Source organism: Ranitomeya variabilis, chromosome 4 (genome assembly GCF_051348905.1).
Source record: "Ranitomeya variabilis isolate aRanVar5 chromosome 4, aRanVar5.hap1, whole genome shotgun sequence".
Classification (NCBI taxonomy): domain Eukaryota; kingdom Metazoa; phylum Chordata; class Amphibia; order Anura; family Dendrobatidae; genus Ranitomeya; species Ranitomeya variabilis.
This window is the reverse complement of record NC_135235.1, coordinates 259,283,365-259,427,543: the sequence shown is the minus strand read 5'-3', so window position 1 is coordinate 259,427,543 and position 144,179 is coordinate 259,283,365. Positions and strand designations below refer to the sequence as shown.

At 44.9% G+C, this 144,179-nt stretch overlaps 3 protein-coding genes and 2 long non-coding RNA genes across 6 annotated transcripts; 3 read left to right on the top strand and 2 right to left on the bottom strand.

The window, feature by feature from the left end:
* Positions 1–49,000: 49,000 nt before the first annotated feature.
* KIAA2013 (KIAA2013 ortholog) lies at positions 49,001–56,236 on the bottom strand. Its single transcript, XM_077249674.1, has 4 exons — positions 55,925–56,236; positions 53,438–54,585; positions 51,304–52,157; positions 49,001–49,566 (listed from the first exon to the last, which is right to left on the bottom strand). Exons 2-4 carry the CDS (start codon positions 54,390–54,392, stop codon positions 49,549–49,551), a joined length of 1,827 nt encoding a protein of 608 aa, XP_077105789.1. The 5' UTR covers positions 54,393–54,585; positions 55,925–56,236; the 3' UTR covers positions 49,001–49,548.
* A 3,039-nt stretch (positions 56,237–59,275) lies between these two features.
* On the bottom strand, positions 59,276–118,175 carry LOC143764256 (uncharacterized). 2 transcript variants are annotated; one of them, XR_013213136.1, is made up of 4 exons: positions 118,104–118,175; positions 117,829–117,957; positions 64,395–64,456; positions 59,276–59,680 (listed from the first exon to the last, which is right to left on the bottom strand). It is a non-coding gene; the product is annotated as an uncharacterized LOC143764256 (long non-coding RNA). The 2 variants fall into 2 exon arrangements; XR_013213137.1 differs by lacking the exon at positions 64,395–64,456.
* Positions 63,381–105,822, top strand: PLOD1 (procollagen-lysine,2-oxoglutarate 5-dioxygenase 1). The gene is made up of 19 exons (XM_077249672.1): positions 63,381–63,517; positions 66,763–66,854; positions 67,867–67,979; positions 68,102–68,265; positions 68,492–68,604; positions 77,544–77,607; positions 78,293–78,390; positions 92,247–92,348; positions 92,623–92,757; positions 94,900–95,021; positions 96,157–96,261; positions 96,345–96,470; positions 96,760–96,901; positions 99,329–99,442; positions 99,532–99,597; positions 99,845–99,949; positions 100,112–100,258; positions 103,921–104,046; positions 104,558–105,822. Exons 1-19 carry the CDS (start codon positions 63,454–63,456, stop codon positions 104,711–104,713), a joined length of 2,154 nt encoding a protein of 717 aa, XP_077105787.1. The 5' UTR covers positions 63,381–63,453; the 3' UTR covers positions 104,714–105,822.
* A 63-nt stretch (positions 118,176–118,238) lies between the features above and the next one.
* LOC143764257 (uncharacterized) lies at positions 118,239–119,202 on the top strand. The gene is made up of 3 exons (XR_013213138.1): positions 118,239–118,353; positions 118,724–118,867; positions 118,952–119,202. It is a non-coding gene; the product is annotated as an uncharacterized LOC143764257 (long non-coding RNA).
* A 4,197-nt stretch (positions 119,203–123,399) lies between these two features.
* Positions 123,400–131,614, top strand: CIROZ (ciliated left-right organizer protein containing ZP-N domains). The gene is made up of 5 exons (XM_077257427.1): positions 123,400–123,532; positions 125,081–125,165; positions 127,473–127,669; positions 128,300–128,423; positions 129,764–131,614. Exons 1-5 carry the CDS (start codon positions 123,473–123,475, stop codon positions 130,828–130,830), a joined length of 1,533 nt encoding a protein of 510 aa, XP_077113542.1. The 5' UTR covers positions 123,400–123,472; the 3' UTR covers positions 130,831–131,614.
* The last annotated feature ends 12,565 nt before the right edge of the window (positions 131,615–144,179 follow it).

Below are 144,179 nucleotides of genomic sequence, written 5' to 3'. Positions count from 1 at the left end.
GTGCACAATTTTCACAATGTGCGTCGGTACGTCGGGCCGACGCATTGCGACCGCCCCGTACCGATGCACGTGTGATAGAAGCCTAAGGCTACTTTCACACTAGCGTCGTACTCGGCCCATCGCAGTGTGCCGGGCCGACGTACCGACGCTAGCGTTGTAAGCGCCGCACAACGGGTGCAGCGGATGCTGTTTTTTCAACGCATCCGCTGCCCCATTGTGAGGGGAGGCGGGGGCGGAGTTCCGGCCGCGCATGCGCGGTCGGAAATGGCGGACACGTCGCACAAAAAAGTTACATGTAGCTTTTTTTGTGCCGACGGTCCGCCAAAGCACGACGCATCCGTCGCACGACGGATGCGACATGTGGCAATCCGTCGCAATGCGTCGCTAATGCAAGCCAATGGAGAAAAAACGCATCCTGCAAGCACTTTTGCAGGATGCGTTTTTTCTCCGACGCATTGCGACGGAAGCCAAAAAACGCTAGTGTGAAAGTAGCCTAACCCTAACCCTAGCCCTAACCCTAACCCTAAATTTAGCCCCAACCTTAACCCTAGCCCTAACCCTAACCCTAACTCTAGCCCTAACCCTAGCCCTAACCCTAACTCTAACCCTAACCCTAACCCTAACTCTAACCCTAACTCTAACCCTAACCCTAACCCTAACCCTAACTCTAACCCTAACTCTAACCCTAACCCTAACCCTAACTCTAACCCTAACCCTAACTCTAACCCTAACCCTAACCCTAACCCTAACCCTAATTTTAGCCCCAACTTGTCTTCTCCTGCCGGCCGGCAGATGGCAGCAGATGGCGGGCGCACTGCGCATGCGCCCGCCATAAGGAAAAAGCCGGCTGGCAGGAGAAGACAGAAGAGGACCCAGGGACACCGGGTGAGTATGTTAGGGTCCCCGAATCCCCCTATTTCTCTGTCCTCTGATGTGATCACACATCAGAGGACAGAGAAATACAGATCGCTTTTTTTTTTTTTTTTGCGGTCGCCGGTAAACTGTTAATTACCGGCGATCGCAAAACAGGGGTCGGTGCAAACCGACCCCGATCATGTTCTTTGGGGTCTCGGCTACCCCCGGCAGCCGAGACCCCAAAGATCTTCCGGGTGCTGGGCGGCGGGCGTACTGCGCGTGCGCCCGCCATTTTTTCCCGGAAAAAAGATGGCGGCGCCCATGGGGACCCACGAGGAGCACCGGGGGAGGTAGGTAAGTATCGGGGGGCTATTGGGGGCCATCGGGGACCCTATTTCTCTGTCCTCCGATGTGCGATCACATCGGAGGACAGAGAAATTAAACGGCACATCACGTTTTTTTTTTTTGTTGCGACCGCCGGTAAACGGTTAATTACCGGCGATCGCAACTCGGGGGTCGGTAAAAAAAACCCCGAATCATGTTCTCTGGGGTCTCGGCTACCCTCGGCAACCGAGACCCCAGAGAAAATCCGACTCTGGGGGGCGCTATTCACTTTTTCCACAGCGCCGTTAATTAACGGCGCTGTGGTTTAAGTACCCTTAGCGGCCGCCGTTAAAAGGCGTATCGGCGGTCGTTAAGGGGTTAAATAACTCTTCCTCCTTGTCCTCCTCCTCCTTGTCCTCCTCCTTCTCCTTGACCTCCTCCTCCTTCTTGCCCTCGTCCTTCTCATCCTCCTCCTTGTCCTCCCCCTGCTCCTCCTCACCCTTGTCCTTCTCCTCGCCCTCCTTCTCCTCCTCTTCCTTGCTCTCTTCTTTCTCCTTGTCCTCCTCCTCCTCCTTCTCCTCCTTGCCCTCATCATCTTCCTTCTCCTTGTCGACCTTCTACTCTTCCTTGTTTTTATCAGTCTACCATCAAAATGTTCATCCTCTTAATACATTGCATTCCTCATATTATATAGCATTGTGCACTTACTATTGCTCATTTTGCCTTTCTACCCACATAATTCTTCTCTTTACATTTAGGTCTATATCACATAATTAAAACCAAACAAGCTGAATCCTGAAACAGGAGATCAATTTACCCTGCATGAGTCACAAGTCACTGCAAAGGTCCCTGTCACAGGGGAGCAGCTAAGCAGCTGAGTCTGGAGTTGAAGAAGGGAAGGATAAACGCAGGGACAAGAGACTTCCTGTTTCTACATAGTGCAGAGAAAAGAGCAGAATTAGCTGGGTAGAAAATGAGCAATTGTAAGTGCACAGTGCTGTATAATATGATGATTGCAATATAATAAGAGGATAAAACTTTGATAAGAGGAGGAGGAGGAGGGCTTCTATAATATGGCAGACACTGGAGGGGGCTCTCACTGTCACCATTTCAGTCACCTCCATATTAATTTCAAATCCCCCAACTATTAGATGTAGTTTCATTTCCAAAATTTTCTTAGTGTACAGCGCCACCTGTTTATTATTTCCCGCAAAGGCAAATTAAAGGGAATGTGTCTTCAGAAAAAGACCAGTGTTTTTACATTAAATAGATTCATTTCTTTTGTCGCTATTTTTCATATCATGATCAAAAATTTAAAAAAAATATATATATAGTCACACTGGCCACTGGGGTTTTTCTAGACTTGTATTTCCTGATCTTTCAGTAATTTCCCATATACCATAGCAGCAACAGACTAACTCAGACCCTAACTTTTGTATTGAACTATGTAATTAGCATTTGCAAAAGTCATTGTGCAGGGAGAGGGAGGAGGTGAGCTGTGACATCGCCTATTGTGAATGGTGGATCCTGTGTTATCTACTGTATATAGAGGTGTTATCAGTCATTGTACAGGAGGAGGAGGTGAGCTGTGACATCACCTATTGTGAATGGTGGATCCTGTGTTATCTACTGTGTATAGAGGTGTTATCAGTCATTGTACAGGAGGAGGGGTGAGCTGTGACATCACCTATTGTGAATAGTGAATCCTGTGTTATCTACTGTGTATAGAGGTGTTATCAATCATTGTACAGGAGGAGGAGGTGAGCTGTGACATCACCTACTGTGAATGGTGGGACCTGTGTTATCTACTGTATATAGAGCTGTTATCAGTCATTGTACAGGAGGAGGTGAGCTGTGACATCCTCTATTGTGAATGGTGGATCCTGTGTTATCTACTGTATATAAAGGTGTTATCAGTCATTGTGTAGGAGGAGGTGAGCTGTGACATCCTCTATTGTGAATGGTGGATCCTGTGTTATCTACTGTATATAGAGGTGTTATCAGTCATTGTACAGGAGGAGGAGGTGATCTGTGATATCACCTATTGTGAATGGTGGATCCTGTGTTATCTACTGTATATAGAGGTGTTATCAGTCATTGTACAGGAGGAGGAGGTGAGCTGTGACATCCTCTATTGTGAATGGTGGATCTTGTGGGATCTACTGTATATAGAGGTGTTACCAGTCATTGTACAGGAGGAGGTGAGCTGTGACATCACCTATTGTGAATGGTGGATCCTGTGTTATCTACTGTATATAGAGGTATTATCAGTCATTGTACAGGAGGAGGAGGTGAGCTGTGACATTATTGTGAATGGTGGATCCTGTGTGATCTATTGTATATAGAGGTGTTATCAGTCATTGTACAGGAGGAGAAGGTGAGCTGTGACATCCTCTATTGTGAATGGTGGATCCTGTGTGATCTACTGTATATAGAGGTGTTATCAGTCATTGTACAGAAGGAGGAGGTGAGCTGTGACATCACCTATTGTGAATGGTGGATCCTGTGTTATCTACTGTATATAGAGGTGTTATCAGTCATTGTACAGGAGGCTGAGGAGGTGAGCTGTGACATCTATTGTGAATGGTGGATCCTGTGTTATCTACAATATATAGAGGTGTTATCAGTCATTGTACAGGAGGAGGAGGTGAGCTGTGACATCACCTATTGTGAATGGTGGATCCTGTATTATCTACTGTATATAGAGGTGTCATCAGTCATTGTACAGGAGGAGGAGGTGAGCTGTGACATCATCTATTGTGAATGGTGGATCCTGTGTTATCTACAGTATATAGAGGTGTTATCAGTCATTGTACAGGAGGAGGAGGTGAGCTGTGACATTATTGTGAATGGTGGATTCTGTGTGATCTATTGTATATAGAGGTGTTATCAGTCATTGTACAGGAGGAGAAGGTGAGCTGTGACATCCTCTATTGTGAATGGTGGATCCTGTGTGATCTACTGTATATAGAGGTGTTATCAGTCATTGTACAGAAGGAGGAGGTGAGCTGTGACATCACCTATTGTGAATGGTGGATCCTGTGTTATCTACTGTATATAGAGGTGTTATCAGTCATTGTACAGGAGGCTGAGGAGGTGAGCTGTGACATCTATTGTGAATGGTGGATCCTGTGTTATCTACAATATATAGAGGTGGTATCAGTCATTGTACAGGAGGCTGAGGAGGTGAGCTGTGACATCTATTGTGAATGGTGGATCCTGTGTTATCTACAATATATAGAGGTGTTATCAGTCATTGTACAGGAGGAGGAGGTGAGCTGTGACATCACCTATTGTGAATGGTGGATCCTGTGTTATCTACTGTATATAGAGGTGTTATCAGTCATTGTACAGGAGGAGGAGGTGAGCTGTGACATCCTCTATTGTGAATGGTGGATCTTGTGTGATCTACTGTATATAGAGGTGTTATCAGTCATTGTACAGGAGGAGGTGAGCTGTGACATCACCTATTGTGAATGGTGGATCCTGTGTTATCTACTGTATATAGAGGTGTTATCAGTCATTGTACAGGAGGAGGAGGTGAGCTGTGACATTATTGTGAATGGTGGATCCTGTGTTATCTACAATATATAGAGGTGTTATCAGTCATTGTACAGGAGGAGGAGGTGAGCTGTGACATCACCTATTGTGAATGGTGGATCCTGTGTTATCTACAGTATATAGAGGTGTTATCAGTCATTGTACAGGAGGAGGAGGTGAGCTGTGACATTATTGTGAATGGTGGATTCTGTGTGATCTATTGTATATAGAGGTGTTATCAGTCATTGTACAGGAGGAGAAGGTGAGCTGTGACATCCTCTATTGTGAATGGTGGATCCTGTGTGATCTACTGTATATAGAGGTGTTATCAGTCATTGTACAGAAGGAGGAGGTGAGCTGTGACATCACCTATTGTGAATGGTGGATCCTGTGTTATCTACTGTATATAGAGGTGTTATCAGTCATTGTACAGGAGGCTGAGGAGGTGAGCTGTGACATCTATTGTGAATGGTGGATCCTGTGTTATCTACAATATATAGAGGTGTTATCAGTCATTGTACAGGAGGAGGAGGTGAGCTGTGACATCACCTATTGTGAATGGTGGATCCTGTGTTATCTACAGTATATAGAGGTGTTATCAGTCATTGTACAGGAGGAGGAGGTGAGCTGTGACATCACCTATTGTGAATGGTGGATCCTGTGTTATCTACTGTATGTAGAGGTGTTATCAGTCATTGTATAGGAGGAGGAGGTGAGCTGTGATATCACCTTTTGTGAATGGTGGATCCTGTGTTTTCTACTGTATATAGAGGTGTTATCAGTAATTGTACAGGACGAGGAGGTGAGCTGTGACATCACCTATTGTGAATGGTGGATCCTGTGTTATCTACTGTATATAGAGGTGTTATCAGTCATTGTACAGGAGGAGGAGGTGAGCTGTGACATTATTGTGAATGGTAGATCCTGTGTGATCTACTGTATATAAAGGTGTTATCAGTCATTGTACAGGAGGAGGAGGTGAGCTGTGACATCCTCTATTGTGAATGGTGGATCCTGTGTGATCTACTGTATATAGAGGTGTTATCAGTCATTGTACAGAAGGAGGAGGTGAGCTGTGACATCACCTATTGTGAATGGTGGATCCTGTGTTATCTACTGTATATAGAGGTGTTATCAGTCATTGTACAGGAGGCTGAGGAGGTGAGCTGTGACATCACCTATTGTGAATGGTGGATCCTGTGTTATCTACTGTATGTAGAGGTGTTATCAGTCATTGTATAGGAGGAGAAGGTGAGCTGTGATATCACCTATTGTGAATGGCGGATCCTGTGTTATCTACAGTATATAGGGGTGCTATCAGTCATTGTACAGGAGGAGGAGGTGAGCTGTGACATCCTCTATTGTGAATGGTGGATCCTGTGTGATCTACTGTATATAGAGGTGTTATCAGTCATTGTACAGGAGGAGGAGGTGAGCTGTGACATTATTGTGAATGGTGGATCCTGTGTTATCTACAATATATAGAGGTGTTATCAGTCATTGTACAGGAGGAGGAGGTGAGCTGTGACATCACCTATTGTGAATGGTGGATCCTGTGTTATCTACAGTATATAGAGGTGTTATCAGTCATTGTACAGGAGGAGGAGGTGAGCTGTGACATTATTGTGAATGGTGGATTCTGTGTGATCTATTGTATATAGAGGTGTTATCAGTCATTGTACAGGAGGAGAAGGTGAGCTGTGACATCCTCTATTGTGAATGGTGGATCCTGTGTGATCTACTGTATATAGAGGTGTTATCAGTCATTGTACAGAAGGAGGAGGTGAGCTGTGACATCACCTATTGTGAATGGTGGATCCTGTGTTATCTACTGTATATAGAGGTGTTATCAGTCATTGTACAGGAGGCTGAGGAGGTGAGCTGTGACATCTATTGTGAATGGTGGATCCTGTGTTATCTACAATATATAGAGGTGTTATCAGTCATTGTACAGGAGGAGGAGGTGAGCTGTGACATCACCTATTGTGAATGGTGGATCCTGTGTTATCTACAGTATATAGAGGTGTTATCAGTCATTGTACAGGAGGAGGAGGTGAGCTGTGACATCACCTATTGTGAATGGTGGATCCTGTGTTATCTACTGTATGTAGAGGTGTTATCAGTCATTGTATAGGAGGAGGAGGTGAGCTGTGATATCACCTTTTGTGAATGGTGGATCCTGTGTTTTCTACTGTATATAGAGGTGTTATCAGTAATTGTACAGGACGAGGAGGTGAGCTGTGACATCACCTATTGTGAATGGTGGATCCTGTGTTATCTACTGTATATAGAGGTGTTATCAGTCATTGTACAGGAGGAGGAGGTGAGCTGTGACATTATTGTGAATGGTAGATCCTGTGTGATCTACTGTATATAAAGGTGTTATCAGTCATTGTACAGGAGGAGGAGGTGAGCTGTGACATCCTCTATTGTGAATGGTGGATCCTGTGTGATCTACTGTATATAGAGGTGTTATCAGTCATTGTACAGAAGGAGGAGGTGAGCTGTGACATCACCTATTGTGAATGGTGGATCCTGTGTTATCTACTGTATATAGAGGTGTTATCAGTCATTGTACAGGAGGCTGAGGAGGTGAGCTGTGACATCACCTATTGTGAATGGTGGATCCTGTGTTATCTACTGTATGTAGAGGTGTTATCAGTCATTGTATAGGAGGAGAAGGTGAGCTGTGATATCACCTATTGTGAATGGCGGATCCTGTGTTATCTACAGTATATAGGGGTGCTATCAGTCATTGTACAGGAGGAGGAGGTGAGCTGTGACATCCTCTATTGTGAATGGTGGATCCTGTGTGATCTACTGTATATAGAGGTGTTATCAGTCATTGTACAGGAGGAGGAGGTGAGCTGTGACATCCTCTATTGTGAATGGTGGATCCTGTGTTATCTACTGTATATAGATGTGTTATCAGTCATTCACTGTAATCCTGCCTGTGATGATAATGAGACTTCTGTAAAAGGTTTCTATAATGCACATGAAGTGTGAGTCTAAAATAGCCCAGAGACCAGTGTGAAAATTGCAAGATTTCTATTTATTAATTTTTTCTTGATTGTGCAATGGAAAACAATATTGAAATGAAAATTTCAATGAGATGAAATTGCATCTGGAAGTGTGTTGGGGAGTGACGGTGCACTTACAGCTTCTTAACTTCACACTTTATTTCCTGCACAGCAACGCCCTCTGCTGGCTGACAGCTCAGTGGCCATGTATAAGAGTAAATGATCTGTCAATCAGGCAGCACAGGGCGCTGCTGTGCAGGAAATATAGCATGAGGCTGAGAAGCTGTAAGTGCACCGTCACTCCCCAACACACTTCCAGACGCAATTTCAGAACCCGATTTCTCACTGCTGGAGCGATGCTTCACGGTCATAAAAGCATCGACTGGCTTATCTTTTAAAATTCTACACAATCATATAAACTCAAGTTATAGAAGAGAGAACTTAAAATGGTTTTCTCATCTTATTTCTTCAGGAGTGAAGCCACTTCTCTGTCTCCCAGCTTACTGCTTCTTGGGAGGGATTTGTGATCCTGAAAATTGACAAGATTGGACTGGCGGCATGGCAGCATCGGCGGAGCAGCACACGGGGACTGTGCTTGTCTGATCCAGAGATCTGGCAGCTTCAGAGCAGCGCTTTAAGCTTTATAAATAAAAAAGAGCTTGCAAGTGCTCGCTCGTTGCCTAAGAAACTGGCCACCTTTTCTAAACTACAGAGGTGGCCAGTAATCTATGCAATTAGCACTAAGAAATAGAATTAAAACATCCATCTGATCTTCAGAAAGGAGAGGCGGCTTTGTAAGAAGTAAATTACAATATTGTTTGGTTTTTTTTACAAGATCTTCGCAGTTTTAACCATTTATGAAAATGAGAAAACCCCTTTAGTACAAGCTCAGCTTCAGATCTACATGTCTTATACTGCCATCTGGTGGCAGTCTGAGCAAATTGCAGCCTCTTATATGATCACATGAAGATCTGATGGAGCCCCGGATGTTTAGAGCATTTTACAGTATTTGTAGCTGGGTCCGCGCTCCCACACAGCATCTCTGCTCATTTCATGATCTTTATTTAGGTATACGACAAATAATATTACTTTTTTCCTTTTTTATTTCTGTTCTATACCAAACATAATCTATTCATAAACTAAATTAAATAACATTTATTCTCTTTAACCCCCACCATACCATCTCAAAACCTTGTTAATGAGATTGGCAAAATTCATAATTTTTTATTACTGCTCTGAAGCAATGGAAATAAAAAGAAATGAATCCACTTTGCCAATAGTCATGAATTTATGTCCGCAGCTTCATTGCAATCCTATGTGTCTTCATGGCTACAGGCCTTCATGGCTACAGGCCACTAACAAACCCTGCATGTGATCCAGTCATACGATAATGTGATCCTTTCTTTCTTCTGCCCTGTCAGTGAATAGAAACGCTCTGATCATGTAATCCTTAGCGGAAAGTAAACCTCTGCCGTCGTGTCAGCGTCACGTAGGAAAAGCTTTAGCCTCCTTCTATTCACTGACAGCAATCAGAGATGGTGAAAATAGCAGCGGAAAGGAGTGAAGAATTAGAGGCAAATGCAGAAAGCTGGAGAAAATATCTGGTTAATCGACGAAACGTTCTGAGTGCAGCTTGCAGAAAACCGTTATGCGAGGGGCCGCCGGGACCCCCTTGTCCTGTAATTACAGCCGCTTTCTTCTATTGTCTCGCTGTCCGCGCAGTGGATTCGTGGCGCTCGCTGTTGGGTAGCAGAGCTGGTTTAGCGCAGGCCGCATTGTCTTATCCGGGTAATTACCGTGCTCATGGTAACAAAGCAATTTTCTCTAATTTGTTAAATTAAAATTCTATTGAACATAATCCTCGTATGAACCGGCCGCGATCACACGGTAATGACGGTAACAAGGTTATTGGGACTGAGCGCCGGATTAGCCGCCAGCTGGGAGGTGTCTGCCCCCATTATTACTAAGAACAGGAGATCTGAGGGTCCCCATAGACAACAGGTTATCGTCAGAGTATGGGGGTCTCCCAACTGATGAAGCCTTCTATTCTCCGGGAGCTAGGGGGCGCCAGAGGAGTCTGGGTGAGGACACAGGCATCTTGTAGCTACGACTCCCCTCTCCCCATAAAGAACTCAGGATACTCGGCTGAGCACATGTGTATGTGTTTTGGCTGCAGTGGTGATAAGCACAACATTACCGCTGCAAGCAATCACTGAGCTCAGTGGTCTACATCAGAAGAGGTACTGAGATCAGTGATTGTCTGCAGCGGTCATGTGTGGTGGGGTCGTGATGTCACCGCCGCAACCAAAACACAGAGACAGAAGTAGTGATGGAGAGCCGGCACCGGGGAGGGCGAGTACTATCTGGTTTTATTGTTTTACAGCTGTTCAATCATTTGGGCAACATTTTTGGGAAAAGTGGATTTTGTAGTCGAAAAGTTGTTGCTCCCAAATGTCATTGTTTGCATCTATAGATACAGGAGTGTGAAGTGATTGTCAGGGATTGTAGCATTGTCCGAAACTTTTATAATGATGGACTATCCTTAGCATAGCTCATCAATATGTGATCAGGGTGCGACACCCCAAACGCTCAACCGCTGGGAATGCTCAGGGGCCGAGCTGCACAGCGCCATCAACTGTATAGTGGCCGCTGGCGGGTACTGCACCTCCACCCACATCACTTCGAAAAGAGAACCTCCCCGGGTCCTGCACCAGACATAATCCCTGTGTCGTGTTCCTCCTCCCTGGGTCCTGCACCAGACATAATCCCTGTGTCGTGTTCCTCCTCCCTGGGTCCTGCACCAGACATAATCCCTGTGTCGTGTTCCTCCTCCCTGGGTCCTGCACCAGACATAATCCCTGTTCCTCCTCCCTGGGTCCTGCACCAGACATACTCCCTGTGTCATGTTCCTCCTCCTCCCCGGGTCCTGCACCAGACATAATCCCTGTGTCATGTTCCTCCTCCCTGGGTCCTGCACCAGACATAATCCCTGTGTCATGTTCCTCCTCCTCCCCGGGTCCAGCACCAGACATAATCCCTGTGTCATGTTCCTCCTCCACAGGTCCTGCACCAGACATAATCCCTGGTCGTGTTCCTCCTCCCCGGGTCCTGCACCAGACATAACCCCCGTGTCTTGCTTTTCCCCTTCGAGTCCTGCACCAGACATAATCCCTGGGTCGTGTTCCTCCTCCCCGGGTCCTGCACCAGACATAATCCCTGGGTCGTGTTCCTCCTCCCCGTGTGCTGCACCAGACATAATCCCTGCGTTGTGTTCCTCCTCCCCAGGTCCTGCACCAGACATAATCCCTGTGTTGTCTTCCTCCTCCCCGGGTCCTGCACCAGACACAATCCCTGGATGTGTTCCTCCTCCCCAGGTCCTGCACCAGACATAATCCCTGGGTTGTGTTCCTCCTCCCCAGGTCCTGCACCAGACATAATCCCTGGTTGTTCCTCCTCCCCGGGTCCTGCACCAGACACAATTCCTGTGTTATGTTCCTCCTCCCCGGGTCCTGCACCAGACATAATCCCTGAGTTATGTTCCTCCTCCCCGGGTCCAGCACCAGACAAAATCCCTGCGTCTTGTTCCTTCTCCCCGGGTCCTGCACCAGACATAATCCCTTTGTCAAGTTCCTCTTCTCCGGGTCCTGCACCAGACATAATCCCTTTGTCAAGTTCCTCTTCCCCGGGTCCTGCACCAGACATAATCCCTTTGTCAGGTTCCTCCTCCCCGGGTCCTGCTCCAGACATAATCCTTGTGTTGTGTTCCTCCTCCCCGGGTCCTGCACCAGACATAATCCCTGGGTTGTGTTCCTCCTCCTCAGGTCCTGCACCAGACATAACCCCCGTGTCTTGGTTTTCCCCTTCGAGTCCTGCACCAGACATAATCCCTGTGTCGTGTTCCTCTTCCCCGGGTCCTGCACCAGACATAATCCCTGGGTCGTGCTCCTCTTCCCCGAGTTCTGCACCAGACATAATTCATGCGTTGTGTTCCTCCTCCCCGGGTCCTGCACCAGACATAATCCATGAGTCGTGTTCCTCCTCCCCGGGTCCTGCACTAGACATAATCCCTGTGTCGTTTTCCTCCTCCCCGGGTCCTGCACCAGATATAATCCCTGCGTCCTGTTCCTCCTCCCCAGGTCCTGCACCAGACATAATCCCTGTGTCGTGTTCCTCTTCCCCGGTTTCTGCATCAGACATAATCCCTGGGTCGTGCTCCTCTTCCCCGAGTCCTGCACCAGACATAATTCCTGTGTCATGTTCCTCCTCCCCAGGTCCTGCACCAGATATAATCCCTAGTTGTGTTCCTCCTCCCCGGGTCCTGAACCAGACATAATCCCTGTCGTGTTCCTCCTCCCCGGGTCCTGCACCAGACATAATCCCTGTTTCATGCTCCTCCTCCCCGGGTCCTGCACCAGACATAATCCCTGGGTCGTGTTCCTCCTCCTCGGGTCCTGCACCAGACATAATCCCTGAGTAGTGTTCCTCCTCCTCGGGTCCTGCACCAGACATAATCCCTGAGTCGTGTTCCTCCTCCCCGGGTCCTGCACCAGACATAACCCCTGTGACGTGTTCCTCCTCCCCGGGTCCTGCACTAGACATAATCCCTGTGTCATGTTCCTCCTCCTCAGGTCCTGCACCAGACATTATCCCTGGGTCATGTTCCTCCTCCTCAGGTCCTGCACCAGACATAATCCCTGGGTTGTGTTCCTTCTCCTCAGGTCCTGCACCAGACATAATCCCTGCGTCGTGCTCCTCCTCCCCGGGTCCTGCACCAGACATAATCCCTGTGTCGTGTTCCTCATCCTCGGGTCCTGCACCAGACATAATCCCTGTGTCGTTTTCCTCCTCCCCGGGTCCTGCACCAGATATAATCCCTGTGTCCTGTTCCTCCTCCCCAGGTCCTGCACCAGACATAATCCCTGTGTCGTGTTCCTCTTCCCCGAGTTCTGCACCAGACATATTTCCTGCGTCGTGTTCCTCCTCCCCGGGTCCTGCACCAGACATAATCCCTGCGTCATGTTCCTCCTCCCCGGGTCCTGCACCAGACATAACCCCCGTGTCTTGCTTTTCCCCTTCGAGTCCTGCACCAGACATAATCCCTGGGTCGTGTTCCTCCTCCCCAGGTCCTGCACCAGACATAATCCCTGTGTTGTCTTCCTCCTCCCCGGGTCCTGCACCAGACACAATCCCTGGTTGTGTTCCTCCTCCCCAGGTCCTGCACCAGACATAATCCCTGGGTTGTGTTCCTCCTCCCCAGGTCCTGCACCAGACATAATCCCTGGTTGTGTTCCTCCTCCCCGGGTCCTGCACCAGACACAATTCCTGGGTTATGTTCCTCCTCGCCGGGTCCTGCACCAGACATAATCCCTGAGTTGTGTTCCTCCTCCCCGGGTCCTGCACCAGACATAATCCCTGCGTCTTGTCCCTTCTCCCCGGGTCCTGCACCAGACATAATCCCTTTGTCAAGTTCCTCTTCCCCGGGTCCTGCACCAGACATAATCCCTTTGTCAAGTTCCTCCTCCCCGGGTCCTGCTCCAGACATAATCCCTTTGTCAAGTTCCTCCTCCCCGGGTCCTGCTCCAGACATAATCCCTGGGTTGTGTTCCTCCTTCCCGGGTCCTGCACCAGACATAATCCCAGGTCCTGCACCAGACATAATCCCTGGGTCGTGCTCCTCTTCCCCGAGTTCTGCACCAGACATAATTCATGGGTTGTGTTCCTCCTCCCCGGGACCCGCACTAGACATAATCCCTGTGTCGTTTTCCTCCTCCCCGGGTCCTGCACCAGATATAATCCCTGTGTCCTGTTCCTCCTCCCCAGGTCCTGCACCAGACATAATCCCTGTGTCGTGTTCCTCTTCCCCGGTTTCTGCACCAGGCATAATCCCTGGGTCGTGCTCCTCTTCCCCGAGTCCTGCACCAGACATAATTCCTGTGTCGTGTTCCTTCTCCTCGGGTCCTGCACTAGACATAATCCCCGAGTCGTGTTCCTCCTCCCCGGGTCCTGTACCAGACATAATCCCTGTGTCATGCTCCTCCTCCCCGGGTCCTGCACCAGACATAATCCCTGGGTTGTGTTCCTCCTTCCCGGGTCCTGCACCAGACATAATCCCAGGTCCTGCACCAGACATAATCCCTGGGTCGTGCTCCTCTTCCCCGAGTTCTGCACCAGACATAATTCATGGGTTGTGTTCCTCCTCCCCGGGTCCTGCACTAGACATAATCCCTGTGTCGTTTTCCTCCTCCCCGGGTCCTGCACCAGATATAATCCCTGGGCCTGTTCCTCCTCCCCAGGTCCTGCACCAGACATAATCCCTGTGTCGTGTTCCTCTTCCCCGGTTTCTGCACCAGACATAATCCCTGGGTCGTGCTCCTCTTCCCCGAGTCCTGCACCAGACATAATCCCTGTGTCGTGTTCCTTCTCCTCGGGTCCTGCACTACACATAATCCCTGAGTCGTGTTCCTCCTCCTCGGGTCCTGTACCAGACATAATCCCTGTGTCATGCTCCTCCTCCCCGGGTCCTGCACCAGACATAATCCCTGTGTCGTGTTCCTCCTCCTCGGGTCCTGCACCAGACATAATCCCTGAGTCGTGTTCCTCCTCCCCGGGTCCTGCACCAGACATAATCCCTGAGACGTGTTCCTCCTCCCCGGGTCCTGCACTAGACATAATCCCTGGGTCATGTTCCTCCTCCTCAGGTCCTGCACCAGACATAATCCCTGGGTCATGTTCCTCCTCCTCAGGTCCTGCACCAGACATAATCCCTGGGTCATGTTCCTCCTCCTCAGGTCCTGCACCAGACATAATCCCTGGGTTGTGTTCCTTCTCGTCAGGTCCTGCACCAGACATAATCCCTGTGTCATGTTCCTCCTCCCCAGGTCCTGCACCAGACATAATCCCTGTGTTGTGTTCCTCCTCCCCGGGTCCTACACCAAATATAAAAACATGCACTCTCTGATCATCACCATGTCCTGGAGGTCCTGGTCTGGCGTCTGTTCTACTACTGAGGTGTTAAGTATGGCACTCCCCCAATATTATATGGATTCCTCCACAAATCCAGGAAGGACAATCGTCTTCTCTGAGGAGACGCATCTCTTGGCCTCCAGCTCGGTCCTTGCAGGAACTGCTAGTTCTAGAGTTGGGACTCTGCTCTGTTCCTCGGTTTCAGTCATTTTCTCAGTGTTTGGTGAAGCAGCTCGGGGTCCATCTTGCATCGATAGCTCCTCCATAATCCGAGGTGTGTTCACCCGGCTCGTATCTGATGGGATGTTACTGGATAAGGACTTTGGAGGGGAAAAAAAACAAGTTGTGCTTAACGAATTAATGGCCAAAACCCCTAATTTTACATTCTTTAGCAGACAGAGCAGAGAGATCCATCACAGAACGCTTATACATTTGTGTCAGAACTTGCAGGAAGAGGAAAAAAACTATAACAAAAACATTCAGTGCAGAAAGAATACAGAAACGGAATCCATTGTCAGGAGCTGACACATTGGTAGTTCTCCATAAAGCAAGGACTAAACACTTTGTACAGGGGCTGAGCTGCAATACCGCTCACAATCTACAGACAGGAGGCCCTGATATTCCGAAGAAAGCAGCCATGTTTTCTAATCCTTAACAACCCCTTTAAGCTTTATTTACTTAAGAATGGACAACCCCTTTAAGTGACTATTTGACCCCTTTAAATGTGATCCGTTTCTCACCCGGTGGCCGGACCCCAGGCTGCTCTCCATCTTCTTCTTCCTGGAGATTTCGGGGTTCCAGTGACAGACCAGACTATCGTTCTGCACGCTGTAATTCTTGTTTCCAATGAGCCAGTATGTTTTCATCTTCCCTTTCCCCTGAAATGAAAAACCAACATTTTCCTATTTATAGACACTTTTTCAGTCCTGTTGCTGTTTTCAAGCTCTATATTTAGCCAAAAGGTATATTTGTGTCCATGAGTAGAATACAGGCTCTGCAGTGGAGACTGACACCATTATAAGGGGGGATATCATGCTGCCCGGCCGTGGATGTATGACATTAGGACAGCTGTATCCACCATATCCCAATTACCTTGACTTCAATCTCCCCACGGGGCTCAATCTCATAGGCGTTGTCAATGAGCAGGACCTGGAAGGTGGCAGAACTGATGTGGATCTTCTGAGCTGCGAGATAAAGACACCGACATTGTCTTCTATACAGACTGGGAATATGACGGGATGAGACACAGAAATGATCAATATAATACAACGGAATATCAAAAGAATCAGAAGATAAAATAAGTTCAGCATCTTAGGCCTTAATTTACATCCTGATTTTCACATATTCTTCTCCCTTCACATCCGAGGCACAAGGAGACATCTTGCTGGTTGTTACTTCTGTCCATCGTGTCCTGACAGCCGAGTTCTCAATGTAGCTGCCATTATGTAACGCCGTGGGGTCACCGGAAGCCAGCAGAATCATGAATGTAGCTTTGGATGGCAATGGAGAAGAAAACATCTCAAAACTCAAAAGCCACAAAAGAATAAGTAAAGTATATGAGGTGTTACCCAACATAGAAACATAGGTCTCATCTTACCCTCCGGGACCATCATAGCTCTGCAGCCCCTTTACAATCTGTACAGTGATGCTCCATTCAGCCCACTGCAACATAACTCCATACAACTGAATAGGGATGACTGCAGTACCCTGCACAACCAGGTAGTCAGGTGGCACTGTGCAGGGAAAAGCAGTACGAAGATCCAGTGTTGAAGCCTGTTCATTCTCAGAATCAATAGTGGTCCAAGTAGTCAGACGCTCATTGATCTTGGCGATATATTGTCACTTACTAAGATGGAAATATCTTTTGTAAGGCACTCTTATATACACTAATAATGCCTTCATATAGTACCCTAATAATGCCTTCATATAGTGCCCTAATAATGCCTTCATACAGTGTGTCACGGATCCCTACCTCGTGGTGTCACTTATTCGTCATGTGCCTGCTCTCACACGTGACTTGGGGTTGTGCCTGCAAGGGTTAATCTATCTCCCCACTCTCAGTCCAGCATTCAACCTCTGTCCTATGCTGTAATGGGAGCATAAATCACACCGACCCAGGCCACACACCCGCTCATACGCGCTGCTACCACTCATCGAATACACGGGCGATGAGTCCCAGAAATAATAATACTAATAAAAATATGTCTATCACTCATAAGGCTCACACTCCTTAGGGTATGGATTCTTTAGAACATTCAAGGTTCAACTTGTTAAAGTTTTATACTTTAATAACAAAAGGGTCAGTGCTTACAATAAGAAAAGGTATAAAAAATATATCTAACTGGTAGTTTCTTCTGCTCCCTGAGGGTAGGACGAATGTAGATTGGATCACAACAGCTTCTCAGGCTGCCCTCATCGTGTGAACACAATTCTCCGTCTGCAGCCTAAATTTATAACTTTGGTCTGAGGTCAGGTTTCTAGACCAGCCCCTCAGGCCAATATCATAACTGCTGCCTGTTTGATTGGGCCATGGCCGCTCTACTAATGAATATATTATTTTCTCTTGTGGAAAGGTTCTCAGGGATAGATTCCCTCAGGCCACAATTAGCGTCTTCCCTCCAAGACCTAGAAGGTGCCAAATGTTGCTTTTCTTCTCGGCCCTAGCTAGACCCCCTGGTGAGATATGGAGACTGAATTTCTACACTTCTATAGGAAGTACCTATTAACACCTAGGTGCAACTTGCCTTCAGGACAGATGTTACATTATCACTAGTCACACATATAACCCTAGACATATGCCACTACACACATATAGATATATATATACACATATGTCACCACACAGTGCCCTAATAATATCTCCATACATTGCCCTAATAATGCCTTCATATAGTGTTCTAATAATGCCTTCATATAGTGTCTTAATAATGCCTTCATATAGTGCCCTAATAATGCCTTCATATAGTGCCCTAATAATGCCTTCATGTACTGCCCTAATAATGCCTTCATATAGTGCCCTAATAATGCCTTCATATAGTGCCCTAATAATGCCTTCATATAGTACCCTAATAATGCCTTCATTTAGTGCTCTAATAATGCCTTCATATATTGCCCTAACAATGCCTTCATATAGTGCCCTAATAATGCCTTCATATAGTGTCTTAATAATGCCTTCATATAGTGCCCTAATAATGCCTTCATATAGTGTCCTAATAATGCCTTCATATAGTGTCCTAATAATGCCTTCATATAGTGCCCTAATAATGCCTTCATATACTGCCCTAATAATGCCTACATATAGTGCCCTAATAATGCCTTCATATAGTGTCCTAACAATGCCTTCATATACTACCCTAACAATACCTTCATATAGTGCCCTAATAATGCCTTCATATAGTACCCTAATAATGCCTTCATTTAGTGCCCTAAAATGCCTTCATATAGTGCCCTAACAATGCCTTCATATAGTGCCCTAATAATGCCTTCATATAGTGCCCTAACAATGCCTTCATATAGTGCGCTAATAATGCCTACATATACCGCCCTAACAATGCCTTCATATAGTGCGCTAATAATGCCTACATATAGTGCCCTAATAATGCCTTCATATAGTGTCCTAACAATGCCTTCATATACTACCCTAACAATACCTTCATATAGTGCCCTAATAATGCCTTCATATAGTGCCCTAATAATGCCTTCATATAGTGTCCTAATAATGCCTTCATATAGTGTCCTAATAATGCCTTCATATAGTGTCCTAATAATGCCTTCATATAGTGCCCTAATAATGCCTTCATATAGTGTCCTAATAATGCCTTCATATAGTGTCCTAATAATGCCTTCATATAGTGCCCTAATAATGCCTTCATATACTGCCCTAATAATGCCTACATATAGTGCCCTAATAATGCCTTCATATAGTGTCCTAACAATGCCTTCATATACTACCCTAACAATACCTTCATATAGTGTCCTAATAATGCCTACATATAGTGTCCTAATAATGCCTTCATATAGTGCCCTAATAATGCCTTCATATACTGCCCTAATAACAGCACAATTCAGTGTCCTAATACTATAATACCACTATACCATAACCCATAAATACCGCATACAGTGCTGTAGTAATACCATTATAAAGGCAATAACATTGCCACCATACAGAGCCTTAATAACTCCACTGTACCATGCCCTAATAATACCACCATACACCTCTCTAATTCCACATAGAGTGCCCTAATAATACTTCCATACAGTCCGCTAATACCACCTTGCATACCCTAATAGCATTGTAAAGTTTCCTAATAGTACCCCATGGAGAGCCCTAATAATACCGCCATACAGTGCCCTGAAAACATTCTATTCAGGGCCAGTAGCGCCCCCTTCAGCACTGACAGATGTACAGTGTGTGACCAGGGCGTCTGATTTACCCTTGGGGTCATACTACACATCATACATACGTAGGCTTGTAGACTCCATCCGGGACGCCGTGTTCACTGTGTCGCCAAACAGGCAATAACGAGGCATCTTGTATCCAACAACTCCGGCAACACAGGGACCTGCAACAACACAGCCGGACCCCATTACCTGACTGCGAGGTATGAGAGGGGGCTACGGGCGGGGACACGGTGGTCTGTACAGGGCAACATAGTCATTTTTTAATTATTTATTAATACAAGTATGAAAGGCACTAATATCTCAGAAATATATATTCCGTATCTATCTCAGCTATCTAATTCCTGAATTCACTTGCGCCTGAACAAACATTGATCGTGTGCACTCACCCTAATGGCTGCAGACAATCTGCAGCACAGAAGACTCCCCAAACCATCATTGTGGGAGCGTAGCCTTATAGAGAGAAGATACGGAATATATTTGCTCAGTTAAAATAACACACGACATATGAGCAGCTATAACGACACGTCAGCAAATATTACAAGTAACGGAGGCTGGAAATATCATAAAGCCACAACCAGATCCGATGCAGCCGCCGCTGCCAAGTCGCCTGCCAGGAACATAATAGGTAAACCATGCACAGCTCAGACAGTACGGCCGGCCAGGAACCACTACAGTGACGGCTCCTGCAAGAACGGCATTCATTCCTGGAAAGATGCGATATTATCACTTTAAGGCCACGTTCACACCGTCAGTATTTGGTCAGGATTTCACATCAGTATTTGTAGCCAAAACCAGGAGAGGGTGATAAATGCAGAAGTGGTGACGAGTTTCTATTCTACTTTCCCTCGGATTGTTCCTCTCCTGTTTATAAACACTGATGTAAAATACTGACCAAACACTGACCAAATACTGACCAAATACTGACCGTGTGACCGTGGCCATTAGGAAGTTTAGGCTGGAACATAACATCGAGAGACAGTGCAAATACTTCATAAATACTGTGCTGAATATTAAGTATATGTCTTATACTCCATTCACATCCAAAGCTGCATTCAAAATTCTGCTGGCTGTCCTCGTAAATAGGACAGAGGTCCTAAGCTCCCACAATGCACTGCTCTCTAATAACTTGAACCTACAGCTCTGGATGTGACTAGAGAAGAAAGTATTTATATTTATATATTTAAAGGGGAATGCTCCCTACTGGTTACACAGACCATCGCAGTGACAGGGGAGGCTGGTGAGATACATGACGGTGACAGAGGAGGCTGGTGGGATACATCACAGTGACAGGGGAGGCTGGTGGGATACATCACAGTGACAGGGGAGGCTGGCAGGATACATGACGGTGACAGGGGAGGCTGGTGGGATACATGTCGAGGACAGGGGAGGATGGTGGGATACATCACAGTGACAGGGGAGGCTCGCAGGATACATGACGGTGACAGGGGATGCTGGTGGGATACATCACAGTGACATGGGAGGCTGGCGGGATACATGACGGTGACAGGGAGGATGGTGGGATACATGGCGGTGACAGGGAGGATGGTGGGATACATGGCGGTGACAGGGGAGGATTCTGGGATACATGACGGTAACAGGGGAGGATGGAGGGATACATGACGGTAACAGGGGAGGATGGAGGGATACATCACAGTGACAGGGGAGGCTGGCAGGATACATGACGGTGACAGGGGAGGCTGGTGGGATACATGACAGTGACATGGGAGGCTGGCGGGATACATGACGATGACAGGGAGGATGGTGGGATACATGGCGGTGACAGGGGAGGATTGTGGCATACATCACAGTGACAGGGGAGGCTGGCAGGATACATGACGGTGACGGGAGGCTGGTGGGATACATGACGGTGACAGGGGAGGATTGTGGGATACATGACGGTAACGGGAGGATGGAGGGATACATGAAGGAGACAGGGGAGACTGGTGGGATACATCACAGTGACAGGGGAGGCTGCTGGGATACATGACGGTGACAGGGGAGGCTGACGGTGACAGGGGAGGCTGGTGGGATACATGGCGGTGACAGGGGAGGCTGGTGGGATACATGACGGTGACGGGGAGGCTGACGGTGACAGGGGAGGCTGCTGGGATACATGACGGTGACAGGGGAGGCTGCTGGGATACATGACGGTGACAGGGGAGGCTGACGGTGACAGGGGAGGCTGGTGGGATACATGACGGTGACGGGGAGGCTGCTGGGATACATGACGGTGACGGGGAGGCTGCTGGGATACATGACGGTGACAGGGGAGGCTGACGGTGACAGGGGAGGCTGGTGAGATACATGACGGTGACGGGAGGCTGGCGGGACACTTGCAGAGTTCAGTATTAGTGACTTGGACAGCGTACATTGGACACGTTGCAGTGCGTTCACACCATAAAGCTGTTCTTGTCGTCAGACGTACCGCTGTGCACTCCCACCCTCAGCTGCAGCCTCTCGCTCGGCATGTGCGGAATGATCACTTGCCGGACGGCAGCCACCAAGTCCAGGGACATCTTAGCGATTTCATCAGCGTGTTTTTCGTTGCTCCTCTCCGGCAGCCCGCTGACCACCATGTAGGCGTCACCGATTGTTTCCACCTATAGCAGGTGATGAGGAATCGTTACAATGTATCTCTGCAGAAAAGATTATGCCACATATATACAGGAGTGACAGGCTGCAAATGTATCGATGAATGAATCTGTCACTGGGGCTCTCCCCTGTAAATAAGGACATATATGCAGGGGGAACTCGATATCTTACAGATAAAGGGGTCTTTTCTAGGCATTAACTCTTTTAAAGTGACACTCCAAGTAAAGGAGTAAAGGTTGCAAATTTCCTTTTTTTTCTGGTTCCAACAAAAAAATTTTTAATTTAAACATTACGAAATGTTCAACTGTGGAAACTTCAGCAGGAAAATTTTGCCTTTTTTTAGCCCCACCCTGAGCGTTACTTTCCTGTCCCAGGTCGGTCATCAGGACTTTTTTCGGTCCTGGGTTGCAGTTGTCTTGACTCGACCGAGAACCTGTGCAAGGGAAGAGCGGAGTGAAACTTTGGGGGTCGTCTGGAAACCTCCGGTCTGGGAAGAAAGTGGAATTTCAGTTCCTGATACTTCTGTCTATAAATGGGGGGTTCTAATATCCCTGATCATGTTGAGGGGTCCGGCATAGATTAGGAACCCCCACTAGGTGGCAGTAGCAAGGTGGTTTTCTGCCTTTCTGGGGGCTAACTAGCAATAAAACTCTTAGCACAGTTTGATAGTTTTCCTCCTGTGAAGAGCAGAACAAAAATGGTTACCTCAATGAACCACAAAAAAGAATTTGTGATAAATATTGACCTGTCCATTCAAGGACATTTTAGCTATAGTATGAAATCCTGTTTTTCTTGTCTGTGGAATTGCCTTTGTACTGTTTGTTGTGAAACTGCCGCCCACGAAACTGTTTTTTCTTTTTCCTGTTTTGTCTCTTTGTTTAAACATGCAAAACTTGTATAACCACTGAACCTACCGATACAACTATATAAAGTAGGGATAGCACCTTGAAGGCAGGCGTGCTTCAGAGACTTCCCAGTGATACACTATACAAGACGTGTCTTGTGTATTATTTCTGGTGATTCCCCACTTCCAAAGGCTGCTCCGACTGAGTGTGATCCTGACATTTCCTGGCGCCTGAACAGGGACCCGAGGTCTGTGTATTCCTTCAAGAACACCGGCAGAATACGAACGAAAAGAGAATCTGGGATAATGGACGGCAGATGAACAAAAACCTGGCCAGGTAAGAGACACTGTTAGATCTCTTATATCTGCCCTGCACTGTCCGTAAGATTTTCTGTGTCGTGTTCTTTAGCGGGTAGTTCTAGTAGAGGAGGATACCTATAGCTCGGGTTCTTGAACTATTTAGGAATTGATCACCTCACGGAGTACGGCATTGAATGAGAGTGAATGTGAATAAAAGGTGTGTGGAAGTTGGGAATAGCCCTATAAGCCGCCCAGGGTGTTGAAACAGAAGAAGTGACTGTCCCACTGGGCAACGTGGTTGCGTCCTTTCGGGGAGACCTCCGCGCCTATGGTTCAATCTCTGACCCTGTCTTTGACAAAAACCTGGTGACGGATAAGTGTATGATAGTATGAGCCCAGGACAGATAAATTAGCCTGGGACAAGAATACGTTGTGTATGATAGTATGAGCCCAGGACAGATAAATTAGCCTGGGACAAGATACGTTGTATGTTCTTTTTCTTTTTCTGTCTGGTTGCATTTGTGTTGTTTGCTATAGGTGTAGGAATCAGGATTTTCTTACATCAACACAGTTTAAACATCCTAGCTCCTTAGGAAGAAGGTAACGAGGTATTCTCATACCCAAACGCCACCTAGGGCAAGAAAAGACATCCTAGCTCCTTAGGAAGAAGGTAACGAGGTATTCTCATACCCAAACGCCACCTAGGGCAAGAAAGCTCAGGATAAGAAAATGGGGAATAAGCAAACAAAGTCGGAACCAGAAGAATTAGATATCTATACTATCATAAAGGAGAGAAGTGGTGAAGATGCCACTAAGGGGCTGAGAAAGATTTTTAGTAAGTTTGGAGTTACTAGGGCAGAAGCTTTTAGTAGAAAACTATGGGAAGGAATTCAGGAAAGAAAAAAAGGCATAATCAGAGACAAGAAATGGATAGATCAGATCCAAGCATTGATTGATGTATCTAGGGTAGCAGAAAATGAGGGATGGACATATAATCAACAGAGTAAAAAGTGGTGTATTAGACCCGCAGGCTGTGGAGAAAAACAAAATGTGGAATCTAAAAATACCCCACCCCCATACCTTAACCCACATGCCCCATCTTTTCTCCAAACACCACCTCAAAGTTTAGCCGGACCAGGAGGATGGGTATGTCCGCACTGTGGACAACAAAATCCAGACTGGAGAAATGATTGCCTAGCCTGTGGTACACCTAGACATGGCGCTGTACTTGCCCCTGTTAGGGTAGTACCAAGACCCTTTAGGGAACCTGGTGCTGACGGAGTAATGGGAACTAGATACCAAAAAACTCGACAATATTTCCCTTGGTCCCCCGCTGAAGGCATGTCTCTCTTGCATAACGCACCAGATCCCACCCAGTGTCCAGTTAGATTTGCACAATATATACAGCAAATTATGCAGACTCACGCAGGAGTTTGGGCAGATGGAGAAGAATTATGTAGAATGAAAATGACTCCTGGACTTTTCCAGGAGCTATTAGCAAATCTACAGGTACATAGGCCCCAAGCAGGAGATGGTGCCTTACAAACGATAGAATCAGGTACGCAATTTGTAGATCACTTAATGGTTTTCATGAGGGAGAGACAGAGGCAGAGAGGAACAACGGGAGTGGTGGCTCAGAAATCTGGACAATCAGTAGACGAATATTATCTAAGTGTAGAAAATAATTTCAGAGATGAAGGCATGGATCTAACCGCTCCAGGAATGATGAGGTTAGTTACAAAAACCTTTATAGATGGATTGTCTCCAAAAGTGAAGGAAAAGCTTAAGGCCGCAACCCCTGATTGGAGAACCTTGGAAGACCCACACCTGGCTAGACAGAAAGCTGTAGGGATAGAAATGGACTTAAGAGAAAATTCTAAGCCAGTAAGAATTGCACAGGCTAATACTGGCTCTGCTAATCAAAAGTTTACTTGTCATTACTGTAAGAAGCCAGGACATTTCCAAAGGGAATGTAGGAAGAGAAAAGCAGATATAGATTCAGGAACCTTTGTACCCAAAAATAGGATAAATAACCCAGCGCCTGATCAAACAGACAGCTCAGAATGACTGAAGGTTATGCAGGTCTCTCTTCCTTCTAGAAGACCAATAATACAAGTTGAGGTTGAGGGTAAAAATGTACCTTTTCTGATAGATACGGGAGCAACATCCTCCATTTTAAATCAGGACTTTTTACCATATCCTGACAATATATCCTCAAAGGTTACATATGCAGAAGGGTATGATGGTAAAATTCAGGCGTTGCCCTTTACAAAACCTTTAAATGTGAGCTTTGGCCCTAAAACTTTTGTATCCAAATTTTTATTTGCTAAAGGTGCACCTACCTGCTTGTTGGGTACTGATGTCTTAAGTAAAATGCATGCAAACATCCATTTTAGAGAAGATGGCACAGTTATGCTGACCATCCCTGAAGATGCAGAAACTCTGGAACCATATGTTAGAATACAGGCAATGGAGGATTTTCCCGAAATTTACACTCAACAAGCAAAAATTGACTTGTCTCGGGTTCCTGACAGCCTATGGGCAAAAGGAGACACTGATGTAGGATTCTTATCAGTAGCTCCTATACTGTTAGAAACTGCCCCGGGAACCATTTTACCTCAGCTCAGGCAATACCCCATCAGCGCCCAGCAAGAACTGGCGATTTCTCAACAAATTCAGGATTATGTGTTACAAGGTGTTTTGGTAGAAATCAGGTCACCCGCCAATACACCCTTATATCCTGTTAAAAAGAAAGTGTCCTCCAAAGAAACTATGGTGAAATATCGCATGGTGCACGACTTACGGGAAATCAATAAGGTTTTGGCACCGGTCACCCCTGTGGTACCGAATCCTCATACCTTACTGTCTCAAATTCCCAGCACTGCTGCATATTTTACGGTAATTGACTTATCAAACGCATTTTTTTCTGTGCCACTACATAAGAACTGTTGGCATTTGTTTGCCTTTACATTCAAGGGTAAACAATTAGCATGGACAAGATTGCCACAAGGTATGGTACACTCACCAACTTTGTACTCTGAAGCAATGCAGACCGTGCTGAAAAATTTCACCCCAGAACCAGGAGTAGTCATTCTACAGTATGTAGATGACTTACTTATTTGTTGCCCTGATGAGCAGACGGCAGTTACCTCAACTGTTAATTTCTTAATTTTCCTAGCGCAAGAAGGCTGTAAAGTAAATAGACAGAAACTCCAGGCTTGTCAACAAACAGTCGTGTTCTTAGGTCACTGCATATCACAGGGCATCAGACACCTCACACCTCAACGTACGGAAGCCATACGTAACATGCTTGAACCCAGGAATCACAAACAGCTGCGTGCTTTCCTGGGTATTGTTTCACACTGTAGACAGTGGATCATACATGCAAGTCAACTCATGCAGTCTTTATATGACTGTATTGCCAACACGCCATATTCACTCAGTGAAGAGGCTAAACAGTCATTTTCCTCTTTGAAAACAGCACTGGTATCAGCTCCGGCTTTGGGACTCCCAGACTACACTAAACCTTTTCAATTGATGGCAGCTGAGATATCCTCACATGCTACAGGGGTGCTCACACAAAAACATGGAAACAAACAGAGACCTGTGGCATACATATCAGCTCATCTGGACCCTGTAGCTAGAGCCGCACCTTCTTGTGTAAGGGTACCGTCACACATTGAAATTTCCATCGCTACGACGGTACGATTCGTGACGTTCTAGCGATATCGTTACGATATCGCAGTGTCTGACACGCAGCAGCGATCAGGGATCCTGCTGAGAATCGTACGTCGTAGCAGATCGTTTGGAACTTTTTTTCGTCGCTTGATCACCCGCTGACATCGCTGGATCGTTGTGTGTGACAGCGATCCAGCGATGTCTTCGCTTGTAACCAGGGTAAACATCGGGTAACTAAGCGCAGGGCCGCGCTTAGTAACCCGATGTTTACCCTGGTTACAAGCGTAAACGTAAAAAAACAAACCGTACATACTCACCCGTCGGTGTCCTTCCTTCAGGTCCCTTGCAGTCTGCTTCCTGCTCTGAGTGCCAGCCGGAAAGTGAGAGCAGATCACAGCGGTGCTGCGCTCTGCTCTCACTGTACGGCTGCACTCAGAGCAGGAAGCAGACGGCAAGGGACCTGAAGGACACCGACGGGTGAGTATGTACGGTTTGTTTTTTTCGTTTACGCTGGTAACCAGGGTAAACATCGGGTTACTAAGCGCGGCCCTGCGCTTAATTACCCGATGTTTACCCTGGTTACCCGGGGACTTCGGCATCGCTCCAGCGCCGTGATTGCAACGTGTGACCGCAGTCTACGACGCTGGAGCGATAATCATACGACGCTGCGACGTCACGGATCGTGCCGTCGCAGCGATGAAAATTTCAATGTGTGACGGTACCCTAAGAGTAGTAGCCGCAATTTCACTGTTATTAGATAAAGCTTCTGAGATTGTTCTTGATCACCCACTTCTAGTTCAGACCACTCATGATGTACATGGCATTCTTAACCAGGTCCAACCTAAACATATTTCAATGGCCAGACACCTCCGTCTCCAATGTTCCCTACTACTGCCGCCCAACATTTCCTTTGCCAGGGTTCAGACTCTTAATCTAGCGTCTTTACTCCCTATAGAGTCTGAGGGGCAGGCTCGGACTGGCCCACCGGGGAATCGGTGGATCCCCCGGTGGGCCCAGGCACTGACACCTGCTGGCAGGGCCCCCACTGCTCCAGGGGCCCCCACTGCTCCGGGGGCCCCCCTGGCCGCCCCCCACCCACCCTCCTTGAAGACGATACTCACCCTGCTCCAGCGATGGTCTCGGCGTCTGCTCTGCACTGCATCTTCTTCCTGCTTGTGCGGTCACGTGGTACCGCTTCATTAAGGCCATGAATATGCGCATATTCATGACTTTAATCAGTATCACATGACCGCACAAGCACAAGCAGGAAGAAGATGCAGTGCAGAGCAGACGCCGAGACCATCGCTGGAGCAGGCAGCAGGGTGAGTATCGTCTTCAAGGAGGGTGGGAGGGTGGCGGCCGGGGGGCCCCCAGAGCGGCCCCCGGAGCGGCGGGTGCCCCTGGAGCAGTGGGGGACACTGGAGGGGGGGGGGGGCAGAATGCTGGACACCCACTGGGGGCAGATTGCTGGAGACACACTGGGACAGAACGCTGGACAGACTGGGGGCAGAACGCTGGACAGACTGGGGGCAGAACGCTGGACAGACTGGGGGCAGAACGCTGGACAGACTGGGGGCAGAACGCTGGACAGACTGGGGGCAGAACCCTGGACAGACTGGGGGCAGAACGCTGGACAGACTGGGGGCAGAACGCTGGACAGACTGGGGGCAGAACCCTGGACAGACTGGGGGCAGAACGCTGGACAGACTTGGGGCAGAACGCTGGACAGACTGGGGGCAGAACGCTGGACAGACTGGGGGCAGAACGCTGGACAGACTGGGGGCAGAACCCTGGACAGACTGGGGGCAGAACGCTGGACAGACTGGGGGCAGAACGCTGGACAGACTGGGGGCAGAACGCTGGACAGACTGGGGGCAGAACGCTGGACAGACTGGGGGCAGAACGCTGGACAGACTGGGGGCAGATTGTTGGACACACGGGGGTAATATGCCGGACACACTGGGGCAGATTGCCGGACACACTGGGGCAGATTGCCAGACATACTGGGGCAGATTCCTGGACACACTGTCTGGGGGCAATGCTGGACATACTGGGACAGATTGCTGGACACTGGGGCAGATTGCCGGACATACTGGGGCAGATTGCTGGATACACTGTCTGGAGGCAATGCTGGACACACTGGGGCAGATTGCTGGACACTGGGGCAATATGCTGGACATACTGGGGCAGGTTGCTGGACACACTGGGGGTAATATGCTGGACACACTGGGGTAGATTGCTGGACACACTGAGGGCAGGACTGGAGGCATGGGCAGAATGTAGATACAGGGCATGATTGGAGACACTGGGCAGAATGAAAGACATGGGGCAGGATTGGATCATGGGGCAGGATGGATACGATGGAGACAGATGGGGCAGGATGGGGAGATCATATGGGGTAGAATGGATACTCATGAGGGCAGGATGCGAGAACATATGGCTGGAGCCAGGAATGAGATAAACGGGGCCAGGGTGGGGAATATTATTACCATAGGGGCTAATTAAGGGATATTATTACTGCAGTGATGTATTTATTTTATTTTTTGAGTATACTGTTTTAATTGGGGGGGCGGTCCTGTTACTGTGTAGAGTGACACTATGTCGCCTCTTTTTCTTCATGTGGTGTAATGCAGAAGTTGTGAAAAATTAAGTAATGTGTTCTGCAAGTGGAGCTCGAGATAACTGTGTTATTTCCTGCAGAAATGAGTCCTGGCTGGAAGAAATGATGGCGGTCTGTGCTGGATGAAAGATGAAGGACTTCACCTAGAGACGTCACTGGTGAGTCAGTGTTACCTATACACTGACACTATACACTGTATACTATATACAGAGCTCCTGTGTATAATGTCACCAGTGATCACTGTATTACCTATACACTATATACAGAGCTCCTGTGTATAATACCACCAGTGATCTCTGTATTACCTCTACACAGACACTGCATACTAAGTACAGATCTCCTGTGTATAATGTCACTTAGGCTGCCGTCACACATTCAGTATTTGGTCAGTATTTTACATCAGTATTTGTAATCACACGTAATTGCTCTATGTTTTTACAAAGACAAATCCCTTCAAAACGAAGGGTATATGTACCACCCAGCAAAACTTCCACATATAGTGGGATCTATGCAATAAAGCGATCTCCACTATGGTACTAATATAAAATAAATTTTATTGAACATAATGTTAAAAACACAAATAGGATAAAATTACTACATGTAAGAAAGGTACACAATCCAATAAAAGGGACTATACTGCCATGGGAGATTGCAAGATGGCTCAGGCTGAATGCAGTATATATACAATGAGAAATACCTATGCTATGATATGAGAGTCCATGGATGGAAAGCTGCCTCTATCAACGATACCTAGCTTAATAATATGGTGTCCTAAATCAGACCCCTCAAAAATACATGGCATATGCTAGAGGGACGCCGGGGTCATTGCAGCAGGCGAACAGTAAGGTAATATCCTTTTACTACCTCTAGCATATGCCATGTATTTTTGAGGGGTCTGATTTAGGACACCATATTATTAAGCTAGGTATCGTTGATAGAGGCAGCTTTCCATCCATGGACTCTCATATCATACCATAGGTATTTCTCATTGTATATATACTGCATTCAGCCTGAGCCATCTTGCAATCTCCCATGGCAGTATAGTCCCTTTTATTGGATTGTGTACCTTTCTTACATGTAGTAATTTTATCCTATTTGTGTTTTTAACATTATGTTCAATAAAATTTATTTTATATTAGTACCATAGTGGAGATCGCTTTATTGCATAGATCCCACTATATGTGGAAATCAGTATTTGTAAGCCAAAACCAGGAGTGGGTGATAAATGCAGAAGTGGCGCACATGTTTCTATTATACTTTTCCTCAAATTGTTCCACTCCTGGTTTTGGCTTACAAATACTGATGTAAAATACTGACCAAATACTGCTAGTGTGACAGCAGCCTTATGGTGATAGTATTGTGTTTTTTTTTTGTTTTTTTTATTTCTGATCAGTATTGTAGTATTCAGTCACTATGTGGTGGTAATATGTGGTCTGGAAATGGTGTTGTGGTATTTGTCCCTTGTATGTGCTATTTGGTCACCAAGTGGTGGTAATATGTGGTGTTGACACAGTGCGGTGGTATTTGTCCCTTGTATGTAGTATTATTCGGTCACTATGTGGTCTGGTCATGGTGTGGTGGTATTTCTTCCTGTATGTGGTATTATTGGTCTTGGTATAGTGGATTGTGTTGTGTATGGCGGTCATTTGTTCTCTCTGATATTAATTAGGAGAAGATTCTTTATTTCCATTAGAGTTTTAATGCTTTGTACACAGCGGCGGAGATGCACTTAAAGGGGTTTCCTGTGGAAAAAAGTAATCACCTCTCCACAGGATAAGTGATAACATATTGATTGGTGGGGGTCTGACTGCTTGGACCCACTCAGCAAAATGTGGAACTTTTCATCCCCATTAGACTGGAGTGGCATGTCCGACTAGATCACTGATCCATTCATTCCCTCAGTGGCTTCACTTGTTTTTTTCTGGAAGCCGCAAAGAGAATGAATGGAGCTGCGGTCAGAAATCCCACCTGCCGCTGCATTTTAAAATAGTGATAAAAGTGTCCTGTCAGGGATAAAACTTCCCCATTCTTCCGATCGGTGCAGTTTCTAATGGTCGGATCTAAGCGATCACCTATCCTGTGGAGCCCATGGATCAGTGATAACTTGTTTTACCTAGAACCACATTAATGTAAACTACCGTAATTATACATCCCAGTTATTGGGGCACACGGTAGATGTGCAGCAGCCGCCGGTGTTTTACAGCCGATGCTCCACTATAATGACAGATATTTGCATATAGCTGTAGGGTGGGCCCCTAGAGTCCATTCCTCTGGTGGGCCCCAGACACCCCAGTCCGACGCTGCTGAGGGGGGTACCATACCTGAGGAAACTGCACTCTCCAACTCCTTTGACCCATCAAAGTCAATGCATGATTGTGTACAATTAATGGAACAAGAGACTCAGGGCTTATGTAATGTATGTGACAAGCCACTCTGTAATGCTACATTTGAACTTTTCATAGATGGCAGTAGATATGCAGATATGAATGGACAATTTCATACAGGTTATGCGGTAGTAACTCAGCATGAAGTGCTGAAAGCAGAACCTCTCCCTGCTAATCAGTCTGCACAAGAAGCAGAACTTACGGCATTGGTTGAAGCTCTAAAAATAGCCAAAGATCAGACAGCAAACATATACACTGATTCTAGATATGCACATGGCATTATTTTCGATTTTGGCGTAATATGGAGAGCCAGAGGTTATATGACTGCTTCAGGCCAACCTGTTAAACATGCCTCCCTCATTAGACAGATTCTGGAGGCAGCACAAGAAACTAAAGAAATAGCGGTGATAAAGGTAGCTGCACATGTGAGACTCGACACCGAGGAAGCCAGGGGTAACGATAAAGCCGACAAGCAGCAAAACAGGCAGCACGTAAACCCTTACATCATGCCCACACACTAGATAGCTCTGAAGATGATGAGGAGAGATTGAAGGAAGCTCAGAAACAGGTAGACGACGAAGAACGAGGGCAGTGGCAGAAAAAAGGGGCAGAAGATCAGCAAGGATTATGGAAAAAAGGAACTTTGTTGTGTTTACCCAGAGCCTGGTACCCCGCAGTGGCAAGTGACCTCCACCTACCCACGCATGTGTCGGCAAATGGTATGACGCTCAAGGTAAAAGAAAGGTGGTTGGCTCCAGGCTTTGGTAATTTTGCTCGGAACATGTGTGCTGCATGCGCTATATGCCTGGCACACAATCCAGGTCAGACCATTAAAACCCCAACCAAGCATCATGTAAGACCACTGTATCCCTTTCAAAGACTCCAGATCGACTACATCCAACTTCCTAGGTACAATGGATACGAATATGTGCTTGTGTGTGTGGACATGTTCTCAGGGTGGCCAGAGGCTTATCCAGTTCGTAAAGCCTCAGCAAAAACTACTGCCATTAAAATAGCACATGAACTGATACCCCGTTACGGCATGCCTGAGGTGATCGAGTCAGATAGGGGTACCCATTTTACTGGGGAAATATTCCAGAATGTTATGAAAATGTTGGGAGTAGAAAACCAGTTTCACACTCCGTATCACCCACAGAGTTCAGGTAAAGTGGAAAGATTAAATGGAACAATAAAATTAAAAATCCAGAAGGCCATGGCAGAAACAGGAAAGCCTTGGACCGAGTGTCTACCACTTGTCCTGTATTCCATCCGAAACGCCCCAAGGGGGAAGGCTAAGCTGTCACCACATGAGATTCTTTTTGGTAGAGCAGCAAATTTGGGTTGTTATTTTCCACAACAACTGATGTTGAATACTGAGACTTTAACTGCTTATGTACAAGAATTACAAAAACGTTTAACTAAAGTGCATTCGCAAGTTTTTGCTTCCCTTCCAGATCCAGAAAATCTCGAAGGAGGCCACAAGTTGGAACCTGGTGATCAAGTCTACGTGAAAAGACACACCAGAAAGACTCTGGAACCGAGATTTGACGGACCTTTCCAAGTCCTGTTAACAACTCCAACAGCAGTCAAGCTTGAAGGAAAGGCATCATGGATACATGCAAGCCATTGCAAAAAAGCAGTATAAGACTCATGATATTGATGTTAATAATGTTAACCTCAACGGAATGCATGTATGTGGGAATCCCGCAGCCGGGTACTGTAGCCCCTTGGGACAAAAACCCTCTTGGTGTATGCTTCAGAATGTATCTAGTTTTGTGGATTTGGCTCACAGATTGGTATTGCAGCACTCAGCTTTGTGGGATCTGCCTGAGGGTACATTTTGGATATGCGGAGAAGGAGCATATAAATGGCTTCCCGTAGGTATAAAGGGTACTTGTACATTAGGACGCCTAACCTCGGCTACTTTCATAATTTCAAATAAACAAGTGAATATGCAAGCCGTGCCCAAGCACACATTGTATTAAAGAGCTGCAGATAACTCACCACGTCCCTCGGGGAGGCCGCATATAGTACAAATGGGAATTCCCAACAAAATTGCTAGTACCATTTTTATTTATCCTATGTTAACACAGATGTGGGATAAATTAGTTAGAGCCACGGATTATCTAGATGATCAGATTTGGGATATATTGGACATATTAAATACTAGTATAGCTGTACAGAATCAGCTTATAATAATCACTAACCAACATACCCTGGTATTGGATTACCTAACTGCCTCACAAGGGGGTATGTGTCAAATCATCGGACCCACCTGCTGTCATTATATAGACCCAAATAGTACTATGAGTATGAGATTTAAATTAGAAGACGTACAACGACTCAGGGATCAGTATGACAAAGACAATGACCAAAATAAGGATAGCTGGTGGTCAAATACCTTTTCTTTTCTTAACCCGGCCAATTGGTTCAGAGGGATCGGTGGGTGGGTTACCGGGATTATGCAAAGCCTAATACATACAGTTATGGTTATTGTAATTATATATGTATTATTCAAGGTTGTACTCAAGGGTATCTCGGTATGCACAAATAAATTTTGTGTAATGGATACGAGAATATAAAGTTGTTTTTTTTTTGTTGTAATATCACAAAAAGAATGACTAAAATGATCGTCTATATGACAAGGTTTTGAATGGAATATGTCAAAGGGGGGATTGTGAAGAGCAGAACAAAAATGGTTACCTCAATGAACCACAAAAAAGAATTTGTGATAAATATTGACCTGTCCATTCAAGGACATTTTAGCTATAGTATGAAATCCTGTTTTTCTTGTCTGTGGAATTGCCTTTGTACTGTTTGTTGTGAAACTGCCGCCCATGAAACTGTTTTTTCTTTCTTTCCTGTTTTGTCTCTTTGTTTAAACATGCAAAACTTGTATAACCACTGAACCTACCGATACAACTATATAAAGAAGGGATAGCACCTTGAAGGCAGGCGTGCTTCAGAGACTTCCCAGTGATACACTATACAAGACGTGTCTTGTGTATTATTTCTGGTGATTCCCCACTTCCAAAGGCTGCTCCGACTGAGTGTGATCCTGACATTTCTAAAGTTTTTGATCCGGAGTGTCACTTTAAAAGATTGGCCTGATGGATTGGAAATTACTTTAGATCTTCTAGTTGTTCTTATAATCTGGAGATCGGGCCTCAAAATCTTTGCAGGTATTAAAAGGATATTCCATTGACCCCCAAAGGACTTTGCACCTGTAAAACAACAAAATTGTAGAGTTCTCCCCCTTCCCATTCCACTGTTGCTCTGGTCTCTGTATTTTGGCTGCCACAGTTGAAAGTTGACAGCTTGCATCAACGCTGCAGCCAATCGCTGATCTTGGTGGCTTGTGCGGTCTACATCAGCGGAAACCCCCTTTAATGCAAATTGAGCTTACATGAGCCCCCCAATCAGAAAATGTATAGATTGGCCAAAAAGGTACAAATGACTGACAGAAGATGTGGGGGTTCAGGTCTCCCCCCTAAAGAGCAGTTTATCCAATGAAGTGACATGACCCCCATTTGTGCTGACAAGACCCCTTTAACACTGGTTCATACCCACCTTATACACATTGTACGACTCTATTCTGCTGTCAAAGCAGACGTACAGGTTATTCAGCATCTCCACCACCTGTAGAGGGGTGCAGGAAGCCGAAATAGAAGTGAACCCCACAATATCTGAAAAAAAGATGGTGACCTGGAGGGGACAAAAATATAAGAAATGATGATATAATACTGTGCAGTGAGGAATGGGGAGCCGGGACGTGGTTGTCAGATCTGCTGCCAACCTCTGCGTCCAGGGCCGTGTTCACACATGCAGAAATGTTGCTCTTTTCTCTGTGACATATTTCCGCACGTGTCAATAGTAATCTGCTCAGATTATTGCTGCATTTTTTTAAATCTTTTCCCCTTTTTTATGTTTTTTGTACAGATTCCAAGCAGTATTTCTTTTATTCCTTTTTCTTTGTGATTCTGCACTTACAAACCTGTGTATTTTTCAGTTTCCCCCATAGAAGCTTCAAATGAAAAAAATGCACAGATTCAACTTGTTCCATAAAAGCTCAGCGGGCAGGAGGATACGATCAAGGAATGAAAGGTTCACCATTCAGGAGCCAGGGAAAGCTGGGTGCAATGTGTGTTCAATGGTGGACACTTTCCTAGTGTAACACAGCTGGATACAATGGCCACGACTCGCCCGACTGTGATCAGGATGGCGCTCTATGAAGATCAAGGCGCACGGCCAATTATACAGACAATGGCGGCCGGTTAGGATAATGACTCTCCGCTCCCTGCACACAATGTCTGACATGGAGCGCAGTCATTATCTGATGGGGGTTATGAGCACAAGCTGGAAACATAGGAGAAAGCGCAGCATTATATTGTCTCAGATTGGCAGATTTCTACGGTAGGACAGTCCTCGCTGTGTCAGTGGAGGACGCCGGGTGTCATTTACATGCACAGATATTGTATTGTTAGAGATATGAATAGGAATATTTAGGTTGGTTTTCGATCGTCTTGATAGGTCATCAATGTAAGAATGGTGGTGGTCCGACACCCAGCCCCCCCACAGATCAGATGCACAGAGCTGGATCAACACAGCGCCATACAGTGTGTAGTGGTCATACTCGGTATTGCAGCTCAGCCCCTATGGAAGTGAATGTGGTTTGACCTGCAGTTCCGAGAATGGCCACTACATGGTGTATGGAGCTCTTCTGTTCTGACTCAGATGTCGGACATAATAACATTGCAGATTGCACGATCTAAAGGAACTATCAAGGGGCTATTCTGCTGAGGGCAGGTGATGGCGTCCCCCTGGATATACCTGCTTGCACTGATCGGTGGGATCCATCTATACCAAACACAATGATTTATTTTGAGCTAATTCCCCTGAAGATTTTTTTCCATCTTGTGCTGATGAAGTAAATATCTGACATGAATCATGTGGGATAATCTCGTGAATGTGGCAGAGTTGTACGTCCACAGCCCCTGGGGTCCATGTAGCTGTATGGGGGTCTCAGCAATGTGCCGTCACTCTCGGTGGGCTACCCTTGTGCCCATTTATGTAGTGATGCACAGGACATAGACTTTGGCTTTCTCTGGCACATGCGGTATTTTCCATCATGATTGGAGCAAAAAAAACTATGAAAGTGTCAAACGTTTGATTGAAATTTGGCCGATAATACCATACACTCCATATACATGAATGGCCAAAAAATTCCAACCAAACAGGTCACATTGTGGGAAACCATAGTCTGACCTCAGCCATCATGAACCATTTTGTCTGTCCTCTATCTTATGTGTATGGGCCGCTTTAACCTGACCCCCTAAAGGAGTTGCCTAAGATTAGAAATAAGTTATCAGTTTGTTGTTCTCCGGGATCAGCGCCACTCCTGGTACTAGGCTGTGTCTGGTATTTCAGCTCTACCCCATTAAAGTTAATATCAGATACAACCAATGGACTTTTTTAATTTCAAACAATCCCTGTAAGGCTACGTTCACATTTGCGTTGTTGGGCGCAGCGTCGGCGACGCAACCAACAACGCATGTACACAACGCAGCGTTTTGCGACGCATGCGTTGTCATAAGATAGTAAGGATCAGGACTTTCGGCGCAGGGAAAACGCTACAAGTAGCGTCCTCTGCGCCCTGTCTTGTGCGTCAATATGACGCATGCGTTGTAAAACGCATTACAACGCATACCGGCGCATGTCCATGCGCCCCCCATGTTAAAGATAGGGGCACATGACGCATGCGTCGGTATCCGTCAGCGACGCTGCGCCCAACAACGCAAATGTGAGCGTTACCTAAGGTGCATGCAGAGGCAAGTGGTCTGACTACAATGAGGCCTTAAGGGTGAGGAGGATATTGGGGGTCGCGGGCTGTCGGCACATACTAGGAGTTGTACAATAGCTGGAGAGGAGCCATAGACCGACCTGATCATAGCTTTCTGCCTCCACATGCTTATTCTTCCTCAGCTGCTTGGCTACAGATTTGGGCAGCATCTGATGGAGCAGATCTTCTGCCAAGCGTCTCTCCTTCTTAAGATCTTCCGTCCTTTCCTTAAGGTTCCTGGCGTAGTTCTGTATCCACTCAGTCATCTGCTTAAAAGAAACCATCACGATGGGGTAAATAAGGCAGGACACGGTCAGGAGAGTCACCTTCAGGCTCAGTGTAGACAACGAATCTTTTGATTTGTTCCTTAGTTTTTCAAAACCTTCCCAAAATAAGCATTTCTGTATGGAGACCAGACCGGCGGCCAACTCTAAATTACCGGAGCATGACGGACGGGTACATAATGGTCTCACAAAGGACACGTCCTGGAAGTGACCCAGGTAGACGGACACGTTGTTATTACGTGCACAGCACATCTTCATGGTGTCCGATAAGAACAAGGCATAGTTCAGCTTGGTGGTGATTTCATACATTAGAGAAGAAGACAATGGTCTGTGGTGGATCACGCGATGAAAGTCCTCAGTGACTCTCATCAGGAGGTGAAGAGACGCCATGTCTGCCCAGTTGGGGTTCATTTCCGCAGTTATGGACTTACTTATCTCATCTAATAAATCAGTAACGACCATAGATAGTGAGTCGCTAACGTCGGAGCCGTTCACACGCCTGACTATAACCTTATCCATGAATGAGTGACAGGTGGCGTGGACATCATCTGCTTCCAGACATCTCAGGGTCTCAGAATGTGGTTCTTGAGTCTCTGTACACAATGAGCGCACCTTGTGTACTATCACAGTCTGCACGTCTGTAGAGTTCAGGTCATCCCAACAGCAGAAACTTCTCTGGTCTTGGAGAAATTCTATGACCCTTATAGCGGTAAAAACCGTACAGGAGGAGAAAGCTTGAAGAGCGGCCTTGGTGTTCCTCCATTCCTTAATACAGTCATGGAGGTCAATGGAGACGGAGCCAAGGAGGGTGACCAGAGAAACCAGACAGGCTGCCAAGATCCTTCTAACGGTTCGACTGCTTCCAAGGGAGCATGGAGGCGAGAACCTGAGGGAATATGGAACATGAGTCACAATGATGTCTTCACCCATTGTCCCTTTATTAAAATAAGACTTAGATAAATATCCCCCTTACTGGTCCTATATCCTGTCCCGATACACTTGGGCTCCGTTCACATCACTGCAGTCTTGGGACCCATCGGGAGTTTGTCTAAAACACGCTTTTACATGGATTCCCAGAGAAAGGTCAGAAATGCAGTGTGAACAGGGAATTTGTACTTTTATTTCTTGGATAAATCCTTTATTATTAAAAAAAATATAAAAAATTGATAACTAAATACAGTGGGGCAAAAAAGTATTTAGTCAGTCAGCAATAGTGCAAGTTCCACCACTTGAAAAGATGAGAGGCGTCTGTAATTTACATCATAGGTAGACCTCAACTATGGGAGACAAACTGAGAAAAAAAAATCCAGAAAATCACATTGTCTGTTTTTTTATCATTTTATTTGCATTTTATGGTGGAAAATAAGTATTTGGTCAGAAACAAAATTTCATCTCAATACTTTGTAATCTATCCTTTGTTGGCAATGACAGAGGTCAAACGTTTTCTGTAAGTCTTCACAAGGTTGCCACACACTGTTGTTGGTATGTTGGCCCATTCCTCCATGCAGATCTCCTCTAGAGCAGTGATGTTTTTGGCTTTTCGCTTGGCAACACGGACTTTCAACTCCCTCCAAAGGTTTTCTATAGGGTTGAGATCTGGAGACTGGCTAGGCCACTCCAGGACCTTGAAATGCTTCTTACGAAGCCACTCCTTCGTTGCCCTGGCGGTGTGCTTTGGATCATTGTCATGTTGAAAGACCCAGCCACGTTTCATCTTCAATGCCCTTGCTGATGGAAGGAGGTTTGCACTCAAAATCTCACGAAACATGGCCCCATTCATTCTTTCATGTACCCGGATCAGTCGTCCTGGCCCCTTTGCAGAGAAACAGCCCCAAAGCATGATGTTTCCACCACCATGCTTTACAGTAGGTATGGTGTTTGATGGATGCAACTCAGTATTCTTTTTCCTCCAAACACGACAAGTTGTGTTTCTACCAAACAGTTCCAGTTTGGTTTCATCAGACCATAGGACATTCTCCCAAAACTCCTCTGGATCATCCAAATGCTCTCTAGCAAACTTCAGACGGGCCCGGACATGTACTGGCTTAAGCAGTGGGACACGTCTGGCACTGCAGGATCTGAGTCCATGGTGGCGTAGTGTGTTACTTATGGTAGGCCTTGTTACATTGGTCCCAGCTCTCTGCAGTTCATTCACTAGGTCCCCCCGCGTGGTTCTGGGATTTTTGCTCACCGTTCTTGTGATCATTCTGACCCCACGGGGTGGGATTTTGCGTGGAGCCCCAGATCGAGGGAGATTATCAGTGGTCTTGAATGTCTTCCATTTTCTAATTATTGCTCCCACTGTTGATTTCTTCACTCCAAGCTGGTTGGCTATTGCAGATTCAGTCTTCCCAGCCTGGTGCAGGGCTACAATTTTGTTTCTGGTGTTCTTTGACAGCTCTTTGGTCTTCACCATAGTGGAGTTTGGAGTCAGACTGTTTGAGGGTGTGCACAGGTGTCTTTTTATACTGATAACAAGTTTAAACAGGTGCCATTACTACAGGTAATGAGGGGAGGAAAGAGGAGACGCTTAAAGAAGAAGTTACAGGTCTGTGAGAGCCAGAAATCTTGATTGTTTCTTTCTGACCAAATACTTATTTTCCACCATAAAATGCAAATAAAATGATAAAAAAACAGACAATGTGATTTTCTGGATTTTTTTTTCTCAGTTTGTCTCCCATAGTTGAGGTCTACCTATGATGTAAATTACAGACGCCTCTCATCTTTTTAAGTGGTGGAACTTGCACTATTGCTGACTGACTAAATACTTTTTTGCCCCACTGTATAACAAAAATAGCAACAAACGTACAATTTATTTTTAATATTTTGTTTTAGCTTCACTACAATCTTCATTCAGTGATTTTTTTTTTTTGTACTTGAACAGATGCAAAAATTATCAGAAATTCAGTAATGAAAAAAATATTTTTTTAGACTGTGTGTGGTGCATTTATATGTCGGTCACTGTAAATCCCCCTCATCACTCATCTCAGCGAGACCCCGTCTCTGCCATTAGTAAATTGTAATAAGATGAAGCAGTAGTTATGGGATTAGACATTTTACCGCTCTTAGATATTTTTTAGGACCTTTTCCTCATACGTTTACTAGAATAAATATATTTTATGCTCCTTTATCCTTGTTGAAAAATAGTTGGAGAATAATGCTTACTGTAATTTTTGTAGAATGTAATAGTTTATAAATAATGAGTAATTCAATGGAATAATATCTTGAAATAAATCCTATAAAGATAATATTACATATGCGCCTGTGCACATCTTTCATCTCTTAATATTCTTAATATTAAGAATATAATATTCTTAATATTGCAAATGAAGACGATAAAAATGTTCATGATTGCAGATATCAACTTTTTGGTTGTTTTTTATGTATTATTTCTACAGAGTGGGAAATTTGCTGAACTTCTATTGCACTAGAATTTAGCTTTATGTTACACAAATATACAAAAATCATGTAATGACGTCTGCAGACTGTGCAACAACTGTCTGGTAGGCGGCACCCATGCCCCTGAAGCTGGCTCCACTGTTTGTATAAATCCCATAGACATAAATTTAGAAATTCCTAGAAATGCGGACAGCCGCAAACCTGGAACAGAGGGGTCACCCCTATTCCAAATGCAAACACTCCCCAAATGTTAGCCGACTCTCATCCATTGGATGTTTGGTGTAGTCTTTCTGCCATTTTGCATTTTAAAAGCTTGAAAATATGATATTGTTCTTTAGTTAGTGATGTGGAACCACGTCTCAGCATGCATTCCTATTAACTGGGTGTGACGATATAGCATTTAATCTTAATTATCCAGACATCTATTTTCAATAAACCATGAGGCATAGACTGTTATCTTTATGTTGACTTTTGAATTTATGTCTTTGGTTGGTCAAGAAACACAGACTATTGTTCATATACCCCCAGAAGAAGGATAGGTGAAACGTGCGTCGGGGTTAGACGCAGCAGGGAACACACGCCACTCAGGTAATTTTTGCTACTTTAGACAGTGGTTATTTACTAGGCACAAAGCCAGTCTTTTCTATTTGAGCTTCATATGGGAACTTAGGGAAGCAATCTTTATGGAGATATGTGCGGTTGTATGATACAAATATACATGGTAAATTTAGGTCTATCCATGAAGTATGGTTGCTATTCCAGAGGGAATATATAACCCTGCCATGCAATATATATTAATTGAGTAATATGGAATAATTTGTGGTGTGTTATTACCTGCTGGTCCTCTAGTTTGGCTTGAGGCATCCAGTATATACTTGAATGATTTTATGTATTTGGAATAAATAAACTTTATTGGTTTTATATATACACTCCTTGTTCCTTGATTGGTTCTGGGTAGAGATGATATATTGTTCATACCAACCTGAATTTGACTCTGGAGTTGCTGATTGTTGCAAGATCATATAGAGACAATGAGCAGTCACCAAACAGCAACTCCAGAGTCATATTCAGGTTAGTATGAACAATAATCTGTGTTTCTTGGCCAACCAAAAGACACAAATTCAAAAGTCAACATAAAGATAACAGTCTATGCCTCCTGGTTTACTGAAAATAGACGTCTGGATAATTAAATAATGAAATGCTGTGTCATCACATTGGGTATCTCCCAATACGCCTGGAGGACCCAGCAATTGATGATTGTGTTCAGTACCTTACCTGCAGTCCTCACACAGGATCTCCGGGTGAGAGCTTCTCTTCCCCTTCACTGACATCTTACTATGAATCAGGTTCATCTTACTCTTCAGGGAGGCAGAAGACAGAGCTGCAGAGATGAACAAGTCACTTCTTCCACTTGCCGGCTTCTCAGACATGATGGAAGTTGGTAAGGAGAAATCCCAGCAGATCTGTATTTGGTGGAGGCAGAATGAGTGTATCTGCACCTTCCCCAGCGGGCGATCCAGGAGCTTCTAGATGTCCCCAGCCAGATGTCGCTCAGATCTGTAGTCCCACCTAATCTCATTACAGGGCAATTCATTCACACGGGAGCAGGGAATTTACAAAGCTGGAGAAGGATTTATATGTGAGCGATGATGGAGGAGACTGATCGCATCTTGTAAGTAATTATATAAGACGATATGCACATAGTAGGACGGATGGATGGAAAGTATGTAACAGCACGTTATCCATGTCATGTTTGCAAAATGCCGTTGTATAGTGATTGTGCGCATGCATCTGCGGATTCATATAATACTTAATAAGTAGTGCCGGACAATTTCTAGATTTTCTGGAATGGCTGCCCCATTGCGCTGCATCCTATCCACCCATCTTTCCAAGACAGCTCCCCTTGTAAACAAAGTATAATTGGATCCCGTGCTTCCTCAGTTCATTTGAGGACTAGGCACAATCCCATCTATAAAATAAAATTCTCCTTGCCTTTTACATAGTTACATAGGTTGAAAAAAGACCTCGGTCCATTAAGTCCAACCTTTCTCCACCAATTATACATTTGTCACTTATTTAGCTATAACCCACAATATTATGTAATAGACAAAATCTCCCAGCTCTTTTTTAGAAGCTGTTATAGTGTCGGCCATTACTACCTCCTATGGTAAGCATGCTACATGACTGCTCTAACTGTAGAGAACCCTTTCTTATTTACTCTGCCCCCTGGTCCTTAGTATGGTCTTTGGAAGGAATAAGTCATGTGCCGTCCTTTGTACTGACCAAACATATATTTATACATGTACATGAGATCTCCTCTGAGGCATTTTTTAAACTAAAGAAGCCCAACTTTTCCAACCTCTCCTCATATGAGAGGTCTCCATCCCTTGAAATAATCTAGCTGCCGCCTTTGAACTGACTTTAACGTCTGAAAATCCTTTTTAAAATATGGGGCCCAAAATTGGATCCTGTACTCTAGATGGGGCCTCACCAGTGATTTATAAAGGGGTAACAATAAGTTGGGATTTATCTCTTTTTACACATCCAAAAATCTTGTTGACTTTTGCAGCTGCTGCTTGACATTGAGTACTGCTGCTCAGCTTACTTATAACCAGAATCCCCCGTCCTCCTCCTGTTCTGTAGTCTCGAGTATAGTTTTTATATGGTTTAAGTTGAGGTAAATAGAGGTAACTGCTCATTACTGGGGGACTCTGCATCTAGCAGGAAACTTTAATGTCAGTTCGGAAAAACAAGCACCAAAAGATACAAAGACGTTGCAAGAAAAAAAAAAAAAGCAAGGACACGATATTAATTTTTGGACAATACTGCATTTCATTTTCTTTGATTCACGATAAAAACTATTACTGAGGGAACAAGAATGATTGCTAGAAATCATTGCGATTTATGCTGCAGTTCGGCCTGTTCAGGATGCCTGCTGTGTATCAGCGCAAGCCCACCAGATACCCACGGAGACAGCAGTGCAAAGAAAAATGGCTATCACTGCTGCACCCGGATGATGAGCTTCAGGGGGAGCTGCAGACCTACAAGACAATGTATCACGTTGTTTACAAATAGAATTGTCACATTGGATAATGGTGGATACAGGATGAGATTATGAGGAGCACAATGTGCTAGATAATTGAGCAAAAGGACAAGCTTTGAAGTTGAAAATGACAGGGTGACAGCTGAGCCCGGACACCACTCCAGAACCCATACACCGGCATCACAGCGACATGTAATCCACAAATCAATAAAAATACATTGTGGAGATTAAAACAATGGCATCAAAATTCTTATTTCAATGGGTTGTCCAATACTTTCACATCACAGAGAAATCGGCATTGTACAAGTCAACTTCTAATTCAAAATCGTCATAGTTCTTATAATTTCACATGGCATAGGGGCGCTGTACACAGGAACATGGGTACAGGGCGCTATTGTACATACGGAGCAGTATTGTAGTAGTTATATTCTTATATATAGGGGGCAGTATTATAGTAGTTATATTCTTATATATAGGGAGCAGTATTATAGTAGTTATATTCTTGTACATAGGGGCAGTATTATAGTAGTTATATTCTAGTAAATAGGGGCAATTTTTATTGTAAAAACAAACAAATACAGTTGAATTTAACACAATTCTTCAGTAATACAATACTAAATTCACTTGGATTGTGCAAACATTCATTACATTTCCAGATTACACATGTAAAATTAACTTAAGAGTCCATACTTCTGGTTTGAGGGAAAAAAAAAAAAACACATTGCAAAATGAGCTCATCATATTTGCACCCAGTGACACATCCTTTCAAAACTTTCCATTTCCTAATGATTTTACCTATCTGAGTTCAGATATTATCTGGTTGACAGCGTCACAGATCTGAGTCGGAGTTATTCCGCCCACCACCTGTCTCCATTTCAGACTCTTCCCGAGTGCCCTCAGGTTAGGGCTTCCGCTTAGGCGGCGGACAGTCCTCTACGTCCCTATCACACTCTGCGTCAATTCTTTTAAGGTCATCTTCAAAATCACCATCAGACTCAGACAGAACATCAAACCTATTGGATATGACCATTACCTCTGCAGAACTCTGGACTTTCCTCCTGGCTCCTGGACCAGTATCATACTTCTCAGGTTTACGAGAGGTCTTGTCCTTTTTCTTCCTTTTAGGCTATGTTCACACGATGCGGTTTTTGCTGCGGATCCGCAGCGGATTGGAAGCTGCGGATCCGCATCCTTTTTCCATGCAGGGTACAGTACAATGTTACCCTATGGAAAAAGAAAAACGCTGTTCCGACGTTCCTTTTTTCCGCCTGAAAATCCGCGCTGATTTTCTGCGGAAAAAAAGAAGTACCATGTCAATTCTTTCTGCGGATTCCGCAGCGGGTTTCCACCTGCACCAATAGGAAAAAGCAGCTGGAAACCCGCAGTGGAATCCGCAGTAGAAAAAGGACTGAAAACCGCAGTGAAAACCACCGCAGGTTTTGCACTGCGGGTTTCACAAATCAGGACCTGAAAAATCCGCAGCAAAAAAAGGATCGTGTGAACAAGGCCTTAGTCTGATTATTGCTATTTCCTTCAGACACAGATGGTAGTACTGAAGTAATATGTTCCTGTGACTGCTGCTCCTGAGGCACAACCTCCATGCTCCCCTGTGCACCCTCTGAACCCTGCTGCTCTGGTGTGAGCTGAGCAGACCCCTGGTGGACCTCCGTTCTGGTCAGTATTTCCCCTGACAGTAAAGCTGCCTCCTCCAGAATCTCTGCCCCTGCCACCAAATCCTCATCAGGAAAGTCCTTACAGATATTATGCCAGGCATCTGGACAGTCCCTGTGAGGGTGGCCGATCTTCCCACAGAGGTTGCACCTGATGTTCTGGCAGTCTGCAGCTACATGGCCGACTTCCCTGCACAGGCTGCACTTCACCACAGAACAGGTATTTGCCAGGTGACCTTTCCCACCACATTTAAAGTACTTACGGGGCTGCCCGGGGTAGAAAAACACACACCCCTCTCCCCCCCAATAAAGGAGTTGGGTAAGTGGGCAGTGATATTATTACACTGGCGCAGTTTCACCAAGACCCTCCACCCTCCCGTCCAGATACCATCGCTGTCTCTGCTTTTGGTGAGGTCAGAGACCAGGTCACAATGCCTCCGGAGCCACACCACAATGTCCTGCGGGGGAACAGACTCATTCCAGAAGATCACATTTACGGTAACCGTATCTGGCTTAGAGATGGGAATAAAGCTGAACTTACTGCAGCCCTCAGTGTCTCTAAACTTGGGGAAGTTAGACCAGAATCTGTCCAGGTCAGTCAGACTCATGAGCTTAAAGCTGACGTCATAGCCCTGCCTGTCTGGAAGATTAATCACTGCCAAGATGCTGACCGTCGCGAACCCCATCTGGCGGCACAGGAGCTCCCTGACCACAAACCTCCTGTCTGGCAGGTCCTCCTTGGCACCTCTTTGCCGGAAACGCACCACATTTCTCCGTTTAAACGCCTGGCCGGTATAGTTGGCACCAGAGGTGAAAGACGGAGCACCACGTCTCCAGGCATTACTGGGGGGAACCTGCGGGGTCACACTAGGGTGAGGTTCTGCAGCAGGGGGGCTGCCACACCTTGTGTGCTCGAAATTAATGGGGGGAAATCACAGACATTATCATGCACGGTTATCATCAACATTAATGTCATTATCAGATTGTACAACGTCCAAAGATACTGTGCTCCCCCAAGCCCTCAGATACAGCGCGGTTATCCCCAGCATCAGAGCCCTGCTGGGCACCATCAGTAACTATCAGCACATGTCCACTGCCCAACTGTTGTGCTTGGCATTCTGAGACTTGTAGTCCCTCTGCTGAAATCTGCACTGAATCTGCAGCAGGCTGCTGCGCTGGACATCCTGAGACTTGTGGTACCTCTGCTGGAATCTGCTCTACATGCTGCTGCTTGGGATCTGCCACAGGCTGCTGGTGCAGTATTTGACCCTTCTGGAAACAGAAGCTTGCGGGCTGCAGCACTGGCCGTACCTGCTTCTGGGGTCCACCTGGGACAATGTCTGACCCAGAACCTGCAGAGTTCTGCTTGTGTGACATAAACGGTTCCTGGTTCCTGTAAGTTTCCGCCATCGGCCCCATCCTCTCTAGGACACAGTCTATGTCCCCCACCACTTTTGCCAGCCATACACCCAGTGAGTTCAGACTCTGGTCACACACGGTGTGATCCCCGGTGTTAGCAGCCTTTACCTCATAGAGAGCGCCTGCTTCTGCAGCAGGCTTTTCTGCTGGTGTAACTCACCGAGATTCTTGAACAGTCCTGGGATCTCCTCTGCAAGCTGCAGCTCAGGTGCACATGGTGTCTCCTTCTGGGATTCTGCTTTCAGTAATGTCCCTGGCTGCTTGGAAACAGATGTCTCCTTGATTTTTACCACCGCTGATTTCGTGGCTCCACAGCACTTTTACTGATGCCACCTGACTGCGACCTTGTGTGTCCAGAGCTCGCCATGCTGGTCACCACATGTTTCTCCTGGAGTTTCTGTCTCTCCATTGAAGTTCTCCACGGCTTGTTGGGAGTGAGCTGCACACCTGAGGCCGGTGATGGCATCTCCTGAGCTGCAGGCTGCTTTCCTCCATTCAGCTTCTCACCAGTAGATTTCTTTTAGATTTCTCCTAATCGCACTTCACTCTGCTTGCCTTGGCTGGACGACTGCTTAACTGGAACTTTCTTACCTACAACCATGGCTTTTCGTTGTACCATTACTTTACTCACTTTCTTGCTGCTGTTATTACTTCCATTCTGAGCTTTCTTTCCCTCAGAAATCACTGTGGGATCTTTATCCTCATTAGAAACAGCTTGGGAGTTTCTTCCAAGTGTAGGCCTGGAAGCCTGGGCCTTACTTGGGGAGTTTCGCAGCCCAGGGTGGTCCCTCCCTAGGCTTGCTCCAGACATCAGGAGAGCTACAAACACACAACCTCACAGCTAGGAGGCAGTATTATAGTAGTTATATTCTTGTACATAGGAGCAATATAGCAGTTATATTCTTGTACATAGGGGACAGTATTATAGTAGTTATATTCTTGTACATAGAAGCAGTATTATAGTAGTTATATTCTTGTACATAGGGGACAGTATTATAGTAGTTATATTCTTGTACATAGGAGCAGTATTATAGTGGTTATATTATTGTACATAGGAGCAGTATTATAGTAGGTATATTCTTGTACATAGGAGCAATATAGCAGTTATATTCTTGTACATAGGGGACAGTATTATAGTAGTTATATTCTTGTACATAGAAGCAGTATTATAGTAGTTATATTCTTGTACATAGGGACAGTATTATAGTAGTTATATTCTTGTACATAGGGGCAGTATTATAGTAGTTATATTATTGTACATAGGAGCAGTATTATAGTAGTTATATTCTTGTACATAGGGGGACAGTATTACAGTAGTTATATTCTTATATATAGGGGCAGTATTATAATAGTTATATTCTTGTACATGGGGCAGTATTATAGTAGTTATATTCTTGTACATAGGGGGCAGTATTATAGTAGTTATATTCTTGTACATAGGGGCAGTATTACAGTAGTTATATTCTTGTACATAGGGGCAGTATTATAATAGTTATATTCTTGTACATAATGGCAGTATTATAGTAGTTATATTTTTGTACATAGGGGCAGTATTATAGTAGTTATATTCTTGTACATAGGAGCAGTATTATAGTAGTTATACTCTTGTACATAGGGGCAGTATTATAGTAGTTATATTCTTGTATATAGGGGCAGTATTATAATAGTTATATTCTTGTACATAGTGGCAGTATTATAGTAGTTATATTCTTGTATATAGTGGCAGTATTACAGTAGCTATACTGCATCCTATGTAGAATAATATAGATCTATACCATATGCAGCACAATACACATTTTTATGAAAAGTAAAAACAGGTTGAAAATGTTTTAAAAGGTCGGATTTAATTTAATACAAAATTTACAAAATGAAAAACCTCAATCCAAACCACATCACTTTTCAATCATCAGGGATTTTGCTGATTCTTGTAGTCCTTGGCTTATATGTCATCTGTACATAGCAAGCAATATTATTACCACTATCATATTCACAATTATTCACAAAATAAAAGTCTATTTCACTGCATTTAATTAAATATCAAAACCATTGGAACAAATCAGACAATATGTTAGTAACTTATCGACTATTTAGGTAGTGAGGCAGAATGATGAGGCACTATAATATATTCCTTGTGGTCATCGTGGCGCCTCGTTCCTGGTATGGAGGTGACGCTCCTTTTCAGCCTTCACATTGTGCACATACTAGGTAGAAAGCTGCCAATATTTCGCTAACAATTTACAGATCTCGATACTTTGTAATATGTAAGTGACACAACCATACTGGTTACTCTGGGCGCCAGGTTGATTCGGGTCCTGCAGCAGAGCGGCCTCTTCTGGTTCAGCTGGTGATTTCTGAATCATTGTGAGCTGTCAATCAGACAGTATCATCTTCCTGTTTAATCAATAAGAAATATTAATATCTTACACCTTAACTATTATGACTACCGGCTATAAACTGGCCATATTAAGAGGAGAGGTCAGCTGTTCCTTCTACCTCTGAGGGCTTCTCCAGGATCAGTAAGGTAATGTATGTACACAGTGACTGCACCAGCAGAATAGTGAGTGCAGCTGTGGGGTATAATACAGGATGTAACTCAGGATCAGTAATGTAATGTATGTACACAGTGACTGCACCAGCAGAATAGTGAGTGCAGCTCTGGGGTATAATACAGATGTAACTCAGGATCAATAATGTAATGTATGTACACAGTGACTGCACCAGCAGAATAGTGAGTGCAGCTCTGAAGTATAATACAGGATGTAACTCAGGGTTAGTTATGTAATGTATGTACAAGAGATTGCACCAGCAGAATAGTGAGTGCTGCTCTGGGGTATAATACAGGATGTAACTCAGGATCAGTAATGTATGTACACAGTGACTCCACCAGCAAAATAGTGAGCGCAGCTCTGGAGTGTAATACAGGAGGTAACTCAGGATCAGTAATGTAATGTATGTACACAGTGACTGCACCAGCAGAATATTGAGTGCAGCTCTGGGGTATAATTCAGGATGTAACTCAGGATCAGTAATGTAATGTATGTACACAGTGACTGCACCAGCAGAACAGTGAGTGCAGCTCTGGGGTATAATACAGGAGGTAACTCAGGATCAGTAATGTAATGTATACGGTGACTGCACCAGCAGAATAGTGAGTGCAGCTCTGGAGTATAATACAGGATGTAACTCAGGATCAGTAATGTAATGTATGTATGCAGTTATTTCACCAGCAGAATAGTGAGTGCAGCTCTGACTGCTAATACTAGTAAGCAATAGGAGACATTTACTACAAATTATTGGTTAAGCAAATTAAACCCAATCACACCAGATTTATTGTAAAAAGCTGCCAAATTACCAAAATCACCAAAAGAAACCCAAAAATGTTTCCATAAAAATAAGCTGAGACAATTAACAAGTGAAAGTAAACCAAATGCAAAAACTGTACTACAAAGGTTCTTCTGGATATTGAGGAATTGAAAGGGGGGTGACTGCCACTTAAAGGGGATGTCAAAAGACAATGAATGGAGTGGGGAAGCACATATGGCGCCACCTCTCCATTCTTAAGGAGCATTTCAGTGCTTTGTTCTGGGGATAGGAAGGAGTCCCTGTAATCAACAATTTATCACCTACCCTTAGGAATAACCCTTTCAATGTACAAGAAGTAAAACTATACCCTGGTAGTGGAAGCAGGAGATGACAGAAAGGCTCAGCTCTACCAGTGGACCTTCCAGTTAATTTGCAGCCCTGGTCCGGAGTATAACACACATGCATCTCAATATTCTGAGATCACATTTATCATTGTGTTATGTACAGAGTCTATTACACGGGGTGACACATCAGCCTTAGTGCAGGGCAGGACTGATCCGCCATGGCTCTTGAAAGGTTCTTGCTATATTGCAGAAAGTGCATAATCTTCAGTCTTTAGAAACACTTGTATTCCAGGTAAAAGACTAGAAAATATTCAGCATTGACTCAGTGCTTTGTATTTTATGGAAACTGTGCAAACCACCACCACCACCACATGCACACACACCGCACAAGTCCCCCGATCTGCAGGCTGCATCAGCAGGCAAAGTGTAGCTAACAGGAAGAAGGAGGCAGCGCTGGTCTAAGAAGCAGCCGGCGTTATACCTTACTCCTGAAGAGCGGCTTTGCCCCCGGTCCACAGTACTCATTGTAAATGAGCTTAAACAGGAAGAGGTGGAAGAGGGTGATCAGAGAGGCCACACTGAACCAGAACAGGAACGGCAGGCCGGGGTACTGTTTGGCCATGTGCTCTTCGTGGGCCAGGATTTCCTTCAGGTGAAGCGTGTGCCTCAAGTCCTGCAAATGGGTCAGTTCTGTTGAGATGTAAAGTAACGGGGTTAAGGGCTGAGTGACCAGCACAGGGAACGTGTGTCCGCGGATTTCGGAGGTCAGTTCTATCGGCTCATTTAAACATCCGGCTTCGCAGGCGTAAAGCTTCACTAGCTTGTCCTGGAACTTCACCGACACGTGCAGAAAAGGCTTCTCCTCCTGGTCCAGCAGGACGGCCAGGTTGATAAGGTCCTTGTTATAATGTATCCCTCGTAGGGAGTAACTGTTGTGAAGGACGTGAGGGTCAGACTGGAACTGCAAGTGGTTTTCAGTGAACTGCAGGCCACCAAAGCTCAGCATCATACCCTGCATGAGTCCGTGGGCCCCGGCCATCACCAGGCTTTTGCAGCCTCTCTTCTGTAAGGTCAATTTCCAGAGGTCCCAGAGTTGCAGTAGCTGTGTAATCCCACTCAGCTTACTGGGCCACAGATTCTCTGCGTGCATCGTAGCATGGCCGCTAGAGCAGTGGTCAGCGTAATTCAGAGAAAGCTCCATTTTCTCTCGCTCCTCGTTGCTTACAAGGGGATCTACCAGAGGAGCCAGGGAACAGGAAAGAATATAGTACAGTGTGATGTTGATGGTATCGCTGGATGGAGTGTGGGCATCCTTAATCTTTCTCATTTCAATGCCTGGAGAAAAATAAATATCACTAAAGATATTCTGTCATCAGATTTCACAATATAAATTGCATACATTATTAAAAAGAACTCAGACTCATTGAGGCTGGTGTACTTGCTATGAAAAGCCATGTAAGAATGGCGGTTTAATCCTTTTTCAAAGTTTTCCTGCCGGATAATAAAAAGGTGTCTGGTTCTAGATAAAGTAGAGAGCAGCTAACAGTATCCGGAGGACCCCACACGTACGTTACATTACTGATTGATATGGAAAATGTGCAATGCTTCATTTCACCTGTGGGGACACTGCTGGGGAATTTCACGTCAGCAGCTTATCAGGAGTCCAAGCAGTGGGATCTTACTGGGGGACTGGCTGCTAGTTTTGTCTGCAACCAAAAGAGAGATCTGCTGAATGAGTCAATTCTGTTTCTAGAATAATCTAGGCTGCTTTCTATGACTCAGTACTCGCAAAAAATAACTACAGAGCATCAGTACGCCCAGTGAGTAGTCACGTGTCACTGAGGACTTCACGCTGTTTGTACTGTACACATAGAAGACTCTGCCTATTACCAGCAGGAACTGGGAACAAACTTCCTCCTAATACTGGATGAACCCATCAGAGGTGACCTTCCTCACACCAGACATTTACACAAAGCAAGGCTGAAACAATCTGGCTGCTCCATCCTCTCTCTGAATGGAAAATGAGTTACCAGTGAGCTCGTTCTGGTCTGTAACGCTTATGCTGTATGTATCATAGTACACAGCAGGCTGCAGAAAGAGACAGCGGTGAGTACATCAGTGAGAACCCTCTGAGTCCATTAGTAAGAACCCTCTGAGTCCATCAGTGAGAACCTTCTGAGTCCATCAGTGAGAACCCTCTGAGTCCATCAGTGAGAACCCTCTGAGTCCATCAGTGAGAACCCTCTGAGTCCATCAGTGAGAACCCTCTGAGTCCATCAGTGAGAACCCTCTGAGTCCATCAGTGAGAACCCTCTGAGTCCATCAGTGAGAACCCTCTGGTCTGTAACCTTAATCTCTCTTCTTTTGATCCATCTACTAAGCTGATTTTTGACCAAGTTGTAAATTAAGCTTTGATGTGGTCATAAGTCAGCTTAGAAGATGGATCAGGAGAAGAGAGAACAGCAACACAAACCGTCAGAACAAGCTCATGATTTACTGGTTATTCATTCTGCAATTTACTAGGTGCTGTGCTATGTAACAGCCAACCCATCCAAATTAGCAAAAATTAGCTGAGCGACATGTACGATAGATATATAGAGACACAGACATCTTACCTGAAACAAACAAATCTGACCAAATCTGTTGGTGCTCGCTGTAGAGGTCGTCCGGTCTCATGCGCATCACCTCCAGCATCTCCTTCTTTGCAGACTCTCGTAGTTTACTGAAGTTCTCCTCCAGCTTTCCTGAGTCTATAGGTTCAGACGTATATACGACAGAGAGCATAGTTTCATCGAATTCAGACTTGGGGGGGACCTGCACTCGGGTCAACAGCTTCTTAGTCGCGAGTACGACCAGAATACTCTTCCCATCTTCTATGGACACCCGTCCAGAGGAGAGGAGGAACTGTCTATCCTGCACTTTCTCTACACTGGTGGAAAACTTGGCTCCGGAAAATGGCTTCTGGGAAGAGACATCGAAAACCGCCACCTTGTCGCTGGGGTTGGAGATGTGGATGCGCTGAATGTACAGGTGAGGCCGACTCCTGTGTGCCAAGAAGTCTTCGCGGACAGAGACACAGTCACGGTGGGAGTCCGTCAACTCGATTTGCAAACAGCGAACCGACCTTATCAGACCTTCCTTATAGAAGAGGGCAGAGGCGCGGACATCTGCTGTCGCCCCCGAGCTCTTCATGTTTATTACAGGGGAATAGTCCGTCATACGGAACGGCACAGAGGGAGAAGACACCCACAAGTTATTCTTCACAACGTCCACCAGAAGAAAGCCATTCCCGACCATAGCCGGGCCCTGCAGTTTGGATTCCTCTCCTGGGAAGGAGACCGTCATTAAGTCGCCCCTGTCTGCCAGTGTCTTCCATTGTTTAGTCTGGGTCTGTAGACACGCCCCAGGGCCACTTCGGGGATGGCTTGAGTACCACAAGGAACGGAACAAGGATCCAGTAGACAAGTACCAGTACATCAGTGAAAGAAAACCCAAGACGGCAAGGATGCGGCGGGCCCAGCTGCTGGAGAGCAGGCCTGGGAAACCTTTGATCCTCTGATGTAACCACATTTGGGATGGAGTCTAGTGATGACGTCTGAAGAAACCCAAGTCTGGAGTAAGAATGGAGGAGGCAGATGAAAATCTCCGGGTCACGGATGGTGAATCATTGTGGGAGGGAGCAGCAGTGGTCTCTCCAGGGCGGTCACACTTCATCTGCAGCACATGCCTCCAGCAACCGCCAACAGCGCACAAGACACCGGACCTGGAAAATATGTCATTTACATATATGTTACATCCCACTCACTCCCGAGACCCCCAATACTAGAGTCTGACCCCTGACCTTCAGAGAGGCACCATATACTGACCCCAGACCTTCAGAGAGGCACCATATACTGACCCCAGACCTTCAGAGAGGCACCATATACTGACCCCAGACCTTCAGAGAGGCACCATATACTGACCCCAGACCTTCAGAGAGGCACCGTATACTGACCCCAGACCTTCAGAGAGGCACCTTATACTGACCCCAGACCTTCAGAGAGGCACCTTATACTGACCCCAGACCTTCAGAGAGGCACCATATACTGACCCCAGACCTTCAGAGAGGCACCGTATACTGACCCCAGACCTTCAGAGAGGCACCATATACTGACCCCAGACCTTCAGAGAGGCACCATATACTGACCCCAGACCTTCAGAGAGGCACCATATACTGACCACAGACCTTCAGAGAGGCACCGTATACTGACCCCAGACCTTCAGAGAGGCACCTTATACTGACCCCAGACCTTCAGAGAGGCACCATATACTGACCCCAGACCTTCAGAGAGGCACCGTATACTGACCCCAGACCTTCAGAGAGGCACCTTATACTGACCCCAGACCTTCAGAGAGGCACCTTATACTGACCCCAGACCTTCAGAGAGGCACCATATACTGACCCCAGACCTTCAGAGAGGCACCATATACTGACCCCAGACCTTCAGAGAGGCACCATATACTGACCCCAGACCTTCAGAGAGGCACCGTATACTGACCCCAGACCTTCAGAGAGGCACCTTATACTGACCCCAGACCTTCAGAGAGGCACCTTATACTGACCCCAGACCTTCAGAGAGGCACCATATACTGACCCCAGACCTTCAGAGAGGCACCGTATACTGACCCCAGACCTTCAGAGAGGCACCATATACTGACCACAGACCTTCAGAGAGGCACCGTATACTGACCCCAGACCTTCAGAGAGGCACCTTATACTGACCCCAGACCTTCAGAGAGGCACCATATACTGACCCCAGACCTTCAGAGAGGCACCGAATACTGACCCCCGACCTGTATGCCACCAACAACAAAGTGTAAGACACCGGACCTGGAGAATATGTCATTTACTTATATGTTACACCCCACTCACTCCCGAGACCCCCAATACTAGGGTCTGACCCCTGACCTTCAGAGAGCCCCCTTCTCCCTGACCCCTACAGCGCCTCACAGCGGCCCATCAGGTTACTGCACATTACACACAGGGCGCAGCTGGCACCGGGCCTGCGCCCCCCTATCCCCCGAGCTCCCCCACAACACACCGCTTCCTGCAGTCCACTCACCGGCCCGGTCGCCGCCGTCACTCGCATGAAGCCCGGGCAGCAGGTCTCCACCTCGCAGTTGTCTGCAGTCTACACAACAACACGGAAGTGTCGCCGGTCACCGCCAACCATCGCGATGACGAGAAACTTCCCGGCGTCCTCCGCTGTCAGAAAGGGTCACGACTCACGTGATAGTCACGCGTGCAGCGCCTGTCACATGACGGGGCTGAGGGAGGCGCAGCGCCTCTAGTGGTCACATGCGGGATTTCCTCTGTGCTGTCATGCAGCCCCCTGACCTAGGTGACGACCCCCATCACCATCGTCACTATCTCTGCCTGCTGTCAGTGAATCTGGACTTTATACACCTGTAGTGGCCCGATACATGCAGTTCTGTCACCTGCAGGTGTAAGGAGCTGCACCCACTCTGTAAATGGCTGTGGACTACTTTCACACTAGCGGTTTTTTTTGCATACGTCGCAATGCGTCGTTTTGGCGAAAAAACGCATCCTGCAAAGTCGTCTTCAGGATGCGTTTTTTCCCCATAGACTAACATTAGCGACGCATTGACACACGTCGCAACCGTCTTGCGACGGTTGCGTCGTGTTGTGGCGGACCGCCGGCAGCAAAAAACTTTACATGTAACGTTTTTTTGTGCCGACGGTCCGCCATTTACGACCGCGCATGCGCGGCCGGAACTCCGCCCCCATCACCCCACAATGGGGCGGCGGATGCGTGGAAAAACAGCATCCGCTGCCCCCGTTGTGCGGCGCTTGCACAGTATGCGTCGGTACGTCGGGCTGACGCAGGGGGATGGCCCCGTACCGACGCTAGTGTGAAAGTAGCCTTAGGCTACTTTCACACTAGCGTTTTTCGGCGGACGTCGCAATGTGTCGTTTAGGAGAAAAAACGCATCCTGCAAAGTTGTCTTCAGGATGCGTTTTTTCTCCATAGACTAACATTACCGACTCATTGCAACGTATTGCCACACGTCACAACCTTCGTGTGACGGTTGCGTCGTGTTTTGACGCACCGCCACCACAAAAAAACGTTACATGTAACGTTTTTTGTGCATCTAGTCTGCCATTTTCGACCGCGCATGCGCGGCCGAAACTCCGCCCCCTCCTCCCCGGACCTTGCAATGGGGCAGCGGAAGCGTCCTAAGACTGCTTCCGCTGCCCACATTGGGCATTTTTTGCACAGTATGCGTCGGTACGTCGGGCCGACGCAGCGCGACGGCCCCGTACCGACGCTAGTGTGAAAGCAGCCTTATACAGCCAGCACCCGCCTCTGACAGCAAACGCTGGCGATCTCCCCTATCACAGCTCTACAACCACTGAAACGCTGCTGTCAGTCTCTCACAGGGGCATTGGAGTCGCTCAATCCCACCACCCTGATCCCTATATATGTGGGTTATTAGGAAAAAGAAATTGTGGGTAAGAATGAATTCCAATAATTAAAGGGGTTGTCCAATGCAAATCAATAAGTCTACAGTCCCTCTGTGTGAGTGCAGACGTATGATCCCCTATACACACACTGTGCGCTGCGAGGATTCGCCAGTTTCTGACCCAGGACTGGAGGATATGTATGAGTTATACCTACTCCCGGCCAGCAGGGGCCTCACTCTCCATACACTTCGCCCCGACTAGTGACACCTCTAGCCAGTGGGCGTGTCTGACTAGAGGGTGTGGCCTTGCTCCATAGAAGTGTATGGAGAGTGAGGCCACGCCCACTGGTCGGGAGTATGTATAACTCATAGACACTGGTCCTGGGTCAGAAACCGGCAAATCCTTGTAGCACACAGTACATGCGCTGGGGAAATTCTCAAGTCTAAAGTCACACAGAGGGACTGCAGACTTAAGTGGTGTAGACAACCCCTTTAAGGATGAATCCAGAGAGGAAAAACTTTGCTTGTATCGACGTGAATAATGATGATGAAGATCCTCCATTTTCCTTAGTATATTTTTGGTGTCTCAATCATTATTGTAGATGGTGATCCACACATTTACAGATAGGTTCACACATAATACCCAGGTCGTCCTGGAATTTGGGGAAACGTAAAATGTAGATTAATTTCAACCGAGTTTGAAATTGTAGTGGAGGGTTAAAAATAAAGAGTTTGTGACAGTGTTTTTCACATAGCTGCCTCGGTGCTTCTTTTTTTTTTGTATTCAAATCATTTGGATTTCCCTGCCAAACAAAAAATGAAATCATCTACCGTATGTACCTGGCCCACAAATTAACTTTTTCCACCAATGGGGATAAAATCTGTTAGGAAGACAAGTCTCTGACAGCCCCAGGAAGATTTTTGATACAAGGGTGCGTAACATGCCCCCATCGCTGTTCCCTGGAACTGTAGGTAGAGAGTCTCCCTGAAGAAAAATAGAATTGTGGGTATGAATTAATTCCAAAAAAATGGAGGATGAATCCAGAGAGATTTCTCACATGTGGCTGCAATCTCAGTTTTCCACCAGTCAATCCTTGGTGACATTGAATTTTCTTACATATTTGCACAATGATTAGTTAATGTACATCATTGTGATCCGACCCATTACTTCCTGTATATCAGAACTTTCAATATTCCTTCCTTTATATAATTACAACATTAATAATAATCATCATTATTGATCAGAGATGTATTACTCCCATCTCTCTTTATATTATCTCCCAAGCTTTTAGATGGAATCTTCCACTTTTTTAAACACTTTTTATCATGTATATTCAAATGGTGTGATTAATAAAGTCAAGTGATATTATACACTGTGTATGCCGTCATTTCTGTAGGTTTTGCGCTTCTACATTGTGGGAAAATCTGTTCAGTTTTAAGAGCCTTGAAGTGACACAATTGCAACAAAACTTCTGCTGCATAAATATGCAATATTTATCTTCATTATTGATCAGAGATGTATTACTCCCATCTCTCTTTATATTCTCTCTTATGCTTTTAGATGGAATCTTCCACTTTTTTTAAACACTTTTAAAAACTTTTTTAAAATATGTAAGAAAATTCAATGTCACCAAGGATTGACTGGTAGAAAACTGATATTACAGCCACATGTGAGAAAACTCTCTGGATTCATCCTCCAATTTTTAAGGAATTCATTCATACCCACATTTTATTTTTCTTCAGGGAGACTCTCTACCTACAGTTACAGGGAACAGCGATGGGAGCATGTTGCGCACCCTCGTATCAAAAATTTTCCGGGGGCTGTCGGAGAGACAAGTCTTCCCGTCAGATTTTATTTAATCAATTAATTCAATCAGAGCCCCTTCATAATACAGCGGGAAACAGAAAACTATTTTTTTTACAGATCCCATATAAAATCGGGGACACACAGGATTACAGTACGGACACAGATTTGTATGGGTCTCAGATTTATTCCAACACAGTAAGCAGAGATCTTGAGAATGTATATAATAAAGCTGAAAACATTTCACCATGCACGGATTCAACTTTCCTTACATAAAACCATGGATGGCCTTTGCTTTGTACAGTATGATTATTTCTCCATTATTTTTTGCTTGCACCGAAAAAAATCAAAAACGACAATTTCTAGACATCTGCTCCAAATGACTGATAAAAGGTGGCACATTCCTTTCACAATTCACTTCCTGTCTTCTAGTTGATTTTTCTAGACGGTTTTGCTTATTTTACTGAGGTTCTGTAACAACGAGCCTCTGTTCTGCTCCCTCCAGGGCGCGCTCTCTTATTATCATCTCCATGGAGCCTTTTTCCTCTGCTTTTCTCTGCTGCAGGAAGCTGGAATCAATATGGTCTTGCTGAAATACAATTACTTAGTCTTCTACATGGGAAGGAAAGCATATAAAATACATGAACTCCGGTAAAGAACATCCCAAAAAGTAAATGCAAAGCACATGAGAAAGGGACAAAGTTAAGCCATAGGACCTCGCATTTAAAGGGGATATGGTATAAATGTCTGATCCACAGGGGCTGATCGTGGGATTCCTACAGATCCCCACTATTTTAGCCCTCAATTGTTTAACTATTGGAAGCAGCTGAATGTTCTCCCAGTTGCTTCCTTACCAGTACATTGGGGTCCCCCATCCAGATCCCCGAGCATCAAACTTTTATCCAATGTTCGAATAACTTTCAACTAGACTCAAACTGTAGTCATCGAAATTCAGTTCTCCCAAGAGGTGGGAATCACACAGGAGCACCCCGACATATTAGGTAAATGTCTCTTGTTGGTTCAGCATGTCATGCTGGTAATTGTAGTTTCACAACAGTAGAAAGAGACACTGTTTGGAAACCATTGCAATATATGGTGATCAGGCCCAATTCATCATCACATTTCCGCCAGTTTTCTGACATCAATACCTCTCAATTAGGTACTTTTTGATACGCAACAAATTCATCACACAATTTGCATCTATTTTCGAGTTGTCTTTTGTCATTTATTGTTCTTATTCTTACGGTTATGTGGCTTTTCCACACATATGAGACTGATTCAAGAAATTTGACTTTTGAAAAAGTCATCAAATGTGGCCCAACTCTACTCCATTCCTCCCTGGAGTGATTTTATGTACACCAAGTGAAAAGTATAATATTTTGAGACACTTTGCAAAACATGCAACCTTTTCATACTAAAAGTTGCAAAAACAGGAAAAAAGATGATTTTAGGTTTTGCACAAAATTCATCAATTGTGTGCTCCATTGTGCTGAACCTGGTGGGAAAAAAAAAGTCAGCAAAAACCCCAAGTCAAAGTATAAAAATTATTTAAAGAATGCAAGTGATGAATAGGGCATATAGACATTAAAAGGATGGATAAAAACTGTATTTGGTTTTTGTAAAGAAAAAATGTTTGACCATATTCTGCTGCTTGCATGTATTACATCACACTGCAAGCTGCTCAGTGCTGCTCAGTGCTGATTCTGACAGAGACTCCTATCAGCTCAGTCTCCAGCCCCTCCTGGTTTACTCTGATTGCACTGCCAAGCTCAATTCTGATGTGATATTTGAGCTTAGATTCACCTTCTGGAGAAGACAGGAGGACTGGAGACTGAGCTGTCAGGGAGCCGGGCGATTGGGTTTAACACCGAACAGCAATGAGCAGCTTCCAGTGTACTGTACTAAATGCAAGCTACAGAAACGGAAAAAGTGAAAACATGACCACAGCTTCTAATAGGGATAGCCCAACAATAGGCATTTCACAGTAGAAATTCCATCTCTGGGATCATTACCTTTCAGGAGATCACCCCAGTATAAATGAAGAAGCTTGGGCCAACAGCTAATATTAAGAGAAGGGAAAGCACAATTTGATTGTTGGGATCAGTCTTTGCATTTATAAATGAAAGGATATTGGGATATTTTCCAAAATGGGAGCCATATTATTTCCACCTTTGCATTACTTTATAAAATTGTTTGCAAACGTCTCTTTAATACTAAAGACTAATCGCTGATCACATAAGAATAGTTGCCCCATATTCAGCCGCCATGTTAAGTCTCGCCCTCAGTTTGTGGGTCGGTTAGATTGTAAATACCATAACTTGGGGCCCTGACTAGATAATGACTTTATCCACTTGTTACATATCAGGGGCTATTTCTCAGGTTCTAACACCCAGGTCAGCCCTGATTTCTGCATATCTATATGCCCCCTACATGATACCCATCATATGGGATTTACAACATTTGTATCTTCCAACTCCATAGATATAAGTGGAAATAGGTTTTTATGGGAGGAAAGCTACTGTTCCTGAATCATTGCATCACGCCACCCCCGATAAATGAAGAAGAGATACTTGGCTGCATTCAGATTCACAGGCCAGTGGCGTCCAGAAATTGTGCTTGTGACTATAGCACTCGTGCACCTTACAGTGTGTGCCATTCAAACTAGCACTTGGGCATCTTGCAATTTTTTGTTTTTCAGTTTGTGGAAAATCACTTATGTACGCTAACACATTGACTTAATCACCTGAATGATGCTGCCATTTGCTAAATCCTTAATAATGTCTAATAATAAATTTCAATTTGTTGCACATGGTTCATAAGCAAATAATATGTTATGATGTAGATGTACCCAAGAACAAACCTCCTGATGAAGCCTAGTGCAGTGAAACGCACGTCGAGGTTCTGGACATATAAGCTCACGCTCGCCATGTCTCAATGTATAGCCTCTACATAACATATGTTTCTGTACTCATGCGCTTGTATCATTATATATATGCATGTACGATATATTAGAGCATCTATTTATATATACTGTGTCTTATTTTAAATCTTATGTTTGCCTGGACATTTTATATTCTATGCAATAGTATGGATCCATGGGACGAGGGCGGTGCTTTATAGTGTCTGTATCACTGTCCACCTATTCCCTTAATGCTCATTCATCTAACATTCCCTTAATGATTATTATATCCACTAATGAACAATCTTTGATTATTAATATACATCTAGTTACTCTTTTTCTTGGTATTTGAGCCTTTTAGGAGGACGGATCCAGGGACTCTTCATCCATTCATCCATTCTGGATCTATGTACATAAGGTTTCCTATCATTGTCTTACAGTCTTACCATTCCTAACCATTATTTTTTTTATTTTTGTAACTATTAAATTATAAGTTGCATACATTGATTTTATTAGTGCCTCTCTCTTTCATTTTCCTATTGGGTATATTTCTCATTTTTATTTGTCCTTTTGGAATAATTAGTTTTGGTTCTATGTTCATGAACAATGTTTGCATATGTGACCGTTTGATTACTATAAATTACCTTTTACAAATAAGCCGAATAACAAAAATAAATAACAACTACACAGAGATAAAAGTTACAAACATGAATGAACTCAGGGATGAATATTCCAAATAACAAAGATATAAAGTAAATATTGACATAAGAGTGATAATAAATATGATAATAAATGAATCTAGTGTCTAGTGGGCCATGCTTGTGTGTGGGGGGCAGTGATTTGGGCTGAGGGGGGGGGGGGCTCTGCACACTTCTCACGTGCTGCACGTACTCCCTGTAACATCTGGGCTGGGACAAGCAGTGACTGGCAGGGAGTGAAGCACAGTCCCTGTATACAGACATAGTCCCTGTATACAGACATGGCTGCTGCTGCTGCTTTGTGCTTGGCAGTCATTCTCTATGTAGGTGACACTGTGAGCTGCACTCTGTGCTGCAGAGCTGTCACTCATCCCCTCCCCCTCCCTGCACAGAAGCTTTCCTTATTACTCTCCTGGCTCTGCAGCCTCTGGCCAGGTGTCTGGAAAGTTCTAGCATCCAATAAAGTCAGCTCCTTTCCCAGATTTGGAACCTTCTGGAATAAATGGCTCCAGATGACAATTTAAACAGGAGGTAAAATTCTTCTAATGTTTCAGAATCTTTCCATTAACCCTGTAACTCCTGGTTGTGGGAGCGAAAGAGTTTCCAAAGTTTCCTTGTCATGACTTGTGGGTGGGGCTTCTGAACTTTTTGGGCCAATCAGGGAGTGTGTCCCTGAGTGACGTCTGCAGAGGGCGTGGTTATTGCGTGGCAGAGTCCTGGGGGGAAGCAGGGGGTCTCAGTGGAAGCTGCTGTGGAAGGTGCGACATGTTCCTGAGCTCGCTGCTCCTCAGCTGTGTGGCCCTGGGGGCCCTTGGCTCCAGCCCAGGGGGTGAGTTCTGATATTTGGCCATTCCTGGTCTCTTCCCTATACATTAGACACATGTGACACAGGGGTCTCTGACATCACACCCATGTGTGGGGGCACTGGGGGACCGTGCCCAGATCTGGCTCTTCTTTCACTGTAGAAGTTACTAGAAATGTTACTTTGTTCTCACAATGTCACAGACAGAAGAGGTTACATTGCTGCCAACCTGGATACAAAGTTACAATAGTTAAACATCGCTCCTGTAAATACCCTGGGGACATTCATGGGTTCTGTCAGCCTGCTGAGCCTTGCAGTTCTGTCTCTGATATCATGGGTACAGATTAGCTGCTGCTGCAGAACCTCTTAGATTTCAATTGTAAGATACTCTGTATGAGGATGAGAATGTGTCCTGTTTCCAGTGAGAATCTATAATGGTGGGATGATCGCAGACCAGTTATCATATAGGTAACATACAAATGTGGGGGGTCAGACAGATCCTGTGCGGCCGTCACCCCCACCAGTACATTTTTATAATCAGCGTTATAGAGGATAGAACTAGCAGATCCCAGTCGGACCGAAGCCAGGGATAGTCCCAGTCCATAGAAGCATCATTAGCCATGCTCCACAGCACTGAGGTTATGGTTCTGTGACTGCCACATGTTAATGGGGTGCACTATTACTTTATACATGCAGCTTCATAATGTCCCTGGTGCAGACCCCAAGATCTCGTGGATGATTGTGCGATTCATACACATTCATATGGACATGTGCATTCACTGATTTCTACAGATACACAAGTGTTGTGGCCCACCAGGGTAGATGTCAGGGGCAGCACTTATGAATTCAGGGAGGTTGTCAGTAAATTGTCACACTAAATTTATGTTCACATCTTATTCTGCACCTGCATTTGGTCCATAAATCAGGGAAACCTCCCGGGACAGGCTCCAGATGCCTCCATTTACCCTACAGGTGCCAAAACAGAAAATAAAAAAAAAACTTAATGGACTGAACATATGAACATCAAGTTGGTTTACAATAGAAAATAATAAGAACATTTTTTTAAATATTTTTAAGCAATTTTTCAGTTGTTTCTTTTAAAGGAGACTTGCTCCAAAAACTCAGTGAGAACACAGCCCAAGTCCCTTGGGTTAACGGGTAGCGATGGCAACACCATGCGGGGAATGATGCATTGCATTGCGCTCATTTACAGAAACAGATAATGTTGGAGCCTCCCCAAACCCGTATAATAACCAGAGACCACTGCAAAGGAATATATCCCCTATGGTGGACAGATGACCCGGCATCCATCCGGACAGTGGTCACCATCGGGCACAAACCTCCTGAACGTCTGCTCCTGACAATGGCCACTAATGTAGTGTGGACCGAGCCTTCTATTACAAACAAAACTGATTTCAGTAATAGGGGAACGTGGGTAAAAGTCATTTTTAACAGCCTAAAATAAAAAAAAAAACTACTCCTAGCACACGCACATAGCTTTATAAGGTGACATATTGTGGACAGGTGCAGCTAAATCATCCTTTTCCAGGGAGATTGAGGCATTGTATTAGATGCACAGATCATTTTGGAGAAGGATTTTGCAGGCTGGGTGTAGAATGTGATGAATAGAATAGATGCATTCATTCCCCATCGCTGCCGGAAGCCCCCGCCGGCTCTGCGCAGCCCACCGATAACAGCAAAATCAGCTCACATCTGTAACCTCACACTTTAAAGGGTGCAGATGGCCATAAATACTTTCCTTGTTCTACACTAGACTTCTTTTCCCCCAAGAACTTACTAAAAAATGAATTCCAGTAATTCTCGGCTGGGACAAAGCTTTATTTTAGTTGTGCAGCAGTGATGGAGGTGACAATATGACTTTTCTGTAATAATTCAGGACTGGGCTGACTGTATTTCCAATTTGCCAAAGTGTAAAGAGATTGCACTTACACTATGACATCTTTTCTGGCGATGGATGGAGAATAGGCATTCCCATTCTTGAGATACGTGAATGTCCCATCACTGAGACCACGACATATCATCATTTTCATTGATATTGATAAAGTATTTAGGTCCTAAATTGTTAGTCTTCACGGGAAAAATGGTCCCCATGTGTTGTAAAAAGGGTTATCATCTTAGCAATTTTGTACTTATCCACAGCATAGAGGATAACTGTCACGAGTGTGTCACGTCCCCCTGGAAGACCTTGAGGAAGACGGTCACATCAGATAATGAATTTCTTTAGAGATGGTGTGAGTTGTGTCCCACCATGCATTTAGTTTCCTCTGGTGCTGAAGAGGTTAACGACCCTTTCTATGCTGGTCAGAAACATGCAGATCCATTTCAGTGCTTCTGATCTGGTCATTCCTATAAAAACTGTTCAGACCTTCTTGTCCCTGTTGGTGAAAGATTTTTCTTCCTGTGCAGTGTGCTAAAGTTCAGTGGTTGGAGTAGAGTTTTTGCAGTAGTGTTCTGTGCTTTGCTGTAGTACGCGTGTGTTTATTTTCTGGTCCCTGTTCCCATTTAGTTCCTCCCTCTTGTTGGTTAGTGCTTTTGTATGATAGAGGTTTTCTGTTATCCCTGTTTTGTCTTTGTGTTTTGTTTGTCTTACATTTCTGTCCCAGGCCTCATGGTGTGGTGGAGGGGACAGATCAAAGTTTTAACAGGAGCACAGTAAGGTAGGAGACTCAGGCCTTTCTACCTTCAGGAGTAAACCCAGGACAGTTAGGATCCCAGTTCCAGGGACAGTTTGAGGCCCCCTTCCTTACCGAAGACCGTCACAACGTGACATTAACTTACTGATTACAGTGGGTATCACTGATGGGACCACCACTGATCTAGAATATGTGGGCTACTGTCTTAACGTCATAATGGCCACTGAGGTGCTCTATTGCCTCATTTATTGTCTATGAGACAACCAGAGATAGCAATGAATTGAGTGGCATCATGAATACAAAGGCATCACTCCATTCAAATAGGAAATTTCAGAGCCCCCTTGTAGAGATTGGTCGGAGTCTCCAGAGCAGGAAGTTATCACCTGTCTTGTAGATAAGTGATAAATGGCTAAGATGGCAATGACCCTTCAACACTACTTGTGTGTGACCACAATGTTTTCCTATGAGAAAAAAGTTGTATCTATTTCCATCAATCTCAGGAATCACAGACGTGTAGGGACAGTAGATATTGTAGCAGATACTACCTATTGCTCTGCATTGGGGTCTTAACTGCCAGGATGACTACTTTCCCTCATTTACCCTTCTCCTTTTTTCCAGACAATCTTTTGGTCCTAACTGTGGCCACTGAAGAGACTGACGGCTTCAGAAGATTTCAGAGATCTGCGCAATGCTTCAACTACAAAGTGAAGGTGTGTGATAAACGGGTTCTGACCCTCAGGGCATCTTCAGGAGGAATTCCAAGACTGACAGAGGAAATACTTCTGGACTGACTAAACAAAGAGGAAAAATCCATAGCCCAAAGAAGTAACGAATGAAGACAAAGGAAAAAATATACCGATCTTTGTTCTGGTGATAAACTCATTCAGGACTTCAAAGGGGCTCAAAGTTTTGTTTAAATATTGTATAATGGCAATATCTGCAGATTGTATCCTTCTGCCTCACAGTTTGTAAGATCTCGGCTTTCTTTCAGGAGAACATCAGCTGTGTTTTCCTAAAGACCTTTTTTTCTTGTCTTTCTTTTTTGAACTGTATATATAATTTAGTGATCGGAAGTTGCCCACAGAATGGTCAGGTCAGTTCTTTTTAGCCTCTTCATGGCTTTCAAAGTCTGAAGGGGTATATAGATGATCAAAAAGATGGAACATATGCACAGCAAGTGGTTTTGACATTGCAGTGGATATGTTCTTTATAGATATTTGTAAATGCTTTTTCAGGCGGAAGGAGCATGTAAAGTACACCATGTACACACTTAATGGTGGGTTTGTTTCTATGCTTTGCTTGAGCAATCAATAATATTTACTGTAATACTTTCCCTGTGGAGATGTCGCACTTGGTGAGATATTCCCCAGAAATCACCGCTGATGCTGGGGGTCCCCAAAAGTCATCACCTAATCACAATAGTGCAATGCTTTAGAAAAGAAAAAGTTTGATACAAATCTACCAATATTTTGCATGACTTCTGTATCAATGTTTTGTTCCATCACGTCTTACTCTCCAGTCGCATTCTGAGCTATTTAAAAAAACTCTTCTGGTTTCTTGATCCCATAGAGCAGTGCGTTGTGGACGCTGGTCCTGAGTATTTGTAGATACCTGTACAGATAATGCGGCAGTGATATCACAGTACCTCCATATTTGCTTTCCAGGGATGTGCCTGCTCTAGGTTTAGGGTTTATTAATACTCCATTTCTAATTTGACCGCAGGTGCTGGGTCATGGAGAAGAATGGCACGGGGATGGCCAGAAAGTCCGACTCTTGAAAACCGCTTTGGAGCAACATGCAGATAATGAAGACCTCGTCATTCTCTTCACTGAAAGGTATGAACAAAGGGCAGACCCCGAGCATAACGTTGATATGAAACCTGAGGTACGAGGTGTATGGTGCCTCAGTGATGTCGCAGGTTCTCACTTTTTGTTACATTGCTTTTATACTCTCACAGTTATGATACTGTATTGGCCTCAAGTCCGGCCGAGCTACTCAAGAAGTTCAAGCAGACTAAAAGTAAAGTGGTTTTCTCAGCAGAAGCAGCAGCTTATCCTGAGCGACGTCTGGAGCCCAAGTATCCCTCTGTGCGAGAGGGCAAGCGCTTCTTAGGCTCCGCAGGTATACGCTCATTAACTGTCCTAATTACACGTGAGCTGGGACCCCCACTGCTCCCGGGAACTAAGGAGCCATTGTTCTCTGTTGTGTGCCTTACCCCATTCTGTGCTGGTCCGAGGTTTTCTCACTTGGAATCCTGAGCTCAGCGCCAAGGAACAATCGCCAATGATTTCAATTCCTTTTCGGGGAAAGTTAAATGTCATTTGTACTGATTAGTCCCTTCTTCCAGCTTTCATAGGTTATGCTCCATATCTGCATAAACTGCTGGCGGACTGGGACGGCGCGGATGATGTCAGCGACCAACTGTTTTACACCAAGATCTTTTTAGACCCAGTGAAAAGAGTAAGTGAGAACAAGAAGTATTGTCTCGTCCTGACCCAGCAGCAAGGAATAGGTCAATCCTGTCATTAACAAGTCATATACAGTGTCGTGTAAACGTTTGGACACCCCTGGTCAAAATTACCGTTATTGTGAAGAGTTAAGCAAGATGAAGTGAAATGATCTCTAAAAGGCTTAAAGTTAAAGATGACACATTTCCTTTGTATTTTAGGCAAAAAAAAAATATAGTTATTTTCTACATTTTAAAAATTTCAAAAAGGAAAATGGGCCAATGCAAAAGTTTGGACATCCATGTAGATTTGTGTGCTCTGATAACTTTGACAAGGTTTGTTCTCTATCATCATAAGGAAAGGCCAGGTGATGCAAATTTTCCAGCTTTATAAGATGGGTTTTATAACCTTGTGCCACAAACCTGCAGCCATGGGTTCTTCAAAGCAGCTGCTACTGAAAATGATGAAGGCCGATAAAGAAGGAGAAGGATATCAAAAGATAGCAAAGAGATTTCAAGTTGCCCTTTCCTCATTTCGAAATGTAATTAACCCCTTCATGACCCAGCCTATTTTGACCTTAATGACCTGGCCGTTTTTTGCAATTCTGACCAGTGTCCCTTTATGAGGTAATAACTCAGGAACGCTTCAACGGATCCTAGCGGTTCTCAGAGTGTTTTTTCGTGACATATTGGGCTTCATGTTAGTGGTAAATTTAGGTCGATAGTTTTTGCGTTTATTTGTGAAAAAAATGAAAATTTGGCTAAAATTTTGAAAATTTTGCAATTTTCAAATTTAGAATTTTTATTCTGTTAAACGAGAGAGTTATGTGACACAAAATAGTTAATAAATAACATTACCCACATGTCTACTTTACATCAGCACAATTTTTTAAAAAAACATTTTTTTTTTGCTAGAAAGTTATAAGGGTTAAAATTTGACCAGCGATTTCTCATTTTTACAACGAAATTTACAAAACCATTTTTTTAGGGACCACCTCACATTTGAAGTCAATTTGAGTCTATATGGTTGAAAATACCCAAAAGTGACACCATTCTAAAAACTGCACCCCTCAAGGTACTCAAAACCACATTCAAGAAGTTTATTAACCCTTCAGGTGCTTCACAGCAGCAGAAGCAACATGGAAGGAAAAAATGAACATTTAACTTTTTAGTCACAAAAATGATCTTTTAGTAACAATTTTTTTATTTTCCCAAGGGTAAAAAGAGAAACTGGACCTCAAAAGTTATTGTACAATTTGTCCTGAGTACGCCGATACCCCATATGTGGAGGGGAACCACTGTTTGGGCGCACAACAGGGCTCGGAAGGGAAGGAGCGCCATTTGACTAATTCAATGAAAAATTGGTTCCAATCTTTAGCGGACTCCATGTCGCGTTTGGAGAGCCCCTGTGTGCCTAAACATTGGAGCTCCCCTACAAGTGACCTCATTTTAGAAACTAGACCCCCCAAGGAACTTATCTAAATGCATAGTGAGCACTTTGAACCCCCAGGTGCTTCACAAATTGATCCGCAGCAATGAAAAAGTACTTTTTTTTCACAAAAAATTTCTTTTAGTCTCAATTTTTTCATTTTCACATGGGTAACAGGATAAAATGGATCCTAAAATGTGTTGGGCAATTTCTCCTGAGTACACTGATACCTCATATGTGGTCACAAACCACTGTTTGTGCACACGGCAAGGCTCGGAAGGGAAAGAGCGCCATTTGACTTTTGAATGGAAACTTAGCTCCAATCGTTAGCGGACACCATGTCGCGTTTGGAGAGCCCCTGTGTGCCTAAACATTGGAGATCCCTCACAAGTGACCCCATTTTGGAAACTAGACCTCCCAAGGAACTTATCTAGATGTGTGGTGACAACTTTGAACCCCCAAATGCTTCACAGAAGTTTATAACGCAGAGCCGTGAAAATAAAAAATAATTTTTCTTTCCTCAAAAATTATTTTTTAGCCCGCAATTTTTTAATTTCACAAGAGTAACAGGAGAAATTGGACCTGAAAAGTTGTTGTCCAGTTTGTCCTGAGTACGCTGATACCCCATATGTGTGGGGGGGAAACCACTGTTTGGGCACACATCGGGGCTCGGAAGGGAAGTAGTGACGTTTTGGAATGCAGACTTTGATGGAATGGTCTGCGGGCATCATGTTACGTTTGCAGAGCCCCTGATGTGCCTAAACAGTAGAAACCCCCCACAAGTGACCCCATTTTGGAAACTAGACCCCCCAAGGAACTTATCTAGATATGTGGTGAGCACTTTGAACCCCCAAGTGCTTGCACACAGAATTTTACAACTCAGAGCCGTGAAAATAAAAAATCATTTTTCTTTCCTCAAAAATGATGTTTTAGCAAGCAATTTTTTTATTTTCACAAGGGTAACAGGAGAAATTGGACCCCAATAGTTGTTGCCCAGTTTGTCCTGAGTACGCTGTTACCCCATATGTGGGGGGGGGACCACTGTTTGGGCACATGTCGGGGCTCGGAAGGGATGTAGTGACTTTTGAAATGCAGACTTTGATGGAATGGTCTGCGGGCGTCATGTTGCGTTTGCAGAGCCCCTGATGTGCCTAAACACTAGAAACCCCCCACAGGTGACCCTATTTTGGAAACTAGACCCCCCAAGGAACTTATCTAGATATGTGGTGAGCACTTTGAACCCCCAAATGCTTCACAGAAGTTTACAACGCAGAGCCGTGAAAATAAAAAATAAGTTTTCTTTCCTCAAAAATGATGTTTTAGCAAGCAATTTTTTATTTTCACAAGGGTAACAGGGGAAATTTTACCCCAATAGTTGTTGCTCAGTTTGTCCTGAGTACACTGATACCCCATATATGGGGGTAAACCACTGTTCGGGCACAAGTCGGGGCTCGGAAGGGAAGTAGTGACGTTTTGAAATGCAGCCTTTGATGGAGTGGTCTGAGGGCGTCACGTTGCATTTGCAGAGCCCCTGATGTGACTAACAGTAGAAATCCCCCACAAGTGACCCCATTTTGGAAACTAGACCCCCCAAGGAATTTATCTAGATGTGTGGTGAGCACTTTGAACCCCCAAGTGCTTCACAGAAGTTTATAACGCAGAGCCGTGAAAATAAAAAAAATAATTTTTTATTCCTCAAAAATTATGTTTAGCAAGCAATTTTTTATTTTCGCAAGGGTAACAGGAGAAATTGGATCCCAATAATTGTTGCCCGGCTTGTCCTGAGTATGCTGGTACCCCATATGTGGGGGTAAACCACTGTTTGGGCGCACGTCGGGGCTCGGAAGGGAGGGAGCACCATTTGACTTTTTGAACGCAAGATTGGCTGGAATCAATGGTGGCGCCATGTTGCGTTTGGAGACCCCTGATCTGCCTAAACAGTGGAAACCCCTCAATTCTAACTCCAAAACTAACCCCAACACACCCCAAACCCTAATCCCAACTCTAGATATAACCCTAACCCCAACACACCCCTAACCACAACCCTAACCCCAACACACCCCTAACCCTAATCCCAACCCTAACCACAACCCTAACCCCAACACACCCCTAACCATAATCCTAATCACAAGCCTAATCTTAACCCTATTTCCAATCCTAGCCTTAAAGGGCCACTGTCACCCCCCCTCCAGCCGTTATAAACTAGACCTGCGGATTTTTCAAAAATGGTGCGGAAAAATCTCACACGAATCCGCAATGTGGGCACATAGCCTTAGGGTTGGAATTAGAGTTAGGGTTGGAATTAAAGGGCCACTGTCACCCCCCTCCAGCCGTTATAAACTAAAAGAGCCACCTTGTGCAGCAGTAATGCTGCATTCTAACAAGGTGGCTCTTTTAGTTTTAGGTTCAAGTATACCCAAAATAAAGTGATTTGATACTTAGCCACAATTCCTGTCTCTAGCCAGGGAGGCGGGTCCTCACTCCCCAGCTCGAACCGCTCCTCTGCCGTCACTCCAATCTTCATGGTCTTTCGGCACCGCCCCCTCAGCGCTGTTTACGTTTCAAAACCGGTGTCTGCGCTGTGGACTACTGTGCTGCACAGGCGCTGTAAGCTCTGGCCGTCTGACGTCACAGCCAGGCTTGCAGACTGCGCCTGCGCGGGCAGTGCGGCCACCCACCTCTGGAATCTCAGCCCCGCCCTGTGTTATGCATTATGCACAGTGCGGGGCTAGGATTCCTGGGCATGCGCACTGCGTGTCAGCCTGTGCATAATGCATAACACAGTGCGGGGCTGGGATTCCAAAGGTGGGTGGACGCACTGCGTGCACGCGGCTACCTGTCCTCACTTGGACCCTTTCACCGGACGCCGATAAGACTGCATTCACGAGTGGGAGCCACAATCCTTGCCGGTCATATAACAAATAGACAGATACCCCTTGAGAAAGGCAATAAGTGCCGAAACGTTGGGGACACTTCTCATATGTCTACGACTGTGACCATTTCTTTTTGTATGGTATCCCACCATTTTTTAAGTGAAATATAAATAATAAAAATATAACAATTGTTTGAAGCATTTTTGGTGTGCCGGAGTGATCTATAGCAGATTGGATTCTAATTTCTCCTGAGCACCCCCACTAAGGATAGTGAGCACCCTTGTTACCTTTTTATACTATAATACTGCTCCTATGTACAAGAATATAACTACTATAATACTGCCCCTATGTACAGGAATATAACTACTATAATAGTGCTCCTATATACAAGAATATAACTACTATAATACTGCTCCTATACACAAGATTATAACTACTATAATACTGCTCCTATACACAAGATTATAACTACTATAATACTGCTCCTATACACAAGAATATAACTACTATAATACTGCCCCTGTGTACAAGAATATAACTACTATAATACTGCTCCTATGTACAAGAATATAACTACTATAATACTGCCCCTATGAACAAGAATATAACTAATATAATACTGCCCTCATGTACAGGAATATAACTACTATAATACAGCCCCTATGTACAGGATTATAACTGCTATAATACTGCTATGTGAAAGAATATAACTACTATAATACTGCCCCTATGAACAAAAATATAACTACTATAATACTGCCGCTATGTACAAGAATATAACTACTATAATACTGCCCCTATGTACAAGAATATAACTAATATAATACTGCCCCTATGTACAAGAATATAACTATTATAATACTGCCCCTATGTACAAGAATATTACTATAATACTGCTCCTATGTACAAGAATATAACTACTATAATACTACCCCTATGTACAAGAATATAACTACTATTATACTGCTCCTATGTACAAGAATATAACTACTATAATACTGCTCTTATGTACAAGAATATAACTACTATAATACTGCTCCTATGTACAATATAACTACTATAATACGGCCTCCTATGTACAAGAATATAACTACTATAATATTGCCCCTATGTACAAGAATATAACTACTATAATACTGCCTCCTATGTACAAGAATATAAGTACTATAATACTGCCCCTATGTACAGGAATATAACTACTATAATACTGCTCCTATGTACAGAATATAACTACTATAATACTGTCCCTATGTACACAAATATAACTACTATAATACTGCCTCCATGTACAAGAATATAACTACTATAATAGTGTCCCCTATGTACAAGAATATAACTACTATAATACTGCTCCTATGTACAAGAATATAACTACTATAATACTGTCCCCTATGTACAAGAATATAGCTACTATAATACTGCCCCTATGTACAGGAATATAACTACTATAATACTGCTCCTATGTACAGAATATAACTACTATAATACTGCCCTTATGTACAAGACTATAACTACTATAATACTGCCCCTATATACAAGAATATAACTACTATAATACTGCCCCTATGTACAAGAATATAACTACTATAATACTGCCCCTATGTACAAGAATATAACTAATATAATACTGCCCCTATGTACAAGAATATAACTATTATAATACTGCCCCTATGTACAAGAATAGAACTACTATAATACTGCTCCTATGTACAAGAATATAACTACTATAATACTGCCCCTATGTACAAGAATATAACTACTATAATACTGCTCCTATGTACAAGAATATAACTACTATAATACTCTTGGAGCCTTTCACCGGACGCCGATAAGACTGCATTCACGAGTGGGAGCCACAATCCTTGCCGGTCATATAACAAATAGACAGATACCCCTTGAGAAAGGCAATAAGTGCCGAAACGTTGGGGACACTTCTCATATGTCTACGACTGTGACCATTTCTTTTTGTATGGTATCCCACCATTTTTTAAGTGAAATATAAATAATAAAAATATAACAATTGTTTGAAGCATTTTTGGTGTGCCGGAGTGATCTATAGCAGATTGGATTCTAATTTCTCCTGAGCACCCCCACTAAGGATAGTGAGCACCCTTGTTACCTTTTTATACTATAATACTGCTCCTATGTACAAGAATATAACTACTATAATACTGCCCCTATGTACAGGAATATAACTACTATAATAGTGCTCCTATATACAAGAATATAACTACTATAATACTGCTCCTATACACAAGATTATAACTACTATAATACTGCTCCTATACACAAGATTATAACTACTATAATACTGCTCCTATACACAAGAATATAACTACTATAATACTGCCCCTGTGTACAAGAATATAACTACTATAATACTGCTCCTATGTACAAGAATATAACTACTATAATACTGCCCCTATGAACAAGAATATAACTAATATAATACTGCCCTCATGTACAGGAATATAACTACTATAATACAGCCCCTATGTACAGGATTATAACTGCTATAATACTGCTATGTGAAAGAATATAACTACTATAATACTGCCCCTATGAACAAAAATATAACTACTATAATACTGCCGCTATGTACAAGAATATAACTACTATAATACTGCCCCTATGTACAAGAATATAACTAATATAATACTGCCCCTATGTACAAGAATATAACTATTATAATACTGCCCCTATGTACAAGAATATTACTATAATACTGCTCCTATGTACAAGAATATAACTACTATAATACTACCCCTATGTACAAGAATATAACTACTATTATACTGCTCCTATGTACAAGAATATAACTACTATAATACTGCTCTTATGTACAAGAATATAACTACTATAATACTGCTCCTATGTACAATATAACTACTATAATACGGCCTCCTATGTACAAGAATATAACTACTATAATATTGCCCCTATGTACAAGAATATAACTACTATAATACTGCCTCCTATGTACAAGAATATAAGTACTATAATACTGCCCCTATGTACAGGAATATAACTACTATAATACTGCTCCTATGTACAGAATATAACTACTATAATACTGTCCCTATGTACACAAATATAACTACTATAATACTGCCTCCATGTACAAGAATATAACTACTATAATAGTGTCCCCTATGTACAAGAATATAACTACTATAATACTGCTCCTATGTACAAGAATATAACTACTATAATACTGTCCCCTATGTACAAGAATATAGCTACTATAATACTGCCCCTATGTACAGGAATATAACTACTATAATACTGCTCCTATGTACAGAATATAACTACTATAATACTGCCCTTATGTACAAGACTATAACTACTATAATACTGCCCCTATATACAAGAATATAACTACTATAATACTGCCCCTATGTACAAGAATATAACTACTATAATACTGCCCCTATGTACAAGAATATAACTAATATAATACTGCCCCTATGTACAAGAATATAACTATTATAATACTGCCCCTATGTACAAGAATAGAACTACTATAATACTGCTCCTATGTACAAGAATATAACTACTATAATACTGCCCCTATGTACAAGAATATAACTACTATAATACTGCTCCTATGTACAAGAATATAACTACTATAATACTCTTATGTACAAGAATATAACTACTATAATACTGCTCCTATGTACAATATAACTACTATAATACTGCTCCTATGTACAAGAATAGAACTACTATAATACTGCTCCTATGTACAAGAATATAATTACTATAATACTGCCTCCTATGTACAAGAATATAACTACTATAATATTGCCCCTATGTACAAGAATATAACTACTATAATACTGCCTCCTATGTACAAAAATATAACTACTATAATACTGCCCCTATGTACAGGAATATAACTACTATAATACTGCTCCTATGTACAGAATATAACTACTATAATGCTGCTCCTATGTACAAGAATATAAATACTATAATACTGCTCCTATGTACAAGAATATAACTACTATAATACTGTCCCTATGTACAAGAATATAACTACTATAATACTGCCCCCAATGTACAAGAATATAACTACTATAATACTGCTCCTATGTACAAGAATATAACTACTATAATACTGTCCCTATGTACAAGAATATAACTACTATAATAGTGCCCCCTATGTACAAGAATATAACTACTATAATACTGCTCCTATGTACAAGAATATAACTACTATAATACTGTCCCCTATGTACAAGAATATAGCTACTATAATACTGCCCCTATGTACAGGAATATAACTACTATAATACTGCTCCTATGTACAGAATATAACTACTATAATACTGCTCCTATGTACAAGACTATAACTACTATAATACTGCCCCTATGTACAAGAATATAACTACTATAATACTGCTCCTATGTACAGGAATATGTTCCTTGTGATAGTGTGGATATTGTGCGGTGCATAGTGATCTTTTAGTGTTAGATTTTGACAATTGTTATGACATGTTGTGCGGATTTCCGGCAGGTTAGGACAGTTCAGTATAACTTACAGTTCAGTAATCTCCTTGTTCCTGGGCTGCTGCTCACATTGCATTATTAAATGAATAAAATAATAAGTGACAGCTGCAAAAAAATTCTATTTGTTTCCTCTATTAAGGAGAAGATTAACATCACCTTAGATCACAGATGTCGAATCTTCCAAAATCTTCAAGGTTCTGAAGGTAAATTTTTTTATATATATTTATACAGTTTGATTTTGGGTGAGGTTTAACCCTTTAAAGTTACAGCATATTTTGTGTAATTTTTTCTTGTTGTTTTCATAACTTTTATGTTTTTACCATCTGCAATAGGAGGACTTGTTTTTTTTTTGCTGGAATAGTTGTGATGTACAGCGTGTATGTAACCTAAAGCAGACCCGCCTTCACAATAATAACTGCATAAATCTCTTAGACCTAATGAGGCTGGTGTAGTTATTTGTGAAAATTCACGTCAGAATAGCTATATAATTCCGATGCTAGAACTAGATTCCTTTTATTTTTTCGTTATTTTTTTCCACGCAATAGGGACATAGACCAAAATCGGTACATATTAAAAAAAAATATGGATACAATAGGTTTGTGAAAAATGGGCGTCTGAATGAGGCCTAACACAGTCCGCAGCTTGTGAGCAGTGCTATTCAAATAAGGTCAATAATGGACAAGTCTTCTCATGACCCTCCATTCGGTGTCAAGTTCTGGCCAAGAACACGGTAATAACGCTAAGCTTGTGCTCATACACATCTGTACAGTCAGAGCTGCAGTGTAAAGCATGGGGGACATAGACCTCTGAGATAGGATGTGGACTGCAATATAAAGTGCATTGAAAAAAAAAAATACATTATTGCATTAGGATTTTTTTTTTCCCCAGGGGACGTTGTTTTAAAGTTTGAGAATGGGAGAGTCAGAGGTCGAAATATGGTTTATGACACTCTCCCTGTACTAATACATGGAAATGGACCATCCAAGGTAATGTTTCATATTGATCACTTCATATGCACAGAGGTATTATACAGGAAAATCTGGCTGAATAAAAAAAAAACCAGCAGCTCACCTGTTTCCAGATGTATAAGGGTATGTGCACATGTTGCGGATTCGTGTGCGGATTTTGCAGCGCGGATTCAGTAGAATCCACAGGTAAAATGACCTGCGTTTTACCTGCTGATTTGCTATGGATTTGGCAGTGTTTTCACACCTGCAGAATCCTATAAGGCTGCGTGTCCACGCTCAGGATGGCCGGCGCTATCGCCGCAGCGGCGAAGCCGCTCGGCGCTAAGCCCCGCCCCCTTTCTGGGACGCGATCATGCCGGATGTGTACAGTACACATCCGGGATCATCGCACCCCTCGCCATAGGGCCCTGTGATATTACCTGCGGCGACGCAGCGTCGCCGCAGGTAGCACGGACATGCTGCGATCTGAAAAGACGCGCAGCATGTCCGGAGTCGCAGGGCCGCCGCGTGCGGGTTTCCACGCATAGTGGACACGGGATTTCACAAAATTCCCTCCACTATGCTGGAACATCTGGCCGCTGCGTGTTTGACGCTGCAGCGTCAATCACGCAGCGTTTACTTACCGTGGACACTCACCCTAATGGATTAGGTCTAAAACGCTGCGGAATCCGCACAAAGAATTGACATGCTGCGGAAAATAATCTGCAACGTGTCCGTGCGGAATTTTCCGCAGCATGTGCACAGCAGTTTTTGTTCTCCATAGGTTTACATGCTACTGTACAACACATGGAAAACTGCTGTGAATCCGCAACGTGTGCACATACCCTTAAACTCCAGAGCCTCAATCACTAGTCTACTGGTGGAGATTACCGTATGTGCTCATAATTACATTACATTACTTATCCTGTAATAATCTGCAGTTACATCCAGTATTATACTCCAGATCTGCACTCACTATTCTGCTGGTGCAGTCACTGTGTACATACATTACATTACTGATCCTGAGTTACATCCTGTATTATACTCCAGAGCTGCACTCACTATTCTGCTGGTGCAGTCACTGTGTACATACATTACATTACTGATCCTGAGTTACATCCTGTATTATACTCCAGAGCTGCACTCACTATTCTACTGGTGCAGTCACTGTGTACATACATTCATTACATTACTGATCCTGAGTTACCTCCTGTATTATACTCCAGAGCCGCACTCACTATTCTGCTGGTGCAGTCACTGTGTACATACATTACATTACTGATCCTGAGTTACATCCTGTATTATACTCCAGAGCTCCACTCCCTATTCTGCTGGTGCAGTCACTGTGTACATACATTACATTACTGATCCTGAGTTACATCCTGTATTTTACTCCAGAGCTGCGCTCACTATTCTGCTGGTGCAGTCACTGTGTACATACATTACATTACTGATCCTGTGTTACATCCTGTATTATACCCCAGAGCTGCACTCACTATTCTGCTGGTGCAGTCTGTTGTGAATTCTGCTCTTGGGCTCCCTCCGGTGGTTGTAAGTGGTAGCGCTGCTGTCTCTGAATCGCAGCATTTATCAGGTGTGTTCACTTTCTGCAAATCTGACTGGGCTATTTAGTCTTGCTTCACCCTTTAGCCAGTGCCAGTTGTCCATTGTTTCCTGGAGGATTCACTTCCCTGCCTGGTCTCTCTTGCTTGCTGATCTTTTCAACCAAGATAAGTGCTGGCTTGTTTTCTGCAGTCCACATGCTGTGGGCCTGATTGTTCTAGTTACCTTCCATGTTTTGTCTTGTCCAGCTTGGTCTGTATAAGGATTTGTTTAACCAAGCTGGTATCTTTGGAGATGCAGATATACCCTCCATGCCTTTAGTTAGTTGTGGAGTTTTGTATTTTCTGTGGTGGATATTTTCTAGTGTTTTAATACTGACCGCATAGTACTCTGTCCTATTCTTTCTATTTAGCTAGAATTGGCCTCCTTTGCTAAATCCTGATTTCAGTCTGCGTATGTTATTTCCCTCTCTTCTCACAGTCAATATTTGTGGGGGGCCGTCTATCCTTTGTGGGGGATTTTCTCTGAGGCAAGATAGTTTTCCCCTTTCTATCTCTAGGGGTAATTAGTCCTCCGGCTGTGTCGAGATGTCTAGGGAGTGACAGGTACATTCCACGGCTACTTCTAGTTGCGGTGTTAAGTTCAGGGTCTGCGGTCAGTACAGGTACCACCTTCTCCAGAGTACGTCTCATGCTGCTCCTAGGCCACCAGTTCATAACCGTACAACTGGCCAACAATGAGTTAACCGCATCTCAGAAGAAGGGAAGGAAAGTGCTGAGCCATTTTTTTTTCTGTAGTCTGTTGTGTTGGGTTTTTTTTTCTTCCCTCTTTACCTCTGGGTGGCTCAGGAGTTCGGCGCTGATATGAATGGTTTCAGGGATTGGCTTCTCGTGTGGATCAACTTGCTGCTAGAGTACAGGGTATTTCCGATTATATCGTTCAGACTCCGGTTTTAGAGCGTAGAATTCCAACTCCTGATTTGTTTTTTGGGGATAGGTCCAAATTTCTGAGCTTTAAAAATAACTGTAAACTGTTTTTTGCTTTGAAACCCCGTTCCTCTGGTGATCTGTTGTGAATTTGGATTCTGGGCTCCCCCGGTGGCTACTGGTGGAATTGAACTGGTGTCTTCATCTTCTCTGTTCACCTGTTCCCATCAAGATGTGGGAGTCGCTATATAACCTTGCTGCTCTGTTAGTTGCTTGCCGGTCAACAATGTTATCAGAAGCCTCTCTGTGCTTGTTCCTGCTCCTAGACAACTACTAGATAAGTTGGACTCTTGTCCATGTTTGTTTTTGCATTTTGTTCCAGTTCACAGCTGTAGTTTTGTTACTGTGTCTGGAAAGCTCTTGTGAACAGGAATTGCCACTCTGGTGTTATGAGTTAATGCCAGAGTCTTAAAGTAATTTCTGGATGGTGTTTTGATAGGGTTTTCAGCTGACCATGAAAGTGTCCTTTCTGTCTTCTGCTATGTAGTAAGTGGACCTCAAATTTGCTAAACCTATTTTCATACTACGTTTGTTATTTCATCTTAATTCACCGCCAATACATGTGGGGGGCCTCTGTCTCCTTTCGGGGTATTTCTCTAGAGGTGAGCTAGGACTAATATTTTCCTCTGCTAGCTTTATTTAGTCCTCCGGCTGGTGCTGGGCATCTAGAATCAACGTAGGCATGCTACCCGGCCACTGCTAGTTGTGCGTTAGGTTTAGTTCATGGTCAGCTCAGTTCCCATCTTCCAAGAGCTAGTTCCTATATATGCTGATGCTATGTTCTCTTGCCATTGAGATCATGACAGTTTGACCGGCCCACAAAGTGTTAATTGTATTGGCTGAAGTAGGAGGAAAAGAAGTCTGAGGAACCTTTTTTTTTTTTTTTTTCCTCTCTCTTACTCAGAGTGTGCTGCCTAGCCATAATTGCAGCCTGCTGCTTCTTTCCTCCTCTTAATCCTTGAATGGCTCTGTGTCCACCTGTTTGTAATGGATCTTCAGAGTGTAACTGCAGGTTTGAATAATCTCGCCACGAAGGTACAAAATTTGCAAGACTTTGTTTGTCATGCACCTGTATCTGAGCCGAGAATTCCTTTGCCGGAATTTTTCTCGGGGAATAGATCTGGGTTTCAGAATTTTCGAAATAATTGCAAATTATTTTTGTCCCTGAAATTTCGCTCTGCCGGAGACCCTGCACAGCAGGTCAGGATTGTGATTTCCTTGCTCCGGGGCGACCCTCAAGACTGGGCTTTTTCATTGACACCAGGGGATCCTGCGTTGCTCAATGTGGATGCGTTTTTTCTGGCCTTGGGGTTGCTTTATGACGAACCTCATTTGGAGCTTCAGGCAGAAAAAACTTTGATGTCCCTATCTCAGGGGCAAGATGAAGCGGAAATTTACTGCCAAAGATTCCGTAAATGGTCTGTGCTTACTCAGTGGAATGAGTGCGCCCTGGCGGCGACTTTCAGAGAGGGTCTCTCTGATGCCATTAAGGATGTTATGGTGGGGTTCCCTGTGCCTGCGGGTCTGAATGAGTCCATGACAATGGCTATTCAGATCGATAGGCGTTTGCGGGAGCGCAAACCAGTGCACCATCTGGCGGTGTCCACTGAGAAGTCGCCAGAGAGTATGCAGTGTGATAGAATTCTGGAAAAATGGGTTGTGTTTCTATTGTGGTGATTCTACTCATGTTATATCAGCATGCTCTAAGCGCACTAAAAAGCTTGATAAATCTGTTTCCATTTGCACCTTACCGTCTAAGTTTATTCTATCTGTGACCCTGATTTGCTCTTTGTCATCTATTACCACGGACGCCTATGTCGACTCTGGCGCCGCTTTGAGTCTTATGGATTGGTCCTTTGCCAAACGCTGTGGGTATGATTTAGAGCCTTTGGAGACTCCTATTCCTCTGAAGGGGATTGACTCCACCCCATTGGCTAATAATAAACCACAATACTGGACACAAGTAACTATGCGTATTAATCCGGATCACCAGGAGATTATTCGCTTTCTGGTGCTGTATAATCTACATGATGATTTGGTGTTAGGATTGCCTTGGCTGCAATCTCACAACCCAGTCCTCGACTGGAGAGCTATGTCTGTGTTGAGCTGGGGATGTAAGGGGGCTCATGGGGATGTACCTGTGGTTTCCATTTCATCATCTATTCCCTCTGAAATTCCTGAGTTCCTGTCTGACTATCGTGATGTCTTTGAAGAATCCAAGCTTGGTTCGTTACCTCCGCACCGAGAGTGCGATTGTGCCATAGATTTAATCCCGGGTAGTAAATACCCAAAGGGTCGTTTATTTAATCTGTCTGTGCCTGAACATGCTGCTATGCGAGAATATATAAAGGAGTCCTTGGAAAAGGGACATATTCGTCCATCGTCATCTCCCTTAGGAGCCGGTTTTTTCTTTGTGTCAAAAAAAGACGGCTCTTTGAGACCATGTATCGATTATCGGCTTTTGAATAAAATCACTGTTAAATATCAATACCCATTGCCGTTGCTGACTGATTTGTTTGCTCGCATAAAGGGGGCCAAGTGGTTCTCTAAGATTGACCTTCGTGGGGCGTATAATTTGGTGCGAATCAGGCAGGGGGATGAGTGGAAAACCGCATTTAATACGCCCGAGGGCCACTTTGAGTATTTAGTGATGCCTTTTGGTCTTTCAAATGCTCCGTCAGTTTTCCAGTCCTTTATGCATGATATTTTTCGCGATTATTTGGATAAATTTATGATTGTGTATCTGGATGATATTCTGATTTTTTCGGATGACTGGGACTCTCATGTCCAGCAAGTCAGGAGGGTTTTTCAGGTTTTGCGGTCTAATTCTTTGTGTGTGAAGGGTTCTAAGTGTGTTTTTGGGGTACAGAGGATTTCCTTTTTGGGATATATTTTTTCTCCCTCTTCCATTGAAATGGATCCTGTCAAGGTTCAAGCTATTTGTGATTGGACGCAGCCCTCTTCTCTTAAGAGTCTTCAGAAATTTTTGGGCTTTGCTAACTTTTATCGTCGATTTATTGCTGGTTTTTCGGATATTGCTAAGCCATTGACCGATTTGACTAAGAAGGGTGCTGATGTTGCTGATTGGTCCCCTGATGCTGTGGAGGCCTTTCGGGAGCTTAAGCGCCGTTTTTCCTCTGCCCCTGTGTTGCGTCAGCCTGATGTTGCTCTACCTTTTCAGGTTGAGGTCGACGCTTCTGAGATCGGAGCTGGGGCAGTGTTGTCGCAGAAAAGTTCTGACTGCTCCGTGATGAGGCCTTGTGCCTTCTTTTCCCGTAAATTTTCGCCCGCTGAGCGGAATTATGATGTTGGGAATCGGGAGCTTTTGGCCATGAAGTGGGCTTTTGAGGAGTGGCGCCATTGGCTTGAGGGGGCCAGACATCAGGTGGTGGTATTGACTGACCACAAAAATTTGATTTATCTTGAGACCGCCAGGCGCCTGAATCCTAGGCAGGCGCGCTGGTCATTATTTTTCTCTCGGTTTAATTTTGTGGTGTCATACCTACCGGGTTCTAAGAATGTTAAGGCGGATGCCCTTTCTAGGAGTTTTGAGCCTGACTCGCCTGGTAACTCTGAGCCCACAGGTATCCTTAAGGATGGAGTGGTATTGTCAGCCGTTTCTCCAGACCTGCGGCGGGCCTTGCAGGAGTTTCAGGCGGATAGACCGGATCGTTGCCCACCTGATAAACTGTTTGTTCCTGATGATTGGACCAGTAGAGTCATCTCTGAGGTTCATTCTTCTGCGTTGGCAGGTCATCCTGGCATTTTTGGTACCAGGGATTTGGTGGCAAGGTCCTTCTGGTGGCCTTCCCTGTCACGAGATGTGCGAGGCTTTGTGCAGTCTTGTGACGTTTGTGCTCGGGCCAAGCCTTGTTGTTCTCGGGCTAGTGGATTATTGTTGCCCTTGCCTATTCCTAAGAGGCCTTGGACGCACATCTCGATGGATTTTATTTCAGATCTGCCTGTTTCTCAGAAGATGTCTGTCATCTGGGTGGTGTGTGACCGTTTCTCTAAGATGGTCCATTTGGTTCCTCTGCCCAAGTTGCCTTCTTCTTCCGAGTTGGTTCCTCTGTTTTTTCAAAATGTTGTTCGTTTGCATGGTATTCCTGAGAATATCATTTCTGACAGAGGGACCCAATTCGTGTCTAGATTTTGGCGGGCATTCTGTGCTAGGATGGGCATAGATTTATCTTTTTCGTCCGCTTTCCATCCTCAGACGAATGGCCAGACCGAGCGGACTAATCAGACCCTGGAGACATATCTGAGGTGTTTTGTGTCTGCTGACCAGGATGATTGGGTTGCTTTTTTGCCATTGGCGGAGTTCGCTCTCAATAATCGGGCCAGCTCTGCCACTTTGGTGTCCCCGTTTTTCTGTAATTCGGGGTTTCATCCTCGATTTTCCTCTGGTCAGGTGGAATCTTCGGATTGTCCTGGAGTGGATGCTGTGGTGGAGAGATTGCATCAGATCTGGGGGCAGGTGGTGGACAATTTGAGGTTGTCCCAGGAGAAGACTCAGCTTTTTGCCAACCGCCACCGTCGTGTTGGTCCTCGGCTTTGTGTTGGGGATTTGGTGTGGTTGTCTTCTCGTTTTGTCCCTATGAGGGTCTCTTCTCCTAAGTTTAAGCCTCGGTTCATCGGCCCGTATAAGATATTGGAGATTCTTAACCCTGTTTCCTTCCGTTTGGACCTCCCTGCATCCTTTTCTATTCATAACGTTTTTCATCGGTCATTATTGCGCAGGTATGAGGTACCGGTTGTGCCTTCCGTTGAGCCTCCTGCTCCGGTGTTGGTTGAGGGTGAGTTGGAGTACGTTGTGGAGAAAATCTTAGACTCTCGTGTTTCCAGACGGAGACTCCAGTATCTGGTCAAGTGGAAGGGATACGGCCAGGAGGATAATTCTTGGGTGAATGCATCTGATATTCATGCCTCTGATCTGGTTCGTGCCTTTCATAGGGCCCATCCTGATCGCCCTGGTGGTTCTGGTGAGGGTTCGGTGCCCCCTCCTTGAGGGGGGGGTACTGTTGTGAATTTGGATTCTGGGCTCCCCCGGTGGCTACTGGTGGAATTGAACTGGTGTCTTCATCTTCTCTGTTCACCTGTTCCCATCAAGATGTGGGAGTCGCTATATAACCTTGCTGCTCTGTTAGTTGCTTGCCGGTCAACAATGTTATCAGAAGCCTCTCTGTGCTTGTTCCTGCTCCTAGACAACTACTAGATAAGTTGGACTCTTGTCCATGTTTGTTTTTGCATTTTGTTCCAGTTCACAGCTGTAGTTTTGTTACTGTGTCTGGAAAGCTCTTGTGAACAGGAATTGCCACTCTGGTGTTATGAGTTAATGCCAGAGTCTTAAAGTAATTTCTGGATGGTGTTTTGATAGGGTTTTCAGCTGACCATGAAAGTGTCCTTTCTGTCTTCTGCTATGTAGTAAGTGGACCTCAAATTTGCTAAACCTATTTTCATACTACGTTTGTTATTTCATCTTAATTCACCGCCAATACATGTGGGGGGCCTCTGTCTCCTTTCGGGGTATTTCTCTAGAGGTGAGCTAGGACTAATATTTTCCTCTGCTAGCTTTATTTAGTCCTCCGGCTGGTGCTGGGCATCTAGAATCAACGTAGGCATGCTACCCGGCCACTGCTAGTTGTGCGTTAGGTTTAGTTCATGGTCAGCTCAGTTCCCATCTTCCAAGAGCTAGTTCCTATATATGCTGATGCTATGTTCTCTTGCCATTGAGATCATGACAGTGATCCCATCCAGCAGGTTAAAATTGTTATATCTCTGCTGCGTGGTGACCCCCAGGATTGGGCATTTGCCCTTGAACCTGGGAATCCGGCGTTGCTTAATGTAGACACCTTTTTTCAGGCGCTAGGGTTATTGTATGACGAACCTAATTCTGTGGATCATGCTGAGAAGACCTTGTTGGCCCTGTGTCAGGGTCAAGAAGCGGCAGAATCATATTGCCAGAAGTTTAGAAAATGGTCTGTACTGACTAAATGGAATGAGGATGCCTTGGCGGCAATCTTCAGAAAGGGTCTTTCTGAATCCGTTAAAGATGTTATGGTGGGGCTCCCCATACCTGCTGGTCTGAGTGATTCTATGTCTCTGGCCATTCAGATTGATCGGCGCTTGCGCGAGCGCAGAAGAGTTGTGCACACTATGGCATTGTCTTCCAAGCGGAGTCCTGAGCCTATGCAGTGTGATAGGATTGTGTCTAGAGCTGAACGACAAGGATTCAGACGTCAGAATAGGTTGTGTTTTTACTGCGGCGATTCTGCTCATGTTATTTCTGATTGCCCTAAGTGTACCAAGAGAATCGCTAGTTCTGTTACCATCAGTACTGTACAACCTAAATTTCTGTTATCTGTGACCCTGATCTGCTCATTATCGTCATTTTCTGTCATGGCATTTGTGGATTCAGGCGCCGCTCTAAATTTAATGGACTTAGAATTTGCCAGGCATTGTGGTTTCCCCTTGCAGCCTTTGCAGAGTCCTATTCCTTTGAGGGGTATTGATGCTACACCGTTGGCTAAAGATAAACCTCAGTTTTGGACACAGCTGACCATGTGCATGGCGCCAGCCCATCAGGAAGATTGTCGTTTTTTGGTGTTGCATAATTTGCATGATGCTGTTGTGCTGGGCTTCCCATGGTTACAGGTGCATAATCCGGTATTAGATTGGAAATCTATGTCTGTGACTAGTTGGGGTTGTCAGGGGGTTCATGGTGACGTCCCTTTGATGTCAATTGCCTCCTCCCCCTCTTCTGAAATTCCTGAGTTTTTGTCAGATTTCCAGGATGTATTCAATGAGCCCAAGTCCAGTTCCCTTCCACCGCATAGGGACTGTGATTGTGCTATTGACTTGATTCCAGGCTGTAAGTTCCCTAAAGGCCGACTTTTGAACCTGTCTGTGCCAGAACATACCGCCATGCGGAGCTATGTTAAGGAGTCCTTGGAGAAGGGGCATATTCGGCCATCTTCTTCACCATTGGGAGCAGGTTTTTTTTTTGTTGCCAAAAAAGATGGCTCCTTGAGACCCTGTATTGATTATCGCCTCTTGAATAAGATCACGGTGAAATTCCAATACCCTTTGCCTTTGCTTTCTGATCTGTTTGCTAGGATTAAGGGGGCTAGTTGGTTTACTAAGATTGACCTTCGAGGGGCATATAATCTTGTTCGTATTAAGCAGGGTGACGAATGGAAAACTGCGTTTAATACGCCCGAAGGCCATTTTGAATACCTTGTGATGCCATTCGGACTCTCTAATGCTCCATCTGTGTTTCAGTCCTTCATGCATGATATATTTCGGAATTATCTTGATAAATTCATGATTGTATATTTGGATGATATTTTGATTTTTTCAGATGATTGGGAGTCTCATGTGAAACAAGTCAGGATGGTATTTCAGATCCTTCGTGATAATGCCTTGTTTGTGAAGGGGTCTAAGTGTCTCTTTGGGGTGCAGAAGGTTTCTTTTTTGGGCTTCATTTTTTCTCCCTCATCTATAGAAATGGATCCGGTTAAGGTTCAGGCCATTCATGATTGGATCCAGCCCACATCCGTGAAGAGCCTTCAGAAATTTTTGGGCTTTGCTAATTTTTATTGCGAGTTTCATTGCCAACTTCTCCAGTGTGGTTAAACCCCTGACCGATTTGACGAAGAAAGGCGCTGATGTGACGAATTGGTCCTCTGCGGCTGTTTCTGCCTTTCAGGAGCTTAAACGCCGATTTACTTCTGCCCCTGTGTTGCGTCAGCCGGATGTTTCTCTTCCTTTTCAGGTTGAGGTTGACGCTTCTGAGATTGGGGCAGGGGCCGTTTTGTCTCAGAGGAATTCTGATGGTTCCTTGATGAAACCGTGTGCCTTCTTTTCTCGAAAGTTTTCGCCTGCGGAACGCAATTATGATGTCGGCAATCGTGAGTTGTTGGCTATGAAGTGGGCATTTGAGGAGTGGCGACATTGGCTTGAGGGGGCCAAGCACCGTATTGTGGTCTTGACCGATCATAAGAATCTGATTTATCTCGAGTCTGCCAAACGGCTGAATCCTAGACAGGCCCGATGGTCCCTGTTTTTCTCCCGTTTTGATTTTGTGGTCTCGTATCTTCCGGGTTCTAAGAATGTTAAGGCTGATGCCCTCTCTAGGAGCTTTTTGCCTGATTCTCCTGGGGTCCTTGAGCCGGTCGGTATTCTGAAGGAAGGGGTGATTCTTTCTGCCATCTCCCCTGATTTACGACGGGTTCTTCAGGAATTTCAGGCTGATAAACCTGACCGCTGTCCAGTGGGGAAATTGTTTGTTCCTGGCAGATGGACTAGTAAAGTGATTTCGGAGGTTCATTGTTCTGTTTTAGCTGGTCATCCTGGGATTTTTGGTACCAGAGATTTGGTTGGTAGGTCCTTTTAGTGGCCTTCTTTATCACGGGATGTGCGTTCTTTTGTGCAGTCCTGTGGGACTTGTGCGCGGGCCAAGCCTTGCTGTTCCCGCGCTAGTGGGTTGCTTTTGCCTTTGCCGGTCCCTGAGAGGCCTTGGACGCATATTTCTATGGATTTTATTTCGGATCTTCCGGTTTCCCAGAGGATGTCAGTTATCTGGGTGGTTTGTGACCGGTTTTCTAAGATGGTTCATTTGGTACCTTTGCCTAAATTGCCTTCCTCTTCTGATTTGGTTCCTTTGTTTTTTCAGCATGTGGTTCGTTTGCATGGCATTCCGGAGAATATTGTGTCCGATAGAGGTTCCCAGTTTGTTTCTAGGTTTTGGCGGGCCTTTTGTGCTAGGCTGGGCATTGATTTGTCTTTTTCTTCCGCATTTCATCCTCAGACAAATGGCCAAACCGAGCGAACTAATCAGACTTTGGAAACTTATTTGAGATGCTTTGTGTCTGCTGATCAGGATGATTGGGTGGCTTTCTTGCCATTGGCCGAGTTTGCCCTTAATAATCGGGCTAGTTCTGCTACATTGGTTTCACCCTTCTTTTGTAACTCTGGTTTTCATCATCGTTTTTCTTCGGGGCAGGTTGAGCCTTCTGATTGTCCTGGGGTGGACTCTGTGGTTGGCAGGTTGCAGCAAATTTGGGCTCATGTTGTTGACAATTTGGTGTTGTCTCAGGATAGGGCTCAGCGTTTTGCTAACCGTCGTCGGTGTGTTGGTTCCCGGCTTCGGGTTGGGGATTTGGTCTGGTTGTCTTCCCGTCATGTCCCTATGAAGGTTTCTTCCCCTAAGTTTAAGCCTCGGTTTATTGGCCCTTATAGGATTTCTGAGATTATCAATCCAGTGTCTTTTCGTTTGGCCCTTCCAGCCTCTTTTTCAATCCATAATGTTTTTCATAGATCTTTGTTGCGGAAATATGTGGTGCCCGTTGTTCCCTCTGTTGATCCTCCTGCCCCGGTGTTGATTGATGGGGAGTTGGAGTATGTGGTGGAGAAGATTTTGGATTCTCGTTTTTCGAGGCGGAAGCTTCAGTATCTTGTCAAATGGAAGGGTTATGGCCAGGAGGATAATTCTTGGGTTGTTGCCTCCGATGTTCATGCTGATGATTTGGTTCGTGCCTTTCATTTGGCTCGTCCGGATCGGCCTGGGGGCTCTGGTGAGGGTTCGGTGACCCCTCCTCAAGGGGGGGGTACTGTTGTGAATTCTGCTCTTGGGCTCCCTCCGGTGGTTGTAAGTGGTAGCGCTTCTGTCCCTGAATCGCAGCATTTATCAGGTGTGTTCACTTTCTGCAAATCTGACTGGGCTATTTAGTCTTGCTTCACCCTTTAGCCAGTGCCAGTTGTCCATTGTTTCCTGGAGGATTCACTTCCCTGCCTGGTCTCTCTTGCTTGCTGATCTTTTCAACCAAGATAAGTGCTGGCTTGTTTTCTGCAGTCCACATGCTGTGGGCCTGATCGTTGTAGTTACCTTCCATGTTTTATCTTGTCCAGCTTGGTCTGTATAAGGATTTGTTTAACCAAGCTGGTATCTTTGGAGATGCAGATATACCCTCCATGCCTTTAGTTAGTTGTGGAGTTTTGTATTTTCTGTGGTGGATATTTTCTAGTGTTTTAATACTGACCGCATAGTACTCTGTCCTATTCTTTCTATTTAGCTAGAATTGGCCTCCTTTGCTAAATCCTGATTTCAGTCTGCGTATGTTATTTCCCTCTCTTCTCACAGTCAATATTTGTGGGGGGCTGTCTATCCTTTGTGGGGGATTTTCTCTGAGGCAAGATAGTTTTCCCCTTTCTATCTCTAGGGGTAATTAGTCCTCCGGCTGTGTTGAGATGTCTAGGGAGTGACAGGTACATTCCACGGCTACTTCTAGTTGCGGTGTTAAGTTCAGGGTCTGCGGTCAGTACAGGTACCACCTTCTCCAGAGTACGTCTCATGCTGCTCCTAGGCCACCAGTTCATAACAGCAGTCACTGTGTATGCATACATTACATTACTGATCCTGAGTTACATCCTGTATTATCCTCCAGAGCTGCACGTACTAATCTGCTGGTGCAGTCACTGTGTATGCATACATTACATTACTGATCCTGAGTTACATCCTGTATTATCCTCCAGAGCTGCACTCACTATTCTGCTGGTGCAGTCACTGTGTACATACACTACATTACTGATCCTGAGTTACATCCTGTATTATACTCCAGAGCTGCACTCACTATTCTGCTGGTGCAGTCACTGTGTATGCATACATTACATTACTGATCCTGAGTTACCTCCTGTATTATACTCCAGAGCTGCACTCACTATTCTGCTGGTGCCGTCACTGTGTACATACATTACATTACTGATCCTGACTTACATCCTGTATTATCCTCTAGAGCTGCACGTACTATTCTGCTGGTGCAGTCACTGTGTATGCATACATTACATTACTGATCCTGAGTTACATCCTGTATTATCCTCCAGAGCTGCACTCACTATTCTGCTGGTGCAGTCACTGTGTACATACACTACTGATCCTGAGTTACATCCTGTATTATACTCCAGAGCTGCACTCACTATTCTGCTGGTGCAGTCACTGTGTACATACATTACTGATCCTGAGTTACCCCCTGTATTATACTCCAGAGCTGAACTCACTATTCTGCTGGTGCCGTCACTGTGTACATACATTACATTACTGATCCTGAGTTACATCCTGTATTATACTCCAGAGCTGCAGTTTTGATTCTTGCTGTAGGAATCAGTAAGCTTATCAGCACATCCCTCCCTACTTGGCTGCACTATTAGAATGCTGGAGGGCAGCTTGCATTTTTTGTACCATTTTAATGTATATTATTATTTCCGCCTTGGAAATATAATCAGAGGCTATACCCTGAACCCCTTGGTCCTGATGTTAAACTGTTGATATTTTCTGTGGCTGTGTTTTAGCTTCTTATGAACTACCTGGGAAATTATATTCCTCGCGTCTGGACCTTTGAGACCGGCTGTGTCATCTGTGACGAAGGTTTGAGAAGCCTGGATGGATTAAAGGTAAAGCTACTGAACTTCCATCAATCTGGAACTTTCCAAGTAGATTGGTTATTTCTTGATATTCTTATTCATTCCTTAGTCCTTTCTCATCCTCTGGCGATTGGTTATAGATACCGGAGTACTTTTGGCCGCTGCAACAAAGACCTTTTAATAAAGTGACCAAGTATATGCAGGATTCCATCCATGGATTTCTCCATTTCCTCCACTCCGTGCTGTAATTTTCTCTTTTTTTTGTCTTTTATGAGCAGCAAAGTTTTTCTCCTTTTGCTTTTAGACTGATGACTCCTTCCCATTGGTCGTGGTTGGCGTCTTCATTGAGCAGCCAACGCCATTTCTTTCTGAGTTTTTCAAAAGACTGAATAACCTTCAATATCCGAAGAAAAGGATCCAACTATACATTGCCAATCATGTAAGCCAGGGCTGTAATACCAATAGGCCGCAGTGTGAGGCTACAGGTGGATAGCTGCTTAGTCCATGCTGGCGATCAATATTCATCTGTTGGATTCAGGTTATTGAATAGTATCTGGTTAGATTTAAGATAGTTTATGGTACCTGGCTGGGTTAAGCTTGGTAAATGGTAACTGTATGACATAATCGTGAATGCAAATGTTTTGATTATGTTTGATACCTGGTTGGGTTGAGGATGGTTACTGCTAGCTGATTAGTTAAGGGTTTGTAAATTGTTGAACTTGGTGAATTACGAAGATTGGTCAAGGTTGGTAAATGGTAAGTAAGTGGGTTGTGCTTGATGAAGACTAACTGGTTGGATTGATATTGGCCATCGGTAGCAGGTTGTATTGTGCTTGGTGAATGGGATCTGGTTGGATTGATATTGGCCATCGGTAGCAGGTTGTATTGTGCTTGGTGAATGGGATCTGGTTGGATTGACATTGGCCATTGGTAACAGTTGTAATGTGCTTGGTGAATGGGATCTGGTTGGATGGATATTGGCCATCGGTAGCAGGTTGTATTGTGCTTGGTGAATGGGATCTGGTTGGATTGATATTGGTTATCGGTAGCAGATTGTATTGTGCTTGGTGAATGGGATCTGGATGGATGGATATTGGCCATCGGTAGCAGGTTGTATTGTGCTTGGTGAATGGGATCTGGTTGGAGTGATATTGGCCATCGGTAGCAGGTTGTATTGTGCTTGGTGAATGGGATCTGGATGGATGGATATTGGCCATCAGTAGCAGGTTGTATTGTGCTTGGTGAATGGGATCTGGTTGGAGTGATATTGGCCATCGGTAGCAGGTTGTATTGTGCTTGGTGAATGGGCTCTGGTTGGATTGATATTGGCCATCGGTAGCAGGTTGTATTGTGCTTGGTGAATGGGATCTGGTTGGAGTGATATTGGCCATCGGTAGCAGGTTGTATTGTGCTTGGTGAATGGGCTCTGGTTGGATTGATATTGGCCATCGGTAGCAGGTTGTATTGTGCTTGGTGAATGGGATCTGGTTGGATTGATATTGGCCAGTGGTAGCAGGTTGTATTGTGCTTGTGAATGGGATGTGGTTGGATTGATGATGGCCATCGGTAGCAGGTTGCATTGTACTTGGTGAATGGGATTTGGTTGGATTGATATTGGCCATCGGTAGCAGGTTGTATTGTGCTTGTGAATGGGATCTGGTTGGAGTGATATTGGCCATCGGTAGCAGGTTGTATTGTGCTTGGTGAATGGGATCTGGTTGGATTGGTATTGGCTATCGGTATCAGGTTGTATTGTGCTTGGTGAATGGGATCTGGTTGGTTTGATGATGGCCATCGGTAGCAGGTTGTATTGTGCTTGGTGAATGGGATCTGGTTGGATTGATGATGGCCATCGGTAGCAGGTTGTATTGTGCTTGGTGAATGGGCTGTGGTTGGATTGATGATGGCCATCGGTAGCAGGTTGTATTGTGCTTGGTGAATGGGATGTGGTTGGATTGATGATGGCCATCGGTAGCAGGTTGTATTGTGCTTGGTGAATGGGATGTGGTTGGATTGATGATGGCCATCGGTAGCAGGTTGTATTGTGCTTGGTGAATGGGCTGTGGTTGGATTGATGATGGCCATCGGTAGCAGGTTGTATTGTGCTTGGTGAATGGGCTGTGGTTGGATTGATGATGGCCATCGGTAGCAGGATGTATTGTGCTTGGTGAATGGGCTGTGGTTGGATTGATGATGGCCATCGGTAGCAGGTTGTATTGTGCTTGGTGAATGGGATCTGGTTGGATTGATGTTGGCCATCGGTAGCAGGATGTATTGTGCTTGGTGAATGGGATCTGGTTGGATTGATGATGGCCATCGGTAGCAGGATGTATTGTGCTTGGTGAATGGGATCTGGTTGGATTGATGATGGCCATTGGTAGCAGGATGTATTGTACTTGGTGAATGGGATCTGGTTGGATTGATGATGGCCATTGGTAGCAGGATGTATTGTACTTGGTGAATGGGATCTGGTTGGATTGAAATTGGCAAGTGGTGACCAGTTGAGTTCAACAATTGTTACTAGAAGAATTACTCCAGTATCTTAACTGTTTTAAACCCCCAACATGTCCTCTGTCCCCAGGAACCTCATCACCAGAAACACGTGGAGAAATTTCTTCAGTTGCACAGTTCAGAATACATCAATGTTAAATATGTAGGACCTGAGGAGGCGCCTAACTTTGCTGAAGCTCGTAATGCTGGAATGTAAGTAACAACAAAATGCAGAAATTTTTTTTTTTTTTTTTGTGCGGAGAGGCGATTGACAACTAATATGGTGTCCATTGTATCAGATGTGAGATTTCTTTTAAAATGAAACTACTAGCCAAATTTTCATAACCCCACAGTGTGTGTTCCTATAAGCTACTTTACTGGCGTTCCTAAGGAATTTCTTAAAATATGATGGGTGTCAATCCTTCCCTTACCAAAGGACTGGGCGGAGATGGCGGGGACACTGGCTCTTTCTTACTCTTATTACCTGGCTGGACTCTATTTGCATCTATTCATCATTTGTGGTTTTTTTAAGTCTCTTTCTTTGTTTTAGGTTACGCATTGTCGCTTTTTGCGCCTAGTTCTTCAAGATAACGCAAAGGGTTTATTAATTTGTCGCAAAGTCAAAATCATCATTATTTTTGTCTTTAACCTTTTTTTGTTGCAATAATTCCTGGGATACGTAAAATCACATCTAAAAAAGGCACAAATTTAAAGAATGTGTGTGTGTAGATAAAAACTGGAATGACAATCTGTGCAATAGGATCGTATCCGGATTACAAAGGAAATAGGAAAACGGGATTTGCTCACATGGGGGGTTGTGAAAGTTATTACCACTTTGTTAGCTCAAGACAGCTACTGCAGATCCAAACAGATGGTCCACAAACTTGGAGATGAAAGTGGATGTACAACTGCGCTTCCGCTGCTGCGCTCATTGTGGTTTGTCCTGATGAAGAGGTATGATCACCTCAAAACGCATGGACAAATAAAACCGCATCTGGTCTCCTATAGGATTCTCAGCAGCTCAGTTTTACATCCACTTTCATCTGCAAGTTTGTTAATGAAAAGGATTGCAGCGCAAATAGAAACCGGCACAAAACACCGAGACAAAGTAAAGGTGCAAATGCAATTGCGTATCAGGCCTTATACAATGATAAAGATTACATGACTTTACTGTAATGCTAGCTGCATACTATGTATACTTACTTCTGATGTGTACAATCTATATATATATATATATATACATACACACAAGTGTACTTTTAATTTTTTTATTGCCATTGTAGAACTTTTTCCAATAAAATGTTCCGTAAATTAAAAAAAAAAAAAATAATTAGCGTATTCTTTTTAGGGACATTTGCCGCCAGAACCCAGAGTGTGAATATTACTTTTCCATTGACATCCAGGTGGTTCTGAAAAATGCCAGCGTGCTACGGACTCTCATAGAACAGAACAAGTAAGTTGGTGACCATAAATACCATGTGGGTGAATGTTGGTAGAAGGAGTTATCCTCTTCTATGTCTTCTCATCTCTCGTCAGGTCGATCATTGCTCCTATGGTCAGTCGCAATCAGGATCTATGGTCAAACTTTTGGGGGGCGTTGAGTCCAGATGGGTTTTACGCACGGTCGGAGGATTATATTGACATTGTGCAGAGGCAAAGAGTGTAAGTAACGGAGCAAAACTGCAGGGTAATAAATACATTGTTAGAATAATTGTCCGGAGACCGAGCTGCAGATGGACCTGCGTTATGGGGTAGCATCGCTTAGCAAAATGCACCAGTATAATTTTTGGACATGCTGAAGACACTTTTACTCCTTATGTTTTGAAAAAAAAGTTTGCAATTTAAAAAGTTATGCCCAGGAATGATACCTATTATATAGCTTTTGGCAGCCCTGTGGTGGCTTAAACATGTCGAATTGCCCCCAATGATTGACCGTTCCTGTGTTTTTCAGTGGAATCTGGAATGTTCCGTACATAACCAATGTGTACTTGGTGAAAGGCAGCGTCCTCAGGAAAGCGCTCAGCCTGTACGATCTCTTCCACAGTGCGAACCTGGACCCGGACATGGCGTTCTGTGACAATCTGCGCAGAAAGGTCAGTAACAGGATCAGATGGAGACGAGCACTTTATTGTATTGTGGATGATTTCATTATTATCCCCTCTCACTCCCCCCAAAAAACTTCCTTGTGTTATCTGCTAGTCGCAAGCGGTCTCAGCTGGTCCAAACTTATGAATGACCGTTCTGCCAGCTCCTGTATCAGTAAAGCTTTGGACATGACAGGTTCTGTTTAAAGGATAAGTCAGCAAACACGCCATCTACCTGCCAATAAAAAACGGTAAAATCCTATTGGGTGTCCTCACTGGAGCAGCAGGTACAGGGCTAAAATGAAGTTATATCCTCCCTGCACCTGCTAGAATACAGTCATCGGGGAGGTGCAGGCAGCGATTATACAATAAGTGTGTCTGTAATCACTCGCCAGCACATTGATTGACAGCCTGCATTACAGCACGTGCCGAGCAGTCTGTCAATCAGTGTGTTGGGTAGTGATCACCATTGCGCTCACTGTGTACTGAGCGGTGACTTTTACCACTACCTGCACCGACCCCGTAACTGGAAGCAGCTGGCCACAAAAGAGGCTATAAGTTCATTTTCTCCCTGCAGCTGCTGCTTCACTAAGGCAGCCGACCAGGATTATTATTTATCCTATATCTGCAGGTAAATAGTGTGTTTGGACATGATAGTTTTCCTATAAAAAGTTATTTTTGTTGCAGCTGCCAATGATAGAGAAAAGTCCTGTTGTGGTGGTAACATTCTCAGCCATATATGCAATCATCGTTTCCATTCACTGAAGAAAGCAGAGACTCTGAAGCTGGTGTGGAATTGTTAGAAAGTTTCAGATTTGTATAATATATAATGATAAAGGGGCTTTATGTAGATAAAAGTTTAAAGGTGAAATATCCCACAGCAATTTTACTACTGAAACTAGATTATGCAAAACCCCAAAACCTGAGCTGGTAAAATTGGTATATATGCAATGCATAGGAGCATGTTCACACAGATACATTCTAAGATTGAGACAATATGTAGCCTGCTGTAAATAAGTACATCAATATTAATAGCACATACATATAACATAGGGTACTTCATAAACATTGATTTGATCAGAAAAAGCATAAAAGCCATCCGAGCGTGACAAGGTGTACCCCAATCTGGACAGTCCTAATCTCTAGAATCCAAACCTCGACTCATGTCAGACAACCTCTGTGACGCTAGTCACTACTCACGGACAAGCTGTGAGGCAGGGTAGCCAAACTTTCTTGGTCAGACACCAAGAGAGCACATAATAAACAAAAAGGGGAAAAACAAAAGCGAAGTCAGGTCGCGGTCCAAGGTCAGAATACCAGGATGACAGCAGATCAGAGCAAAGGGGCTAGGAAAACGGATGCTCAGAACGAGGTCCAAGGTCAGGCAGCGATGGGTCAACAAACAACACAGAAATACAAGGCAAATGTTACATCTGCTGGGTAGCTGGGTAATCACTTGGAACAGGGAACACCCGAAGCTCAGTACTTGCCAGTCTCCGATTGGATGGCGGAGCTGTCAGTCAAAATACCAACAGCTCAGCACGCCTTGGCACTAGATTGGACAACTGAGCTGTCAGTCACTGCGTCCAACACAAACTGATCAGAGGAATCGTGACAACCTCAACGTAGATGGGGGCAGGGAAGACCCGGGGTCTGACCATTCAGGCACCCAGCCTTGGGAAGCTTTATGAATAAAATGCCCAGTTCATTGGTCTTCATCTTAGGTTTTGCTAGTAATCTTGGCCTGGAAGCTCACTGAGGGTGTTGATTTTGTCCCCCAATGCACTTTCCGTCTAATTTGCACATGGATTCAAAGCTTTATTTTTCGGTGCTGGCACAATGGATTGCTACGAGAGAGGTATCATATTTATTGCTGCACTAAGACATATACAGCTGAACCACTGGTTTCTGCCCTAAAACCCCCACTGAGCTAATCTTTCAGGATGATTTAATTCCTCACTATTTTCAGGATCTTTGCTTGCCGTCAATGAATGAGACCACTCCTGTTTATATTGGACTACTGTTTGTATCTGGGCAATGCTCCATCAGGTAAACTCAGCCGGAGGAGCTACAGAAATTTCTCTGCTACAATTGTAAAGAAATGCAAGAGCGCAATAGGGTCTTATCCACGTTAAAAGGTTAATAATTAAATGTAGAACCACTCGCCTGATGTGATTGTGTGAAACAGAACACTTATAGAGCCGAAAAACCAGATGCAGCAGCTTCCATGAAAACAGTAGATTTAAGTAGCGGGATCAGGAGGGTTCCTGCGCTCTCCGGAATACGACACAATTAGTAGTAAAAAAGTTTCAGGTTTATTGTCGGCGTGTTTCACTAGCTCCTTTCTGAGGACAATTTTGCCATTTGCAGCAGCTTTATAGCTTTTCCCTCCAGATGAAGGCGTCTTCTTATAATCACATTATCATTCACCTTCAGGGGGTCTTCATGTTTGTGACTAACAGACAGTTATTTGGCCACATCCTGACCTTGGAAAACTATAGGACGACTCACCTCCACAACGACCTGTGGCAGATATTTCAGAACATCCAGGTAAGAAGCTTTTATCCTACAGGAATAACGATGACATTGGAAATTCAATAATTGATATTAACGAAAAACATTTTTTTTCTGATTTACAGGATTGGAAAGAAAAATACATTCACCCCAATCACACATTTGTCCTGAAAGGCAAACTGATAGAATCGGTGAGTCTTGGGCTCAAATTTTGCAATTTGTTTTTTCCCTAATGAAATGGTCCGAATATTACAATGCTTTTTCTGTCTGAGCCATGAAATATGAGAATAATGACTGATCGAGGCTCTCCTCCTGTTCACTACTACAACGGTGCAGATTCTAATGGGCACAATTCAGACTTTAGGAGATTCTGCAATTTAAAAAAAAAAATTGGACATTTAAGTGCAGCAAATATTTTTTTTTCTTTTCTGCCCTCAGCCGTGTCCAGATGTGTACTGGTTTCCATTATTTACGGAGACTGCATGTGATGAACTTGTGGAGGAAATGGAAAACTATGGCCAATGGTCAGGAGGAGATAACCAGGTAAAGGATTAAATAACTGCCCTAAAACATAATTGTCTAATATAGTGATGTTATTATTAGAGATGGACAGTAGGTGGTGCTGTTGTCTATCAGCATGAGTACAAGTCTAGTGCCACCTACAGTCTGTGAAAGGGTATTACATAAAACATTTTACTCTTGCAGGATGCGAGATTGCAAGGGGGATATGAAAATGTCCCAACGATTGATATTCACATGAACCAAATTAGTTATGAGAAGGAATGGCAAAAATTCCTGCTGGACTTTGTGGCCCCCATTACAGAGAAAATGTTTCCAGGTTATTATACTCAGGTAGGTACCACTGTGGAGTAGGGGGACGAGTTTGAGTCTCCAAGTGGGACTTACTGGACATTCCTTTTTTGTTAGAAGAGTCCCCCAACGATAAGGTGGCCCCAGGGTATTCCACCACCGACACCCTCAGAGGTCAGCTGTAATCTGTAGGAGGCACTCACCAACTGGGCAAATGTTCAATTCCCCTGCAGCGCCACCAGAGGCGAAAAGTATTATTACACCCTACTAATGCCAGTGACAGTTGTGTCTGTAAGACATATAGTAGCCAGTCACATGCGTATATATGAGGGTGTCCTTAAAGGTAATGTGTGTTGTTTGTGTTTGTTTAAAAAAATCTTTACATTTTCATCTTTGAAAAAAAAACAAAACCCTCCATACCACCCAAAAGAAAAACACACACATTAGTCTTGCAGTTTTCACTCTGGTCACTGAGCTTACATGAGTAGATAACACAGGATCCTCCACTCACAATAGGTGATGTCACAGCTCACCTCCTCCTCCAGTAAAATGACTGATAACACCTCTATATACAGTAGATGACACAAGATCCACCAGTCACAGTAGGTGATGTCACAGCACTCCTTCTCCTCCTGTACAATGACTGATAACACCTCCATATACAGTAGATAGCACAGGATCCACCATTCACAATAGATGATGTCACAGTTCACCTCCTCCTCCTGTACAATGACTGATAACTCCTCTATATACAGTAGATAACACAGGATCCACCATTCACAATAGGGGATGTCACAGCTCACCTCCTCCTGTACAATGACTGATAACACCTGTATATACAGTAGATAACACAGGATCCTCCACTCACAATAGGTGATGTCACAGCTCACCTCCTCCTCCTGTACAATGACTGATAACACCTGTATATACAGTAGATAACACAGGATCCTCCACTCACAATAGGTGATGTCACAGCTCACCTCCTCCTGTACAATGACTGATAACACCTCTATATACAGTAGATAACACAAGATCCACCATTCACAATAGGGGATGTTGCAGCTCATCTCCTCCTCCTGTACAATGACTGATAACACCTCTATATACAGTAGATAACACAGGATCCACCATTCACAATAGGTGATATCACAGCTCACCTCCTCCTCCTGTACAGTGAGTGATAATACCTCTATATACAATAGATAACACAGGATCCACGATACACAATAGGCGATGTCACAGCTCACCTCCTCCTCCTGTACAATGACTGATAACACTTCTATATACAGTAGATAACACAGGATCCACCATTCACAATAGGTGAGGTCACAGCTCATCTCCTCCTCCAGTCCAATGACTGATAACACCTCTATATACAGCAGATATCAGAGGATCCACCAGTCACAGTAGGTGATGTCACAGCTCACCTCCTCCTCCTGTACAGTGACTTATAACTCCTCTATATACAGTAGATAACACAGGATCCACCATTCACAATAGGTGATGTCACAGCTCACCTCCTCCTGTGCAATGACTGATAACACCTCTATATACAGTAGATAACACAGGATCCTCCACTCACAATAGGTGATATCACAGCTCACCTCCTCCTCCTGTATAATGACTGATTACACCTCTATATACAGTAGATAACACAAGATCCACCATTCACAATAGGTGATGTCACAGCTCACCTCCTCCTCCTGTACAATGACTGATAACACCTGTATATACAGTAGATAACACAGGATCCTCCACTCACAATAGGTGATGTCACAGCTCACCTCCTCCTGTGCAATGACTGATAATACCTCTGTATACAGTAGATAACACAAGATCCACCATCCACAATAGGTAATTTCACAGCTCACCTCCTCCTCCTGTACAATGACTGATAACACCTGTATATACAGTAGATAACACAGGATCCACCATTCACAATAGGTGATGTCACAGATCACCTCCTCCTCCTCCTGTACAGTGACTGATAACACCTCTATATACAGTAGATAACACAGGATCCACCATTCACAATAGGTGATGTCACAGCTCGCCTCCTCCTCCTGTACAGTGACTGTTAATACCTCTATATACAGTAGATAACACAGGATCCACGATACACAATAGGTGATATCACAGCTCACCTCCTCCTCCTGTACAATGACTGATAACACCTCTATATACAGTAGATAACACAGGATCCACCAGTCACAGTAGGTGATGTCACAGCACTCCTTCTCTTCCTGTACAATGACTAATAACATCTCTATATACAGTAGATAGCACAGGATCCACCATTCACAATAGATGATGTCACAGCTCACCTCCTCCTCCTGTACAATGACTGATAACACCTCTTTATACAGTAGATAGCACAGGATCCACCATTCACAATAGATGATGTCACAGCTCACCTCCTCTTCCTGTACAGTGACTGATAACTCCTCTATATACAGTAGATAACACAGGATCCACCATTCACAATAGATGATGTCACAGCTCACCTCCTCTTCCTGTACAGTGACTGATAACTCCTCTATATACAGTAGATAACACAAGATCCACCATTCACAATAGGTGATGTCACAGCTCACCTCCTCCTGTACAAGGACTGATAACACCTCTATATACAGTAGATAACACAGGATCCACCAGTCACAGTAGGTGATCTCACAGCTCACCTCCTCCTCCTGTACAAGGACTGATAACACCTCTATATACAGTAGATAACACAGGATCCACCAGTCACAGTAGGTGATCTCACAGCTCACCTCCTCCTCCTGTACAATGACTGATAACACCTCTATATACAGTAGATGACACAGGATCCACCATTCACAATAGGTGATGTCACAGCTCACCTCCTCCTCCTGTACAATGACTGATAACACCTCTATATACAGCTGATAACACAGGATCCACCATTCACAATAGGTGATGTCACAGCTCACCTCCTCCTGTACAAGGACTGATAACACCTCTATATACAGTAGATAACACAGGATCCACCAGTCACAGTAGGTGATCTCACAGCTCACCTCCTCCTCCTGTACAATGACCGATAACACCTCTATATACAGTAGATGACACAGGATCCACCATTCACAATAGGTGATGTCACAGCTCACCTCCTCCTCCTGTACAATGACTGATAACACCTCTATATACAGCTGATAACACAGGATCCACCATTCACAATAGGTGATGTCACAGCTCACCTCCTCCTGTATAATGACTGATAACACCTCTATATACAGTAGATGACACAGGATCCACCATTCACAATAGGTGATGTCACAGCTCACCTCCTCCTCCTGTACAATGACTGATAACACCTCTATATACAGCTGATAACACAGGATCCACCATTCACAATAGATGATGTCACAGCTCACCTCCTGTACAATGACCTTGCCCTTTGCACACTGGTCTCAGAGGATGCACCCTATACTCTCCCATACAAGCCAATGAATATCTCTCAATGTGGTTGCAGTAAAGTGAATTCTGAATGCTCCTAACAATTGGTCACATGAGATGCTGACGCCATATTTCTGTACATCAAATAGAAAAAAAAATATAAAAAAATCAGAAAGCGACTACACATCAGAATCTTTTTTCAATGAGTAGAAGTAATATAGGCGACATTTCCTGTAACTCAGTAGCACAGGAGCGTCACCTCCTCATTTCTGTATATACTTTTGCAGGCTCAGTTTGATTTGGCGTTTGTCGTACGGTACAAACCCGATGAGCAGCCGTCTCTTGTCCCGCACCACGACGCCTCGACCTTCACTATTAATGTAGCATTGAACAGCGTGGGAAAGGATTACGAGGTCAGTAAAAAAACAAAATGTCTGTCTGATGACTTTAGTTTATCTTGATGCTTTAGGTTGTAGCGATTGTGTTTGCAGCACATTTACATGTTCCAATAGCGGACATTTGTGAAATGCAATCCGATCTGTAGTCATCTAACAACCTGCTCAGACAGGCCAGCCGCACTTCTATCCGATTAATAGGATGGTTTAGCATACCTTGTTATTGGCAGCACATTTCCTGATTACACAGGAAGATGTGCTGCCGAGAACAATTATATTAAAACCATCTCTCCTGATGAAAGAGCTTTTTGTTTTGATTTGGTGATTGCCAACTGGTCTAAATGGGTCTTAACTCTATAAATAATAATGAATATGCATTTGGAGTCCTGGCTCTGAGGACTCTGCATACAAAGGCCGTCACAGGAGCTGCAAACATCTACTCAACGCCTGAGAAAACCCCTTGGAATGAGGGATCATCTGTATCAGAAGATTTATAATTGTTATATCCTTACCATATTTTTTTTTGCAGGGAGGTGGCTGCAAATTCCTCCGCTACAACTGTTCCATAACGGCCCCGAGGAAAGGATGGGCCTTGATGCACCCTGGACGACTCACCCATTACCACGAGGGGCTCCCCACCACGAAAGGAACCCGATACATCGCAGTGTCCTTCGTGGATCCTTAAACTAAACACTTGTCTTACAAGAACTCCAGAGAAGTTACAATGTAACACTGATAAAGTATTATGAGGTTGAGGCCGTGTTAGCAATTACCGGGTGGCATAATTAGCATTATCGTTTTGGATAAGTACCCTATGAAAAATGGCGAATACCATGAGGATTCTTTTATTTTTTTCTATATATGTAAAGTTTATGATGCTTTGTTCTCCATGTTTCCCTGATACAATTAGTTCCTGTATATTGCGCACACTTACCAATTGAGTCCACTTTTAGCCCAATTGAGGCCAATTTTGGCCCACGCATGAAAACTAAGTGTGAACTGAGCCTAAGCAGGGCAATCTGTGTATTACTGATCTGAAATGTCCTCCATGAGATAACCTTACCCCTGCACAAGCAATGGCGTGCAAAACATTATGAAAGATGCACATTATAGTACTAACATTCTGTTTTTATTAGTATGCAGATTAGTTATATAGCTCGTTAGCTATAGTTCTTTTCCCCTTTGAGAAGCGAGTGTGTGCCCTCCAGTTCACCTAAATTACAGATCACTAAGATCTGACGGTGCAGCAATAGCCCTCCATGGTTTGCAGTATCCCTCTTTTCTTGCGCAGGGATAGGTGCTCCCTGAAATGTTATTTCACGGTTAGAGAAGTTGATTCTGCGCTTATTAGCAGCGTCTTTATATCATCGGAAGTATTGATCGATGTTTATTTATTGCCTTCCCTTGCAGGTGTTCTCTATGTACAAGCATCAGCTATATTGTAGCATATGTATATAAAAAGTTACTGATACAAAAACTTGGCTAAAAAGCGCAGAATGGGCAACTTGTTCTCGGTAATAAAGGTGGAAAGCTCGGCTGACGTCACCTCCCGCCATGTTTGCTTCTGTAGTGCACAGTTCACCTGGTCCGTGTCCTCTGGGATGTTATTTTATGCATTGGGTTTTGGAGCCTCGGAGATTTGATATTTGTATATTTTGTAACAAGCAGCAGACGGATCTACAAACCGTGCCCTGGTCACAGTCATCACATCCTCAGTGTTTCTACAAGAACCTTTACTGTCTGTACAGTTCGTCAGGACTTTTACATTAAAAGACTTGTTATTTTGTCAGTGAATTGTTGTTTGTGTTTTATTTTGCATCTAAATATGGAGATGGATAGACCTGGATAAATGGGGCTGGATCCGAAACCCGGGGGTGCGGACCCGGAACTAAAAGTCATTTGAAGTTTTGCTCTCTAGTATTCGGGATACAGATCCACCTGGTTAAATCACTAGTAAAATGTCTAGTCGATACAGCTGAAAGTAATGGAGGACGCTCACTCTCCCATGATTCTTCCTTGGCATCTGATGTCTCAGCGCAGCAGGCACGATGATGTCACTACATGGCGTCTGCTATGCTAAGATGTGCAAGCCACTTCAGAGCACTCACTGCAGAGACCGGAGCAGCGGGTCAACACGGAAGAGAGGTGAGTTTGTTTGTTTGTTTTTTTTGAGTAAATTGTGGTGGCCATAATACTGTATGGAGAACTATAAGGAGCGCATTAAACTGTATGGAGGAGTATAAGGAGTGCATTACACTGTATGGAGGACTATGGGCAGTGCACTACACTATATGGAGGCCTATGGAGCACATTATACCATTATACTGTGTGGAGGACTATGAGGAGTGCATTAAACTATACGGAGGACTATGGAGAGTTCATTATACCATATGGAGGACTATAGTGAGCGCATTATACTATATGGAAGACTGAGGAGTGCATTATTCTGTATGGAGGACTATAGTGAGCGCATTATACTGTATGGCAGACTATGGGGAGTGCATTATACTATATGGAGGACTGTGGGAAGCACAATATACTGTATGGAGGTCTATGGTGAGTGCAGTATACTGTATGGAGGACTATGGGGAGTGCATTGTACTATAATGAGGTCTATAGGGAGTGCATTATACTATATGGAGGACTATGGGGAGAGCATTATACTGTATGGAGGGCTATGGGGAGCGCATTATACTATATGGAGGACTTTGGGAAACAATATACTGTATGGAGGACTATGGAGAGTACAGTATACTGTATGGAGGTATATGGGAACTACAGTATACTGTATGGAGGACTATACTGGTGCATTATACTATAATGAGGTCTATGGGGAGTGCATCATACTATATGGAAGACTATGGGGAGTGCATCATACTATATGGGGAGCGCATTATACTATATGGAGGACTTTCGGACACAATATACTGTATGGAGGACTATGGAGAGTGCAGTGTACTGTATGGAAGACTGGGGAATGCAGTATGCTGTATGGAGGATTATGGGAACTACGGTATACTGTATGGAGGAATATAGGGAGCACATTATACTGTATGGAGAACCATGTGGGGTGCATTATACTGGATAGAGGACTATAGGGAGTGCATTATACTATACAAAGGACTATAGGGAGCGCATTATACTGTATGTAGGACTATAGGGAGCGCATTATACTGTATGTAGGACTATAGGGAGCGCATTATACTTTATGGAGGACTATGGGGAGTGCAATACACTATATGGAAGACTATGGGGTGCAGTATATTATATGGAGGATTATGGGGTGCATTATACAATATGGGGAACTAAAGGGTCCATTATACTATATGGAGAGCGTTGTGGGAACTATTATATTTGGAGGGCATTATACTGTATGCAAGAAATTATACAGTGTGATGGTTTGTGTGGGGTCCATCATACTGTGTGGAGGGCTAGTGGGGGCCATTATATAATGTGGTGGGATGTGGGGGCTATTGTACTCTATGTAGGATCCATTTTACAGTACTGCATGGAGGACTGTGTGGGGGTCACAGTAGTGAGATCATACTATATTGGGATCACCATACTTTGCTGGGGAAGTTGAGGTGGGTTACAGTAGGATAATCATACTGGCGTGTGAAGGGTACTGAAGAGGAATTCACTCTGGGCGTATCATGCAGTGTTTAGAGGGCTCCTTTGTTGGGATCATACTTTTTGGGTGCAACAAAAGGGGGGGGCTTCAGCAGGAAGAAAATTACTTTGTAAAGTCTGGAAAGTATTGCTCTTCTGTGGTTCTTCTTATTCTTATTTTATTTTTTTGTTGGGGGGGGGGACATTAGAACTTCTGCTATGGGGCTCCATGTACATCCCTGCTTAGTGTTGTCCCTAAAAATCATGGAGGTCATGCAAAATACTAGATGTAGTAGTTTATGATGTGGGGTGTACTCATTTTTTGCATCAACTAATTTGAGTAAAAGTGAAGATTCTGGAATTAAACTTATATTATTAACATTACTTTCATACTATGGGTTAAAAAAAATGATCTATGAAACTCAACCTTGTCAAATTTTTGGAAATTGTTCCTGTATTAAGTGATTCAGGAAGAGTAATATTAATTTTAAAAGGGGGTGTACTTATTTATGCTAAGCACTTTGTGTCTTATTGCTTACTAAAAAAAAAAACGAATTTTTTTTTTTTGTCTTCGCCTACATCACATCGTACTCCTTTACACAATGTATTTTAGTAGAAAGTTGGGTAGGACCCCACTGGTTTTGTATGAAGACTGTAACCATAGAGACACATAACGCTGCATGTAAGCTGTATACACAAAACGGTAGGAGACTTTTAATGAAGACTATTTGTGAAGCTGGTGGTGGTGGTTTCGTTTAGTGTTTAGTTCCTGTGTGAGGTTCCTGGACAGGGATAGTCGTCATTCGCAGTGTGAGTGCGGACAGTGTGTGCAGCTCTGAGGGGCAGTATCTGTCCACAGCTCTGTGACAAATTTCTTATTTGCTCATAAAGGGGTAGGGGCTGTTTACCTGGTAAAACACAATGTAACAGGCTGGAATATATTGTGTTATGTCATCGACACGTCACACTGGGACTCGGGCAGTATTTATGTGCGGCTGCGGCTATTGCCAGAGGTAGATGGACTACAGGTCACAGCAAGAAAGGATGAAGAACCTCCATATCATCACCGGGTAAGTGACTCATCACCAAATACGACTCATATAATACATCCAAAAACCAGATGTTACAACACAACCGCCTGCAGTAAAAGAATAGGGAATTATTTGGTGCTGCCTTTATTTGTTTTTGCTTTTTTTTTTTTTAAAGAAATCTGTATAAGTGGATATGGGGAGACCGGCACCAATATATATATATATATATATATATATATATATATATATATATATATATATATATATATATATATATTATAGAGAAAGGCTGAAGCAGCACCAGTCCCAATCTCGCCATCCTTTGTCCAGTAATACTATTCCATTGAGGGATTTTAGGGCTTTGACGCCTTTTCCATCCATTGCTTCTCATTAGTTCTGCATATCTTTCAGAGCTCTTCTGTGTGTCTTGTCCCCTGCACCTTCTTGTACCTTTCCATTTTGGAGAAGTAGACTGGAGCCCATCCCAGAAGCCTCTGCAGGTAATGATTAATATTCTCATATTAAACAAGTAGCGGCAGCAGTGATGTCTGCAGACAAGAACATGTAAAGGGCATCATCCCATATCCGGATACTATTATTGTCTTATGAAAAAAGTATTTAAAAAGTTTAGTTGCTTTTTTAGTTCATTTTTGTGGAACAGTTTCTATAAAAAAAAGAAAAAAAAAAAAAGAAAGAAAAAGCTTTACTCACCCTCCCCAGGTCCTGTGCCGAGTCTGTGCCAGTGCTCATGATGTCTGGGTTTCTCAGTGAGCTCAGCGGGTCTGCTTGTGTGGATGGCAGGGGCAATGGAGCTTAGTGTTTGGCTGCAGCGCTGTCAACGCACTGTTGCCAACAACAGACCTCATGAGCAGCAACAGAAACTCAGCTCTGGACCTGGGGATGGTGAGTATAAGTTCAAAGTCACACGGCCGTATAACTCCGACCCATACAACCAAAGTCAGAGTGCAAAGTACCTAGAAAAACGCCACTCAAAAGAGTATAAAATGTAAACATTTTTATTAAGGACTAAATGTAAAATTCAGGCAAATTCTTACGTGAATCATGGAAGTTCATTAGTATACCCTGCATTGTCTGATATAGACTACCTTGCTGCCCTTTACTTTCTGTGAAAACCCCCTCCCACCTTTATCTATTTGATGTTATCCCCTTTTGAATCCTCTTACATGTCCCATTTACTCAATGGTTCATGTCTTTTTTATATTTAATCTAATATAATATATAATTGCCTAGAATACTACTTCCTGCAATTTGTGCCAACTTCCGTGGCTTTGTCCGGAGCTATTGTCCGGAGCTATTGTCCGGAGCTAATGTCCGTAGCTAATGTCCGGAGCTAATGTCCGGAGCTAATGTCCGGAGATAAGTGACGTCACCAGTGTCCTACACCCAGGCAGAGCACAGTGGCCCCAGGCAGAGCACAGGGGCCCCAGGCAGAACATGGGGCCCCAGGCAGAGCACAGGGGCCCCAGGCAGAGCACAGGGGCCCCAGGCAGCATATGGGGCCCCAGGCAGAGCACAGGGGCCCCAGGCAGCATATGGGGCCCCAGGCAGAGCACAGTGGCCCCAGGCAGAGCACACACCAAATCGGAGGCCGAGGGGCCCCGCCAACCAAATCGGAGGCCGAGGAGCCCCGCCCACCAAATCGAAGGCCGAGCGGCCCCGCCCACCAAAGCGGAGGCCGAGGGGCCCCGACCACCACATCGGAGGCCGAGGGTCCCTGCCCACCAAATCGGAGGCCGAGGGTCCCCGCCCACCAAATCGGAGGCCGAGGGTCCCCGCCCACCAAATCGGAGGCCGAGGGTCCCCGCCCACCAAATCGGAGGCCGAGGGTCCCCGCCCACCAAATCGGAGGCCGAGGGTCCCCGCCCACCAAATCGGAGGCCGAGGGGCCCCGCCCACCAAATCGGAGGCCGAGGGGCCCCGCCCACCAAATCGGAGGCCGAGGGTCCCCGCCCACCAAATCGGAGGCCGAGGGTCCCCGCCCACCAAATCGGAGGATAAGGGGCCCCGCCCACCAAATCGGAGGCCGACGGGCCCCGCCAACCAAATCGAAGGCCGAGGAGCCCCGCCCAACAAATCGAAGGCCGAGGGGCCCCGCCCACCAAATCTGAGGCCGGGGGTCCCCGCCCACCAAATCGGAGGCCGAGGGGCCCCGCCCACCACATCGGAGGCCGATGGGCCCCGCCCACCAAATCGGAGGCCGATGGTCCCCGCCCACCAAATCGAAGGCCGAGGAGCCCCGCCCAACAAATCGAAGGCCGAGCGGCCCCGCCCACCAAAGCGGAGGCCGAGGGGCCCGGCCCCGCCCACCAAAGCGGAGGCCGAGGGGCCCCGACCACCACATCGGAGGCCAAGGGGCCCCGCCCACCAAATCGGAGGCCGAGGGGCCCCGCCCACCAAATCGGAGGCCGAGGGGCCCCGCCCACCAAATCGGAGGTCGAGGGTCCCCGCCCACCAAATCGGAGGCCGAGGGTCCCCGCCCACCAAATCGGAGACCGAGGGTCCCCGCCTACCAAATCGGAGGCCGAGGGTCCCCGCCCACCAAATCGGAGGCCGAGGGTCCCCGCCCACCAAATCGGAGGCCGAGGGGCCCTGCCCACCAAATCGGAGGCCAGGGGTCCCCGCCCACCAAATCGGAGGCCGAGGGGCCCCGCCCATCACATCGGAGGCCGATGGGCCCCGCCCACCAAATCGGAGGCCGAGGGTCCCCGCCCACCAAATCGGAGGCCGAGGGTCCCCGCCCACCAAATCGGAGGCCGAGGGTCCCCGCCCACCAAATCGGAGGCCGAGGGTCCAAACCAACCAAATCGGAGGCCGAGGGTCCCCGCCCACCAAATCGAAGGTTGAGGGGCCCCGCCCACCAAAGCGGAGGCCGAGGGTCCCCGCACACCAAATCGGAGGCAGAGGGACCCCGCCCACCAAAGCGGAGGCCGAGGGGCCCCGCCCACCAAAGCGGAGGCCGAGGGGCCCCGCCCACCAAAGCGGAGGCCGAGGGTCCCCGACCACCAAATCGGAGGCCGAGGGTCCCCGCCCACCAAATCGGAGGCCGAGGGTCCCCGCCCACCAAATCGGAGGCCGAGAGTCCCCGCCCACCAAATCGGAGGCCGAGGGGCCCCGCCCACCAAATCGGAGGCCGAGGGGCCCCGCCAACCAAATCGGAGGCCGAGGAGCCCCGCCCACCAAATCGAAGGCCGAGCGGCCCCGCCCACCAAAGCGGAGGCTGAGGGGCCCGGCCCCACCCACCACATCGGAGGCCGAGGGTCCCCGCCCACCAAATCGGAGGCCGAGGGTCCCCGCCCACCAAATCGGAGGCCGAGGGTCCCCGCCCACCAAATCGGAGGCCGAGGGTCCCCGCCCACCAAATCGGAGGCCGAGGGTCCCCGCCCACCAAATCGGAGGCCGAGGGTCCCCGCCCACCAAATCGGAGGCCGAGGGTCCCCGCCCACCAAATTGGAGGCCGAGGGTCCCCGCCCACCAAATTGGAGGCAGAGGGACCCCGCCCACCAAAGCGGAGGCAGAGGGACCCCGCCCACCAAAGCGGAGGCCGTGGGGCCCCGCCCACCAAAGCGGAGGCCGAGGGTCCCCGCCCACCAAATCGGAGGCAGAGGGACCCCGCCCACCAAATCGGAGGCCGAGGGGCCCCGCCCCCCAAAGCGGAGGCCGAGGGTCCCCGCCCACCAAATCGGAGGTCGAGGGTCCCCGCCCACCAAATCGGAGGCCGAGGGTCCCCGCCCACCAAATCGGAGGCCGGTCCCCGCCCACCAAATCGGAGGCCGAGGGTCCCCACCCACCAAATCGGAGGACGAGGGGCCCCACCAACCAAATCGGAGGCCGAGGAGCCTCGCCCACCAAAAGTAAGTGCAGCCCCAAAAGTAAGTGCGCCCCCGGGTGCAAAAGTAAGTGCGCCCCCGGGTGCAAAAGTAAGTGCGCCCCCGGGTGCAAAAGTAAGTGCGCCCCCGGGTGCAAAAGTAAGTGCGCCCCCGGGTGCAAAAGTAAGTGCGCCCCCGGGTGCAAAAGTAAGTGCGCCCCCGGGTGCAAAAGTAAGTGCGCCCCCGGGTGCAAAAGTAAGTGCGCCCCCGGGTGCAAAAGTAAGCGTGCCCCCGGCCCCGGGTGCAAAAGTAAGCGCGCCCCCCAGTCCCGTGTGTGAAAAGTGCTGCTGTAAAGCTGGTAGCGCTGTTCAAGCACCATGTATTTCCTTCAGGAAATGCCCATCTAATATATAATTGCCTAGAATACTACTTCCTGCAATTTGTGCCAACTTCCGTGGCTTTGTCCGGAGCTAATGTCCGGAGATAATGTCCGGAGATAATGTCCGGAGCTAATGTCCGGAGATAAGTGACGTCACCAATGTCCTACACCCAGGCAGAGCACAGGGGCCCCAGGCAGCATATGGGGCCCCAGGCAGAGCACAGTGGTCCCAGGCAGAGCACAGGGGCCCCAGGCAGCCTATGGGGCCCCAGGCAGAGCACAGTGGCCCCAGGCAGAGCACAGAGGCCCCAGGCAGCATATGGGGCCCCAGGCAGAGCACAGGGGCCCCAGGCAGCATATGGGGCCCCAGGCAGAGCACAGTGGCCCCAGGCAGAGCACAGGGGCCCCAGGCAGAGCACAGGGGCCCCAGGCAGAGCACAGGGGCCCCAGGCAGCATATGGGGCCCCAGGCAGAGCGCAGGGGCCCCAGGCAGCATATGGGGTCCCAGGCAGAGCACAGGGGCCCCAGGCAGCATATGGGGCCCCAGGCAGAGCACAGTGGCTCCAGGCAGAGCACAGGGGCCCCAGGCAGAACATGGGGCCCCAGGCAGAGCACAGGGGCCCCAGGCAGAGCACAGGGGCCCCAGGCAGCATATGGGGCCCCAGGCAGAGCACAGGGGCCACAGGCAGCATATGGGGCCCCAGGCAGAGCACAGTGGCCCCAGGCAGCATATGGGGCCCCAGGCAGAGCACAGTGGTCCCAGGCAGAGCACAGGGGCCCCAGGCAGCTTATGGGGCCCCAGGCAGAGCACAGTGGCCCCAGGCAGAACATGGGGCCCCAGGCAGAGCACAGTGGCCCCAGGCAGAGCACAGGGGCCCCAGGCAGAACATGGGGCCCCAGGCAGAGCACAGGGGCCCCAGGCAAAGCACAGGGGCCCCAGGCAGCATATGGGGCCCCAGGCAGAGCACAGGGGCCCCAGGCAGCATATGGGGCCCCAGGCAGAGCACAGTGGCCCCAGGCAGAGCACAGGGGCCCCAGGCAGCATATGGGGCCCCAGGCAGAGCACAGTGGTCCCAGGCAGAGCACAGGGGCCCCAGGCAGCCTATGGGGCCCCAGGCAGAGCACAGTGGCCCCAGGCAGAACATGGGGCCCCAGACAGAGCACAGGGGCCCCAGGCAGAGCACAGGGGCCCCAGGCAGCATATGGGGCCCCAGGCAGAGCACAGTGGTCCCAGGTAGAGCACAGGGGCCCCAGGCAGCCTATGGGGCCCCAGGCAGAGCACAGGGGCCTCAGGCAGCATATGGGGCCCCAGGCAGAGCACAGGGGCCCCAGGCAGCATATGGGGCCCCAGGCAGAGCACAGTGGCCCCAGGCAGAGCACAGGGGCCCCAGGCAGAACATGGGGCCCCAGGCAGAGCACAGGGGCCCCAGGCAGCATATGGGGCCCCAGGCAGAGCACAGGGGCCCCAGGCAGCATATGGGGCCCCAGGCAGAGCACAGCGATATTTTGGACCACTGTGCGGTGTTTCAGACCCCCTGTGTGATGTCTGGGGCCCTGTTCTTAAGTATATTAAAGATTAAAGTAACGTATATTAAAGTATATTATAGATCAAATTTGACACGTTTATGAGCACCATTGAGTGATATACTCAAGAATGACATAATTTTTCAACATTTTATGGTTTCAAACTGTAAACACTCAGAGTTTTTTTTACTTCAACCAGAAAACCTTAACGGTTCATAAAAAACTTGACTGTTCAGGATATGATAAAAGTCATAGTATTCTGAATCTTTAACTTATAAAGATACCTTTACATGGGGTGATTATTGGTTCCAGAGAGGCTTTCGGCCGATAATCGTACACATGGCTGGTGACAGGACAATACAATATAAACGTTCAAAGGTAAACACTGATAACATTAAAATCTAATATATAATTGCCTAGAATACTACTTCCGGCAATTTGTGCCAACTTCCGTGGCTTTGTCCGGAGATAATGTCCGGAGATAAGTGACGTCACCAGCGTCCTACACCCGCTCAGGGTGGACAAAGATATATGCCTTCGTGGTGCGCGGCACTTTTCTGATTGGTTGCCGCCTGCCGCGAGCGACCAATCAGAAATGTGCCGTACTGTCAAGAATTGTCAAGAGCTGGTGAGTGCAGCCATTTTTTGTTCTTTCTTACTATTATTTATTAATTGTATTATTCTTACATTTGAATAAATAAAGTATATATGGATTCTAGACTCCCGATTCTTTAGAATCGGGCTGCCATCTAGTCCTTAATAAAAATTTTTTTACATTTTATACTCTTTTGAGTGGTGTTTTTCTGGGTACTTTGCACCCTGACTTTGCTGTATATGTTAGTAGAACCCACCGGTTATTGATCTTTATATGGTGGGAAAACCCCTATAACTACAATATGTTTATATGTGTTTTGGATATTTTACAGCCATAACTCAGACAAGGATTGCCACACAATGCTCAGACTGGCCGCCATCTCCCCTGACCGCGTGTATTCCTACTCCGACAGCACTTTTTTGAGCGGCACTTGGCTTACTCTCGAGCAGAGAGGTGTGCAGGCTCCATAGCGAGTCCATGGGCTCATGCAATTCTCTGCTGGCGCTTCAGCACAAACCGAGCTCCTGCTTTTTTGGTTGAGTGATCGTAGGGGTCGGATCAGAACCGGACTAATCAACACTACTATAAAAGGGGCTAAAACATGTCAGAAAATGTCTCAAAGTTTAGTTTTTCCTTTAAGTGTTCGGTTCCCACATTATTATGACTTTGCTCTGCAGACAACGTTGAATGCTTTCTGGATTACATGGAGCTCTGGGTCCCCCGCAGACAGATGGACGGGCTGCTGCTCTGGCTGTCACAAGTGATGAGGTTCCCAGGTACTGATACAAGGGAGGATGACATGATATCCTCATGTAAATCACATGCAAATGACCAAACAGATCATCCAAGATATATATCACTGATACAAGGGACTTAAAGGGAACCTGTCAGAACGTTTTCACGTGTGGAAGTAGCGGCCTGGCTGTATAGGCACTTGTCCCCATTCTCCCCTTCAATAAAAATGATACCCTTTTTGTGACAAAATGATGTGCCATTCATGACAAATCGATGGAGTAGAAGACATAAGCAAATCAGACTAAGAGTGCATTGGGGGCGTGTGCAAGTGCATGGACACACCCCCAGTGCACATACATAAATTCAACAAATAACAATTTTATTGGGGGATGAGCAGCTACACAGCCATAATACTATGTCCATATGTACAACATGTTGATAGGTTCCCTTTACAGGAGTTGTTCCACCAATATATACTAGATACACATTATAGATAAAAATAAAAACAATGAATATTTTCAATTTACAGCTTGTTAAAAATAACCCAGTGCAGAATTCTGACATTTACTTACAAAGTCGCCATCTGGTCTTCACAGTATATAGCAACATGTCCTACTCAGCTGAGAGCTGGCTGACTGACATGCTGCCTATCTCCGCACAGGGACCACCTGACTCCACAGTGACCCCCCCCCCCCGTCTCTGCACAGTGACACCCCCATCTCTGCAGTGACCCCAGTCTCCGCACAGTGACCCCCCCGTCTCCGCACAGTGAACCCCCTGTCTCTGCACAGTGACCCCCCTGTCTGCACACAGTGACCCCCCTGTCTGCACACAGTGACCCCCCCATCTCCGCACAGTGACCCCCCCTATCTCCGCACAGTGACCCCCCTGTCTCCGCACAGTGAGCCCCCCTGTCTCCGCACAGTGAGCCCCCGTCTCCGCACAGTGACCCCCCCATCTCCGCACAGTGACCCCCCCGTCTCCGCACAGTGACCCCCCTGTCTCCGCACAGTGAGCCCCCCTGTCTCCGCACAGTGAGCTCCCCTGTCTCCGCACAGTGAGCCCCCCTGTCTCCGCACAGTGAACCCCCTGTCTCTGCACAGTGACCCCCCTGTCTGCACACAGTGACCCCCCTGTCTGCACACAGTGACCCCCCCTATCTCCGCACAGTGACCCCCCTGTCTCCGCACAGTGACCCCCCTGTCTCCGCACAGTGAGCCCCCCTGTCTCCGCACAGTGACCCCCCGTCTCCGCACAGTGACCCCCCCGTCTCCGCACAGTGACCCCCCTGTCTCCGCACAGTGAGCCCCCCTGTCTCCGCACAGTGAGCTCCCCTGTCTCCGTACAGTGACCCCCCCGTCTCCGCACAGTGACCCCCCTGTCTCCGCACAGTGAGCCCCCCTGTCTCCGCACAGTGAGCTCCCCTGTCTCCGTACATTGAGCCCCCCTGTCTCCGCACAGTGAGCCCCCCTGTCTCCGCACAGTGAGCCCCCCTGTCTCCGCACAGTGAGCATCCCTGTCTCCGCACAGTGACCCCCCTGTCTCTGCAGAGCAGTCAATGTAAATAACTTTCTGCTCTCAACTCCAGAGTGCACAATGAGGGGGGCCCTGCTCATTGCTATACACTTTGAGGCGACATACTATGGAAGAAAATGTCTCAACTTTTTATTAGAGCTTTAAATTAAAAGGCTCATTTCCAAAAAGTCAAATTATCCTTTAACCATAGGAAAGGGAATAACTTGCTTATCGTTAGGGTCTGGCTGCTGGGACCCCCAGGGATCCCAAGATTGGTGTTCTGCAATGGAGTAGAGGAGCACGTGCTCGGCCTCCGCTCAATTCATTGTCTACGGCACTGACGTAATCAGAGTGCTGTACGTGGCAGTCCCGCTGAATGCATGCCCAGGACAGGGCTGCAGAGCCCCCAAACTCGGCATCTCTGGGGGTCTCTGATTTTTTGGCAGTAAATAGCTAGTAGTATGCATAATTTCACTATCCGTACAGTGTGTCCGATATGGATAATTAATAGGCGCACTGTCACTTCATGTTTTCTTGTGCAAGTAAGTGAATAGAACAGTAAATTCCCAGCGCAAAGCTCCATACCTGTCATCTGTCCTTTGTCGCAGTAAACCTCAGCTCAATAGATCGATCAAATCGGCTGATCTCCCGCTGCCGCTACGCCCTGGATATGGATTCTAACGGAAACATCATCTTCAGGGTTCATTACTCCGCCTGCAATGTACAAACACAGGTGGGCAAAAATGCCAATTAAGAAAAAAATTCTGTTAATATATTGCCATTTCTTATATAGATGCCCATGTGGGACGGACACAGACAGCACAGGGCCCTGCTGACAGGACAGTATTTGGGTCACTTACTCCTTAAGTGCTCTCCATACAGAAATTCATTAGTTTAGGACAGTGTTCCCCATCTCCCGTCCTCAAGGCCCACCGACAGGTCATGTTTTCAGGATTTCCTCCTTGATAATTGCATCACCTGCACAGGCAATAATTCCATCACCTGGGCAATACTAAGGAAATCCTGAAAACATGACCTGTTGGTGGGCCTTGAGGACTGGAGTTGGGAAACACTGGTTTAGGAGATCACTAGAAGCCTGATATTGAAGAGGCAGGTGGCCCCTTTACCTACTGGACCCCTTTGCAGCAGCCACTTTACTCATACATTAATAAAACGTTCACCTACGGGACGCCCTATTCCTCTGCACTGCTGGCCGTGCCCCTTGCCGGTCTCCTCGCTTCCTCTTTCAGAGGGGGATATCGCTTGACATCAGCGGCCATCGATTGGCAGCAGTCTTGGCTTTCCGTTCGATCCAGAAGAGAGCGCGAGGAGACTGTTTCTTCTGGCTTGGATGGAAAGTCGAGGCCAACAGAATCCCTATGTCCGCTATAATCCTACTTTTAGTGGCAATCAAAGAGGATCTGCTGCCCAGGAACAATTTGTGTCCATCTCTGATCTCTCCTGATGTTTGTATGTCTAGAACGGATTCCACATTTTGGAAATTCACATGGTGAGGAAATCGTCAAAAGGAAATGGTCGGAGTGATCGTTACAGCATGAGATGCCCTGCAGTGACTGCAGCCATGGGCAGAGAGAAAGTGCGATGTGACCCAAACTATATCCAGGTACCATCTGCTGAGGGGACGTGATATTATACCCCGTAACTCATAATATTGTCTATCCTCACATCGTCTACGTCTCTGTTGTAGGTGTCACGGCCGATGCCCCTGGAGAATGCTGGTGATCAGGTATATCTCTCTTCTGACTTATCTTCCGGTCCAGGAAGGTTCACAACACGTTTTTTTTTTTTTTTTAAACTATCTGGACACTTTGTGATTATTGCATATTTAGCATGTAAAGGAGCGCTCTGGGCACACAGATATGTCTATTGTAGGGCATGCGTGGTGCAGAGTATGTCACAGAAAACAGTAGACAATATCTGTACCCGGCCTCACTTCCGCCGTCATTGCACTATAGCAGATCAGGTTCATTTACTTGGCATGTTGTACATCTGCAAATTAATCTTCAAAATAGAATATACAGAGCACTGAGCTAGTAATACTGCGCGAAGGACCGTGAACAACAGATGACTTCTATTATTATTGCAGCATCCATGGCTGTAACTATAGCTGCCATTGTAAATACCAGGAACACAAAAAAAGCAACATTGTGCACAATGTATAAGGCTGTTGCAATACCGTTTGTGGCCATTAGGCGGCGATGCATCAATTAGGGAACATATAATTCATTATTATTATTATTATTATTTATTGTTATAGCGCCATTTATTCCATGGCGCTTTACAAGTGAGGAGGGGTATACATAATAAAAACAAGTACAATAATCTTGAACAATACAAGTCATAACTGGTACAGTAGGAGAGAGGACCCTGCCCGCGAGGGCTCACAATCTACAAGGGATGGGTGAGAATACAGTAGGTGAGGATAGAGCTGATCGTGCAGCGGTTGGTTGATCGGTGGTTACTGCAGGTTGTAGGCTTGTCGGAAGAGGTGGGTCTTCAGATTCTTTTTGAAGGTTTCGATGGTGGGCGAGAGTCTGATGTGTTGTGGTAGAGGGTTCCAGAGTAGGGGTGATACGCGAGAGAAATCTTGTATACGATTGTGGGAAGAGGAGATAAGAGGGGAGTAGAGAAGGAGATCTTGTGAGGATCGGAGGTTGCGTGTAGGAAAGTACCGGGAGATGAGGTCACAGATGTAAGGAGGAGACAGGTTGTGGATGGCTTTGTACGTCATGGTTAGGGTTTTGTACTGGAGTCTCTGGGCAATGGGGAGCCAGTGAAGGGATTGACAGAGGGGAGAGGCCGGAGAATAGCGGGGGGACAGGTGGATTAGTCGGGCAGCAGAGTTTAGAATAGATTGGAGGGGTGTGAGAGTGTTTGAGGGGAGGCCACAGAGCAGGAGGTTGCAGTAGTCAAGACGAGAGATGATGAGGGCATGGACTAGGGTTTTTGCAGATTCTTGGTTGAGGAATGAACGGATTCGTGCAATATTTTTGAGTTGAAGTCGGCAGGAAGTGGAAAGGGCTTGGATATGTGGTTTGAAGGAGAGATCAGCGTCAAGGATAACCCCGAGGCAGCGAGCTTGTGGGACTGGGGAGAGTGGGCAGCCATTTACTGTAATGGATAGGTTCGTTGGGGGGGTCACGTGAGATGGGGGAAAGATGATGAATTCTGTTTTGTCCATGTTAAGTTTCAGAAATTTAGCGGAGAAGAAGGATGAAATAGTGGACAGACATTGAGGGATTCTGGTTAGTATGGTTAGTAGGGAGGTGATATCTGGTCCAGAGATGTAGATCTGTGTGTCATCAGCATAGAGGTGATACTGAAAGCCATGAGATTCTATGAGCTGTCCCAGGCCAAAGGTGTAAATGGAGAAGAGCAGGGGCCCAAGGACTGAACCTTGTGGGACTCCGACAGAGAGGGGGCGAGGTGAGGAGGTGGTGTGTGAGTGGGAGACGCTGAATGTCCGGTCTGTTAGGTATGATGAGATCCAGGATAGGGCCAAGTCTGTGATGCCAAGGGATGAGAGGGTCTGTAATAATAGGGAATGGTCCACTGTGTCAAAGGCAGCTGACAGGTCGAGGAGGAGGAGAACAGAGTAGTGTCGCTTGCTCTTGGCGGTTAAAAGGTCAGTGGTGACCTTAGTTAGGGCAGTTTCAGTGGAATGGTGTGGCCGGAAGCCAGATTGTAAGCGGTCAAAGAGGGAGCAAGAAGAGAGATGGGAGGACAGTTCAAGGTAGACGTGTTGTTCCAGTAGTTTTGAGGCATAGGGGAGAAGTGATATAGGGCGATAGCTAGATACAGAGGATGGGTCAAGAGAGGGCTTTTTGAGGATAGGTGTGATGGAGGCATGTTTAAAGCTTGAGGGGAAAACACCATTTGTTAGTGATAGGTTGAAGAGATGGGTTAGGGTTGGGATGAAGATTGTGGTGAGGTTTGGGATGAGGTGGGTTGGGAGCGGGTCAAGTGCACAGGTGGTGAGATGCGATCTTGAGAGTAGAGTGGCGAGTTGATCTTCTGTAATGGTGGAGTAGTTGGTTTTGGAGGTGGAGGGTAGGGAAGTTGGGAGGAAGGGCTCTGGGGCTTGTTGACCAAAACTGTCTCTGATGTTATCAATCTTCTGCTTGAAGAATGAGGCAAAGTCTTCAGCAGAGATAAGTGAGGAGGGAGGAGGTGCTGGGGGATGGAGGAGAGAATTGAAGGTGTTGAATAACTGTTTAGGGTTGTGAGACAGGGAGGATATGAGAGATGAGAAGTAGGTTTGTTTAGCTGTGGCGAGTGCGGTCTTGAAAGTAGTGAGGGACTGTTTGAATGCGATTAAGTGGTCGTTGGAGTGGGATCTTTTCCATCTGCGCTCAGCAGCCCTGGAAGCTCGCCTCAGTTCTTTGGTCAGGCTGGTGTGCCAGGGCTGTCTGTTGATTTTGCGAGCTTTGGTATGTGTAAGTGGGGCAGCAGATTCCAAAGCTACAGCTATTGTGGTGTTATATAGAGCGGCAGCGTCATCCGCATTGTGTATGGAAATTATGTCTGTGAGAGGGAGGAGGGATTCAGAGAATGAATGTAGGTCAAGATGTTTAAGATTTCTGCGAGGGTGTGAAAGTTTGTGGGGTGGGGACTCTAGACATGGAGTGGAGAGAGATGAGAATGTGAGAAGGTTGTGGTCAGAGAGAGGAAGAGGCGAGTTAGAGAGGTTAGATAGGGAGCAGAGGCGGGTGAAGATGAGGTCCAGTGTGTGACCATCTTTGTGAGTGGCTGCAGAAGACCATTGAGTGAGGCCGAAGGAGGAAGAGAGAGATAGAAGTTTAGTGGCAGCTGAGAGGGAAGTGTCAATGGGTATGTTGAAATCGCCCATGATGATAGTGGGGATGTCCGCAGAAAGGAAATGAAGTAGCCAGGTGGTGAAGTGGTCAAAGAAGGTGGTGGCTGGCCCTGGGGCGCGGTAAATGACAGCCAGTTGGAGGTTGGAGGGGGAGTAGATGCGCACAGAGTGCACCTCAAAGGAAGGGAGGGTAACAGAGGGTGGCAGTGGGATTGGGGTGAAGGAGCAGTTATCTGACAGGAGAAAACCAACTCCTCCACCATGCTTGCTGCTGGGGCGGGGTGTGTGAGAAAGGTGGAAGCCACCGTAAGAGAGTGCAGCAGGGGAGGCCGTGTCAGAAGGGGTGAGCCAGGTTTCGGTGATGGCGAGGAAGGAAAGTTTGGTAGTAACAAAAAGATCATGGATGTAGGAAAGCTTGTTACAGACAGAGCGAGCGTTCCACAGAGCTCCTGTTAGTGGGACTGGGGAAGCGGGGGCTGGGCGAATGGGTATAAGGTTAGAGAGGTTACGGAAGTTTGTGATGGAGCGTGGATGGGAGGTAGAAATGACTGTGGGAATATGGTGAGGAGGACCAGGATTTGGAGAGATATCACCAGCAGTGAGAAGGAGCAGAGATAGTGTTAGCAGGTGGGAGCAGGAGAGAGCGTGAGGGGGCTGCCTGTGCTTTGAGACAGAGGATTGTATGTTAAGGAACAGTTCTGAGGAGGAGGTGAGATGGATGGGGAGGATTGAAGAGGAGATGAACAGTTCCTTACTTGGTGTGGGGATTGGGGGAGGTTGCAGAAAGTGAAAGATTATAGGGGTAAAAGTGACAACAAACAGAAACATTGTTTACAGTGACTGGCCAGTTACCTTCAGTTCCAATTCAGGTTTTAATTCTAATGTAATCCACACTTTTAGAACACACTGCTAGAAATCACACTGCAGACTAAAGTCCTGCGGACTTGTGCTATGCAATATATGGAAAACTAAGTGCGGTCAGGTGTGGAGCAGAGAGGAGTGGTCTCTGCTCATCTTGGTCAGAGAATTAAGGGTCGACCAGATGCATACAATCAAGACTAAGTAAACAAGGTCATAAATATCACACAGTAAGTTGGGGGTTAGCTGAAAGGCATACCATCACAATGCTAGGAGCAGGGGAAAGTCTATGCGCAAAGCTGGGTGATGTATTATGTGCGCTTCATGTAGGAGAGCTGGATGAACATACCATCACAATGCTAGGAGCAGGGGAAAGTCTATGCGCAAAGCTGGGTGATGTATTATGTGCGCTTCATTCATGCATGATACTTTGCTTTCAATCTAATTCTCTTATTTCAGGACTGGTTTTTACTATTTCGAGGGGAGATTGAGGTCTCTGTGGGGGACGCAAGTTTAATTGGTGTGGAAATAGAGATGAATAAATCCTATGTAACGGTAAAAGGACTGCGGGACCTGCTGCTGAGTTCCAGAGAGGTAATTTACAGATTATTTATAACTTCACTCAATATGACAGAGGCGGCACTGACAAAAATGGAGGCCAGCAGAATAGTGAGTGCAGCTCAGGAGTATAATACAGGATGTAACTCAGGATCAGTAATGTAATGTATGTACACAGTGACTGCTCCAGCAGAATAGTGAGCGCAGCTCTGGAGCATAATACAAGATAAACAGAGAAATGATCCAGCTGGAAGTGGAGGCAGTTCAGACTTTGTGAGACTTTATTAGACAACTAAAGCGATAAATAGTTCTTCAAAAAGAAAAATGTTTACATAGCAAACACCTGGCACACCAGTGAGGAGGATCAACGTGTTTCAACTAAGAAGTCTTACTCATGATCTACCAGGTAGATAATAATAATAATACAGGATGTAACTCAGGATCAATAATGTAATGTATGTACACAGTGACTGCACCAGCAGAATAGTGAGTGCACCTCTGGGGTATAATACAGGAGGTAACTCAGGATCAGTAATGTAGTGTATGTACACAGTGACTGCACCAGCAGAATAGTCAGTGCAGCTCTGGGGTATAATACAAGATGTAACTCAGGATCAGTAATGTAATGTATGTACACAGTGACTGCACCAGCAGAATAGTCAGTGCAGCTCTGGGGTATAATACAGGAGGTAACTCAGGATCAGTAATGTAATGTATGTACACAGTGACTGCACCAGCAGAATCAAGTTTAAAGAACAAGACGAGCACTCTCGCTAATGGTGGTGCAGACTGTACATGGAGGGATACTCCAGACTGTAGTTATATAACAACAGTCGCACTCAAAGAAAGATTTTCAAAGATTTTAACTGAACAAACGTGGTTTTCTTTATTACAAACACCAAAATAAAGTATCACCGCAGTGTTTCAAGGTATGTAACGTTTCGACCCACAGGGTCTTTTTCAAACCTTTAGACTGTAGGAGCAGAGTGAAGGATAAAGGTCCCTGACACACCACCACCGCAGACACCAGTTCCTCCGCTGCCATAGCCCCAAACGGGACTCCTGCACTGATCCAGGGACCTTTATCCTTCATTCTGCTCCTACAGTCTAAAGGTTTGAAAAAGACCCTGTGGGTCGAAACGTTACCTACCTTGAAACACTGCGGTGATACTTTATTTTGGTGTTTGTAATAAAGAAAACCACGTTTGTTCAGTTAAAATCTTTGAAAATCTTTCTTTGAGTGCGACTGTTGTTATATAACTGCACCAGCAGAATAGTCAGTGCAGCTCTGGAGTATAATGGAGGATGTAACTCAGGATCAGTAATGTAATGTATGTACACAGTGACTGCACCAGCAGAATAGTGAGCGCAGCTCTGGAGTATAATTCAAGATGTAACTCAGGATCGGTAATGTAACGTATGTACACAGTGACTGCACCAGCAGAATAGAGAGTGCAGCTCTGGAGTATAATACAGGATGTAACTCAGTCCATATTGGTTTGGTGTTAATATGACTATTTCTAGCAGTCGTTGTAAGAATCCTTAAAGTATTTATCATGTGATGCATTACAATGTGTTTTCTAGTTCTTGGACAGACAGGCGGAGGTGCTTCCCCTGTGGATTGGACATGGGGTTTATGTATATTCTCTAGAAGCTTCCTGCCCTTTGGGTAAGTGACACTGGGAGATGTATAAAACTAATGCCAGATTTCAAGTTTCATTTTTCAGAGTTCTTTGGGGACGCAGTAGCAATCTGATTGTTAAATCCATTTTTTATTTGTTTTCATCACACATAAAAAGCGACACAAACAAAAAAAAAAACATATTGACTGTTGTGTTTGATTAAAAAGCAAACCTGGGTGACTGGGAAAATATGAACAAAATAGGTTGATTGTTCTAATATACTAAACACATGATAAAACCTGCCAGACATTATGACCATTTGGAGAAAAACAAATACCAATAAAGGAAAACTGAACTTGAAATCATACAGTTCCAGCCTTGTCACTTGCATGTAGGCTCTGATACAGGTGTTTCTCACAAAACTAGAATATCATCAAAAAGTTAATTTCAGTTCTTCAATACAAAAAGTGAAACTCCTATATTATATAGAGTCATTGCACACAGAGCGATCTATTTCACGTGTTTATTTCTGTTAATGTTGATGATTATGGCTTACAGCCAATGAAAACCCAAAAGTCATTATCTCAGTAAATTAGAATACTTTATAACACCAGCTTGTAAAAATGATTTTAAAATCTGAAATGTTTCCTACTAAAATGTATGTTCAGTAAATGCCCTCAATACTTGGTCGGGGCTCCTTTTCCATCAATTACTGCATCATTGCGGCGTGGCATGGAGGCAATCAGCCTGTGGCACTGCTGAGGGGTTATGGAAGCCCAGGTTGCTTTGATAGCAGCCTTCAGCTCGTCTGCATTGTTGGGTCTGGTGTCTCTTGACAATACCCTATGGATTCTCTTTGGGATTAAGGTCAGGCGAGTTTGCTGCCAATCAAGCACAGTGATACTGTTGTTTGTAAACCAGGTATTGGTACTTTTGGCAGTGTGGACAGGTGCGAAGTCCTGCTGGAGAATTAAATTTCCATCTCCAAAAAGCTTGTCGGCAGAGGGAAGAATGAAGTGTTCTAAAATTTCCTGCTAGACTGCTGAGCTGACTTTGGTCTTGATAAAACACAGTGGACCTACACCAGCAGATGACATGGCTCCCCAAACCATCACTGATTGTGGAGATTTCACACTAGACCTCCAGCAGCTTGGATTGTGGCCTCTCCACTCTTCCTCCAGACTCTGGGACCTTGATTTCCAAATGAAATGCAAAATTTACTTTAATCTGAAAACACCACCTTGGACCACTGACAACAGTCCGGTTCTTTTTCTCCTTGGCCCAGGTAAGAAGCTTCTGGCGTTGTCTATTGGTCATGAGTGGCCTGACACCAGGAATGTGACACTTGTAGCTCATGTCCTGGATACGTCTCTGTGTGGTGGCTCTTGAATCAATGACTCCAGCAGCAGTCCACTCCTTGTGAATCTCCACCACATTATTGAATGGCCTTTTCTTAACAATCCTTTCAAGGCTGCAGTTATCCCGGCTGCGTGTGCACCTTTTTCTACCACACTTTTTCCTTCCACTCCACTTTCCATTAATATTCTTGGATACAGCACTCAGTGAACAGCCGGCTTCTTTAGCAATGACCTTTTGTGGCTTCCCCTCCTTGTGGAATGTGTCAGTGACTGCCTTCTGGACATCTGTCAGGTCAGCAGTCTTCCCCATGATTGTGGAGCTACTGAAACAGACTAAGGGACCTTTTTAAGCCTTTGCAGGTGTTTTTTGTTAATTATTCTAATTTACTGAGATAATTACTTTTGGGTTTTCATTGGCTGTAAGCGATAATCATCAACATTAACTGAAATAAACACGTGAAATAGATCACTCTAATGACTCTAAATAATGAGTTTCACTTTTTGTATTGAAGAACTGAAAGAAATTAACTTTTGGATGATATTCTAATTTTGTGAGAAGCACCTCTACCTCCCCATCATTGAGGCTTGTGAGTTGACTACTGCAGTTCCCATTTGCATTGTGGCTGTATTGACAATGTACCATATTGTGACTTCCTATACACTTATCTTATGTGTTAGTTCACGTCTTATGTTGTGTCCAGCTATAATTATGTTCTACATGTTTTTTACTGTCTTCCGCAGTGCCACCACTATACCAACCATGTGTCTAATAAAGTTTTTTTTCTCCGGATAATAACGGCATGATTTATGACCAGACAGTTTGGTTTTTCTTTATTGGTATTTGTTGTATTAGATGTAGATTACCCCCTTTCCAAATAAAAGCCGCCTGGCAAGGAGTTTGACCTTCCAGTGATCATGTTGTGGCCACTGCAGGGAGACGTAGCATTACCCGGCTGACTCTGGTCCCTATAACTTGATGTTACTTTCCTCCACAAGTGACGCGGGGCCCAGGAGCAGAAGTCACATTCCACATCCCAAAGCAGCGCATGGGTTTAGTAAAAAGAGGGTCATACAGCACAGAAACCGTGACCCTGAAGAACATTGTGGTTTTACCCCCTATTAACGTCACCGTGACTGAGAACAAACACTTTGTGATGGTGAACGCCCAGGCTGCCGACCTTCTCCGATCACAGGTGAACTTTTACCATTTTGGTTACTGAACACTGCAACTTTTAAGCATCAGACGTCTATTTTTCACATATGTGTTCAATCTCTGGTTTTCACAGATACAACATGCACCCATTCTAACCGATTGAGATGTTCAAGTCTGTTTTTTTTGTGAAACTTGTGTCCGCAAAAAAAATAAATAAATAAATTTAGAGACATGCCCATTATTGATTGGAATTGCAAATCAAACTCACCCATCATCAATGAGATCGTGACCATCACAGAAACCACAAGGATTGCATCAGTGTGCTCCCCCCGATTAACATTGCAATTAATAGGAGAAACGTTGCAATTTATTGAATTTTATCATAAGTGAAAATCACTAATGGTAAAAACTGATACTGACCAAACACTGATGACACCCGGACTTGTATTTTACATATGTGAGAAACACCCGACGGCTAAATCAGGCCTTATGTTTGGTATAATATAGCAAAACAAATCTGCACCAAAAAAAAAAAAAACATAAGAAAACATTTTTTTTTATTATTTTATTGTGTGTACTGATCATAGCCAACACTATATAACTCTTCATGTGTCCTTAACGTTAACAATAAGTGGAAATATATATTTATATATCTTTCCTCGCCTTAAAGGATTGCATTACGCGAGATAACAGACAGGGGATCCAGGATTTTTACAGTTTGGATCTAGTGCTGGAATTTGCAGAAATTGCTCATCCAATGAATTGGACGCTAGAAAACTATTACGAGTGCACAGGTGAGAACGCTGGAAACAAGCAGATGAGGGGGTGGCAATTTTTTTTAGGGTTTGCCAATTAAAAATAAAAAAGTAAGATAAAGCATTCAGTGTGCAGTCTGAAGGTCATATAACAAAGAGTCGTGGGACTTATAAGCTGCGATGTTGGGCCAGCGGACGGCTTGTGGTGTGGTTACATTGACTGATTGTGTGGTGCTCGTCTTATGTCACCATGGCAGACCAATATCATTTAGCCCTTAGGGTATGTGCACACGCTGCGGATTCTGCTGCGGATCCGCAGCAGATTTGACGCTGCGGATCCGCAGCAGTTTTCCCAAAGTTTACAGTATCATGTAAACCTATGGGAAAAAAAAAACCGCTGTGCACAAACTGCGGAAAATTCCGCGCGGAAACGCAGCGGATTATTTTCCGCAGCATGTCAATTCTTCCTGCGGATTCCGCAGCGGTTTTCAACCAGCACCAATAGGAAAGTACAGTTGAAAACCTGCAGAGGAATCCACAGAAGAAACCGCAAGAAAATCCGCAGTGAAAACCGCAGTGGTTTTGCACTGCGGATTTTCCAAATCCGCTGCGGAGAAATCCGCAGCAGAATCCGCAACGTGGGAACATACCCTAAAGGGTAATTACTTAGCCTAAAAAGAAAGGCAGCAGTCAGTGACAGCCATGGTGCCAGGCACAGTGTCCCGCACACCGTACCAGCTCAGCCCATCACACTTACTCAGTACATACCTTGACATTCTCCTAATAAATGTACTAAGCCTGGTATTATACTCAATTATCTTACCACAAATCCAAGCTCAGCATAATGTAGGGGCAGAGAACCAGATTCCAGCGATAAGTCATTCACTGTGCTGTGTATTGTTTCAATAAAATCACTGTTTTATCAGCAGGAGATTATCACTAGAGCATTCTGGACTCTGCTTTATCTGCAGAAGACAAAACTGTAGTTCTATCACAACTGCTGCACCCTGTACACTAAGTGATACATCACTGGATTTAGGGTCTCTACCCCTACATCATGTTAGTGTCATATTATATAGCAAATACAATATTGTATATGGAAGTAGCTGCTCCTAGTTTGCACCTGTTCACATTAGCTTGGAAGTTGCCAGTCAGTCTTTTTGGCCATATTATATAGCAAAAACCTGTAGATAGATTCCCTTTAATAAGTGCAGCAGAAAAGTCACATTTTGCACACTTTTAGGACACGTAATGGTGCAGTTTATGCCAAGAAGTAGTCCAAATATATTGACAAGTGTGTACCATTTACACAGTGAAACATTAATGTGTGTCAATAATAAGTGGCCTAATAAAAGAATTCATGAACTGTGTTATTCCAGGGCCGACGTCAGACGCAGTCCAGCAAGAAACTGGCTCTAAAAACAACGAAAAAGTGGAAACATCTGCAAATAACACAGTGACCGGCACATTAACAGAGGAAAACAATGCAATTCAATCCAATGCAGAATATCCATTATCTTCAGGTGCTGATCCGAGTAGATCGGATAATATTACATCTGCACTGAACAAAGCAACAGAAGATGATTTTAAAGAGGGATCTGTCGAAGACTTGGACATCAGTGGGTCGGGAGACGACAAAGACAAGAGTTCTGAGCAGATCAGTGCAACTGAAATGACTGAACTGGGAAACCTAACGTTAAATATCACTAATGGCTCCTGGACTTTGGTCACCAAACAGCCAGGTCCCCCGGAACGTCTCCAAGACAAACACGGCGAGATCTCCAACGTTCCTCTTTCCAACTCAACTGTGACTGAGGAGTCAAAAAAATTAAGATCAACCAACGTGACTTCTACATTGGCAACTACAACTTGTTCCCTTGAAATTGGAGGGAAACATAAGACATCTAACATGGAATCTTCAGAGGAGGCGAGACGGACAGTGGTCCATTCATTTGTGATCGGGGATGGAGGATCGGAGGCATCTTCAGCCGTCGTTAAGCAGAAAGACACCATAAACCCAAGGAATTCTCAACAAGTTTCTAGTAAGCAAAGTCCTTCAGAAAAAAGGGCAAAAGATGATGCGGACCTGTGGGAAGTGCTGATTGGAGACACACTTATGGAACTTTTAGATGAGACAACAAGAGATGGGTTTCTATCACCTATGTATAGACATCGCGCATCGAGCAGAAGAGACACCGGGTCTTTAGAAAAAGCTAAAACTGAAAAGGTTCCGGAGAAGAAGACGGATGAAACTTCTGGCTCATCAGTAACACCTCAAAGGAGATCAGCGAGAGATCTACAGCACATGTCTGAGGATGGCGTCCTCTCCAGCAGCCATATAGACTGGCGGATATACGGAAGTCCTCACGAGGACCTGCTATATAATACGAGAAGTGATGACATAGAGATGATCAGGTCCGCAGAGCAACTCATAGTGGAGGAGTGAGCGGATAATGCGGAACATTTGTATGGTAAATGTATCTACGGCCATTAGTCCTTGTCGTACATGTGCTGTACGCTTTTTATATGGACAGGACACACACTTTTTGTTATTCATTTTTTTGTAATCGGATGGTTCACCAGAAAAAAAAAAAAAATAGTAGATGTCTTGCTATGGTCCATTTTGCAAACAGAACTCTCCCTCACTGGATCTGTACGTGGTCCTTTTTTCATGGTCCAGTTTCTAGGAGACGCTTGTAACCAGATGACATACGGGTGGTACAACAGGGATGCAAAGAACGCAAACACACGGAAAAAAAGTGACCATCACACACATAAAAAAAAAAAATAATAATAATAAAATGTTCCATTTTTGGTGGACACAATATGGACAGGTATGAATAAAGCCTTACCAATACACTGTTATTTCTAGTATTAAAAGAAAAAATATATTTTCTGTATTTTTCTACAAATTTCAGGGAGATTGCATGGTCAATTAAAAAAAACAAAAAGACAAAGCACATCTGAATTTTATTTGATCCCACCTTGCTTCTGCACTAAAGAATATATTACAAGACTTCTTAAAAGGGGTTTTCTGGTCAAATTTATCAGAAAAAAAAGGTCCATCCTTGCCCCCACTTATTAACCCAATTCCTTACTGTTTATCCATTCTCGCGGCCCTACCTGATAATGCAGCCCAGTCCCACTCATGTTTGTGGAGGCTGTGGTGTTCGCTGGAGTCTACAGTCCCCTTTGCATTAGTGATCGCTGGGGTCAGACCTTCCTGATCAAACAATACCTAAATAATATTTTATCTTTCCCTTTAAGCTCCTAATATGTTACTAGATTTCACTAGATTATCATGAGACCTTGTGGTCCTTTGTGAATAGTTTCCTTTAAGAAAGTTTTTCAAAGTAGCACCTAAAAAAAAGTTAACACCAGGTTGCTCAGTTTGCAGTATGACCAGTAGAGGGCAGCACAGCACCATGCGTTACCCAGCGTATAACGCAGAATTCTCAGAAATCCACAGAATATAGAAATAAATTATCAAACAATTTAAAGCCTCGGTGCAATCATCTGCTCGGCTGAGATTTTGGGTCCTCGCGGAGCTACCTGCATTGTGTTCCTTTCTCTCCTGGATTGAATGTTTTTACATTATTGATATCACCCGTTGCCTAAAGCAAAACAATACTTGTCTATGGGGGGACGGTACGGTCTCGGAGATACTTAGCAATTAATGATCTGCATTCCAGCTTTTTGGGGAATAAGTGTGTTAATTATTACATTTCTTATTACTTTCATGAATGTTGAATGTGCTCTGTTCAATCTTCCCCAGTCCTGTGTGAACAAGAAAAATAATGTGATTCAATGTAAAATAAGGCCTTCTCATCTACTGCAATCAGTAATCTTCTGTCTCAAATGTTGATTATAGATTTTAAAGCATACCTTACATTTCACACGACTTTTTAGAATAAGCCGTCATGTGTAGGCTATAATAGAGCTGTGCTGAGCAGTGTAGATGTGAATCCAGTTCTGGGGTGAGATAAAACACTTACTTGAAAGCAGCTGCATGGAAGACATTGTGTGTTACCTTCCTCCATAGCTGGATTTGAAGCTGCATACAGAGTATGTGTATACACCAAGCTTTCTCCTGGCGAAGTTGCTTCTGAAAAAAAGCCGGTGGTCTAATTTCTGGAGCGGTTTTGCCGGCAATTTTGCCGTCTGCATCTTTTATTCTATATGTTAAACTGTAAATAGTAAGATTGAACATTACTTCTTTTAACCACTTCACAGTTTCCAAAACCTGAAGCGAATAAAATAAGTAACAACCGACTGAGTATGGGCGCAGCAATGTAGTTTTGATTTTGCTGTGCATTCTTACCCTTTTTCAGCCAGATTCTGCTTCAAAAAGATGTGTACACATACCCTTGCTGGAAAGCCGCAGCGCTGCTCGGTGGGTCTCTCTGCCACTCTGTTACTCTGCTTCTCTTTCCTTCTCGCCCTCCATTCTCCATAGACTTTAATTGGCAGCTGAAACCGATCCGTCAGCGAGCTGTCAGCTCCTTTTTTTTATGCACCGGTAAGTGGCATTTCACCAATTTTTCAGAGTGCATCAGATGATCGGTTCAAGAGACAGGGGAGAGGAGAAGAGGAAAAAGAAAAAAAAAAAAAGCATATTTCTGTAAAACTATATACTAGAAAGTTTGATAAATTCACTAGTGTTACAGATTTATGCAACGTTAATGGAAAGGACAGCGACCATTAAGCACAGGTATCTCAGAAAAGGATTCCAAATCTGGAAGTCGGTAGGTCGCACTGCCTTGGTTCGGAGTCCAGTCCTCTGTGGCAGCCGGTCTTCACTTCCGCACCCGGCATCATGGACACCTCTGGTGCTTACTACGTCTGGAGAGTTACGATGTCACGTGAAGTTGCAAATATTTCTCATCACTTAGTCCCTAGTCACACCTATGTTAGAAGCATACTTTAGGTTAGGAAGGTAAACAGTATACTTGGACCATAGATACCTACAGTATGTGCACATTAATTGCTTATATATTGTGCATATTTTAGCTTAAAATAAAATGGTTAAAAAAAAAAACACAAGTTCAGATTTGTTCCTGGCCACCAAGCTGAAATTCTGCCTCAATGCACAGTTCTATTTCACTAAGTGACACCATATTCACTGTCAGAATAATAAAAAAAAAGTCAGCAGCAAATTGTAGGCTAATCTTATCAGATTTTCACTGCAGATTTCATTAATTGCAATTCATACATTCTTGAAACACGGACTGTACTCAGACCTGTCCTCACCATGGATCACGCACGGCCTGTCTCATATATGCTGTGACCAAGTCACTGGTAAAGTACTGCAGAGGAGATATGTAATGGTGTCAGTGAAATAATAGCCAGAGTTTTTCCTCCAGCACACTAAGTACTGGAGGGGGTTAAGCTAATTTGTTATAATGGGCTGGCTTTTATGTGGACATCCATAGAGTGGGTGGGAGGATGTCCACCTTATCTCCACCCCAGGGTGTGGTCTGGAGCCTTAATTGTTGACGTCCAGAGGTAGTACTAGTTAGCATTCGGTAGGAGAGTGGAGCTCCAGTGCATTGTGTCCTGAGAATGAAAGCTGAACCTTTGGATGCCGATTACTGCTAAACGGGTGGATTTCCGGCACATGAATGGACTGTGTACTATTTGGTTTTAATTTTCCTGTTTTGCCCTGGGGGGCCGTGTTTACTTTGCCCTCATCGTGGTTTGTGCCATGTATACATAATAAACCCGTGAAAGGACTTAAAGAGACAGTGTTCCTGTACCTACCTCTGTGTCAGCTGAGTGAACCGCTCTTCTACAATGCTTAAGAGAGAAGGAGATCAGGCAGTCGTCGGGTCGGGTACTGAGATCCGAGCACAGTCTGTTCTATGGAATTGTGAAAACGGACTAACTTCCCCACTAAAAATCAACACCGAAATCCACATCCAGTGCATGCAGATTTTTATCCTGGATTTTGGTGCAGATTTTAGGAATTTTTTTTTAATGCTGTGTGCACACATACCCATGACCTCCTCTTTCTAATGAATTGATCATGCAATCACAACAAAAAAAAATTCATGAAAAAAAAAAAAAAAAAAAATGAAAATCATGGAATTAATGAAATACATGAAAGGTTTAACTATTTTCCATTCTGGATACCTTCATGTCATTTATCAATCCTTCTGCCTTCTTTAATAATAAAACAACTTATAAACCCGTGTGATCAAATATGCCGACAATTCTGTGATATTAATGTCGGAGCAGCGTCTTCACCTCCGGCGGGGATTGTATTTTGTGCTTTTTTTTTATAAAAGGAATCATAATTTTAATTCCCACCGTTTAACCCTTTGTACGTGCCATGTCTCATTAGCGCTACCCATTTATTCTAATACCCAGTCTGGGGCCTATAAAATGGAATTAAAAATGTTTCTAACATAATTGTAAGCTGGACCATCAGTTTTATTATGTCTATATGGCAGGTACCAGGACACACAATCCAGCCATTTAAAATATTAAAAAAAAGAAGAAAAATCCCCCAGTCCGTGCTGAAAACGCGCTTCTGCTAATTGCAACTTATTGCAGTTCCTGAAGATGTTTTCATAATTTTTAATTTCTTAAATAATGAGACGTGTGATTGCTGGGGACACAGGAGGACACTAAGGTTGAAATGAACTTGAAGGTTGCTGATATTGCAGAAGTTAAGAAAAAAAAAATAAGAGCAAAGAAATGACTGAAGCGTCTCCAAACTTACGGCAAACACACCTTGCTATAAAATATACCATGGGGTACGGTACGGGCAACAACCAATAGACAAGGAAGAGCTGCAGTATAGGTAGAGGGGCTAAAAGGCAAAAGTATCCCGCCAAGCTGGGGCTCGTCACATCCACAGGTGGTGAAAACGCTAAGAATTTTACAATTGGATTTACAGCAGGAAAATCTGCAGCGTAGTAAAGCCGCAGCAAAGTAGATGAGATCACAAAATCTGCAGCGGAAATTAAACTTGTGGAGCAGATTTTAAAAGGGTATATTCACACAGGTTGATTTTCTTTACAGATTTTCTAGCTTTGATAAAAGGATGAAAACTGCATTATAACTCTGCAGCATACACGGCCATGCTGTGGACTGAGGATGTAAAGTGTAGTTACTAATGCCGGTACAGGGATTGCACAGAAATCCGAGGCAGAACAGCAGCGGCTCCTCAGTCCCCGATGGATGAACCCTACGGATCAAAGATGAGAATATAACTAATGGTCTCTATAAAGTACAGACCTGCACAGCGAGAGGCAGAGTCACTACTGCCGGTCCACTGGTGGTCTGTGTGCCGCCATTGTGTGCTTCTCTAGGGCAGCAGTGCTGTGAAGCCCTCCGCTATGTGACACACAATGAAACCTGACAATTTGCTTTCTCTTGAATTGGGTATTTCTGTATATGACAGAAAAAAAACCCTCTGAATAAATAATAATAAATAAATAATAATTAATAATAATAATAAATAAATATAATAATAATAATAAAGTCCCTCTTCTACGGGTGCCATATTACATCTGCATACAATCCAGAGCCTGGAGACCACCAGGCAGAGAACCATGGACGCTTCCTATGACACTTTTCTCTGCTGGGACCAAAGACCCTCAGTAAGTGACAACGTAACACTGTCTCCCCATATTCACCAGTGGTGACTCTGCCGATCAGATTGCCTGTTAGGCAATTCCTGCATGGTTTCCGACTGTCAAACAGTCACAAGACATACAGCCGCAAGGACGCAAGCATTTTTTTCAAGCACCCCGAAGTCACTTGGTTAGCACATGAGCATGCTCAGATAACACCTTATCCCAGCACGTTCGCTCATCACTAGTTCCCTTCAAATATCGGCCCGATCCTTCAGAGTGAATGTAGTTGTACATGTTCCCTCCTATTTCTATCCAACTGCAATCTGGGTTACGTTATGGAGTCAATTGTGTATCACTGGCGCTCTCTGGTCATTCATTAAGGACCTTTCAGCAGCATTATTGCACCGGATTGAAACCAAAGATGGGGGGTGAAGTATTAGCAGCTATCACAGCGCTGTCATGGACCGGCGGGGGTACGATCGCTCCGGGGAGGCCTCTCCTGTTCTGCACATGTTGAGTGGAAGAGACTTGGGAACAGGAAGTTGCACAGATTGGGCCAAATCGTTTTATTTATGTGGTTTTTCATAATCCTTTGGATTAAATTTCAGAAAATTTCACAGTTAGAGTTGTACAAAGAAAAAGTTTCCTTTTATGTTCGCATTTTAAAGAAAAAAACATAACAAAGCATGGAGTGGAAACAGATGTGCTTCCCAGGATCCAGATGTGGCACGTGTGAAGGAAGGCGGAAAGGGAAAAACAGCGGAAAAACAGTAGCAAGATTAACATGTGCTGCCTACAGCAGTGCCGATATCTGGAGGAATCCACCAGAGGTTAATAGAGGACATATTGAGATAATTAGCTTCATGTAGAGCCGAAAACTAGTAAACAGCAAACTACTTAAAGGGACAGGCAACGTGGAAAAGTAAGAGAAGATGGTCTGTGCAGATCTGATCAAAACTACGACACTTGTACACACAGGCGCACTGAACATCCAGCAATCCTGCCAGCTTGAGAGCAGTGCTAACAAGTTCTATAGCGAACAGCTTGCAAGCGTGCGCTCCTTGCCTACGAAACCAGCAACAAGCTGTAAAATAGATTATTAAAAATGACTCCGTTCTTGCAAAATTAGATTATTATTTTAAATTATGGGGTAATTGCAAAGTTGCTTGTTTGCACTTCGCAATTTTATCTATTTACCCCTGATGTGGAAATTGTGTGAAACATGCGTCAGGCTGGCCAGGCTTCTTCCGTACCTTACCTCTGGATGGTATTATTATATCTGACTCTGTATTTTACATGTACATGGTTTTACTATACAGGTATATGCGCTTTCATTACCAGTATGGCTGCCACCTCTGGTGTCACACATATACATATAGTTATCCTTAAATTTGGTTTATTCTGGAGGTTTTTACAACACCTGCCACCTAGGCCATATTTCTCCTCTTTGTGCCCACAACCTACTTACATTCTCCTACCTCTCCAGGTCCACAATCTCCACTCCACAAACTTGCACATCCTCGCAGAAATCGCAAACACCTTGACCTACACTCACTGTCTAAGTCCCTTTTCTGCTATCACGTTATATAACACCACAACAGCTGCAGCTCTCAAATAGGTCGCCCCCTCACACATACAAAAGCTCGCACAATCAACAGGCAACCCTGGCACACCAGCCTGACTAAAGAACTGAGGCGGGCCTTCCAGGGTTGCTGAGCGGGGATGGAAAAGATCCAGTTTCAATGAACACTTCATCACAATCAAATTGTCACGACTCTGTTGTCGGGTATCCCAGGGTCAGGTGCTCCTTCCCTGTCCCTAACGCTAGAGGTGCCCTGACTATGCCAGTTTCCCAGATTACTTCTAATTGTGAAGATGCCGGGGTCACGTACCTTGCCGAGCTCCGGAATTCACCCTCAGTTGGTTCCCTTCCCCTACCCAGGGAAGAGGGGAGTAATAGTGTATGGCTATGGCTACCTCCTCTCAGCTAACGACTTTGCCTCATTTTTCAATCACAAAATTGATTACAACAGAATAAGCTGTGGCCTACAGTCCCCACAGTCCCACTTCATAACTACTCAGCCCACCTCCTCCAAAACCAGCTTCTCTGCCATTACAGAAGATCAACTTTCCTCTTTGCTATTCAGATCACAACTCACCACCTGTGAACTTGACCTGATCCTGTCCAACCTCACCCCAAACCTCACCACAGTCTTCATCCCAAGCCTAACCCTTCTCTTCAACCTATCACTAAGGCTTCTTTTACACTTACCATGGTTTTGCATCCAGTTTTTGCATCCCCAAAAGATTTCTATGGGGCCGCAATAATCCCATGGTGTGCCGTATGGCTGTGAGGGCCGTATTTACGGCCATGAAAAAAGATAGTGCCTGTTCAATCTTCTCCCCGGCTTATGGACATGACCCCCATTGAAAATCAATGGGGCCGCAAAAATAACGGAAGCTTGTTTTTGCGGTGCACCGTGACTTCCGGTTTTGCAGAACGCCTTTATTTTCCCAATACTTTTTCCGGAATATTGGAAACCTGAAAAACGGCGATCCTCAAGTTTTTTGCTGTCTGTTATTGCGGCAGACCGTGAAAATTGTGGCGATATGGCCCGCAAAAAAGTCCCGCAATAACGGGCCACAAAAATCCCGGTAAGTGTAAAAGAAGCCCAACAATTGGTCTTTCCTTCATGCTTCAAAACATGCCTCAATCACACCCAACCTCAAAAAGCTCTCCCTTGACCCATCCTCTTTGTTTAGCTATCATCCATATTACTTCTTCACTATGCCTCATAACTACTGGAACAGCAAGTCCATCTTGAACTGTCTTCCCACCTCTCCTCCTGCTCCCTCTTTGACCACTTACAATCTGGCATCCGATCACATCATTCCATTGAAACTGCTTTGACTAAAGTCACCAATGACCTACTAGCTGCCAAATCCAAGCAACACTACTCTGTCCTCCTCCTGGACCTGTCCTCTGCCTTCGACACAGTAGACCATTCCCGCTTACTACAGATTCTCTCATCTATAGAAAACACAGACTTGGCATTATCTTGGATCTCTTCAAACCTAACAGACCGGACATTCAGTGTCTTCCATATCACCCCCTATCTGTCGGTGTCCTGCAAGGTTCAGTTCTAGGACCCCTGCTCTTCTCCACCTACACCTTTGGCCTGGGACAGCTCCCACGGCTTTCAGTATCACCTCTATGCTGATGACAAACAGATCTCTCTCTTTGGACCTGATATTACCTCCTTACTAACCAGAATCAGACAATGTCTTTCCGTTATTTAAACTTCCTTTTCTGATAGATTTCTAAAACTTTACATGGACAAACCAGTATTCATCATCTTTCCCCCCCATCTCACTCAACCTCCCCACTATACCCATCCATCATCGGCAATGGCTGCCCACTCTCCTCAGTCCCACAAGTTCACTGCCTCAGGGTAACCCTTGCTCTGCCTCAGGGTAAAACATGACTCTGATCTCTCCTTCAAACCACATATCCAAGCCCTTTCCACCACCTGTCAACGCCAACTCAAAAATATTTCCTGCATCCGCATATTCCTTAACCAATAGTCTGCAAAAACACTAGTCCATGCCCTCATCATCGCCCACCTTGACTACTGCAACCTCCTGCTCTGTGGCCCTTTAACACTCCCGCACCCCTCCAATCTATCCTAAATAATTCTGCCTGGCCAAGTTTCCGTCCCCCCCGCTATTCCCCGCTCTGTCAATCTCTGCATTGGAACCCCATTACCCAGAGACTCCAGTTCAAAACCATAACCATGACATACTAAGCCATCCACCTGTCTCCTCCATCCATCTGTAACCTCGTCTCCTGGTACCTACCTGCACGCAACCTCCGATCCTCACAAGATCTCCTTCTCTACTCCCCTCTTATCTCTTCTTCCCACAATCGCATACAAGATTTCTCTCGCGCATCACCCCTACTCTGGAACGCTCTACCCCAACATGTGAGATTCTTGCCTACTGTGCAAACCTTAAAAAGGAACCTGAAGACAGACCTCTTCTGAAAAGCCTACAACCTGTAGTAACCCTAGTTCTACCATACTTCTGCAAGACCAGCTCTGACCTCACCTACTGTGTCCTCACCCATCCCTTGTAGATTGTGAGCCCTCGCAGGCAGGGTCCTCTCCTCCTGGACCAGTCCGTGACTCGTTTTGTTCAAGATTATTGTATGGAATAGCAAAGTGTGAAAAATAAAACATAACTTTTAATTCACATATGTAAAAACTACTATAGTAGTGTAAAAATGAGAACACCATCTCTCATGAATAAATATTTAAATGAATATATCTGCATAGTGGTGGATAGAGTATCTGTAAACACAATATAGATCTGCAAGAAAAGTTTGATACGTATGCCTAAAAAAAGTGGTCACATATAATGATATTAGATAATTAGGAAACCATTTGCTACCGAGGAAATACAATTGGAAATCTCACCCAAAGTTCAGATGCACAGGGTCGATAGGAAATTTCTCATCCCAACAAACGCCAGACATGATCCTCCTCAGGTCAAAGGGGGTAGAGCTGGGAGTGCCCTAATAGGCCCTTAGGCTACTTTCACACATCAAGTTTTCAGTGTCAGGCTAAATCCGGCGAATTTTCAAAAAACCGGATCAGGCGAATGTTGCCACTGGATCAGGTTTTTTTCCCATAGACTTGTATTAGTGCCGGATTGCACCGGATGACATTGCGTTTCGTCCGGTTTTCGCCGGATCCAGGAAACCTGCAGCTTCCGGTTTCTTGAAAAAACGTTCATTGCAACGTTTTTTGTCTCCGGCGAAAAATCCTGAAGCGCCGGATCCGGCGCTTCTGGCTGTTTGCTACAATGAAAGCCTATGGGAGTTGGAAGGTGCCGGATCCGGAAAAAGGCGGATCCGGCGGCCTGATCCGTTTTTTTAAACTGAGCATGCTCCAAATTATTTTTTTATCCAATAATCTAGATAGGTTAGCCGGATCCGTAATCGCATCAGTTTTTCAAAATCTGCGCCGGATCCAGTTTTTCCAACATCCGCCGGATTTAGCCTGACACTGAAAACCTGATGTGTGAAAGTAGCCTAAGGGTAGATATCATAACCCTGTATGGCCCAAACTCCCACCCTTACAACGGCAGTCCACAGCTAACCCTCAACAAAACTGACCCCCTAACAGCCCTGCGAGCCTCCCACATGTGCACGCTTCGTAAAAATGTCCACTGCCCACCCTGCTAGTTATCAGAATAGCGTGGCAGGTGCCAGTAGTACTCCGTCCTGCCGTCATTCCCTGCCTTTCCCACAAGATGGCCCTGTTTCACTACACAAACAACGTGCACCTGATGCATCTCTCTCATCAGGTAGCACTGAGGCATCAGATCCTTCATGCCTCTGAAAAGTTACATTGCTTTTTGTCTGTACCTCCTCTTCCACTATCCCTATAGCCAAGAAAAAAAAAAAAAGGAAGACAGTGCATATGAAATATGTTTTCTGTCTAACGTAAGTGAAAAACCTCCCAACGATATTCACGGACGCATAGACTTCTATGGGTGATTGTTATCCGTGATGCAGATAAAGAAAAAAAAAATGGACATGGGAATGACCCATAATCTATAATGGGTACATGTCCTGTCTGTGAAAAATGGACAAGGCCTTAGCTGAAGTGGTGAGCAAATTATTTTTTGTGAGGAACTCATTGTGGATTTTACTCTCTGCAATGCAAAATCAGCATGAAAAATCCTTAGCAAATCTGTCCCCTGCTCTAGAAAAGCACTATTTATCCCGATAACTGTTTTGTGCCAGCAGACGAACCCCCCCTCCTCAGCTCAGGATCAGGGAACACTGCTTTAGGTTATATTCACACATAGAAGGTTTTCCTGCAGATTTAATCTTTTACATTGCCGAAGAAAAATCCAATAATTCTGAAAAAATAAAAAATAAAAAATGAAATAATGCAGATTTGAACATAGAAGTTTTCAGCAACGTATTTATGAGATTCATTAATATCTCGTCTACGTAACTGGTTTAGATAATGTACAGTAAACAAACGAGGAGCTGCACCCGAGACAATCCAACAGTCTGCAGCAGTTTATGGACTGGTTAGCACAGGTCGAATATGCTGCCGATTCTGTAAGATTTTCTGACACAAGTGGATGAAGTTTTATGAAATGTAAATCGATGCGTGGTGGAGAGAATCTGCAGCATGAATTAAACTGTGCATGTCAAATTATGCTGCAGATTTAATTCTTTGCAAAAAAAAGGTGAAATTTGTAACATTTCTGCAGCAAAATTTGCACAATTTAATGCAGAATTCGGTGTGAAATTTCTGTCCTGTGTGAACATCTCCTGACAGAATTTTAAGTCAGTATTTTCCCTATTAAAATCTTTCCAATTTTTTTTTCCCCAAAAGAGGAAATAAATTGATACTCAACCAGTTATTTGTATGTTCACACACAGTTCTTTTGATACCGGTTATTGGCAGATTAAAAAAAAAAATGGAACAAAAAAAAAACCACGGAATAACAGCCTACATTTCTGTTGTGTTTAAATGCATTTTTTTAACTAAGCAATTTTGATCTCAATGGAGAAAAACTGCAGTAAAAAAAAGCTTTTAATTCTTTTTAATGGGAATGAGATGTTGCTTTTACTTTAAAACGTTGCATTTCTTCTTGCACAGAAAAATTGCACTTGGAAGAACATGTTACGTGTGAACGAGCTCTTACCCGAGACACAGGAGGCAAAACCAGGGTTTAGTAAACCTGCGCCTCGACGCGCTCTTTGTTGTCTACATATTCAATGTTTGCTTCTCAATTTAGGATATGAGAAATAGCTTATCACTCAGCGGCTGAGAGCCATGCCAGCATTAATACGGTAACACATATTAGGTGATATAAACGTTGCCTGAGTTTATCTTCATTAAACTGTAAAAAGAAAAGAGCGCCGCAGTGATTTTTATGATAGAGTGAAATTATAAAGAAACTTTGAGGAGATTCACAAGTGCTGACATTTTTAAAATTTCCTCATATTTCATGCGTACATTTTTTTTTCCCTTCTCCTTTTTAATGTTTGCAGTTTCTGTTGAGCAAGCGTAAAGAAATCAAATCAATATGGGTTCAAATAAAAAGGGGAATTTACCGGCTGTCCCCAATATAATACAGTCCGGTGGTGGAGTATCAGATATTCTGTATTAGGCTACTTTCACACTAGTGTCGTGCACTGCACGTCGCAATGCGACGTGCCAACGCAACGACGCTAGCGTTGAAAGCGCCGCACAACGGGGGCAGCAGATGCAGTTTTTCAACGCATCCGCTGCCCCATTGTGAGGTGCGGGGAGGAGGGGGCGGAGTTCTGGCCGCGCATGCGCGGTCGGAAATGGCGGACACGTCGCACAAAAAACCGTTACATGTAGCGTTTTTTTGTGCTGACGGTCCGCCACAACACGACGCATCCGTCGCATGACGAATGCTACGTGTGGCAATCCGTCGCAATGCGTCGCTAATGCAAGTCAATGGAGAAAAAACGCATCCTGCAAGCACTTTTGCAGGATGCGTTTTTTCTCCAAAACGACGCATTGCGACGGAGGCCAAACGACGCTAGAGTAGCCTTACTGGACAGCTCCCCCCCAAAAAAAATTAAAAATTCATCTTGAAAGGTTCGCCCTAATGCTCAAACAGTGGGAGAAATTCTTCTTTATACCGCTGACCATTGCCAACCATTTAGTCCATACGTCGCCATTATTAAGAGCTCTGCTTGCTGTCAGAAAAAGTAACCTGATCTGATCAGCATCGGGGTTCTCAGTTTCTGCAGGTACAATATGCTGTTTCCATTTACTTATAGTAAGCGGTGATCTTGAAATCTGTCACAAATAGAAGGACAAAATATAGCCAAAAATTGCAGACCTTTTAATTATGCATCAAGCTCTACAGGTCCAAAGAGCCTTAGGTCGGGTTCAGACTGGTGTATCTGTCAGTGCGTTTACAGATTGCATTGACTGCGGGTCTCCTGACACAAACTTACAGCTTCGTAGAGACACATACGAGGCTGTAAGTACGCGATCAGTCTGGGAATTGCGATCCGTATATGGACCGTGAAATACACCCATCTGATCTCTGCCTTATAAACAGTTCATTGATAGATTCTCAGTTAACTCCTCAATAGATCGTACAGCACGGAGGCTTTAAAAAAAGACAAATACCACAATTTATG

Coding starts and splice junctions, on each gene's coding strand:
- PLOD1 (XM_077249672.1), top strand. CDS start 63,454: ATGTTCCTGAGCTCGCTGCTCCTCAGCTGTGTGGCCCTGGGGGCCCTT. Junction 96,262..96,344: donor ACTCTCATAGAACAGAACAA/GTAAGTTGGTGA, acceptor ATCTCTCGTCAG/GTCGATCATTGCTCCTATGG. Junction 104,047..104,557: donor GCGTGGGAAAGGATTACGAG/GTCAGTAAAAAA, acceptor TTTTTTTTGCAG/GGAGGTGGCTGCAAATTCCT.
- CIROZ (XM_077257427.1), top strand. CDS start 123,473: ATGAATAAATCCTATGTAACGGTAAAAGGACTGCGGGACCTGCTGCTG. Junction 125,166..127,472: donor AGAAGCTTCCTGCCCTTTGG/GTAAGTGACACT, acceptor TTCCTCCACAAG/TGACGCGGGGCCCAGGAGCA. Junction 127,670..128,299: donor CCGACCTTCTCCGATCACAG/GTGAACTTTTAC, acceptor CTCGCCTTAAAG/GATTGCATTACGCGAGATAA.
- KIAA2013 (XM_077249674.1), bottom strand. CDS start 54,392: ATGTGGTTACATCAGAGGATCAAAGGTTTCCCAGGCCTGCTCTCCAGC. Junction 52,158..53,437: donor GTCAGATTTGTTTGTTTCAG/GTAAGATGTCTG, acceptor ATTTTTCTCCAG/GCATTGAAATGAGAAAGATT.